Genomic DNA, 144,179 nt, shown 5'->3' with positions numbered 1-144,179 from the left:
ATTCTTCCTACCCATGAGCATGGAATGTTCTTCCTTTTGTTTGTATCCTCTTTTATTTCCTTGAGCAGTGGTTTGTAGTTCTCCTTAAAGAGGTCCTTCATATCCCTTGTAAGTTGGATTCCTAGGTATTTTATTCTCTTTGAAGTAATTGTGAATGGGAGTTCACTCATGATTTGGCTCTCTGTTTGTCTGTTATTGGTGTATAAGAATGCTTGTGATTTTTGCACATTGATTTTGTATGCTGAGACTTTGCTGAAGTTGCTTATCAGCTTAAGGAGATTTTGGGCTGAGAGGATGGGGTTTTCTAGATATACCATCATGTCATCTGCAAACAGGGACAATTTGACTTCCTCTTTTCCTAACTGAATACCCTTTATTTCCTTCTCCTGCCTGATTGCCCTGGCCAGAACTTCCAACACTATGTTGAATAGGAGTGGTGAGAGAGGGCATCCCTGTCTTGTACCAGTTTTCAAAGGGAATGCTTCCAGTTTTTGCCCTTTCAGTATGATATTGACCCTGAACGCGCCTGATCTCGTCTGAAATTAGTTCTTATTGTCCTTCACAGATTCAGAAATCTAGGCTTAGAGGAAATATGCAATATTCTTCAATGATAAACTACTAGTAACTAAATATAATTGTTATTAAAATCTAAGTCTGCTTGTACCCAAAGATCTCATTCGTTAGCTAATATATCATCTTATACATTCACCCAGTACATTTTAAAGCCCTTACTATGTCCTAAGTACAATACTAGACAATTTTTATAATTGGAAACTTATCTTTTTGACAAGGCCTCATTCTTATTACACTTAATTTTTAAGAAAAAGACTCTGATTATCATTAGGAGTTTGCTGAGTTAAGAAAAAAAAACCTCAAAACACTCAGAAAAAAACTTGTTACAATGACTATAAATAAGATTTGAAGTTTTGTCGTATTCACCTATGTGAAAAATAAAACAGATTAATAATAATGTTAGAATTAAGAGAGTACTCATAGCTGTACTACAGTCAGTTGGGTTATGTGAAATATTCTGTATTCAGAGGACAATTTGTGAAGTATGCTTCTTCAAGGGATGTAATACCTGGAGGGAATAATATTTACCTGAGCTATTAAAGGATTCTGCTTTAAAATAACGACTTAGTTTAGCTCTGGATGTGAAACTTGTAATAAGTTCTAAATATAGACATGCAGAATTTATAGATATAAAAAAGCTATAGAACTAATTAGTTTTGTTGGAACATTTGAGCTGAAAAATTTGCTCTGACCAGTCACTGGGAACAATTGAGATATCCATAGATGTCAAGGCAAACAAGTTATTTCATTGCAGGTTCTGGGAGAAAGAAGTCCTTTTTAAAATTTTCATAAATCCTTACATTATCTCAGAGGTTCTGTATTTACTATTAGACCTTGATTTCACCAAGATTATGTTCACCTACAAAATATTTAGAAAATTTAAATTATCAGCTGCTGAAAGATAACACAGAATGGTCATATGCGATTTGCAAATAGGCGCTAGTAAGAATACCATTGAGTTCTCACTGAATAAAGTGTTGTGATTGCTCTTTTGTCTTCCCACTGGAGAAAACTGTTATCACTATGCCTTTGGTTTACTATCTAAGTAGTAGAAATAAAAATCCTCAAAGGAACCATTTATTATTAAGTAAGTGAAGTAAATTAGTCAGTTCAGCACTTGGAAGTGGTAGTTACTTAGGAAACGTCTGTCTCTAACAAAAATTTAGTTTGTGAAAAAAATAAAGAAACCCTTACCAAGCATATTTATTTTCATATTAAAATTTCAGCTGATGCCAGGGAGGTCATCTTTCTCTTAAGACTGACATTTATTTTCCTCACAAAGAGTAATATCTTTTATAACTTTATATGCAAAAGAACAATATTTGTGACAGAGCACAATGACTTGTAGCTTACATTGTATTTGGGTTGATTTTATGGCCTTTTCTTGTCTTTCAGAGTCAGCCATACTGTTTAAACAGAGGAAGACATTACTGCATTTGAATGAATTTTCTTCTTTTTCACAATATTAAAGTATATATACTAATTATCACATTCATAAATTTAAAACGTTCCAAGTATTTACTTTAACCAGTTAAACTCATAAACTGCTACAAGCACTAAGTACCATAATATACAATAAAATGTAATTTTATATTTTCCTTTTTTAATGTGATATATTCTATATTTTAAAAGTAATATTTGCAGTTCCATTTTTGGTAATGAATGCATATACTCCCACAGATAACAATTATGCATTTTATTCAAAATATCTATAAACAACTATTTGAAGCACTGGTGAGTGACTAAAAACAGGCAGAAACTGCAGCATAAAATAGATAAAAACTCCATTTAGTGACATTTGTGCTTATGTAAATTTTTTTCCTGAAGACACTTACCAGTTCACAAGATGAAGATAGCTGAAAGTCAAACAGAAATCCATAATTTTACTGATTTGAGGCATTAGAGGATAAAGTTATAGGATGCCAAACAGCTGAAAAGTGAATGAAGAAATTTTGGAAAGGAGAAAGAGATAGAGAAAGGAGCCCTAATGTTTGTCTTTAAACTCCACCTAAAGTCTGGAGTTTAAGACAAGCATGCTTATTACTACTGTTTGTATTCAAATTTGTTGCAGAGATACTAACTACTGCAATAAGGTAATAAAAAGGAACAAAATGCATACTATTTTACAGACACTAAAAAGATAAAGATGATAATGAAATCTTTTTAAAATGTTATACCAACACATTTGATGACTTATATTATACAAAAAAAGTCCCTGAAAGAGTCCAACTAGTAAAGCTCACTCAAGAAGAAATAGATACTCTGAATGTTACTGTCTATTAATGAACATAAATTTGTAATTAAAAGCCCCTGTGGCTTCACTAGTTAATTCGACCAAACGTTTATAGAAGAAATAGTATCAATTTCACACAAAATCATATAGATAACAGAAGAGGAAGGAATATTTTCCAGCTATCTTTAGGAAGCCAAAAGCAGAGAAAATCATTACAAGAAAATAAACTATGGACTAATATTACTCATAAAGTTATATGTGGAAATCAGTAAATCATATCCTAAAATATGTAAAAATCTATGACTCCCTAATAACACAAATAAATCAATGTATAATTAAAATATGAGGACAAAGGAAAAGCTCTTATTTAGAATAGAATGTCAACCAGTATACATATAGACACAATGAAGGCATAAGAAAATCACAATACTCTAAAGTCAGTAGGTAAAGACTTTTAGAGAATAGGATATTTTCATTGTCTTAAGGTATTCTCCACAAATTGGTTATCAATTGATAAGGAAAGAGTCACATCATAATGGAGAAACCTGGGGGACCCATTTTACTAAGTGATCAAAGTTGAAATCATTAATATTGGGTCGGTACTGAAAGGAATTAACATAATGGCCTGAGACTGCTGTCCTTACAAAGGCTTCTTGCAAGGTTAGTCACCAGCATCTGGGAACTTGGCTCTCCAAATGTTCCCTGGGCAACAGTTAACTGATAATAATGGTGGGGTTCACTGTGCATAGACTGCACGTGCAAACAATATGGTTATGTTAAATGCCTGCTTTTCTCTTCAGAGTCTAGAATTTGTGTACATGTAAGGTAGAGGGTGCCTACAAATAAATAAATAAAATCTTAAATAAAAAGTATGTTTTTTTCTTTTTTACAATATTAAAATATATCTACTAATTATCACATTCACAAATTAAACGTTTATGAATAAAAAATAAAAATCTTAACTACTTAAATTAAAAAACAAAAATCCTAGCTGCTTAGTCTCTAATGAGCTCCCCTAGGCAGAAATACTGCACATATGTTGCTGCAGATGGGGTTCAGGACATGCTACACCAAAATATGGCAGCTTGGCCTTTAAGAAAACAGCAGAAGCAGGATGTCCACTTACCTTCTCCTTTCCCTTCTTCTTTGAAGTAGGCCATAAAACCTAGGTCATTCTTTAACCTTCCACCCTCCCTTCTCTTCTGAAGACCTTCACGTGACAGGTATCCTCCCCTGCCCAGATGGAAGGAATGTTACACAGGGATGCCAAGAAGCATTTGAACAAGCCGGCCTTGCTAAGTTCCTCCCAGTTTATTACCAGAGATCATACCCTTTTGTCCTCCAATAATACTTCTCTACGACTGTCCATAAAAATACACTGATTCTTCTGTTTCTTGGGGGTCTTCATTTCTGGAGACTGCAATATCATGTAAAACTTATATTAAGCAAATTTGTATGCTTTTCTTTTGTTACTTCATCTTATGTTATGGGGCCTCAGCTATGCACTTGCAAAAGGTGAGGAAAAAATATTAATGTAATTTTTTTCTCCCCTACACTATATTTTTTTGCTGAGGAAAAGTGCACTCTGGGTGACCCCACGTGGGAGGCAGAGAGTATAAGTAAGACAGGCTTCATGTGAATTCCTCCCCATTCTGACTTTTTCCCTTCTGATTCAACCATTTGTCTGTACTACATTGCTGTAATAAATTTTAGCTGTAAGTACTACTGTATGCTTTGTCTCTTGAATTTTTTAAGGGAATATCTGAGATTCTCTTGGGTGCTTCTGTCACAGGGGCAAACTGACCTGCTGTGCATCCTAACATGAAGCAATGAGAAGAATAAAACACCATTTTTAATGTTTCTGTCAAAACTGTATAAGCTAAATGTAATCATGAGAAGACATCAGACAGATTAAAATTGAGGGACATTTTACAAAATAACTTGTCAAAAATGTCAATGGGAATACAGATAAAGAAGCGCTAGGGACTTTCTTAGAATGAAAGAGACTGAAAGAAACATAACTCCATACGATGACCTTGGAGTGAATCCTGAACCTCACAAAATTAAAATAGTTTTAAAAGACTGTTGAATAATTTAAATTTTTTGATTTGGGACAATGAAATAAATAATAGTGTAACATTGTGGTTAAATTGTTCACACTTTAATAATTTTACCATGGTATATAAGAAAATATTACTTTTTAAATAAAAAATATGAAGTTATTTAGGAAATACAGGCATGATGACTCCAACTTACTCCCTAATGATTCAGAAAAAGAATAATAGCAGTATGTGTGTGTGTGTTTGTGCATGCGTGTGTGCATGTGTGTGTATGTCCGGAGAGAGGGGAAAAGAGCAAGAAGAGCATGAGAACAAGAGCCAGAAAGAAAAAATAAATGAGGCTAAATATAAATAAATGACAAATCTGGGTAAATAATACATGAGAGTTCTTTGTATCATTCTTGCAAATTTTCTTCTGGTTTGAATTTATTTCAAAATTAAAAGATAAAAATTTAAAAAAATTAAAAATAAAACAATGTATGCATTAAATTTAACAATTCAATGTTGTATAAAGAGAAAGGTCAACAGCCTCCCGCCAATCCCACTTGTGAAGAATAACCATGATAATAAACTCATGGGTGTCATTGTGCAACTTTCTCTTCACTTATACAAAAAACCCCAAAGAATGGTATGTTATATAATGTATTAAAATGTTATATATATATATATATATATAGATAGATAGCATTTAAGTATATATATAAAGCTTTAAGCCTTGTGTGTGTGTTTACTAAATGGAATCATAATATAAATACTACCCAACAACTTATTTTTTTCACTGAATAATATGTCAAGAACAACCCTGTAGGTCAGTACATAAAATTCTAATTAACCGTTTTTTTTAAATTGCACACACAAATATATAATTTTGTATGAAAGAGTATTTTTTTGTTGTTGTTTTTAGAGCAATCTTTTTCTGTTGATTTTTTTTTCTTTTGCCTCTCGCTTACCTTTTCTTCCGCCACTAACTTATTTCTCCACACATCCTCTCTAACCAGGTAACCCATGTTAAAAATCTGGAGTATTTTGTTCTATTCCTTACTTCCTGTCTGTTAAATTCTTTTTAAAGCTTTTAAAATTACTGCTATAAATGAACCATTTTCACAATTCTATTTATATGTTTATTATTAGATTTATAAGGTTAAAAGTGTAACTATTTTTGTCTCTAATTTTGCTAAGTTTGCAAAACAACAGCTTTCACATTGCAAAATGAATTGTGAGACTAACATCATCTATTTACATAAGGAGATGAAAATCCATTTTTCAATATTTTTAACAGCTACTTACAGCCCATAAAAGTCATTGGGTTGTGGCAGGTTAAAGTGATTCCTTAGGGAAAAGCAGTGCTGTCTCCAAGGGAGAGGGTGTATGGCTCCCACAGTTACCTCTGGTCATGGAAAGGGGCTTCAGTGGGATCATTAGGGTAGCTTCCTTTGTCTTCTATTTATGTCTGAGAAATATAAAGGAGGTGAGGGGCACTGGCTTCAAATATGCTCTCAACATAGAGAAAAACAGAAGTGGTGCTTTGGATGGTTTTTGTATCCGAAGTTTGAGCGCAAAGGATTCGTTAAGTATTTTCTGTGGATTAGAGCTGAACCAGATGCAAGAATGTCAGAAAGCATTAGAGCTTAAACAGCTTCCAAACCTGGGGGTGGCTTTGCCACCTGACAATAGCACTAGTCAAGTAAAATCTTTACTGTTTCCTACTCTCCCTCCAACTCCTCTCGTCCAGTAAAAAAAGAAACTGTTAATTCTGTTGTCCTTTATTTGGGCAATGGAAAAAGTAAATGATGGGGAAAGGAGAAGCAGCCATGCACTCACAGTTCTTTCAATACCACTTGACCATCTTGCAGTTGTCCAGAAATGGGAAAGAAGAGAGATGAGGGGGCTGTCTCAAAAAAAAAAAAAAAAAAAAAGAAAAGAAAGAAGAGAGATGAGAACGAAAAAGTTGATGACATTTAAACTTTTTATTACTTCATTGAACTGGACTTAAGGATACTGAATATTAATTACCTACAATGACCTGAAAAGTCATGAGAATGTCTATAAATTTCATCTAGGAGAATGAGAAGACTCAGCATCATAGAATAAACATAAACAGCTTTGAGAAACTATTTCTATTATTCTAAGGTAGACATATTTATTTTTTCAATGTTTTATTGACTAGTTTTCTGATACAAAATAACAGACTTTTGTTGTAGTCTACTAACTTTGTAATCCAGTGCTGAATTTTATTTATCCAATTTACTAATATTTATTCAATCTTTATAATTATTTAAAAATTTTATATTAAGAAATATAATTTGTCTTATGCTTTTCTATTCATGTCTTCTTTTTAGATTTTGTTATGATTGTTATAAAGGCTTTATATGCATTAGAGATAGCGTCATTTCTTTTGGAGTGAAGTAGTTTAAATATTATTGGAAATGTTTTATAATTCATTTATCCAATTTTTCCCTGTGATTATTTGTCATTTCAAATCTTATATGGTTTTATTCTTTTTAATTTATGTAATCAAAATGTCAAGAATATTGTTGGCATTATTAGTCAAAGAAACCATGTTCGAATCCACTTATGCTTTTACAATTTTCCATTTTCTATTTTATTAATCACGTATAATCTTTATTAAATTCTTCTCTTCTTGTTTTTGCATTTTTGAAAGTACTATGAATTTTTTTTAATGAAGGCTATACATTTCCCATGGAGCAAAAATAAATAAATAAATGGATTACTCTTTGTAGTGTCGGTGGACGTCATTCAATCAGTTGAAGGCATTAAGAGCAAAAACTGAGGTTTCTAAAAAAGGAAAACAATAGTTTCAAGTGGTGGTGCACACCCATAATCCCAGCACTTTGGGAGGCTGAGGCTGGAGTATGGCGTGAGCCCAGCAGCTTCAGACCAGCCTGGGCAACAAACTGAGATCCCATCTCTACAAAAAAATGAAAAAAAAGTCATCCAGGAATAGTGGTGTGTGCCTGTGGTCCCAGCTACACCAGACCCTGAAGTAGGAGCGTAAAGAGCCATGTTCCTACCACTGCACTCCTGCCTGGGTGATATATCGACACACTGTCAAAAAAAACAAAACAAAACAAAACAAAAAAACAGACTAATACAGGAAATTGGTACAAGGAGTTTGGGGCACTGCTCTAAAGATATTTGACAATGTGGAAGCAACTTTGGAACTGGGTAATGGGCTGAGGTTAGAACAGTTTGGAGGGCTCAGAAGAAGATGTGGGAAAGTTTAGAACTTCCTAGAGACTTGTTAAATGGTTTTGAGCAAAATGCTGATAGTGATATGGACAATGAAGTACAGGCTAGGGTGATCTCACATGGAGATGAGAAACTCATTGGGAACTGGAGCAAAGGTCATTCTTGCTATGCTTTAGCAAAGAGACTGGTGGCATTTTGCCCCTGCCCTAGAGATCTATGGAACCTTGAACTTGAGAGAGATGATTTAGGGTATGTGGCAGAAGAAATTTCTTAGCAGCCAAGCATTCAAGAGGTGACAGAGCAAAAAAGTGGAGAAAATTTGCAGCCTGACCATGTGGCAGAAAAGAAAAACACATTTTCTGAGGAGAAGTCAAGCCAGCTGCAGAAATTTGCATAAGTAATGAGAAGCTGAATGTTAATCACCAAAACAATGGGAAAATGTCTCCAGGGAATGTCAGAGATCTTGATGGCAGTCCTTCCCATCAGAGGCCCAGAGGCCTAGGATGGAAAAATGGTTTCATGGTCCAGGCCCAAGGCCCTGCTGCTCTGTGTAGCCTTGGGACTTGGTGCCCTGTGTGCCAGCTGCTCCAGCTCCAGCCATGGCTAAAAGGGGCTAAGGTACAGCCTGGGCTGTTGCTCCAAAGGGCTGTTGCTCCAAAGGGTGAAAGCCCCAAGCCTTGGTGGCTTCCATGAGGTGTTGTGCCTGAAGGTGCACAGAAGGCAAGAGTTGAACTTTGGGAGCCTATGCCTAGATTTCAGGGATGTGGGGAAATACCTGGGTGTCCCGGCAGAAGTCTGCTGCAGGAGTAGAGCCCTAATGGAGAACCTCTGCTAGGGCAGTGTGGAAGGAAAATGTAGGCTCAGAGCCCCCACACGGAGTCCCCTCTGGGGCACTGCCTAGTGGAGCTGTGAAAAGATAGCCACTGTCCTTCAGGCCCTAGAATGTTAGATCCACTGACAGCTTGCACCATGCACTGGAAAAGCTGCCAACACTCAATGCCAGCCCGTGAAAGCGGCCACAGAGGCTGTACCCTGCGGAGCCACAGAAGTGGAGCTGCCCAAGGCTGTGGGAGCCCACCCCTTCCATCAGTGTGCCTTGGATGTGAGAAATGGAGTTAAAGGAGATCATTCTGGAGCTTCAAGATTTAATGTATGCTCTGCTGGGTTTCAGACTTGCATAGGGCCTGTGGCCTCTTTTGTTTTGGCCAATTTCTCCCATTTGGAATGGGAATATTTACCTAATGCCTATACCTCCACTGTATCATGGAAGTAACTAACTTGTTTTTGATTTTACAGGCTTCTAGGCAGAAGGGACTTGCCTGATCTCAGATGAGACTTTGGACTGTGAACTTTTGAGTTAATGCAGAAATAAGACTTTGGGAGACTGTTGGGAAGGCATGATTGGTTTTGAAATGTAGAAAAGACATGAGATTTGGGAGGGACCCCAGGCAGAATATTATGGTTTAGCTCTGTGTCCACATTGAAATCTTATCTCAGATTGTAATCCCCATGTGTCAAGGGAGGGACCTGGTGGGAGGTGATTAGATCATGAGGGCAGTTTCCCCCATGCTATTCTCATAATAGTGAGTGAGTTCTCATGAGTTCTGATGCTTTAAAAGTGTGTGGCAGTTTCCCTTGTTCTCTCTCTCTCTCACCTGCCACTATGTAAGATGTGCCTTGCTTCCCCTTCTGTCATGATTTTAAGTTTCTTGAGGCCTCCCTAGCCATGTGAAACTGTGAGTTAATTAAACCTCTTTTGTTTACAAATTACCCAGTCTCAGGTATTCTTTATAGCTGTGTGAAAACAGACTAATACAATACTTTTATAAATTGATATGCTCCTGCTTTATTTTATTTAGATTTGAATCTTAAATTTCTTCATTTTTAATGTTAACCACGTTTTGTTTTTGTTGTCATTTGTCTGGTATAGTATCATGCATACCAATTCTTTTTTTTGAGACAGGGTCTTGCTCTGTCACCCAGGCTGGAGTGCAGTGGCACAAACATGGCTTCCTATAGCATTAACTTCTCATCTCAGCCTAAGTAGCTGGGATTATAGGCACTCACCACCACGCCTGGCTACTTTTTGTATTTTTCTTTTTGTAGAAAAGGGGTCTTGCTATGTTGCCCTGGCTGGTCTTGAACTCCCAGGCTCAAGCAATCTGTCTCAGCCTCCCTAAGTGCTGGGATTACAAGAGTAAGTCACCATGTCAGGCCCCAGTTTTTTAATTCTTAAACTCTCCTTCTGACTTAGCTGTATTACTTATTGAAAGACTATGGCTGATTTATATTCTTAACCTAATCTGATAGTGTCTTGTTATGTAAGACTTCAGTTCATTCTCATTCAGGGATTTGACTAATATACATGATTTACATTTCTTGATTTATATTCTATTTATTATATGATTCTTATATTTTATATTGCTTATACTTATATTTATATTATTGAGCTTCATATTTCCTTTTCATTTTTTATTTGATTGAATTTTTCTCTAATTACCTTTAGAGTTTTTTTTTCTCACACCAAATAGATCTATTATGCCACTGTTGCCACTGACATCCAATGATATGAGAGCTTTAGAACATTTACTCTTTCCTGTTTTTATTCTCAGAACAATTTTGACAATGATTTTACTCACCTATTTTCACCATTACCTCCCACACCTCTCCACAGGGCTGGCAAATGCGAACTGTGGGCTGCCTAAGGCTGATCCTGGGCAGATGTGATGTGCTGGTCTTGGGGATGCAGCATTCACTGTTCTCTGTTCCCAGACTTCATTTGTTGGGCCCAGTGCACATTCCTGCTCCTGCTCTTCTTCCAGGGGTAGTTTTTTTTTCCTCCTGTTTCCTTCCTCCAGCAGCAATTAATTTATACCTGTTCCCCTAAGTTGGCAGTGTTATGCCCTCCACCTCAAAGATTAAGGCATTTATTTCATATGGTAGACAGGGAAGAAAAGTCCAGATAAAGTTTTTGACATTCCCACACCACTGATGTTCCCCTTTTCAAGTATGTACCACCAAAAACCTTTTCTTAGGTATCTTCCCATTCTTTTCTGTGAGTTCCTGTAAGAGTTTACAAACAGAGAGCCTGCCATTGTGTGGGGATTTCCCCAGTTTTAGGGGTCCTCACAGACTCTACACTCTCCATCCCACACTCAGCCTCTAACAATTCATCACGCACTCTAGCAGTGCTTTTTGTACCTGAGTCCATCTGTGTTTCCCTCAAGTAGAAGAGTGAACACTTGTCCTTTCTTCCTTCAGACTCCTGTCTCTCCTTATACTGTGGGCCAGTTGGTGGCTCTGCAAACTTAGGCCTAGTTGGGTTTGAAAAAAAATTACGAATCTGAAGTTTATCTCATTCCTTTTTGCTGTAACAGTTAAAGGGACACCCCTTACAGGCTGTCTACATTCTGGAGCCAGAAAGTGTTCTTAACTCTTTGAAGTTCCTTGGGAAATTCTCAAAAAAGATATGTTTTCTCTTTAAAATTAGTGTACTTAGAGTGGTGTGCTGGAACTAGCTAGTACCAGCTCAATAGAGTTGCTTGTATATTTTCAGGAATTTTATAAGCTACTTGCATCATCCATGGTGAGAATATCCAACCATAAAATAAGCAAATGCTGCAATTAAGGGTGTTTCTTTTTTTTGTCCTTCTAGAGAGTCAGTTTTTAAACACTAACCAGCATACCCTACATGATAAATCATAGGAATATGGGTAAGAATCTCAGATGAAAGCTAGGAAATTATAGGTAAAAACATGAAAACAGGAATTAATATTTTTTGTGTGTACAAATGGCTATCAACACTGAATATAAAACCAGGAAAATATCCAGAAAGTGAATATACGTGGAGTAAAAAACAGACAACGCTGATCTTGCAAAATTTTTATTCTTTGGGAAAATTAGGCACAAGGATGAATAAATGAATGAATGAATGAATGTATATCAACAGTGGGATGAGGCAGGGTGCAGTAAAAAAGCAAGCAATAGTAGATATAGGACATTTTCTATTCCAGTAATGTATTCAATAAAATGATTCTAAAATTTATCCAGGGTAGTTCAAAGCGTCATTTTCACTTTATGGCATGAGGTTAAGCATAAGATTGAGAATATTTTGTTTTAGATTATGTATCAAGTCTAAATTTTTTAAAATCTACTTGATGAACAAACTCTGGCTGTCTTTCATACTTCACTGAGAAATTGGAGGTGAATTTCAAACTCTTTCCACCTTTAATCATACATATGGATGACCTTGTTTTTAACAATAATATTTTCAACATTATTATCAATCAAGACTTTTTATTTTCAAAGACTCTTGCTCTAATCTTGTAAAGTTATAAGAATTTAATCAACACAGTCAGGACTTCTAGATTTATTTTCCCATAATTGAAGCCAGATATAAAGGGCTCTTGAATTTGTTCACTGAAATACTATTTTTCCTCAAAGTGAAAATTGTGCTCTTTATGAGAAAGTTAATATGGAAAGGCACATTTATGTGATCATAAATTGAATTTGAAAGAATGTATAAAATTAAACTCTCACTTTTCTCCTGTACCAATGAAGATTTAATACAGCTCCACCGAATAAAAACCAAGGTTTCCAATTTACATAATTGCCAATTTTGATGTTACCCCATGATTATAAATACCTCTTGGGTAAATTGTGTAGCTCTCCTTTTTATCTGCACTTCTCAATGAATGGTCTGTCTAGAAAATAGCCAATAAATTGCTGTCAATAACATTTTGAAAATGGAATATTTTCAAATATCACATAATTGAAATTCAAAGTGTTTTCATTTAATTATATTGTTATTCATATTGGTATTAATGGCTATAAATTAGCAATGATATGAATACTAGAAAAATAATTAGATATAATGGTTGTTTACAAAGAAAGGTACAACTTCTTTGCTTCTTCATGTCAAAATGTCATTATACTATGGAGTATAAGGTCTCCTTTAGAACATATTCAACTAGAGACCAAAAGTTTAAGAAGGTTTTTATGGAAAAACAATTTTCCAGTGGCTATGTAATCATGTAATCAGGTGATCCTTTTACCACTGCTATGTAAGGCATAGGATACGATTGTAATATATATGTGTATTTATTTTACAATTGTATTATATATATCTATATTACAATCATATCATTGTGTGTGTATATGTATCTATACACATATTTTTACATATAATTTTCTTACCAATAACATAGTCATACATATGCTCCTATCAGATATTGTTTTTCAGCAGCCTTGGCAAGCAATAGTTCATTTTACTTAAAACTATCTGCGTTTTGTTATTGCTGTTCCTCTGCTGAAGCTGTCTTTTTTGAGCTAATATCTACATTTATCTCTTTCTATATGTTTCTCAATACATTTATACAATTATTTTGTTTTCCTGCTGTATTTGCTATAAAACGTTTAGTGGCAGTTGTAATAATAGTAACAATATTTCCTTGAGTTGTCTTCATTTTGTCCAACCTCCAAAAGTTGTCTTTAAAAATGGCAGTTTATTACCTTCCAACTACAAGTTCAGACACATTTATATTAAAAGTTTTAATATTCAGGTCTTATTTTAATAGAACTCTCAATGTATGTGAAGGATAGTTTCCAAAGAGTATATAAGGACGATTATCACTGTTTTTGTCACCTCTACATTATCCTCATTAATTTTCCCCAAGAATTACTTTTTTTTCATTGTTATACAATATTTATCTTACTTATATCCTTTCACAAAAGTAATTAGACTCAGTAACAGTGATCTGTATATAAAGCATATTCAGTCCAACAAAATGCAGAGAAAATAATTTGTTAAAGTGTTTGTATTTGGCTTGAGCTGTTGAAACCTGTGATTGTGCCTCATTCCCTCTATGAAGTAACTTTGAAAACCAAAAACTTAAAGAAACTAGATCCACTCCTCTTCATTTTCCCATATTTAATTTTTCTTTTAATTGAATTGCCTTCTTTGTGTTGCTCTTCTTATTTTCCAGTAATTCTCTTAAAGTCTGAGACAGAGTCTTGTTTGAAGGTTTTTTTCAAGTGTTTAAAACTTTGATAGAAAAGGTTTGTGTGGACGTTCATTAACATTAATGTGTCTCCCCTCCTGGCAACATGCCAAAAATATCTGCCTCCTGCAATCAAATACATAATTTCTAATTTTTTATTCATCATTAAAAAATGTTCATTGGGAAGTATACTCAAATAACCCAAGGTAAATGAGAAGTGGTTGCTGGTCTCTAAGAGCTCTCCCTCAGGAGAGTGGGGACCACCAATGGATATGCTAGGAAGGAATAAGAAAGAGACATGAAACTAGAGAGAACAGTGGCTGCTTTGACCTTCCAAAGTGTGCAATTTTATTTCAAAAAAGTTCATGGCATCATTAAAAGCAATATTTATATAAATAATCTTTGGTTCACACACTATTTAACATGATCTTATTAAGGTTTGGGGAAAGGAAAAAATGCAGAAGTTTCCTGATAATAAAGGATAACATAACTTTCACTGGAGAAAATGCGTAACGCATTTCAGAACCAGAAGCAGATTTTACTTTTCTTTTACTGGAGGTCAATTTTGTCATATTGAATGTATATTTGGGTTTTAAAGCACTTTATGTTCCCAGAATTCACTCATCGTAGGCCTTGTTCCTCTCAAACTGTCATTTTCAAGACTGTTGTATCCTATGAGTTAATGTTTTTTAGGAGATCAAGGTTCGGTTCTTTGTTATTCTTGTAAATAAGTAACAGGGAAGAATGACATAAAGTAACCTGGTTTGAATCTAATTTTTAAAAAATCGAACCAGGACATGCAAAATCACCAAGTTCTCAGAATTAAAATGAAAGATTGCTTTTCCAGATATCTTCTCTATACTAAAAGAGACAGCTACTTTAGCATATTGTCAGTCTGAATGAGTTCACTAGCAGCTGTCACACAATTTTAGCCAATTTCCTACAGTCACATAGAGAACAATGTCATCACAATAACAAGGAATGTCATTAACTGTTACTAGAATGTACATATGTTACTTGTAAAATTTTCATTAAAATATGTGTTGTTCACTCAAGACTGCATTACTTAAAATAGCTTGATAGTTTGGGGCATTGGTAAGAAGGCTCTGTTCAGACAAAGCCATCAAAAGCAATATGTATTTCTTCCTCAGATAAGACATTGTGTCTCATGTTTAACAGTAAACTATGTTTTGAAGTGATGACAGGCAGTGTCAACACTGGTGATATTTATGCTGGATTGCCAATGCCAACGCTTTGGTATTACTTGGGTATTAGAATTTTTGAGAGAATAGACACTAACGTAAATTGACTTAAGCAAAACAAGTAAACAACAAATAAAAACTATTTCATATGAAACATTGGGCTATCTTGTCTCACAGAATCCAATCCAAGAGAAAATTTCCTTGCAAGTTTTCTACAAAGAAAAGCTCTTAGTCTCAATGACAGGGCTTAACTACCCCACCTTAAAAGCTGAACTATTGCTAAGGCTAACCTTCTAATGCTACTCACCATTTCCATATCTCAGACCAACATTCCAACACTAGGAAAAATAGCTAGGATCATAGTGTGTAAACGTAGCCACAGGGGGGTCCATCTGTGAGAGTGAAGTTAAGATCCTAGCAAAGAAATGTCAGATATTACACCACAGTATGTTACATCTCTAGAAATTTCTGAAAAAAAAATCAAGCAAAGGAAAAAAATCTAAAACTAAGAAGTGCAATAAATAAATAGGCCCACACCAAAAATAAATTGTTTTAGAAAAAACGTTCAGTTATTGGGTGAACTATAACACTGTGCAATGTTGATTAGATTTAACACACATGGAAATTAACATTGGATCTTCCTTATTGGGAAAAATCACACTCAATGCAATTACCTCCTTGACTAAGGCTCTCCAAGAAGAGAGCAAAACTGGGGTCAGAAAAAAGCAAAACTCAGTCCAATAGCCAGGACAATGGGAAACATGAAATTTATTCAATATACTTTGAGTAGGTCTACTCTTTCAAGTAGAGGCTAATTCACATTAACACCATACCCAACCACATAAAACCCACTTGGCTTTTTTGTTTATTCCCCAGAGAAAAATCTACTTTGCAGCAGTAGATTATTTCTAAATGAATTCATTAAAAGCATTGCCAATATACTCTGTTCTTTAATTCATCAGTTGGGCATTCATAAATTTGTCAGTTTTGTCAGAATTAATAAGCTTGTTAATTTGAAATATTTTGCAACAACACCCCTGAAGATCATATTTTGTTTTGAACTTTGCATTTAACATATGTTATTTCTGACTTTAGATTTCTATAAATGATAAGACACTAAATAATAAGCTTCCTCTTTGGCTGTTATTTATACACATCGAAACATTCAATCTTGAAGTCAGAAAAAGCTGTGAGAAAGAGTTTATTTGGGACATAAATTCTCCCCGTAGTTTAATTAAAGATTGGTAATTAGGATTATTATGTGTTGTGGATTATCTTGAATTCTGATCACTATGTTTTGTTCCCAGTTGGTCCGTTTGATCTTTTCTTTCATGCTCCAAATAGTTTTACCAATTTATGTCTGAAAAAAAAATCCTTTGTGACTCAATTTAAAAAATATGTGCCACATCAGTTCAGGGAGAATAATAGTGAAGATGTAATTGAAATGTTATGATGAAGTTATTTCTTTTGAAGTGTGTTCTGCCCGAATTTATTTTCCTTATCTATTTTTCTTTTAAGATATAATTAGTATAAACTCATTATAAAATAATTCCCAATTATCATCTGTAGGTTATGTGTATCTGTTTATATATGTATGCATATATAACAATTTCTTCTTTATGATTTTTTAAAACATAGTTATACTTTTAATAATTTCTAAATGGAAAGCATACCATTTTCTTCTTTTTTAACAGGGTAAATAAAATAGCAGAATTTCCTCAAGACTTATCAAGTGTTAGATAGCTTTTTTTTTCACTTTGTCAAAGCTTACTACTTTGATTTATCCAAGAGAGTCTAGAAACTTAGTTGATATAATAAACTATGAATCTCGAATTTAAATGGTTAAGAAATTTGCCAGATTCACAAATCGTGCTTTAGGGTTTCGGGGAGAATAAAAAGATTATGTGCTGGAGAATGTTGGCCAAACCAAATTCAAACATTCTGTGTGACACAATGGGGAAATCTTCCATGCTATCTCAATTTCAACCTCATGGAAAATTCATGACTGCCATGAAAAGACCAAGATTGTGAGTTTTATTTAACCCAGCTCTGACACCAGCAAATTCAGGAGAGAAACAAAATCTAGGTATTTTAGTTTTTAATTTTCCTTTGAAAACAAAAAGTTCCATCAAATCCAAGCTTCGGTTTTAAAGCCCATGTTCTTTTGTGCTACAACTTAAAAAGACAAACATATTTTGTTATGTTTGTATCTGTACAATTGTTAAAATAATGGACTACTGGCTCCAGTCAATTTGCTATTTCATTGTACCACAGATGGTAATGCTTAAAAAATAAAATAAAATCAAAAGTTTATGAGATGTAGGATTTTTTATAAACTGAGGTTGTAATATATTCCTGATAATTAAAACTGAATTATATCAATTTTTATTTCTTATTCTATTAATTTAATTAAAATTTTCTTCTTATGACTATAATTCTTTGACAAACTGAATTCTATAGTGATTTACCACTTAAAATATGTAGATATGGGCATATTAGTAAGAATATATATGGTTTTCTAGTTACTAAAATTCTATTTAAGATAGCAGTCATAAATACGTCTTTTGAGGAATCCTATACCTATCATGTTCATGCTCTGCAGGCAGTTGAAGAAATGGCTTTCTGTTGTTTTTTAACTTATTATTATTATTTTTTTTACCGTGAATCTACTAGCTATTAACACATTATTAAAAAAGTCGTTCTCTTTGTCAGTCATGATAGGCGGGGTAAATATTATGGTAATAAACAGCCCCCAAATCTCAATACCTAATGCATTGAAGATTTATTTACCTTTCACACAATTTCTGCTGGGCTTAGGTAATTCTCCAGGACAACTGACCTACATGATGGAAGTCAGTATCCCAGGTTACACCTCCATATCGTCAGAGCTTCGATAACCACAGCAGCAAGATAAGGCACAGCATGAAAAGCCACACACATTCACTTTAACACTTCAATCAGGAAGTGATTCATGGTACCTCTGCTCACATTTTATTGCCAAAGGAAGACCTATGGGATTGCTTAAAGTTCGAGGAGTCAAAAAAGAGCAATCCTCCTATATGCCTGAAAGGAAAAGAGAATCGGAAATATTTATGGGCAATAGTAATATCCACTATACCCTATGAGGTTTTTTAATTTACTTGTTGGGTTTTATTACTTGATTTGTTTTCACGATCGCAGTGTACTTCAGCAGGGGTTGGCAAACCTTTCCTGTATAGAGTAGCATAGTAAAGATTTTCATCTTTGTGGGCTATATCCTCACAAATACTCAGCTCTTTTGTTATAGCATAAAATCAGCAATAGATAATAGGTAAACAAGTGAGCATGGCTGTGTTCCAGAAAAACCTTTTTTATGGCCTGCAGGCCATAGTTTACTGGACCCTGACTTGGAGTAACACCCATCCCTTCTGATACTGGTAGCAAGAAATCCCTTGGATCTTTCTCTTTTTCGTCATTTCTTGGCCTCCTACCAAGGCTTCCTCATCTAGCCATGCAGATTATTGTGCACTGTGTAAACTCAATGGGAATTTTTCACATTGACTACAATAGGAATGGTGCCTCCTGGATTTCTTCCCTGTGGGAGCCCAATCTACTAAACCTTGCATACAAGTTACAAAAATCTCTTATATTTCTGTGTAGATACCAGTGTGTTCTCTTTGCTCTTACAACGTAAGTTCAATATAGTACTCAAGGGAATGGGCAAGATGTTGAGGAACTGTACATGCCATAAACATTATCAATATTTTTATTTGATAATGGCTCATTTTGATATATGATTTTTAAATAAAAATTAGCAAATGCAGAAAAATAATGAAATAAAGAAACAAACTATAAAAGTAGTGTTTTTTAATTTAATATTTTCCATTATTATAAACTTATGGCATTATAATTTTTAATAAATCTCTAGTTTTTTATTAAATGAATTAGCTATAGTTTTTTGATCGACTCCCACTTTGAAAGTTCAGCAAGTTTTAAATTTTTGCTAGTAAAAATAATACTAAATGAAATAGTTATACATAAGTATTTGAGCATTTTCTCAGGATAAATTTGTTAAGATAAATTATTTTCTTAGGACAAATTTCTATGGTATATTTTGTAGGTCACCCTTACATATTCTCATTTAAAAAAAATAAGAATGTGCCTATTTCATCTTTTCCTCACCAAGATTGGGTATTATCTTCATACAGTAAATTCATGTAAAAATACACATTCTTGATTATTTGACTATTATTTCCTGATTAACGAATGACTCATTTATCTGGCCATTTCAGGAAACAAATTTACACACAGACACACACATATAACTTTTCCAGGTATTAGTACATACCTATTAGAGAGCATATATTTGCTGTACATTTATCTGCCTTATTACAAAGGGCATAATGTAAACTTTTCTCAAAGGTTCTAAGTTATCATTAAGATAACATAGAATGAAATTTTCAAAGATCATTATCAATATTAATGAATGTTCACTCTGTGATATATTTGTAGTATTTGACTTTGTTCACCTTGAAGATTTATTATTCTTATGATAAAAATAGAGATAAATAAATACATACAAATGAGTTGGGACTATGCACTAATAAACTGTTTTCTTAATGTCCCTCGGGAAAATCAATCTTATTAATGTGTAGCTATATCTTTACATTATTTATGAGCTTATGTTTTGTAGTTGAATAGTCTGTGTTTGTTCTTATTCTTTCTTGCTGAGTAGTAGGGACAGGGGAAATAAGCAACTCTTCCAGTTAGTCACAGAAAGGGTAGGTACATAGCAATCCTGGAGAAAGATGGTTTTAGAGGAAGTCTATTTGAGGGCTGTTTAAGAAAAAAGTGAGGGCGAGCATTTGATTCCACAGGGATAGGTGGGTTTAGGAGCCCCTATTTCCTGCTATACTTTTGTTTTTCACATTTTTCAAGTTTTCTTAAGATATCCTGTGTACTCCCAAATGTCCCCTCCAATAATGTTTTACTTGTCTACTTGATTCTGTGAGAACACTTTTACATGTCACTTTTTTCAAAGAAAATATGAAAGGCAGCTGTTGACTATAAAATTATGATAATTATTGTTAATTAGTAAGTTTTCCTTTGCCTTTTTAAAATGTCATCTACAATCTCTACCGCTATTTTATTTACTAGACACGTGTTGAAAAAGTAATAATAGAAATACGTTGGAGCAAGACAGAAGAAATAGGAGTAGTGGTCAAGGAAAGAAATTTGAATTTTAGAGTAATAACAGTGTAAAAGGCCTACATTTAAGAAGACAAGTATACTCTATTTTTGTTAATATACACCAGTGAATGAAAGATGTTAACATTAAAAATCTAAAATATATATATTAGCACTGCTTATGAACAATGTCTTGCAAATAATGAAGGCACTATGTCAGTGATGGTAGTACTCCTGACTTTGTATAACCTCAAACTCTAAGAAGCTGTTAGGAGATAACATCATTAGTCAAAAAGATTATCGTTCTCGTCTAATAGGGAAATGAATCAGATGGTTTACAATTGTCCCTTGGTATCCGGGGTCGGGGAAATTGGTTCCACTGGTTTGCACTAGAAAGCGAAAGTTAATGCACAATTATAAGAAAATCTATAAGAAAATCAAAAGCAGGCTTGGAAGTAAAGGCAAGCAAAAGTAATTGTAATAGATGGTAATATTAGTATGATAGTATGATTAGTATAATAATAGAATAATATTACTATGAACAAATACTAATGGACATTAGTATAATATAATAATATAAGGCTGGGCGTGGTAGCTCACGCCTGTAATCCCAGCACTTTGGGAGGCTGAGGTGGGTTCATCACAAGGTCAGGAGATCGAGACCATCCTGGCCAACATGGCGAAACTCTGTCTTTACTAAAAATACAAAAATTACCTGGGTGTGGTGGTGCATGCCTGTAATCCCAGCTACTCGGGAGACTGAGGCAGGAGGCTTGAACCAGGGAGTTGGAGGTTGCAGTGAGCCGAGATTGCGCCACTGCACTCCAGCCTGGCAGCAGAGCGAGACTCTGTCTCAAAAAAAGATACATATATATATATAAAATAATGGTAGTATAATATAATAATATTAGAACTTTGGGAGTACATATGGGTGATTACATTTATTCTGGATATCAGACTAGGTTTCATAGAAGAATTAACACATGATTTAGACCTTAAAGAATGAGTTGTGTTTTTCCAGCCTTGTCTTTTCAGAGGTTTCCAAGAGCCAAATTTATCACAATGTCAGATGGGCTGCATCAGGAAGCAGTAAATTTTCTATTACTGAAGATGATACCACACAAACTGGACAAAGCTTACCCAGAATGTTGTGGTGGGCCCTTAAGCATCTATGTTGGGGTGTTTGTCAGATAACTTTACTTCTCTAAGTTCCTTCTTCCTTGAGATAATAATCTTATAAACTATCTGAGCTGGGGGAGTTGTTGGGGTGAGGAGAGAGTGGGAGGGAGAGAAAGAGAGAGAGACAGAGAGAAAGAGAGAGACAGAGACAGAGAGAGACAGACAGAGAAAGAGATAGAGAGATGTAAATGCATTCCAGGCAAATGGCAAGCATGTATAAAGTTCTACGAGTGACTTATATATTTGGAAAATTTGGAATAGGCTTATGTGATCAGGATGAATAATGGCAGGAGTACATTGGTGAAGAGGGAAGTAAAAGTGGAAAGAGATAAGAGATGGAAAGTACAAGCTGAGTTCAGATTAACAAGATCCTCAAACATAATATTAATACATTTTAAATTTATTCTATTAGCTACTGAAATACAACAAAGATTTTGGAGTAAGAAAGGTGAACAAGTTTGGAAAAAATCGAGTGAAGATATCATCATTTGAAAAATTGAAAAACATCATAGGCCGGGCACGGTGGCTCACGTCTGTAATCCCAGCACTTTGGGAGGCCGAGGCCGGGGGATCATGAGGTCTGGAGATTGAGACCATCCTGGCTAACACTGTGAAACCCTGTCTCTACTAAAAATACAAAAAATTAGCCTGGCATGGTGGCAGGTGCCTGTAGTCCCAGCTACTGGGGAGCTTGCAGTGAGCCGAGATCGCACCACTGCACTCCAGCCTGGGTGACAGAGCGAGACTCCGTCTCAAAAAAAAAAAAAAAAAAAAAAAAATCATGTAAGATGTTTAGTGGGCCTCTGTTATTTTTGCCCACAAAGCATTTCTCCTTCTCTTGCTAAAAGTACTCTCTTTTTCTTTTAGAATAACCTCTTCCATTATAAGCAGTCTTAGTAAAACTGTCAATTAAGAATTTGTAAAACTATCAATTAAGAAGGAAAAATAATCTAAGCTAGAAAGTGAAGTTCCCCTTCAATTTGGATCTTGTGCAAAGCATCACAATTGGAGCTAATGATTCTCCCACAATGACTGTGCCTTAAAAAGATTGTTTACTAGTTCACAAAATCTAAATCTGAAGGGCTGCTTTGTTCTTGTTTTTCCTGGTGGTTAGTCAGGGTTCATTTCTGTTGTTTACAGAGAATATTAATTCACAGCCACAACAGCCCTGTGTGAAAATAAGTATATGCTTCTCACATTACCAGGTCACATAGTAAGTGACATCTTTGGTATTATTTTAACAATAATGCTGGATATCAGCAAAGTGGTGGATCAGCAAGTTCTGAACACTCCTTTCCTCCACAGACACAGTGATACCGTGATTCAGCAATACACAGACCAATTCCCTTGGCGAGTAACTGGATTCTAACATACATGATGGGTGAGGAATTGGGTTGTTGTTATTTAGATACTATGCAAAAGCTGACTTTTACTTGTCACAAAGGACAAGTAAACATAGAAAAAAATAATCAAGTTTGGGAAAGGCTAATAGAATACAATTCTGGATGCTTTGTTCTACCTATGTCTGGCTCTTGTAGCCTCATTCCTCTTAGAAAAATAGAAACTGGGAAATGGCAATATGACCGTTCTACTGGAAATCTTATTAGAATTTTCTATCCAAACTAAGAAAGACTATGTTTTTATAGGTAATAATTATTTCACTTTCTCTCATTCTCTAGTGCCCCTTATGCTGCCCTGGGGCATGGTAGGCAGACAGCAACACTTTATTGTTTCTTCTTTGCTCTTAACAGCCTTGAATCAAACCCTAAGCATCCCTTGGCCATAACTGTCATATTCACACCACAATAGGGGCTTCCAAGTCCATAGAGTATTATGGAGGCCACAGAGGAGTGCACACTCTCTGGGATCACTTCCAGAGTCAGAGAGGTGATGATTTCATTTGTGGTGACATCTGGAAGCCTTTATTATTTCTGTGCATAGAATTCTTCAGAATTTCTCTAGGAAATACTATCTAAATTGTTAATGTTCATTTTCAACATTTCATTATTTGTTGTTGTAAAGAAATCTACATATCTGGACCAAATAGAATATTGTAATTATACTGCGGATAGAGCCAGACTCTTCTTATTTCATGTATTCATTCACTTATTTAACATATATTTATGGAGTGCCATATTAGTCGGGGTTCTCTAGAGCAACAGCACTAACAGTATATATATGAAAATTAATGATAATTGGCTTGCATGATTATGAAGGCTGAGAAGTCCCTTATTATGCTATTTGGATAGCACTTTCTTACTGGAGACCCACGGCAAATTGGTGGTATAATTCAGTCCAAGGCCAAAGACCTAAGGGGGGCAGTCACTGGTGTAAATCTTAGTCTGAAGACCCAAGAAAAAAGAGCTCCAGTGTCTAAGGGCAGGAGAAGATGGATGTCCCAGCTCAAGAAGAGAAAGAGAGAATGTGCCCTTCATCTGCCTTTTTGGTCTACTGAGTCCCTCTACAGATTAGATAATGCCCACCCATGCTGGTGAGGGCAGATCTTCTCTACTCAGTTTACTGACTCAAATGCTAATTCTTCGAGAAGTGTCTGTTCATGTCCTTTGCCCATTTTTTAATGGTGTTATTTGTTTTTTGCTTATTGATTTGTTTAACTTCTTTATAGATTCTGGACATCAGACCATTGTTGAATGCATAGTTTGCAAATATTTTCTGTAGGTTGTCTGTTTACTCTGTTGATAGCTTCTTTTGCTGTGCAGGAGCTTTCATTTAATTAGATTCCCACTTGTCCATTTTGCTTTTATTGCAATTGCTTTAGCAGACTTAGCCAAAAATAATTTGCCCTAGCTGATGTCAAAAAGGGTATTTCCTAGGTTTTCTTCTAGGATTTTTATAGTTCGAGGTGTTACACTTAAATCATTAATCCACATTGAGTTAATTTTTGTACATGGTGTAAGAAAGGGGCCCAGTTCATTCTTCTGCATGTGGTTAGCCAGTTATCTCAGCACCATATACATAGAAAGTCCTTTCCCCATTGCTTGGTATGTCGGCTTTGTTGATGGTTAGATGGCTGTAGGTATGCGGCTTTATTTCTGGGTTCCCTATTCTGTTCCCTTGGCCAAAGTGTCTGTTTTTGTTCCAGTGCCATGCTGATTTGGTTACTGTATCCTTAAAGTTACTTTGAAGTAGGTAATGTGATGCTTTGTTCTTTTTGCTGAGGATCACTTCAGCTATTTGGGCCCTTTTTTGGTTCCCTGTTAATTTTAGAATAGTTTTTCTAATTCTGTCAAAAATGATGTTGGTAGTTTGATAGGAATAGCACTGAATCTGTAAGTTGCTTTGGGCAGTGTGGCCATTTTAACAATATTAGTTTTTCCAATCCATGAACATGGAATTTCTTTTATTTACTTGTGTCATCTCTATTTCAGCAGTCTTTTGTAGTTCTCTTCATACAGATATTTCCTCTCCTTGGTTAGCTGTATTCCTAGGTATTTCAGTTTTTTATGTGGCTACTGTAAATGGAGTTGTGTCCTTGATTTGGCTCTCAGCTTCAAAGTTACTTGCTTACAGAAGTGCGACTGACTTTTCTACATTGATTTTGTATTGTGAAACTTCACTGAAGTCATTTATTAGTTACAGGAGTCTTTTGGCAAAGTCCTAGGGTTTTCCAGTTATATAATCATATTGTCAGTGAAGATAGTTTGGTAACTTCTTTTCCTATTTGGTTGTCTTTTTTTTTTTTTCTCTTGCCTGATTGCTCTGGCTATGACTTCCAATACTATGTTGAATAGGAGTGATAAGAATGGGCATCCTTGTCTTATTATAGTACTCAAGGGGAATTGTTCCAGCTTTTGCCTATTCAGTATGATGTTGGCTGTGGATTTGTCACAGACGGCTCTTATTATTTTGAGGTATGTTCCTCCAATGCCTCTAATCTGTTAAGGGTTTTTATCATGAAGACGTGTTGGATTTTATCAGAAGCTTTTCTCGTGTCTATTGAGATAATCATATATGTTTTGTTTTTAATTCTGTTTATGTGGTGCATCACATTTATTGATTTCTATACATTGAGAGAAGATGATATGGTTTGGCTCTGTGTTCCCACCCAAATCTCACCTTAAATTGTAGCAATCCCCATGTGATGTGGGAGGGATGCAGTGGAAGGTAATTGAATCATGGAGGCAGGTTTTCTTCCATGCTGTTCTCATGTTAGTGAATAAGTCTCACAAGATCTGATGGTTTTATACAGGAGAGTTCCAGCGTGAATGCTCTCTTGCCTGCCGCCAGGTAAGACATGGCTTTGCTCCTCCTTTACCTTCCTCCATGATTGTGAGGCCTCCTCAGCATTGTGGACATGTGCACCAATTAAACCTCTTTTTTTTTTTTTTTAAATAAATTACCCAGTCTCGGGTATGTCTTCATTAGCAGTGTGAGAATGGACTAATATAGAAGACATACTAGTAGCCAGCAAAGCAATGAAAAATGCTCATCATCATTAATCATCAGAAAAATATAAATCAAAACCACAATGACATACCATCTCACACTAGTCAGAATGGCTATTACAAACTCCAATAATAGCAGATGCTGGTGAAGCTGCAGAGAAAAGGCAACATTTATACACTGTGGGTTGGAATGTAAATTAGTTCAACAACTGTGGAAAGCAGTTTGGAGATTTCTCAAAGAACTTAAAAGAAAACAGAGCTACCATTGAATCCAGCAATTCCATTACTAGGTTATACCCAAAATAAAATAAATAGTTCCACCATAAAGACACATGCACTCATAATGTTCATTGCAGCACTATTCACAAAAGCAAAGACATGACATAACCTAGGTGTCCATCAACATTAGATTGGATTGGATAAAGGATACAACATGGAATATTATGTAGTCATAAAAAAGAATAACACAACATCTTTTGCAGCAACATGGATGCAGCTAGAGGCCACAATCCTAAGTGAATTAATACAGAAACAGAAGAGGAAATACCATATATTCTCACTTATAAGTGGGAGCTAAACATTAGGTACTCATGGGCATAAATATGAGAACTATAGACATTCTGGACTACTGGTGGGGAGGGAAGGAAGGGGTGTTGGTTGAAACGCTACCTATTGGATACCATGCTCACTACCTGGGTGGCAGGATCTGTACCCCAAACCTCAGCATCATGCAATATACCCATGTAACAAACCTGCACATCTACCCTCTGTATTTAAAATAAAAGTGAAAATGTTTTTTAAAGTGCTAATCGTTTCTGGACACACCTTCACAGACACATTCAGAAATAATGTTTTGCCAGCTACCTGGACATTTCTTAGACTGATCAAGTTATGCATAAAATTATCCATCATAGATACTTACTAAGAGCCAATCACTTTGCTAGGCACTGACTATTGAGTAGCATAAAAGATAAACATAATCTGACCTTGTGGAGCTTGAATTATATTAAGGGAGACTTTGCACCAAATTAAGCATATATATTGATGGTAGTCTTGCCCGTGTCCTCAATATATTAAATTCTATACTCTAATGTCCCCTACTCTGAAAAGACATTCCCAGGACAACATGTCTAGATTCTTGAGTAAGAAAGATACTACAATTTGCTTTTCTATTTAGTCATATAATAGCATTAATATATTTGTAGTATATATATACATAAATCATATATGTTACATATAATAAACATACATAAAATATTAAACATGTAACACATTTAAACTAATATAATCTATAACAAAGCAGGGGAACATTTATTTGTTATTTAACACATAAATTTTATTTGAAAAACAGCACTTATAGCAGAATACAGAACAGGAAGATGAAGATCAGTGTAATGGAAAAGACTTTTTTTCATTTCTAATGACACAGAATAATATGAAAAGCACTTTAAAATGTTAAGTGTTTTATTTACTTCTTTTTGTTGTTGAATGTGAAATGACTATGAAAATGTATGAAAAAATAATGGTTTTTCTCTAAAAAGTACACAGTTAAAAATACGCCCATCTCAAAATGAAAAATAGCATTTCATGTTAGTTATCATATACTGGTAACTAGATAAGTATGCATGAAAATATGAGTGTGATACTAATACATCATGCAAGAAAGCCAAGCAATAAACCCTCACTTTCTCAAGAAAAAGTACCCATTATCTTTTACACTCCAAAAACAACTTTTGTATTTTTATAAAGTAGTAGTAGATGTATTTTCAGTTCTTCAGACTCTGTTCAAGCTACTGAGTTTTAAGCTGGTTTAATTTTACAAAAGTGCAAAGAAGGTTAATTTGCATTTTTCTATTACTGCTTATTGTTTTGTTTATTTTCCCCCTCCTGACCTGCCTTTCATTAGTTAGATTTTTGTCATTATTTCTTTTCTGATAACTTGAAAGTTGGAATTGTGAGGCAATTTTTTATTTGAGTGATTATATCTAAATTCTTAAGACCTATTCCCCTATTTGATCTCCTTTATAAATTTCTAAACCTTATCAATGCCTAGATTTTTGCTAAAAACAAGACTATTACTTTAGGCTTTTTACCTTCTGTTGTCCTTGACATTCTACCTTATAAACTTTCTTATATGTTACGAAAAATTTTTGGCTCACAAAACTGGAAGACCAGATAGAAGTCAGGCTTCAAGATTGGCTTGATCTAGTCACCCTATCTCTGTTTTTCAGTAATTCTGTCCAATATAATTTATTCAAATTCACTCTGTGCTTGCTTCATTGCCAGCCTCAATTTTTTTTTTTTTCATGATGGAAAAGTGGCTATAGTATAATGTCAGACATCTGACCCCTACATCAGGAAGAAGGAAACCTATCTCTTTTGGTGGATCTCTTTTAAGAGGGAAGAAACTTCATTTCCAAAATCCTCCAGCAAGTCATTGTCCATGTCTCTTAGCCTCATCTTAGTTCATATATTCAATTTATATCCTTCATTTTGCCTAAGGGTAATGCTGTATGATGATTGGCTGAGGCCTGTATCATTGAACCAGTCATTATTACTCTTGAACAATAAAATTTGAAACTTCAAAGTGGAATTTAGGTCAGTTGCCCTTAACGCAAATGAGATATTTGGAGAATTTTGAATTTGCTCATTTTAAAAATCAAGTCATTGATTAAAAGAGGAAACAGGCAAGGCTCAGTGGCTCACAACTGTAATCTCTCAACACTTTGGGAGGCAGAGGTGAGCGGATTACTTGAGTTCAGGCTCAGGAGTTGGAGACCAACCTGGGCAATGTGGCAAAACCCCGTCTTTCCAAAGAAAAGAAAAAAAAGAAAAGAAAAGAAAAGAAGAAAGAGAGAAAGAAAGAGCAGAAAAGAAAGAAAGAAAGAAAGAAAGAATTAGCCGAGTATGGTGGCGCATGCTTGGGAGGAGCAGTTAAGCACAGAAGGTGGAGGTTGCATTAAGCTATGAGTGCACCACCGCACTCTAGTATGGGCAAAAGAGTGAGACTTTGTCTTAAAAAAAAAAAAAAAAAAAAGAAAGAAATTAAAAGTAAATAAATAAAATAAAAGAGAGAACAGATGAATAGTTACCAACAATAATCTCTCCATTCATTATCACCATATTTATTTAAAATATACGCCAAGTCTTAAACAGTTATGAAGAACAAGAAAAATTAAAAATAAAAGGAGATATAAATATTGGAAATCAGTGACTTGGAAGGGTTACAAATTTGTCATTTTATAATATTATCTTACAAGAAATAAATTAGAGCTCACTGAAAGTATAGATTATTGGATAAGATAACTGGGTACAAGATCAACACTTGAAAATATTCCACATCAGCGTAACTGATTAGAATTTGTAATAATTTATTACATACTCATAATAGTCACAAATCTCTGTTAAATGTTAAAATAAACCTAATACATAATATGCAGTATCTGTATGTTTAAAGTTATAAAACCTTACTAAAAGACTTAAAATGGGTAAAGGACTGAAGAACATGATTAAATATTTAAATTTTTACAAAATAAAATGTAGAAAGAACAAAAAATGAGCCACAACATTCCTCACCAATATTTCTTTAGCATAGTCAAGGGAAAAAAATATTCCATATTCTAACTGCTTTTACTTTAACATACCTTAAATAGAATCAGGAGCCACAACTCTGTAAGTACACGTTCATGTGAGTTCAGTTTGTCGATTTTTAGTAATATAACTTGTTGAAAGGACAAAGTTTACAATACCTAAAGAATGGAAGAAGAGTTTACATTTTATTCTGTGGCTTCTGGAAATGATCTAATTCAGTGTTTTTCATCTCTGTCTGCATGGTAGAATCACCTGGGATCTTTAAAAATTATTGATGTCTAAGTCTGTGCTGACCAATTACATCATATTTCTGGGAGTGATACTAGGCCTCTGGAATTTTTGAAAGTTTCCCAGGTGATTCTAAAGTAAATCCTGTGTGACAATCTCTGACTAAATTCCCTAACACAGGCTCTGTGACAATGGTGAGGAACTGCAGAAAAGAAAGAACGCAATAGCATTTTTCTGGAAATTTAGAAATATTGTTATAAATTGTTGGACTACAAAGAAATTGATGAGCAAAACATCTTAACCATTCCAAGACAATATGCTTTAAAAGACTAAAATGATTAGAGAACAGGACAGAATGTTTTGGAATCAAAACATCTTTCATTCTTATAAAAGTATAAAATTGCCCAGAAAATTACTTGGTGTGTTGCCATGAGAGATTCTGTAGATGTGTCCATTTCCTAATGCTGAAGCAGACATCCAGCCCCAAAGGAGACTCAGACGCGGTCAAGAGGGTGCAGACCAGAGTGGATGATGAGGAGGTGGTAAAGGTCAGGTGCAGATCTGGGGGCCAGAAAGCTTAGCTGAAACAAAAAAAATTCAAAAGCAGGCTGAAAATTATGTAGAACCAAACCTGAGATTTCATGATACATTGTGATTTTCTTTATTCCAGTCCTGACCTTAACAGTGGCTTGGAGACAACAAATGCTGTGTTTCAGGGCATTACTGTTCAGTGCTATTTCCTCGAGATGATTTCTGCTTCACCTATATCAAATATCAATTGTGAAGCATCTGAAAACAAGTTGTTTAGCAAGCAACAAGTTACAAGGTCTTATTCAGGCATATTATTAGTATTATCAGAAGGCTATTTTCATAATTCATAGGGCTTCGTTAAAATATGTTGAAATAACATTTAAAACAGAGTTATTTTAGGCTGGATCTTTCCAAGTTACATTTTGTGGGAAAATATTCCCCACTGGATGATTCTGAACAAGCTTTGCCTCTGGAAAGGGTGATTTTAAAATAATTTTGGCAGTAATTTGATGTATTAACTTTATTTTTCTGTGATTGTTGTTTTAGCAATAATTTTTTTTTTAATTTAAGGTGATCATTTGTAAGAACATGGATAAACCTGAAAGAAGTTATGCTAAAAGTCAGTCAGTCAAAGAAAGACAGATATTTCATGGCTGCTCTTACATGAGGCATCTAGCCAAATATACAGAAGTTAGACAACAGAATGGTGGACACTAGGAGATGAAGTTAGGTGAAAATATGGGGAGTTGTTCAATTGATGTAATGACACACTACACAAGAGAAAATGCCAGAGATCTACTGTATCACATAGTGCGTATAGTTAACAATACGGTATTGTATAAATTGAACTAGCACTGTTTTTTTTATTAAGAGGGTAGATCTCATGCTAAATGTTCTTGCCACAAAACAAAACAACAACCAAAAAACACAAAAAAGGAAGAAAAGGAAACTTTTGGAGGTAATAGGTATGTTTATTACCTCAACTATTGTGACTGGAACATGACTGTATATATATATGTGTCCAAACTCACCAAATTGTATACATTAGTTATATGCAATTTTTCATATACCAGTTATACCTCAATAAAGCTGGAAAGGGCCAACCATAGTGGCTTGCACTTGTAATCCCAGTACTTCAGGAGGCTGAGGCGGGAAGATTGCTTGACCAAAGGAGTTTGAGAACAACCTGGGCAACACAGCAAGACTCTGTCTCTGCAAAACATTTTAAAATTAGCCAGGCATGGTGGCACACTCCTGTAGTCCTAGCTACTTAGGAGGCTGAGGCAGGAGGATCTCAAGTCCAGGAGTTTAGGGTTATGGTGAGCTATGATTACACCACCAGACTTTACCCTGCAAGACAGAGCAATTCTTTCTCAAAAATAAAAAGCTGGGGCTGGGCGTGGTGGCTCACGCCTGTTAACCCAGCACTTTGGGAGGCCGAGGTGGGAGGATCACGAGGTCAGGAGATCGAGACCATCCTGGCTAACATGGTGAAACCCCGTCTCTACTAAAAATACAAAAAATTAGCCGGGCGTGGTGGCGGGCGCCTGTAGTCCCAGCTACTCGGGAGGCTGAGGCAGGAGAATGGCGTGAACCCGGGAGGCAGAGCTTTCAGTGAGCCGAGATCGCGCCACTGCACTCCAGCCAGGGAGACAGAGCGAGACTCCATCTCAAAAATAAATAAATAAATAAATAAAATAAAAAGCTCGAAAAAAATAAATATTTTTGATTCAGTGTCTTTAACTGTTAATACTAAGAATATGTGTTTGTGGGATGATATAACAGAAAGAAAAGATCTACAAAAAGAAGTGACAATCATTATTTTAAGTTAAAAATGCTATATAGCCTTTTAAGTTTGGCAAATAAATATTTTCTTATTAAATTCTATGTTTAATAATATCCACATTATTCACACATTATATGTTAAAACTCTTTCTAGCATGGCAGAGTACCATTTTCTTTACTTCTTAATAATATAGGCAAAAATATTAGAGCTTAAGTGTTGATCATCTATAAAACATTAAATCAAATTTATAAGAAGAGAAATTTCCTACTGATCTATTTGCACCTTTTTATTTACCCTGTGACATTCAACTATTCTACCAGATACTTTTATGCTTCTTAGTCATATTAAAGTCTTCATAACCATAATCAGTGTCTCCAGTGTTGAAATATAAGATGTTATATAGAAAATGTTAAAAATACTTACATCCTTATAAATAATAATTTATTTTTAGCTGATACACCAATTGAAGTTCCACTGAACTGTGTTTACTGGATCACAGTTCTACTGAACACTCTTAATGCCCTTTGGATAGGCCTAGCAAACCCTGGCAAACCAGGAATATTAATGCCAGGAAGACCAGTCCAAGCCAAAGTTTTACAACCACACTGATCCCAAGACAACTTACATAGGTATCAGAAAAATTAGTTTTGGCCACTTTTCTGTCTCCTGGAAACAATACTGACAAAATTAGAAAATTCCAACATCACAGAGAAAAGTACTAGGACAACAGTGGGCTACAAGATCTTACGCCCACAGGCTGTCTAATACTTTGGGGCATACAAAGTTCTTCCCCTCCTGTCTTCCTTCTTGGCCTATGACCTAAACCATTTTACACTCATCTCAGATCTTCCTACAATGTGTCATTTTTCCTTGAACACAGTTTCCCCCCTTCCTCCATCATAATATTATTAGTACGGGAAGGTACTTCTTTATGAGGGTGGTGGGAGTGTTGTCTGCTGTAATCTAAACCATACATGCTCAAACTCTCACTTCACTTTTGGTTCATCTCTATTTTGCAGTAAACAAAATATAAATGTTTTTTAAATTTCCTCTTACTACGTCTTTTACTTTCTAAAGTATTATCAATTGAATTGTGTCCCCAAAGAAGATATGTTGAAATCCTGATCCACAGTGCCTCAGATGTGACTTTATGTGGAAACATACATGGGAAATCTTCTACTGAGAGACCCTCCTAATAAGCCCAAGTGAATTTGTGTCATTACTTCCTAATGTGTCTTATTTTTATATTGCTTTTATTCTAATCATCATGTCAAGAAACATCTAAGAATAGAAATTGAATGCAATTTGCCTAAAAGCTCAGTTATCCAGACTCCCGCTTGGTAAACAAATAGAAGTTTAAAAAGTTCTGACAACAAAAATACTGGACTCAAAATATATTACCTTAAATCCATGCACCCAGCTCAATGGAAATCCTTTGGGCTGTCATTCAAAGCCTATGCCCTCTTAATTTATAGACAGGTTTACAAGCAAAATTCACTATTTTCAGATCAAATACACAGAAATGTAAGAAATTCCTCAAATTTAGTATATTTTATTTTTGAAGCAAAGTAAACACATTAAAGAAAATGCTAAATATATTTTGAAAGGTACCAACAGATTAAATTTCCATGCATTAAAAACTTATATTAGCATTTTAAAATTATCTCTTGGTTTTTACCTGTGTATACATCTTTCATAGTAAATGCTGTACATTTATAAAAATGTATTCTTTCTACGTTACCACTTTAAATCAAAGATTTTTTCCATGCCATTACTTACTGGCCATTACAACCATTTTAATGTCTGCATAATATTCTACTTTTTAATTTCATCCCATTAAAACTATAAATTAAAATAAGTAGATAGCAACAAACATTGGCAGATGGAACTGTAGCTTATAGAGATGAGCCGAATGATTATTTAAAGTTGATATGTGTATCAGTTTGTTCTCACACTGCTATAAAGAACTGACTGGGACTGGGTAATTTATTTTAAAAAGAGGTTTAATTGATTCACAGTTCTTCATGGCTGGAGAGGCCTCAGGAAACTTACAATCATGGCAGAAGGGGAAGCAGGCATGGCCTTCCAGGTGGAAGGCGAGAGAGATAGTCTGAAGGAGGAACTGTCAAACATTTATAAAGCCATCAGATTTTGTGATAACTCACTCACTACCACAAGAACAGCATGGGGGAAACTGTCCCCATGATCCAATCACCTTCCACCAAGTCCCTTCCTCAAAACATGGGTATTATGGGGTTTACAATTCGAGATGAGATTTGGGTAGGGACACAGAGGAAAACCATATCAATATGTAAACTCTAACATAACAATATGATGTTCCTCAATAGCTATTGGATGATTTATTGTAATACTGTATGCCTAGAGTTATTAAAAAGGTTTTAATTTTTATGTATCTGCTGGTTACTAAGTCTGAAAAGCAATATGCAAGACATGTTAAGTCATGTTTGTAGAATATTTAGGACTACTTTAGCTTAATAGAAGATATTTCAGATATAGAGAAATAACTAATTAACCACACTTGCTTGATTGGGACAGACTAAGTGTATAAAACACTTTGCTGCCCAAATTTCCAGCTCTGGTTGCAGCTAAAACAATAATCAACCAGTCCTTATACTGGGAAAGAAACCACGCACTGTTCTGGTGGGAAAATCCCTGCTGGTAAGGAAAGATTAATATAACCCAAGCTACAACATTTCATGGGATCCAACAAGTTGTGAAAATTGCCCCATTCTGCAATGAAACTAGATTTTGAAACTCCTTTGGAAAGACTCTTCCTTACAAAACAAAAATAACCAAAATCAATTGAGGGATGTATTGTCCTAATTATTAAAATACGTATAGGTGACTTTTTAAGAGAAAAGAAACATACATTTTCTTCTCATAACAACAATTACAGATGATTAGACCTACTTAAATTTAAACCTCCCAACTTGCTAACTTCTGGATTTGTTTTAATGGTAAGGCAAGGGGAAATATGATTTGTTTTTAAAGCAGCATGAACTGAATCAGAGAACTGATACACCTCACTCAATTTAGTAATTATGACATTGCTATGGAGTATTAATTACAGATGAGGAAACAGTCAATGAGAAAGATACATGGCTATTATAAATGGGATATTCAAGATTAAAATTCTGATACTCCTTTCTTCCTGTATTCTGTTAACTTGATAGGTCTTTCCCAAGTTCAAAGAACCACAAAGGATCCTTCAAAACTATTAAGACACCTTCTTTCTTTCTGATTTAAACTCTAGCTGGAACTATTTCAGCTGCTCCTGTATGTCTCTCAATCGCATCAAAATTTAGTTCTCAGTATCTGCAATCTATGGTCTAGCAGCAAAAGAAAAGAAGGTAAAAAAAGGGATGAAGAAAAATAGAACAGTACAATTGAAAAAAGATAAAAAGATGTAGAAGAAGAGAAAGTAGATGAAAAAATAGAAACACAGCCCCAATTCCCTACGTTTTAGCTACTGTACCTGAGAAATGTAGTGATAGTGCGTTTCAAGAACCCCCAGATAAAATGGAGTTCCAGCACCGGAGTGGCTAGCAAGAAGAGTGGGACATAGGTGGATACAGTGTGCCTTCCCCAGGATACTTCTGTTACCTGCTGGGCAGACTGATAACCTAATTGTCTGACCCATGACAAGGTGGCTCTCAACAGGAAAATAGTTTATATTGGAAGACGACTGTGTTGTCTTGTGGCTCTTGTCTAACCTATGCCCACTTAATGCCATAGCCATTGCCTTGTCCCTGAACCTTGTGTTCTCTCTGGCATTCTGGGGAAAACTTGGCCTCAGATTCTTCAGGGGGAAGACACAAACTGGTTATATAGCACCACAATAGGAAATAGGTTCAAAGATTTTTACTTACAGATTCTGGGCAGGGTGCAATGAGCTGGGAGGGCAGCCCACTGTCCCTGAGTCACATGAGGCAAGAATGAAGAGTCAGGCAGAGAGAGAGAGAGAGAGAGACAGAGAGAGTACAAGTGTGGCAACTAGTAGTATATGTAAGAGAATAGGCTGTGAGTCACTTTAAGCTCCCAGGCAAATGCCTCAGTGGTCCATGTATTAGTCAGGGTTCTCACACTGCTAATAAGGATATAACTGAGACTGGGTAATTTATAAAGGAAAGAGGTTTAATTGACTCACAGTTCCACGTGGCTGGGGAGGTCTCACAATCGTGGTGGAAGGTGAATGAGGAGCAAAGTCATATGTTACATGGTGGCAGGCAAGAGAGCTTGTGCAGGGGAAAATCCATTTATAAAACCATTAGCTCATTGAGACTTATTCACTATCATGAGGACAGTATGGAGGAAACCACCTCCATGATTCAGTTATCTCCACCTGCCCTTGACACATGGAATTATTACAGTTCAAGGTGAGATTTGAGTGGGGACACAGCCAAACCATATCAGTTCATTTAAAGGAAATGGAGGGACAGGCTGGGAGCCCAGTCTGGTAAATAAGAGAGAAGCCTCTAAGCTGTTATCTCACTACCAGCTTCGGCCTTTTGGATGTGGTGTTCTACTTCTAATGTCTAAGCAGCAACTTTGCTGTGATGTTCCCATGATAGCATGTGTGTGTACTCTTATATTTCAACTCTGTTATTTTTTAAGTGTCCTAGGTTAAGTTTTGAGTTTGTTGAGAGCTCTGAATGCTGACAAAATAAATGGAAAAAGTAATTCTAGAATTTAGAGTAAGACTGATATATCACACGTTGCATATTTCATCAACTGTCATCTCAGTTTCAATTTTTCTTTAGGATAAATCTGCCAGGAAGTCAGCCAGTCTTCATATCTTGACTTCGTTATCTCTGCAGTATTTGGTACCACAAAATAATTTTTAAACAGAAGCAGAAGGAAATGCAACTGCATACTGTATCTTGTGTGATGTCCCTGGGATTTGCATTTATTGCCTCCGCAATCTCATTCATTATCAGTACTTGCAAAGTCCACCTATGACTGACAGTCCACTTAGCCAGCAAATGTGACATATTTTGTATTTTGCACTTTAAAAATTATCTAAAACACATTAGCAATTCTTTGAAAATATGGCAGTGTAACCTGAAAAAAAAATGACAGTACTGTCATTCAGTATACTCCAGTTGCAGTCCATTGTCTGAATCCAGATTCAGGATTCAAGGTCTACCTGTGCTACTTTCTGGCTGGGTAGCATGGGGAAATTCACTTAAGCTGTGTGTGTTTCATTTTCTATTTGTAGAATAGAGAAAACAGTACCTATCTCCTACTGCTATGGTGATTAAAGGAGATAATTCTTGGAAAAGAGTATAATATCATGCTGTCCTCTGCAGATTACACTCAACAAAAATAGTAAACATCACTGTTATGATGATGATTATTATTACTGTTATCACCAATGTAAAATATCTGAAGAAATAATCTCACACACCCACAGGTGTCTAGAAATATCCCTTCCCTACACTGTTGACTATACAATGTTTATTACTCCAATTTGTTAATAGCCAATTTGCTTCAAAATTTTACATGCATGCAGGTCAGGTGAGAAGAAAAGAAAATTATATATTATTTGTGAATCAATTAAATGAAATGCATTTTGTGTGTGGTTTCTAGGCATTTGAAAGGAGATTGTATATCTATGCTGGCAAATATGGCCTAAATGAGCTTTGAGGGGCAGGATGTCTCGATAATCCTATACCACAGAGGCGGAGTATAACCAGCACTCTAAGGATGACTAGGTGGGAGTCCTGTGTGTTTCTCTCACAGAACATTTGTGGTCTCTACGTCTCCTGAAACATCCTGTAAATACATAGAACTACTGCATTTCTGTATTTATTGCAAATCAGTGTTGATGCAACAAAAAAGTGAATATACACAGTTATCTTAAAGAATGAGGACTTTTACTCTAGAATAATATACAATTTACTAATTCAAGCTGTCTCTTGAATAGTTAAATATAAAGCCCAAATAATGAAGATGTCATGAAGGCAAGCCTTCTAGTTCATTTCAGCAATTATCTGTCTCCTATGTAGAAAGTGGATACACTAGTAATTGCAAAAGTGATACCTGCATGACTATTTTACCACTAAAACTTTGTGCTGTTACCCTATGTGTAATGTCAACCAACACAATTTAGTTAAATATATTTTATAAAAATGTATTTTAAGTTTCCTCCCTGTGGCTTGCTAAATGACAGTCATGTTACAACTCTGTAATAACATAGTTTGTCATAGATAATGCTGAGATCCACAAAAGCAGAAGATGCTAACAGGCACCATTGTAAGAACTGAATTGTGATGCCTTCTACAATTACCAGAAATGACTAGGGAAAACGTCATGAGATCATTTGAGAAAGTTTTCAAAAGTGAATTAAAATTTAGTGTGGGTATTATCACTGACTAAGCATTCCTGAAAAATCAGTTGAGGTTTCTCTGAGTAAAGTAAAGCTACACTGGGCATGATAGTACAACAAAGAGAACAATGAAACTCTTCAACCAGTGATAGCCATATATTACATTTGTTGAAGGGAAAGCAAACAAACAAACAAAACCTGGCATTTGTATCAATTAACTCTGGGTACCATAAAGTAAGAAAAATAACTGTAATGAAAAGAGAAGTATGTCTTTCATTCTAAACTTCTACTTAATCTTCCATTTTGTCAGATTTAAGCTTCTACTTTTTCATCTGCCTTAGGTCTTTTGAGTTGCAAACATGTTCTCTTACTTTTAAGATATAATTATCTTTTCCATTAAAAAACCTTCCTGAACGATCTATTTTATTCCGCTGGAAAAAAAGCTGAAGTTCAAGTCAAACACCACTATTTTTTTTTCCAGCAAGGCTTTCATAATGGAGTATTTCAGTTTGCTTAATTTACTATTTTAAAAAAATTCCATATATTACTCTGTAACGCTCTAGTTTATGTAGCCAAAATTGTTGAACAACTCTTTTATAAAAGTATTTCCATTTTTAAACTTTAATTTATGCCTTGAATATCCCTATATTTTAACATCTCAGGGTTAATGCTTGCTCTTATAGTTGAAAAAGTTTGAATATTGCAGCGATTATTATTAACAACATCTATCAAAAAAAGGAAAACAATTTCTATTATTTCTGAATGTCCTCTAGGAATAATAGGAATCATTGTATCATGATTTTGCCTCTGCATCTGTGATTAATTTGTTTCATTTGTTGTAATTTTTTGTTATTAGAATCATATCTTTTTATCAATTTCTATTTGTGACCTCTAACTTTGCTCTTGCATCAGTGACAGGCTGTAGCAAAATCTTAATTCACCATGCCACAACTATGCTCCATTGGTCACAAAAGGAATTCATTATCGGACCAGAGATAGTACAAAGTTAGTGCAAAATCACCATCCAGATTACTAAAACAACTTTGAAAGTCAGGTGTATAACTATATTCATGATGGACAACACATTAATAGCATCATTATATGTAATTTAGATTCATAGCTTTTACAACATATTAAACAAGTACAAAATACTAGTAGGCATCATCAGCTTTTCTCTTTCAGCTTCTAAATATGCATTATAATAAGAGTAATAAAATCTATTACTGCTCAGAAGCTGAATCCTGTGATGTATAAAATAAATTAACATTATGCCATACACAAGCTTTCCCACTGATCCTTTATGGTAACCTTCAGTTTTCCAGTAGGTGACCACTTGCAGTAATTTGTCTCTAACCAGTGGTCACACATGCTCAGGGGATGTTGCCTAGTTGCTGAGGGAAAAATAATTTGATGAAATAGGAATGAAAATGTAATAGACATTTCATTCCACAGCAAATGTTTTTCAGACTGTAGACAGTCTTCCTGGAATAAGAAACAGATTTTGAATGCTGGAGATGAAGCAAAGAGTATAGAAGGAAGAACTCCATTGTGCACCCAAAGCAATGCAGTGGTCATTGAAATCCCTTAGCTCAAAGGCTAACCCAAACCTAGAATTTTATCAACTTAATTTGAATTAGGAACTTGGAATAAATATCCATCTGGTTTGCAAGACCTTCATCAGATGTTGGCTCCCTGACTTTGGACTTCCTAGCCTTTAGCACTGTAAAAAAAATATATTTTTTTCTTTCTCAATTACCCAGTCTGTGATATTCTGTTATAGTAACACAAAATGGACTAAGACAAGCCCTTAATTATACATCAGGGAATTTTGTTCAATATGAAGCTTTTATAAGGCCTTAATCTAATTTGAAAAAAAAAGAACAAACCTTGGATATTTTCCAAAAACTAAAGATGTTCCCTCTGTAGCTCTTTCTCTCTCTATTTATTTATTTTTGAGACAGAGTCTCACGCCCATGCTAGAGTAAAGTGGCACAATCTCAGCTCACTGCAGCCTCTGAATCTCTGGTTCAAGTGATTCTCCCTCAGTCTCCCGAGTAGCTGGGATTACAGACATGCACCACTATGCCTGGCTAATTTTTGTATTTTTAGTAGAGATGCAGTTTCACCATGTTGGTCAGGCTGGTCTCAAACTGCTGATCTCAGGTGATCCATCCACCTCAGCCTCCCAAAGCGCTGGGATTACAGGCATGAGCCACCGTGCCCGGCCCCTGTCTCTTTAATACATACCATATTTTGTATTATTGTCATTGCATTTCATATGTAGTTCACAGTCCACAGTCACACACACACGCACACACATACACGCGTGCGTGCACACACGCACACACACACACACAGGCACAAAAGTCATCATAGGGGCCGGGCGTGGTGGCTCATGCCTGTAATCCCAGCACTTTGGGAGGCTAAGGCGGGCAGATCAACTGAGGTCCGGAGTTCGAAACCAGTCTGACCAACATGGAGAAAACCCATCTCTACTGAAAATACAAAATTAGCCAGGAGTGGTGGTGCATGCCTGTAATCTCAGCTACTCGGGAGGCTGAGGCAGGAGAATCGCTTGAACCCGGGAGGCAGAGGTTTCAGTGTGCTGAGATCTCGCTACTGTACTCTAGCCAGGGCAACAAGAGTGAAGCTCTATCCTCCCCTCCCCCTCCAAACAAAAAGTCATGGCAGGTTGTATAATGGCCCCCCAAGGATATCAAGCTCCTAATCCCTGGACATGTGAATGTTACCTTCTATGGGGGGGGGGGGAAAGCTTTCCAAATTTGATTAAAATAAGGGTATGGAGACAGTGAGATTATCCCGGATAATATAGGAGGGCTCTAAATGCAATCAGAAGTGTCCTTAGAAAAGGGAAGCAAAGCCAGATTAGACTATAGAATGGAGAACAGACCACACGATAACAGAAGCGGAGAGAGACTTGAAGATGCCACGCTCCTGGCTCTGAAGATGGAGAAAGGGACCGTGAACCAAGGAATGAAAGGAGTACATCTCTAGATACTGAAAATTTCGGGGAAACGTGTTCCCAGTGAAGAATACCATTGGGAATAATACAAAATATGTTATACACAATAATATGGTATATATTTGAAATACAATAATACAAAATATGGTATATATTTGAAATGGCTCCCAGTTTCAAATATCATTACATTTAGGGAATAGAATAATTTCTTGGCAAAAGCTGAACCTATATTACTTAAAGTTGTCTCAGCAACTGCCCTGCTTCTAATAAGTTCTGTTCTACCATTACTGATGAAGAAGCAGCAGAAATATTCTCTGTCACAGGCTCTGATATCTCTAACTTCTCCCTAAATCTTTCCAGAGATTATGGGATCAAAAATGGGCAAATGAAACAAATGCAGCCAATTTCTAGGTGGCCAGGGACCCAAGGCCTGGAAAAACTGTGAAGATATAACAATATATCTATCTCAGGAATATGTGCTGAGTTTGCCAGAAAATAAGGAGCAAGAGATGTCACAGCACATTTATAAGGTCTAGGAATTATGAGGCAGTAGGAGAAGCCAATTGAGAAGATACACACAAACCAGAAATCAATTAAAGTGAAACCATGTTGTTCAGAAAAAAAGACAAAGAGAATATATCACTCCCATGGTGTCTGTGGTTCAAGGACATTTTCTGTCCTTAACAAGTCTATGAGGATCTCTGCACCTGGTAACATAAATAGCCCTGGCTACAGTAACATAAATACTTCCAAAAATATTGTTTGAATTTTTAAATGTACTTATTTTAATCAGATGTTCTACATTGTACTTTCCCTTTCTTTTTTGAGACCAAGTCTAGTTGCCCAGGCTGGAGTGCAGTGGCATGATCTTGGCTCACTGCAACCTCCAGCTCCTGGGTTCAAGTGATTCTCCTGCCTCAACCTCCCCAGTAGCTGGGACTATAGGCATGTGCCACCACACCTGGCTAATTTTTTGTATTTTTAGTAGAGACGGGATTTCACTGTGTTAGCCAGGATGGTCTCCATCTCTTGACCTCAATCTCCTGATCTGGCTGCCTCGGCCTCCCAAAGTGCTGTGATTACAGGCATGAGCCACTGCGCCTGGTCTCTCTTTTTTAAAGGACGTTATTAGAATTTGAGTATATTTTGTATGACTTTGAAGTAATGGTTAAATCTCACACTTCCTGAATCATATAGGGTCTGCATGTATCATGTGAAGCCTGGGCTCTGAAATCGGACACATCCAGTTTGCTCTCAACTTTTTCACGTAGCATCTATGGAACCTTGGCATGTAACTAAACCAACTTACTCAGATCTAAGGTTACTCCATAGAGTAACTGTGTTGGTTCATATAAAGCATCTTACCCAGTGCCTGACAAATAGTAACTGTTAAATAACCACTGGTCATTCTCCCTCTTGCCATTATGCTAGAAGAGAGTTTACTTGGCCTAGTAGAGTTTGGACATGTAGGAGAAAATAATGGAGGAGGGATAAAATTAGAATGGTAAGTTTATAGAATTTTATTTTTCTACTGATTATCACTAAAAATTATACTTCTTTAAAAACTAAGTTGTACAATACTAAGTATGGGGGCAAACGCTTGGCCCATTCATTCTCCCTGCTTCTGCTCCATTTTGCATTTCAAGGAGGCTCACCCCTACAGACTCTTAAGCTACTGTGTCTGCTGGCTTTGGCAGGGATCAGCGAGCAGAAAGGTCTCACAGAAGACTGGAGCCTGGAATAAGAGAGAAGCTAGAGTATTTCTTTCTCCTCTCTCTCCCTGCCTCTAGTGACATCACTGGTGTGCACTTGCATCTCTTCTATGGTTCCAGCTGCCACCAGACTTCCACTACAGATCAAGCTTCCCCCAGGTGACTATAATCTTGGACACCAATAACACTGCCCCGTCCCTTGTCCTTTTATCCCTCTTGGTCTTCCTAAGCTCTAGGTGGACTTAGTTTTTCATTTTGCTGCTCAGCTCTTTCTCTACGTCCTGTTTCTATTTACTTCATTGGATACTGACAGCTATAGTGTGGGGTAAATAAAAGCTGCTTCTCACCTTCTCTGAGCATCTGCATTAGTTCACATTGTGACTACTTATTTACTATCTTTCTTCCCTATTCCACTGCTACTTTGTGAGAATGATATCTATGTTATTTTGATCACTGATATATCCTAAGTGCTTAGCACACACAAGAAAGTGCTGAAAACATTGCTTGAACTTATGGATGTTATCAAGGTTTTCCAATGCTAGCCACTATTATACTAGACTAAGTTGATTAAAGGTCTTCCAGAGACCTGGAAGATACTTAAAAATTACAGCAGCTGTCACTGTATTAGCATGCATTGCCAATAATAACATCACTTTGCTAAAATGGAGAACACGGTAGTCAATAGCATAAAAAGTAGTTATCACATTTATCTTATTAATACCTTAAAATGAATTTTAAAATTAAAATGAGTTATTTAAGAATAAAAAGTCAAATCACAGACTACGAGGAAAATATTTGCAAACCACATATCTTTTTATAAAGTCGTGTATCCAAAATACACAAAAGATCTTGAAACTCAACCATAAGAAAACAACAACCTAACTGAAAAATACGCAAAAGATCTGAATGGACACCTCACCAAAGAAGATATACAATAAAAATATAAGCATATGAAAATGTGCTCAACATCATTTGTAATTAGGGAAATACAAATCAAAATGGCAATGTGATACCACTTCACACTTATTAGAGTGACATACATCCACAGAAACCTGACAATATCAATTGCTAGTAAGGATGCATAGCATCAGGAACATTCATTTTTGCTGATGAGAATGCAAAATGGTACAGACACTTTGGAAGAGAGTATGGCACTTTCTTGCAAAGCTAAACAGAGTATTAATATGCAATTCAGCAATGGCACTCCTAGGTATTTACCCAACTTATTTGAAAACATATCCATGCAAAAATCTGCATATGGGTTTTTATAGAAGCTTTATTCATAATCATGAAAAAATGGAGCAGCCAAGATATCCTTTAAATAGTATAATATATAAACAAAATGTTTTACATTTGTACATTGGGATACTATTCAGTGATAAAAGGAATGATACCAGTGTTTACCAGGGATGTGTGTGTGTATGTGTACGTGTTTATACATGTTTGTGGTTTTCCGTTTGAATTAGTGAAATATGAGAGAATTGTTAAAGTGGTGAAACATCTGTATAGTATTGTAATGACAGAAATGCTATGGTATCTATGATACTGAAAGGTAATGCTAAGTGACATTTTGCATTGTCAAAACCCAAAACACTTCCCATAACAAAGAGTGAACTTCAATTCATGCAATGTTTTAAACAAGCATTTAGGATATGGGGATAACCTAAAATGGAATGTAGACAATTACAAGAGAATTTAAATATATTACAAACGTATGAAACAACATCACTGAAGGGGATGGGGTAAAAAGGTGCTGACCTAAGTAATTTTGAAAATGAGTGAAGTCTCAAAGAAGGTAAAAGTAGCAGTATACAAACACTGTACACTAGTTGATAAAGTTGTGTACCGTGGGGTTCACTTAATAATTCTAATTCTAATTCTAATTCTAATAACTCTAATAATTCTATACTATACATATATACTGTAATAAAACAAATAATGGGTGGTTAATGATGAAAGCTAGGTTTCTATCATTGGTGTCATTGGAGTTTACAGATAAGAAAGGAGAAGAAGCTAGAATGATCCATGTGGCATGGATTAGCATTGAAGGGATCAATAGAAACTCAGGTTTACATTCATATAGATACAGGTGACTAAACAGATAAATATTTATAGATAGGTAACACAGGTAAGTATATATACAGGTATTTCCTTGTTCTACAAGTGGAGGGATGAGAAGCAAAGACTTCAGTTGCACTAAGCACATGGAACACATTATCCAATGAAAAGAACCAGGGCTCCTTGAGAAAAAGGCTGGTTCTAGGACTAGGGCAGGTAATATACTTGAGGAGCCTACAGCATTGTGTAGTGTCATAAAGTACGAAAGTAGTTGCCCTTCCTTCCACACACCACACACACACACACACACACACACAAGCACACACACACACACACACAATGATGGGGTATGTCAAAGAAACAAAAGAGCCAATGGAAAAAAGCTTCCAATGGCTAAAATTGAAAAAATTTGAGCAAGAAGATAAAGTAAGTAGTGATGAATTATAATCAAAATGTAAAATAAATATCCATGAGTCCATAATGACATAAATAAATGAATAAATAAATGAATAAAGCAGAACAGAAAAGTCTTCAATGCAGAAAAATGTCAAATAAATTGAGTAGATTTTCTGTCCTTACTACCCTTTCCTTAATTTGGGCTGCACAGAGTGACTTCTTTCCAAAGAATACAGTATGCAAGGTGGGTGGGGAGGAAGAGGAACTTTGCTGTAAAAAAAAAAAAAAAAAAAAAAAAAAAAAATCTGACAAAATACTTCAGTGAGGAGATCAGGTAAAAAATAAGTCAGGTTGATAATATGGAGTATTGGCATGATGTAATAAGAATGGCTTTAGCTTTAGCTTTAGCTCTGTGGTCTTCTGCCCCAAAACTCACTCCTCTAGTCTATGCCTGAGAAAAACATCTGACAAATCTAAAATGAAAGCCATTTTACAAAATACCCATTCTACCAAATACCAGTTCTCCTCAAAGTTCTCAAAACTTCAACAGGGAAAGTCTGAGAAAAAGTTACACCAAGAAGAGGCTAAGGAGACATGACTAATAAATAGAATACTAATTCTGAATGAGATGCTAGAATAAAAAACAAAGGAGATTAGGTAAAAACTAAGGCAATCTGAATAAAATATTAATTACAGTAGATAATGTGTCAATATTGGTTCATTATTTTTGACAAATGTACATTCTAATGTAATCTGTTAATAACAGGGGAAACTGGGTGTTAAATTGTATTCTTCCACTTTCATGCTGCTGATAAAGACATACCCGAGACTGGCAATTTACAAAAGAAAGAGATTTATTGGACTTAACAGTTCCACCTGTCCCGGGAGGCCTCACAATCATGGCAGAAGGCAAAGAGGAGCAAGTCACATCCTCCGTGGATGGCGGCAGGCAAAGAGCGAGCTTGTGCGGGGTAACGCCTCTTTTTAAAACCATCAGATCTCCTGAGATTTACTCACTATCACAAGAACAGCGTAGGAAAGACTCGCCCTCATAATCCAATTCCCTTCCACTGGGTTCCTCCCGCAACACATGGGAATTGTGGGAGTTACAATTCAAGATAAGATTTGGGAGGGGACACAGCCAAACTATATCACAAATAAATGGAATTCTCTGTACTGTCTTTGAAATTTTCTGTAAATCCAAAACTACTCTCAAATAAAACTTTTATTGCACAACGGAATATGATTCAGCTGTTAAAAAAAAAATTGAAATCCTGCCACTGGCAGCAACATGGATGAAACTGGAGGTCATCACGTTAAGTGAAATAAGCCAGGCATGGGTAGGCAAATATCACATGTTCTCACTCATTTGTGAGCTAAGAAAGTGGATCTAATGGAGCTAGAGTGTATAGTGGTGGATACCAGGTTCAGAAGAGTAGAAGGGAAGGAGAATAAAGAGAAGTTGGTTAAGGCATACAAATATACAGTTAGATAGAAAAAATAAATTCTAGCATTCAAGAGTAGAGTAGGGAAATTATGGTTAGTAATAATTTATTGTATATCTCAAAATGGCTAGAAAAAAACAATTGCAATGTTCCCAACACAAAGAAAAGATAAATGGTTGAGGTGATGGATATCCCAATTACACTGATTTTATCATTACACATATTCAGTCATCAAAATATCACCTGTACCCCAAAATATAACTCTTAAATATCAATAAAAATTATTATATATAAGAAATCAATTACATCAAAATGAATCTGTAAATTCAAAGCAATTGAGATCAAATTAATCAAAGGAGTTTTTTACATAGACAAGCTAATTCTTAAAATTATATGAAAGAGCAACCATTCAAAAAATAGCAAAGAATTATCAAAGAACAAGTTCAGAAGACTGCAATTAATGATGCAGCAATTTTTGTAATTATTTTTCATAATATATTTTAGGGATAATGTAATTGGGGAAAATGACCTATCTAATAAATGGTCCTAAGATAAACTTTCATTCAAAGATAAAAAATAAACTGGATTTCCATTTTATACTAACGATAAATGTTATTGGCATTAAAATACTAAATGTGAACAATTAAAATATGTTGGAACAAAACAGAAAAGAATAACTTCATGACTGCAAGATAATCAATAATTTTGTAATAATGTGTTTTAAAAATCAAAATCAAAATGGTGGTACTCTATTCAAATACATTGAAAAATGAATCTCTGTGTATCACAAAATGATTTAAAAGGCAAACCACAGACTACATAAAAAAAGTGTTTGAACAAGGTGGCCATCAAAGGGACACACATCTGAGATGATAAAGATCTCTCACAATACAAAAATAAGACAGACTGCAAATAGTTAAGAAAATAAGAGATAGTGGCAAAGACTATAAATAGGCAGTTCACTGATAAGGGAAATAAAATGACTAATAAGAAAAACAGATAATCTACTTCATTGCCAGTGAGGGCAATGCAAGTTAAAACTGTGAGAAGCAATCAGTGTCTCAGAAGCATTGGTGAAACTATACGCAAACAAGATTTCGCCCTCACTGCTTTTGAGATTTAGTTGGCACCAACATTCTAGACAGGAAAGTGGAAATATCCATTTAAGATGCCTGTACCCTACTATCAAGGAATTCAATTCCTAGTTACATATTTTAAAGCAGTACTTTAAAAAATTGACCACCATTCCCAGTTAAAAAAAAAATTTGTACTACAATCTCATACAAATATACTTTTTTTTAAGGGGAAAAAAAAAGGTCCGTGAAACAATACCCTTACTATATGTGATACATTCAGATATTTTCTTTTCTTTTCTCTCTTATTCCATTCCATTCTGTTTTGATTTTTAAATATTAAGGAGACATGTGCAAGCATGTTTATTGTGTATTTTTTGTAACAATGAGAAAATATAAAATAGCTATCAAGCAAAGAATGAATGTATAGTGAATAAATGCAAGAGAAAATTACATCAACCTAAATAAATCTTAAAAATATATTGAGATAAAAATTAGGCCCAGAATCATACTTTCATATAAAATTTATGAACATACAAAATGAAATTATTTTGAGGTGTAAACATATTTAATAAAAATATATGATAAGCACTAGAATGATAACCATGAAATTCGGGATTTACACCTCCAGGGAGTAAAGGAGAGAGTATGGAACTGAGAAATCCTATAAAGGAGGTTTTAGTTATATTTATAAGGTTGTATTGCTTAAACTAGAGGGTAAGCACTTGGAAATCCATGTAGTATTCCATTTTTAGTGTGCTTAAAATATTTCATTATAATAAAAAGGAACCCAATATACAGAAATAATTATAAGAAGCAAGCTTTATAGCTATTGTGATACTTATCTTTGCATAATAACTTTATTCAAACTAAAATAATTAATTCAAACTTGGTGTCCTCTTGGAGTTAAGATCTGGTATATTTCCAAAAAGCTCACTGAGTGAATTCATCATATTTGCATCTGGTTTTGAATCTTTATTAAACCACCTTGATCTCTTCAGTTTTCCTTGTCACTGAAAGCCCAGAAGTGAATTGGTAGTTTTTTTCATATGTAAGAAAAGTTTGCTGGTCAGGCATGGTGGCTTACGCCTGTAATCCCAGCACTTTGGGAGGCAGAGGTGGGTGGATCACCTGAGGTCCGGAGTTTGAGACCAGCCTGCCCAACATGGCAAAGCCCTGTCTCTGCTAAAAATACAAAAATTAGCTGGGCATGGGGGCGTGTGCCTGAAATCCCAGCTACTTGGGAGGCTGAGGGAGGAGAATTGCTTGAACCCGGGAGACGGATATTGCAGTGAGCCCAGATCACGACACTGCACTCCAGCTGGGCGACAGAGTAAGACTCCGCCTCAAAAAAAAAAAAAAAATAATAATAATAATTGCTAACCACAGTATCTTACCAAAATTCTACATGGAAACCTATGGCTTTTTAAAGAGTAAACCCTCAGTTTCATGTGGATTTTACTCAAGCTGAATCTGTTTAAATATTAAATTTTCCTCAGGCAAAAATATGCTTTCATTTTCAGGTTTTTGAACTAAAAATGAAGTATCTTTAACAACGAATTTGCTGGGCTAAAGAGTATGAGCTGAGTCGTTCAATTTAGAAGAATAGCACATCTAGACAGCATTGTAATGGCTCAGTAGCGCATAATTTAATGTGTGAATCTTTGCTACATTTTTATAAGCTCACAGGCAAATCTGATTTATTTAAATTAATGCTTAGTTTTTAAGATATACTCCATTTATTTGAAATTATAAATTGAGTTGATGACAAACATTATCAATGACCTTACTATATATGTGTGTCTTGGTTAACTGATGTCCACTTGGAAAAGACAGATGACAGGACAGTAGAGGCTATTGGATATCATGAAGACTGATATCTTTGGCCTTTGTAGAGTGAAGCACATTTGCTGTCGATTTAAATGCCAGCTGTTCATTTCAGGCAGAGCCAGACAAAATAAGAAAGAAAGTACAAGGAAAGGATCTGTACCTTCAAAAGATATGAATACAGGTGCAATAACTTAAAATGTCAGTGAGTGGAATTTTCATGTTAAATACATGTAAGTGAGGAGAAAAAAAGGAGAAAACATACAAGTTGTATTTTTCTCTAATTTGAATCATAGATATTGCCACTTCATATAATTTTTAAATTCCTAAAGTATTATATTTTTGGTGTATAACTATGGAAATATGGAAAAATAACAAAATAACCTCCCATCAATCACCATCAAATATAAGAAATAGAACATTATCCATATTGTTGTAATTGTCTGTATATTCCTGTCCCCCCAAATTTCATCCATTGTCTTCTCTCAAACCTGTAATTTATATAATTTTAGTTTGCTGCTTTTTTACTTAAAATAGTATCATGAATTTGTTAGCCTTCTACTTTCTATAATTCTGCCCTCCTTTTTCCACTTATTCTTGATTGTAAATTGTTTCTTTGTTATGTTATTACATATTTTCAAACCACATGTTTTAAAGTTACAAATTCTATTTTTCTATCCTGTTGTTTACACTTTGTAATTTCCTGTGGAATTTTACAAAGTGTAAAGTTAATATTTTATATCTTCTTACAAAGAAAAGTGTTATAGTCTTATAAGATTTTAAGTCATCACCGCTGCCTTAAAATATGAATACTGTTTTTCAGGGTTGGCCTTTCTAACTCCACAAAGTGGATTTTTAAAGTTGTTTTTGATAGATCATTCTTATTTATATTTAACTTAAATGCTTACATATTTCTTTGTTTACCATTGTTTTTTGCATCTCTTGATTCCTGAAGTACATTTCTCAAAATCTTAATGAAGATTTATTAGTGGTAATTTCTCTCAGATTTTCACATTTATAGAAGCCCTTATTTCACCCTCCTTAAAATATTTTATGCAATCATGAGACCATAATTTTAAGTTTACAGAATTTTTTCCCAAAATAGTTTAAAGATATTATTCTGAGGTGTTCTGGTTTCCATTTTTCTCATAAAAAGCTGTAGAGGATGTGGAGAAATAGGAGCGCTTTTACACTGTTGGTGGGAGTGTAAATTAGTTCAACCATTATGGAAGACAGTGTGGTTTTTCCTCAAGGATCTAGAACTAGAAATACGATTTGACTCAGCAATCCCATTACTGGGTATATACCCAAAGGATTGTAACTCATTCTACTATAAAGACACATGCACATGCATGTTTACTGTGGCACTGTTAACAATAGCATAGACTTGGAACCAACCCAAATGCCCATCAGTGATAGACTGGATCAAGAAAATGTGGCACATATACACCATGGAATACTATGCAGCCATAAAAAGAATGAGTTCATGTCCTTTACAGGGACATGGATGAAGCTGGAAACCATCATTCTCAGCAAACTGAACAAGAACAGAAAACCAAACACCACATGTTCTCACTGATAAGTGGGAGTTGAACAATGAGAACACATGGACACAGGGAAGGGAGCATCACACACTGGGGCCTGTTGGGGGATGGGGGACTAGGGGAGGGATAGCATTAGGAGAAATACCTAATGTAGATGATGGATTGGGTGCAGCAAACCACCATGTCACATGTATACCTATGTAACAAACCTGTGCATTCTGCACATGTACCCCAGAACTTAAAGTATAATTTAAAAAAAAGAAAAAAAAAGTATATTGTCAGGCTTACAGTCATTCCTTTGCAAGTTATTTGCTTTTTACTCTATCTGCGTATAAGTGCTTCTCTTTGCCATTGATAATCTGGTTTCACAATGACATATCTAGGTATGGATTTTCTGGTATTTATTATGCTTAGGCTATGCTATGCTTTCAAAGTCTATAGATCAGAATACCCATCCCCTCCTCATGAATATTCTCTACTGCCTTACCTGATATACTTCATAAAATATACTTTATATTTGACTTATGCACATGTCTCCCTTGATTAGAATGTAAGCTTTATGTAGGTGGCAATTTTGTTTGTTTTATTTACTGTTGTATTTCTAGTGTCTAGATAGTGCCTGGGCTTTATGTAAGATTTAAAAGTTATATGTGTGTGTGTTATATATAAACTAAGAGACATAGACTAATCTATATTCTGGAATTAGAAGAAAAATGATTCTAAATCAAATCTCAGAGGAAAAAAAGAAATTAAATACTAAAGAAAAGGATACCTATGTTGGAAAATCTAAAAGAATAGTGGCTGTTTACTGAAAAAAAATGATTTGTATATTTAAAAGAAAATTAGTATATGTGACAACAATGGCATGCAAGTTGGAAGAAGAGAAGATAGACTTGAATGATGTAATGTCTGGACAGATGTCAAAATCACAATTTAGCATTATATTTGATGAATTAAGGAGACATGCAGTAATACTACGGTAAATAATGAATAGGAAAAGAATGCATAACTTTCAAATTGAGATCATGACAACAATTTTTAAAACACTTAAATAAAAATAAGGCAAGAAAATAGAAAGTAAAGAATCATAGGCAGATGAGTCAAATAGCCCTTTGTAATGTGGTAGTTATAAATTAAATATATGTTATTTATTTATTAAATGTAAGTGGGCTAAATGTTACAATAATATGAAAAAAGGTTTTAGGTTATGAACAATAATGAGTGAAATTGTAAATGTTAGAAAACACATCTAACACATTAGTAAATAAACGTATGACATGTAAATCTAACTTTTAAAAAGCTGGCCTATGATATGGTAGCTGTAGGGAAGAAACAATTACAAGAGATAATGATATAAGGTAGACATATAGAGGAAATATGAGAATTCCAAAAATTAACAAAAGTATAAGACAAACCAGGCCAGTCTATAAAGATACTGAATGATTTTAGTATTGCTCTTAATTACTGATAGAGCATGAAGACAAAACTCAATAAAAATAGACAATGATAGAAAAGAGTCTAGACTCAGGTATATTATGAACACTTGAGTTTCAACAAGATAGCATTGCAGAGCAAATTTGTAGAAGCAGTCTTTTTAATACCTGGTGCTAGGGCTGACTGGATATACATGTGGGAAAAAAATACTTGAATACTGTCTTTTACCATGTACGTAAAAGTAACATCTGGATTATTTCAATCAAATTATGATAGACAAAACAAAAGTTACTAGAAGATAATACAGGAGAATTTATTTATGGGCTGAAGTTAAGGTCAGTCTTCTTAAATAGAATGCAAAATACATGAATAAAGGGGAAATTTATAAATTAGATTACAATAAAATTAACAATTTCTGTTTATTAAGACACCATCAAGAGACCAAACAGAAAAGTCTTAGACTAGAACAGTAAGTTTGTAACACATATAAATGACAAAAGGAATTATATTCAGAATTCATTTTTAATTCTATAAAGGAATGAGAAAAAGAAAAACAGTAGAAAAATGAACAAGAGGTGTTAACAAGCAATTTTAAAAAAAGGACGCCCAAACAGCCAATTAAACATAAGAAAATATGCTAAGACTATTAGTGATGAGGGAAATTTACAAGCTAAAACTAAAATAAAACAACACACTTACCAAAGTGGCTAAAATTAAAAGTACTAACTAAGAATTGGAGTGCAGGAGGAACAATGGAAATTTCATAAACTGCAAATGGGGAGGCAAATTTGCACAATTTGGAAAACTCAATAGCAGAATCTAATATAACTTATCATATATACATGTCCAATATCTATACGTGGCTAATAGCTGCTGAATTGGATAATGGAAAACATTTATATCATCTCAGAATGTTCTGTTGGATGGTGCTGATCTACTATTAACATGTTCAAGTCAGACAGTACCTTTGGCTAATTTGGTCCCCAAAAATCTTTCTTTCACTAAGATTTGGATATTTTCTTGAAATGATTTAGATGCTGTATTTTTTAGGGTGTGGTGTGGCTGTTACAAAAAATGAAAAAATAGCAGTGGCTCAGGCAAACGGCAAATATATAACCCTTTCCAAGTGGAAGCAATCTGTTTCATGACATCAAATAATACAGGCCCTGCCAGTTTATGGCTTTGCCAGCTTCCTCATGCAGGTCTTATCTCAGGTCTGAGATGGCTGTTCTAACCCCCACCATTACATCCATACTCCAACAAAATTACAATAGGGAAAGAACAGGAAGAACCTGCCCCTTTTCTCGTAAACCACATAACTCTGAAATAGCGTATATTGCTTCCTTCCAGTCCAAGAAAGTAATCTTCAACTTGATGTCCATGTGCCTAGCTAAAATTCCTATTCCTGTAGAAGATAGAAAGATTTGATTTTGTTAACCCATCTAGCAATCCTTCCTATATATAGCTCCCTTTTATACTCTTTTAAACATGTAATTTAGTTTTCCTGCTTCCCTCTATAGCTATTCAGATAGACATGTAAAATTTTGATTGCAAACATTCAGAACATCAAACAAGATATTTATATTATCATCTGATTTCTATAGTAGAATTCTTATTGTCAATTTTGAGCTCCCTACAACTGTAAGTAGTGAGTTACCCCAAACAGGAAATAGAAATTCACTCCCATTCAGAAAAACGTTTTGCAGAAACAAAATGTCAATACAAAAAGATCTCACAGCTGACAAGATTATCAAGTTTTAATGAGCAGTAAAATCTGCTGTATGCCATCTATTCACCTGTGTGTGAAAGCTGAGTATTTGCATTGGAAATCTGTTCCTACTTATATTGTAAAATGGAGTGCAATAATTACAGTTAATTTTTGCACAGTGCAGCACATAGTAAGCATTAATTAATGATTGTTTTACATAGTATTTAATAAAAGACTTATTTAATGGAGATGCATATTGTGTATGTAAACCATTCTCTTCACTGAATATAAATGCAAGTTAAATCAAATGTATATGGGTAAAATTTATCAGATTAATAATTTCATATAAATTCTTAATAATTGAGAAATCTCTATTATTTCAGGTTTTTTTCTTTTGAGATAGGCCACATGAAAGGAAAAATCAGATGCTCAGATTATATTTTATTTTTTGAAAGTGAACAAATAAAAGGATCTTTATGATAAATAGTATGACTACACAACTCTTCAGCCAGAGAACATAAGCCTTCATTTGATGACCCTGTGCTCGTGATTTACAAAGTGGCTGGCACCATAACACACTTGTGACAACAAGGTCAGGTTTGACATTGCTATCTATTCAGGTGGTAGACACTATATTAACAGAGATTGATGGAATACTGAGTCATTTACTAAAAATTTGCCTTCCAATTTGTCTGTTCATCATTTGTATGATGGAGTACCAGGACTCTATAATATAGTAATAGGACTTTTGTCAAAGGAAGTAAAGGTTATTAAGAAAAAAAAAAACTCTCAAGAGATGCCTCTAGGCCAACTACAGATAAACATGTCATAATCCCCTTGACATTTCATGTGTGAATTTTTTTTATCAAACACTTCCTCATGTCTACCATTTCTTTCTTCACATCTTTATCTTTATACCCTCAAATTATCTCCTTCTGTATAAAACTCTCTCCTCACCTGAAGCTTCTATGTCAAAAATACCAGACCACAAAGCCAATGTACTGGCTCCCAGAGACTCACATATAAAATCGAAGAGACTGATGCTTAACTAGGGGATAGGATTATGTATTTGAGAAATACTAGAAACTGGGGGAGGGGGCAGGAAACGGGAAGATTAGGAACATACAGTGATTGACTTACCTCCAAATTTAAGCTGCAGATAACTATAATGACACTCTGAGAAAAAGAAAAACCACCTGTGTCTTGTTGTATCAAAATCGTACTTAATCCTCTTTAAATTTTTACTTAGTTGAACTATTACGAAGCCCCAATCCTTAGAAATTAGTGGAAAGCATTCCCATTTGTCTACTTCCATTTTATGTAGTTACCCAGCTATTAGCAAAACTATACCAGAACAACGTAGCATACATAACTATATCTTTCTACAGTGCCCCATAGTGCTCTGACCACTAACTAATAAAATGACATATAGGTAGAGAGAATGTTCCTTAGATGTGTGTTCTTTCCGAATTTTTAGTTTCTTGAAGAATGGAAATATTATGTATCACTTGCTCAGTAGTAAACAACTTTGTTCTATTATATTTATTAGGTTTTCACAACAAGAGAGAATCTCACAGAGGAATATTTGTTTGTTACGTTTTGAACCTCTGGTCTATACATCAGGAATCAGTCATCTCTGGAAGTTTAACCAATTTTTGTAGAGGCATTCAGATCACACTATCACCATAGGACAATCATACATTACTACATTTTTATTATAATTGTTGGTTATTTTTTAAAAATTTGAATAATTTTATTTGTGTACTTTCTATGTTCGGATTTCAAGTTAAATTACCATAAATGTGATTGTTTTCACCTTTTCTTTCTAAGCCTACCCCAATACAGGATGTAATCATATTACATCTGTATTACTGCAATACATTCCTAAATGTAGTAGGAGGCACCAGCAATATAACATTGGTGCAATTGATACTACAGCCTTGAGACACTCTTTTAAGCAAATTGCTAGAAACAAACAACTGAAAATGAAAATCTAACCTTTATCAGCTCTACATTGCTACCAAATTCTCAGTTCAATAGTTGAAGCCCTATAACATCATATATCACACCCTGCATGTCCACACTAGCAATTACAGTCTGAAATCTAAACCTATGCTTCAGTCCAAGCATCATCTCCAAAACAAAAGAGAATAAGTAAGGAGATGAGTTAAATGTATTATTTTAAAATATGTATTAGTCCATTTTCACACTGCTGATAAAAACATACCCAAGACTAGGCAATTTACAAAAGAAAGAACTTTAATGGACTTACAGTTCTACATGGCTAGGGAGACCTCAGAATCAAGGTAGAAGGTGAAAGGCACTTCTTACATGGTGGTGGTAACAAAAAGAATGAGAGCCAATGAAAGGGGTTTCACTGGATAAAACCATCAGATCTCGTGAAACTTATTCACTACCACAAGAACAGTATGAAGGAAACTGCCCCCATGATTCAATTATCTCTCACTGTGTCCCTCACATAGCACATGGGAATTATGGGAGTACAATTCAAGATGAGATTTGAGTGGGGACAGAGAGCGAAACCATATGAGTGGTAGCTGGCTCCTCCCAAAATCTCATGTCATCACATTTCAAAACCAATCATGCCATCCCAACAGTCCCCCCAAAGTCAATGCATTTCAGCATTACCTCTGAAATCCACAGTCCAAAGTCTCACCTGAGAAAGGCCAAGTCCCTTCTGCCTGTGAGCCTGTAAAATCAAAAGCAAGTTAGTCACTTCCTAGATATTATGGGGTACAGGCATTGGGTAAATACAGCCATTCCAAATGGGATAAATTGGCCAAAACAAAGGGGCTACAGGCCCCACGCAAGTTCAAAATCCAGTGAGGCAGTCACATCTTAAAGCTCCAAAATGATCTCCTTTGACTCTGTCTCACATCCAGGTCATACTGATGCAAGAGGTTTGTTCCCATGGTCTTGGACAGCTCCACCTCTGTGGCTTTTCAGAGTACAACTTCCTTCCTGGCTGCTTTCATGGGCTGGCATTGAGTTTCTGTGGCTTTTCCAAGGAAATGGTGCAAGCTGTCAATGGATCTACCATTCTGGGATATGGAGGATGGTGGCCCTCTTCTCAAAGCTCCACTAGGTGGTGTCCCAGTAGGGACTCTGTGTGGGGGCTCTGACCCCATATTTTCCTTCTGCATTGCCCTAGCAGAGGTTCTCCATGAGGGCTCTGTCCCTGTAGCAAACTTCTGCCTGGGCATCCAGGTGTTTCCACACATGTTCTGAAATCTAGGCAGAGGTTTCCAAACCTCAGTTCTTGACTTCTGTGCACTCACAGGCTCACCTCGTGGAAACTGCCAAGGCTTGGGGCTTGTACCCTCTGAAGCCACGACCAGAGCTCTGTGTTGGCTCCTTTCAGCCATGCCTCGAGCAGCTGGGACACAGGACACCAAGTCCCTAGGCTGCACACAACCTGGAGATCCTGGTCCTGGCCCATGAAACCACTTTTTCCTCCTAGGCCTCTCAGCCTGTGATGGGAGGGGCTGCCATGAAGACCTCTGACATGCCCTGGAGTCATTTTCCCCCATTGTCTTGGGGATTAACATTCAGCTCCTCGTTACTTATGCAAATTTCTGCAGGCAGCTTGACTTTCTCCTCAGAAAATGGGATTTTCTTTTGTCTTGCACTGTCAGGCTGCAAATTTTCCAAACTTGTATGCTCTCCTTCCCTTATAAAACTGAATGTCTTTAACAGCACCCAAGTCACTTATTCAATGCTTTGCTGCTTAGAAATTTCTTCTACCAGATCCCCTAAATCATCTCTCTCAAGTTGAAAGTTCCACAAATCTCTAGGGCAGGGGCAAAATGCCACCAGTCTCTTTGCTAAAACAGCAAGAGTCACCTTTGCTTCAGTTCCCAACAAGTTCCTCATTTCTATCTGAAACCACCTCAGCCTGGACTTTATTGTCCATATCATGATCAGCATTTTGGGCAAAGCCATTCAACAAGTCTCTAGGAAGTTCCAAAGTGTCCCACATTTTCCTGTCTTCTTCTGAGCCCTCCAAACTCTTCCAACCCCTGCCTGTTACCCAGTTTTAAAGTTGCTTCCACATTTTTGGGTATCTTTTCAGTAGCACCCCACTCTACTGATATCAGTTTACTGCATTAATCCATTTTCACACTGCTGATAAAGACATCCCCAAGACTGGGCATTTTATAAAAGGAAGAGGTTTAATGGACTTACAGTCTCATGTGGCTAGGGAGGCCTCACAATCATGGCAGAAGGTGAAAGGCACTTCTTACGTGGTGGCAGCAAGAGACAGAATGAGAACCAAGTGAAAGGGGTTTCTCACCTTATAAAACCATCAGATCTTGTGAGACTTATTCACTACCATGAGAACAGTATGTGAGATACCACCCCCATGATTCAATTATCTCCCACTGGGTCCCTCACACAACAAATGGGAATTAAGGGAGCACAATTCAAGATGAGATTTGGGTGGGGACACAGAGCCAAACCTTATCAAAATGGTATATAACAGTGAAAATATGCTCAAGTCACTATCCTTGAACCAGAGCCATGAAAGAACAAGGTAGATTTGGGAAACAGTAAATAGTTTTGTGTGGCTTCAATATAAACAAGATGGCCAGGAAAAATGCAAACTGTTAAGAAATGTCTATGTCATATTAAAGAACCAAGATTTTATGCAACATACACAAATTCATTGAAGAATTTTAAGCAGAACAGTAACTTGATTAGATTTGTACTTAAGAAAACTGTCCTTGAAAGCCTGTGGATGATTTATTGTCAGGGAGAGAGATTAGGGAGTTTAGTTTGGAAGTCCAAATGAAAAATGATGATGGCCCCAAATAAGAAAATGATACTGGAAGAGAATGATTTGAGGACAGGAGTTATTTCTTATCCCTTTCTTTTGGCCACAACACTTAGCAGAGTGCTTATCACCTATCTGTCCTTAATTTCAAAATGACTCTATAGGTAAGAAAAAGTAACTAGTGTCAAAATGTGACAAAAATATAAATAACTGTCACATTTTATAGTTTATTCATTTAACACTATGTTATTAAATGTCTCTGATATGGTTTGGATGTGTGTTCCCTCTCTATCTCATGTTGAAATGTGATTCCTAATGTTGGAGGTAGGCCATAGTGGGAGGCATTCCATCGTGGGGGTGGATCCCTCATGAATGGTTTAGCACCATCCCTTTGGTGATGAGTGATTTCTTGCCCAGTTCATGAGAGATCTTGTTGGTTAAAACGGTCTGGGACTTCTTCCTTCTCTCTCTTGCTCCTCCTCTCTCCATGTGATATGTGGGCTGCCCCCTTTACCTCCCACCATGATTGTAAGCTGCCTGAGACCCTCACCAGAAACTGAGCAGATGGTGGTGCCATGCTTGCTGTACAACCTGCAGAACCATGAACCAAGTAAACCTCTTACCTCAGGCATTTTTTATAGCAATGAAAAATGGACCAACACAGTCTCTGAGAGTACTGTTACAACCAGTCTGTTAGCAGACTTATTATGAACCACCTCCCCACTACAGAATGCTTTTCATTCTGGTTCCATCATGTTTATGGTAAAAACACTCAAAGAGGAAAATTCAGCCCTCTTTCACTTATCTAATTTACTCCTTATTTCAGCCAAAAGAAAACAAGCCAAACATCCCCATTAAATCTTTTCCCTATCCAGTAAATACAAAGCTACTCAATTTCCCTGGCTAATAACACACATGTTATCATGAATGTTTTTCTCTTTAATTCACTTTGCTTTCTCAGCCATAGTGTCAGTTTATTGAGGGTAAGGATTTAATTTCTCAACACTTCTAGAATTGTACAAGGTGCAGCATGATAGACACTTTAAAATAATGTTGGTTTATTAGTTCCTAAATTTAGGCATATTTAAGTCACTGATATTATTTTACATTAAAATACAATTACAGTTGAGGAGGGATGATTTTCATATCACTGTGATGTACAGGTGCTCTAGACAGCTTTGAAAGTTTGAAACTTTGTAGGTTTTTCTGAATATTTAAGATGTCGTATTTTATTATTGTTACGTGCAAAAGAAAGGAACTGTGGCTGTGACTTGCATAAAAAAAATTCAGAAGGATGGAAAAGTCAAGTCTAAACAGGCTTTTCTTCGCAAAATCCTAGATGTAAGTGTGTCACCAAGATAAAAGCCATGGAAGCATTGTATGAAAACCTTGTATTGATCCAATTTTACTGATAGAATTAATTGCAATGGATTTTGTTCTCTTATTTACATAATACAATTTATAACTACATTTTAGTAATATTAATCTGAACCTTTTACCTTTTAGGTTCAAAGTGATTTGTTAAATGTGCTTATGACTTTAATAGTGAGAAATAACCATAAAAATTCACTAACCCATGTTTGGACTCAAGGCTGCTTGTGCATGGGCCACACCCAGGCCTTGCAATCATTAATTAAGGCAAGGGTCAGTGTGAAAATGGGGAAAAAAATTACAGGTGCACAAATTGAATACTGCTGAAGGTCTATTTGCCTGGCTTGTCAGTCTTAGCTACCACCTCATCATGGGAAGAAAGGGGGTCATAACAAAGCATATTCAAGAAACATTTATTTAGTGCCAGTTATATGCCGGGCAACCAAACCCTGAAGCTATAAATCTGAGCCATCCCCGGAACCTGACAATCTGCAAGGATCAATGGTGTCCTCTGAAATTCAAAGACCAGACCAGATCATTTATTTCAGCTCAACTACTATGTATCCAGTCCTCAAAATATATGTCTAGTTATCCAACTAAATAATTTAATTGGCTCTTGTCTAACTCTGAGTTGACCAATTTTGTCCCTCAGACTTTGCATAACATTTACCTCTCCGGGAAAGCTGGAAACAAAGCAAATGCAAATAGCTTTTACCTCTCTTCTAGGTAATTCCCTTCTCAAATAGAAAAGATAAAAGGAAAAGCCTGGCTAGGTGTGATGGCTCACGTCTGTAATCCCAGCAGTTTGGAAAACTGAGGCAAAAGGATTGCTTAAGCCAGGAGTTCAAGGTACAGTGGGCCGTCATCACCCACTGCACTCCAGCCAGTCAATGGAGCCAGACCGTCTACAGAGATTTAAAAAAAAAAGTCTAATTAATTTTATCTACTAAATATCTTGAATCTCTTCACTGCATTCCACAGTCCTTGTTATCACCTGCTCTTGCCTGGACAATGGCAAGTGCTAATTATAATTTCTGGATGTTCTCCTTCATATCCACTCTTGCCCCTTCAATCCATTCTTCCTAGAGCAGCAAGGGCAATCCTTTGAAATCTGAATCAGTACCTGTATACCCTACGTAAAATTTTCAATTACTTCTCATAACATGTAGAATAAAGAACACAATACATGGCTCTAAATAACATGAGCTCTAAAATTCCATGTGATTTTAGCTCTGTATCATGCTACTTTACCTGAAACCCGTGCTCTCTGTAAGACAGGCTATTTAAGTTTCTGTACTTCACCTTGATACTTTGCACTTACTGGAATCTTCTCACTGTCTGTATAACTTCTCTTCCCCAGTTTGCCTGGTTAGTTCTTTAAAGCTACACTAGCTGATATGGAAGCCACTAGCCATATGGCTATTGGGCACTTGAAATGTGGCTGGTTAGAATTGAGATGTGTTATATAGATACACTGAACTATACACTGGATTTCAAATACTTAGTAATAAAAATATAAAATAGTAGGTCTTCTGTTAAGTACTCTTACCACCAAAGGAAAAGCCAAAACAGAGCGATAGCAGCAAAAAACCCAAAGGGGATGGGAGAAACCTTTTGGAGGTAATGGATACATTTACAGCATTGACAGTGGTGGTGGTTCATATATGTATAGTTATCTCCAAACCCATCACGTTGTGTACATTAAACATGTACAGCTTTTTGTATGCCAATCACACCACAATAAAGTGGTTATAATACACACAGGCACACATACACAAAGAATGTAAAATAGTTCATCACTAATTTTTATATGATTGTGTGACAGAAGAATAGGAAATTAAGGTAACCAAGGTTTAAAACATAAGCAAAAAAAAAAAAAAAAAAAAAAAAAAAACAAGCAGGTGCATCCAATTCTAGGCAAGAGTAAGCAGCATACAGGCCACATCCTCACTCCTGTGATAACAAGTTTCCACTTAAGCCTCTGCATGGCTGTAGGCCAAGTCTCCACTTCAGCCACTGATTAGTTGTGGGCCAGTCCTTCACAGGGTGTAACCAATTGGAGTCTAAAGGGTCTCTAGTGATGGCAGATAAGGTGTCTTTTTCTTCCAAAAGGGAAATTTTGGCTGAGGGGATCCCTCTTGGCAGTAGGTCCAACTTGTGAGCTTGTTCACAATAGTAGTGGCACTGGTGTCTGATGAGTGGCACTCATTGAGTTGTCACCGAGCTGAAGCCTAAAGCGTGAACACACATGGAGAGATGATAGCTCTGGAATCTCGGACAGTAATGGCATTGGTGTCTGGAGTACTAGCACCCTTCTGCTGCATTGGTAACAGTATGCAAGGGATGGATGCTTGTGAAGTATTCAGGGAGCCTATTATAGGAACATAGTTGTGTGCAAAGTTACAGTGGCCCTGGGCGTGGCCTCTGAGCGTGGCCTAAGCCCAAGCTCTCTATGGCAGCTGAGCTGGTGTCCAGAATGCAGGCATGCTCAGAGAGATTTTGGCTCTGGGGCTTGGAGTGCAAACTAGTTTGCTATGACAGTGCTCCAGCTTCTGAGATGTAAGCAGTTAAAGTGCAACCACAGAGCACAGGGCTGGAGTATGGGCACTTTGGATATAGCCATAGCTTTGGAGTTGGGGCATACAGAAGATTTGGAGAGGTGGCATTTCTTTTCCCAAAGCAGCTCAACAATGGCTGCTTTTTATGGGGTTAGAGTTTTGTACCCAACTCTTCCTCTCTAGAGTTTCCTGGTGGAAATGGATGTTTGTTACCTCAGTTACAAAAGGAACCAGTGTTCTCAACAGAGCTGGCCACTGGAAACCAAGGTGGTTCCAGCCACATGGCTGATACCTACAGCCTCTGCCTTTCTTCTTTGTTCTTAGACATTTACTGGCATTTCAGGGATGTCGATCTCACCAGTATTTCTTTCTGTGTGTATATTCTCCATTTGTTGTTGTTTGTTTGGTTTTAATTTTTTTTTTTTTTTTGCTTTTTTTGAGGGGGTTGGGGGGATGAATACTGCTATTTCCTACTCTGCCACCTTGTCCCTTGTTGATGTCATTTCAAAGTCATGTAAATATGTTTTTCTCACAGTAATGCAGAAAGATAGGAACAGAAAGATGGGTACTGTAATCTTAATTTGTGTCGGTGAGAAAATTGAGGGTCTGAAAGTTTATAAGGCAAGCCTGAATTTGAATTCTGAGTCTCTCATATTTAAAATCACAAAAACACACCTATTCTGATGCTGAATTTTTATGACACAGTTGAGTATAACAGACAAACAGAGAGCCAAATCATGAGTGAACTCCCATTCACAATTGCTTCAAAGAGAATAAAATACCTAGGAATCCACCTTACAAGGGACGTGAAGGACCTCTTCAAGGAGAACTACAAACCACTGCTCAATGAAATTAAAGAGGATACAAACAAATGGAAGAACATTCCATGCTCATGGGTAGGAAGAATCAATATCGTGAAAATGGCCATACTGCCCAAGGTAATTTATAGATTCAATGCCATCCCCATCAAGCTACCAATGACTTTCTTCACAGAATTGGAAAAAACTACTTTAAAGTTCATATGGAACCAAAAAAGAGCCTGCATCACCAAGTCAATCCTAAGCCAAAAGAACAAAGCTGGAGGCATCACGCTATCTTACTTCAAACTATACTACAAGGCTACAGTAACCAAAACAGCATGGTACTGTTACCAAAACAGAGATATAGACCAGTGGAACAGAACAGAGCCCTCAGAAATAACGCCGCATATCTACAACTATCTGATCTTTGACAAACCTGAGAAAAACAAGCAATGGGGAAAGGATTCCCTATTTAATAAATGGTGCTGGGAAAACTGGCTAGCCATATGTAGAAAGCTGAAACTGGATCCCTTCCTTACACTTTATACAAAAATCAATTCAAGATGGATTAAAGACTTAAATGTTAGACCTAAAACCATAAAAACCCTAGAAGAAAACCTTGGCATTACCATTCAGGACATAGGCACGGGCAAGGACTTCATGTCTAAAACACCAAAAGCAATGGCAACACAAGCCAAAATTGACAAATGGGATCTAATTAAACTAAAGAGCTTCTGCACAGCAAAAGAAACTACCATCAGAGTGAACAGGCAACCCACAAAATGGGAGAAAATTTTTGCAACCTACTCATCTGACAAAGGGCTAATATCCAGAATCTACAATGAACTCCAACAAATTTACAAGAAAAAAACAAACAACCCCATCAAAAAGTGGGCGAAGGACATGAACAGACACTTCTCAAAAGAAGACATTTATGCAGCCAAAAAACACATGAAAAAGTGCTCATCATCACTGGCCATCAGAGAAATGCAAATCAAAACCACAATGAGATATCAACTCACACCAGTTAGAATGGCAATCATTAAAAAGTCAGGAAACAACAGCTGCTGGAGAGGATGTGGAGAAATAGGAACACTTTTACACTGTTGGTGGGACTGTAAACTAGTTCAACCATTGTGGAAGTCAGTGTGGCGATTCCTCAGGGACCTAGAACTAGAAATACCATTTGACCCAGCCATCCCATTACTGGGTATATACCCAAAGGACTATAAATCATGCTGCTATAAAGACACATGCACACGTATGTTTATTGCGGCACTATTCACAATAGCAAAGACTTGGAACCAACCCAAATGTCCAACAATGATAGACTGGATTAAAAAAACGTGGCACATATACACCATGGAATACTATGCAGCCATAAAAAATGATGAGTTCATGTTCTTTGTAGGGACATGGATGAAACTGGAAATCATCATTCTCAGTACACTATCGCAAGAACAAAAAACCAAACACCGCATATTCTCACTCATAGGTGGGAATTGAACAATGAGAACACATGGACACAGGAAGGGGAACATCACACTCTGGGGACTGTTGTGGGGTGGGGGGAGGGGGGAGGGATAGCATTGGGAGATATACCTAATGCTAGATGACGAGTTAGTGGGTGCAGCGCACCAGCATGTCACATGTATACATATGTAACTAACCTGCACATTGTGCACATGTACCCTAAAACTTAAAGTATAATAATAAAATTTAAAAAAAGAAAATATTGACATAGGAAGTAAATAAGGTTCTCACCAACTTTCTCTTTCTATATATTCTTTTGTTAACAATTACAGTTGTAGTTTATAATACTGAGCAAAGGGAGAGCTGGCATCTCTGTCTCACCATGGATCAATATAATGACTCCATTAGCACAAAACACCTAGCTATCATTACCTCAATTTGTGTATGCAATACATTGTAAAGTTGTCATAGAACATTCTTTATTCTATGCTTTAATGTCATGATATTTAGGAATGGCCATTATCTGGGAGCAATGTTGCCATATAAGGCCCATTAAACTATGAGCCACACTTAAAAGAATTTCAATTAAAAAGATTTTTAGACGCTGGGGCTCTTTCAAAATCCTTTCTGTTCCTTTGCAAAATATGTGGTTTCTTTTTGGCTAAAGATTGTAACACCTTTTTCATTTGCTAGAATATTCTACCCTCAAAGTAAAAGTCTTATTAACATAATCAAAAACTGAAATGCATTTCTCAAAATTAATATAAATTAACTGCTGAGCAATTTAGTCCATTGCTTTTGACAGACATGTCACTAAATTGTGAAAACGAAATGCTGCTAAGTGGCAGAGATCATGACACTGAGGATGAAATGTAGACTCTAGGGCCCAAAGCAGCTATATGAGAAGCAAGTCATGCAAGGTCTTCAAATAGAAAAAAACTTGGGGGAAAATTTGTAGCAAAAACTTATTTTGTAAGATGACAACTTGTTCTATATTTACCATTGCTATATTTTATAATAACGTAGAGAGAATTCTCACCCACCCGCATCATGGATGACAGCCCAGTGCCTTCATGCATAATCCTCTCACCTTGCTCTCAGAAACTCTAGTTCCCTGAAGGTCTTCTGTTCTTTTAGCTGGAGATACTAGGCATATCACAGAAGCAACACATTTCACACCAGCACATAGGCATTGAGCTAAGCTTCCTATGTAGCCAATTCAACGCAAGCATTACTAAGCAATTCTAACAGAATGATGGTTGACACTTTAGCCTCTCTGTAACAGCCAAGAAACACAGAAATCAGGCAGTGACCACAAATAATAGTTTCTGGAACAATTAACATTATGAGGATATATGAGTGTCCCAGCCCAATAACTTAGAATTTTTCAAACATGAGAAATTTATCTTTTGTGAAAGCAAACAAACCAAGCGTGAAGTCTATAAACGTGAATGTGAATGCAAAGATGGATAAAAAGTATTCATGTTAACTCAATGACTTATCTGGAAGAGAACGTTTATCCTGTGGTGTGGAGGCTAGCATTAAGGAGTCAGCCCAGCTGCTTTCTTCACCTTACAATAAGCACATGTCACATTATCAGCTGTAACATTCCACTTCCATATCTTTGCACATACTATTCCCCTGTCCCCAGAAGTGCAGCCTCTGCGAACCTCCACTGTCTCCTTCTTTTGCAATTACTCTTGACACCATAGAATTAATGATTTACTCCAATTGTCTTATTCTCTGGTAGTCTATACTACATAATTTAATCATTTAGATAACTGAATAATCTGTGGACATCTGGCACATTCTGAAGAAGTCCAAAGGAACGTCAGAGGAAGAGAATAAAATGACTTTGCGTGCACACACACACACATACACACAAATTTTCCATCTGAAATTTGGGAGTGATGGGAAACATATCACTTCCACTGATACCCACGCCAATATTACCAGGCAAAATATAAGGGATGCTACAATTATTTGAAGAACTAAATCACTCATTTCCTGCTTAACTGAATTATTGATCTTTCTCACCTCTCACCTCATCTAGATGTGTGGGTTGCTCTGCCTCATGGCGATTGAGATGGAAAACAAAGTCCCTTCATGTCACCAATATCTACATCTGTAACTAAATAAGCTAGACAGATATTTCTTTGACTATTGGAATTGTTAAAAGTAGAACAGACATTTTAACTGTTTTGAAAACAGATGCTTCTATAAAGTAAAATGAGAAAACCTTTTATCCCTTATCTCCAAAGTCATTCCCCAACAGACTATATGTTTTCAGGGTGACGGAGTGTATGTATGTGTAATATTGAAGGGACTTGCTATTCTAGGAACAATAGGGGAATAACTATCTTTATCTCTCACCTTTTCTCTTCCAACCTGCTCTTCTTTCCCAGCTCTTAAGGAAAATATCTTAAACTCACAGCTTTATGATCATTTTCAGGCATTAAAGGAATATTTATTTTTTAGGTCTAGAAAATTCCAGGTTGATCTAAATCAAATGTTCTGTATCTTAATTCAAAAGTTCTCTGCTGTTCCTCAGCTCAAGACTGACACAGACTGGAGAATCTGAAGTGGGAAAATGGGTGTGGTCTGTTTTCTTCCCTTTGGGCTCTTTTCTTCTTTATTTTCTTCGCTGTTATGGTCATTTTTCTTTCCCCCCTGTCTTTTAACCTGCTTTTGTTTCTATTTCATCCAGGATCAGATGACACAGGAAGGAAGGATGGAAGAACATATACATGACTTATTCAACACCGATTGTCACCTGAGGTCAGTAGCTGTATTCCTGTTGTTGCTATGATAAATTACTACACATTTTTTTTTTTTTTTGCTTAAAATAGAGGAAATTACTTACCTTAGAGTTCTGGAAGTCAGACATTCAGAATTAATTTTATGGGACTGAAATTGGGATGTTAATAGGGCTACACTCGTTCTGGAGTCTCTCGTGGAAAATCCGTTTTCTTTTCCAGCCCCTAGAGGTGGCGTGCACCCCTGGTCTTGTGGCCCTTTCCTCCACCTTCAAAGGACATCACTCCAACCTTTGCTTCCATTGTCATATTTACTTCTCTCATCCTGATACTCCCGTCTCTTTCTTATAAAGTCCCTTGTGATTATTCCAGGACAATCTAACCATTCAAGATTCTTAACTTAATCATATCTTTGATTTCCCTTTTGTCATTTAAGTTCTGGGGATTATGACATAGACATTTTTCAGGGAGGAGGTCATTATTCTGCTTATCACAGCAGCATCCCTCAACAATTTTTATTGATTCTTCAGTCAAGCACAGTAGTAATTGGTACTTCTGCAAGACCAAGGGACACTGTTCACATTCTCAAATTCTCTGGACCATCATACTCCTGTGGCAGCAGAAGATTCCAAGTCACGTCACCCCTACCTGGCTTAATTTATGTGCAGGGAAAGCACTTGGCAATTTCCTAGAGAAGAAGTGGGAGGGTGTCCAACACTCTTTTGGCCCAGTTTTGGGCCAAAAAGTGAATACCTACTTATTGACCTTGCCCTCCTAAATGCTTCCTTGATTTTTTTCAACTCTGCACAGCTTGCAGCTGAGTATGAGCCAAAGTCCACAAGTTCTGTTACATTACCACTGAGTCAGTGTTGTGGTCTATCACCTTGCTCTAGAGTGTTTGGGGCCTCAGCAGTCATGGTCTTAGCATGGGACCTTTGGCAAAGTCTCAAGATAAGGGGAAGATATAAATTAAATTTCCTGCTACATATAAATGTAAATTTAATTTTAATCATCTGAATAAGATATTAAATTTTACTTATAAGATTTGGGGCAAAAGTCTCTCCTCTCCCAAAGACAGTCTATCATTATTTGAAAGTGTATCCTAACTCTTTGTACCTAAAGAAATGTGCCATTTTGTTTTGTGTGGTTTTTACTTTTTACTAATTACTTTACTAATTTTACTAATTACTTTTTATTTTATTTTTTATTTAATTTTATTAATTACTTTTTACTAATTCACTTTTTACTAATTTACTAATTACTTTATTTAAAGTATCATATCACATTCTGTGATCTACCTCATTCTTTTAAACTATAATGCATTGTTTCATTGACTAAGCCACAATCTGTTTAGCCATTTTACCAAAGCCAATTCACTGAAAGGCATTTTGCCAACTAATCAATTTGTCAAATAAACATTTTGCAATGTTTACTTTTTTACATTTTAACTATTTGTGTTGTAACAATGATTTTATTTCCTTCTTTTTAAAGGCTAAATAGTATTTCATTGTGTATAGATAGCACATTTTCTTTCTCCATTCATCTGTTGACAGATACAGGCTGATTCCATAACTCAGGTAATTTGAACAATGCTTTAATGAACATGGCGGTGCAGATATCGCTTTACATAATGATTTACATATCGCTACATATCGATTTACATAATCGCTTTACATATGTCCTTTGAATGTACACCCAACTGTGGAATTGCTGGATCATACAATAATTCTTTATGCAGTTATAATTTGTCAATTTCCAATGCAATAAAATTTAATAATTTAAAAATTACTTATAGTACTTACACAAATTTGAGGACGTAAGATAATTTTGTCAGCTTTTGCAGATTTCTGCAAAATTTAAGTTGAGTTATTTAGAAATAAAAAATATTTCACTTTTCAGAAGGTGGTGATCATGTTCTAAATATATGCCCTTCTGGCTTCCCTTCTTTGTGCCCCTCGCTCACCTGTAACCCCGGTATCACCATCCTGGGATGATTCTTTCCTTCATTTTTGTCCTAGCAGCAAGTTTTCTCTGTGTTCTGATTCTTTCCACTGAAGCTTCAAGTTGCTAAAGCACAAATGGACATTCCTTATAATTCTGTCAAGAAAATAAAAATAAAAAATGTGTCAACTATCCAAAACAAAATGTTTGTTTAAATTTTTCATGCAATTTAAATTATTGTAAACTTTAAAAATATTTGTTTTAATTTAAATTTGCCAAATTGATTTTTCTATGAATTGACTTTTGCAATTTGGCTATTTGGTGAATTAGCTTGTCATAATTGGCTTGAGTGAATTACCTTCAGCAATTGCCCACTTTCCCTGTTAATAGAAGCCTAGTGTCTGTTTTTTATTTTCCAGTGGGCTTTTGGAAACAAAACGTAATAATATTCTGCCTCATTTTTCTCCAAAATGGCTTTTGCACGCCGATAGGAGTATATATAAGGTATCAATTTCACCAAACCTTTACATATGCTAGTTATTATAAAAATTAGTGTTTTATTATTGTTGTTTTTGTTTCCCTGTATTAGGAAGATTAATAATACTTGCATTTCTAGTTTGTAACTCGTGTTGGGTGTGGAGCTTTTGGCAATTTTTTTCTTTTTGTGGGATTTGGGGGCTTAATGTTAATTATTTTAAGGGTTTTTGTGTTGTTAAATTTGCCGATAATGTTATTTACCATATAGTAGTTTACTTTTGTCAATTAAAATATTTTACTTCAGAGATCTTGCTTCATTTTTGGAGCATAAGATGGCCTTCCCTGCCTTAAAATCATAAAAATTTTTTATTGTATTCTGCCAATATTTTTCCTTAATGTTCAGTAAATGTGGAAGTTATAGTTTAGAAAGATATGAGATAGAGACTTCATTCAAACTTGATTTTTTAAATTATCTAAATGTATAAGATATTTTGGCATTTGATAGAGTAAGTCCCCATCTTTTTTCATTTCCAAAGTTGGTCTTGCTAAGCTGACATACTGATTATAGAATCAACTTGGCAAGTCCCATAAAAGATCTTCAGAACAACTTTGATTAAAATTGTAGTACATATATAGGTTGATTTGAAAACTAAATGTGTACCATGTTTATTATTTATGAATATGGGCTAGATCTACTTTTTCTTTATTGTATTTTTCTTTATTTATTTTAATTATACTTTAAGTTTTAGGGTACATGTGCACATTGTGCAGGTTAGTTACATATGTATACATGTGCCATGCTGGTGCGCTGCACCCACTAACTCATTTTTTAAAGTTTTCTCAACATATGTCTTGTCCATTTCTGTTTTAGTACATGCATAGATACTTTATTGATTTTTGTTGCTGTTTTAAAGGGATTTTTCTTTTTTGCATTTTTATAATTAATTATTAATTTTTATAGGAGAATTTGGGGTTTTTATATATTTAATCTTATATCCTTTTATTTTGTGGTACTTTCTTAAATGGCCCTGAATTTATTGGAAATACTTCTACTGCTTCATAAGAATTTATTTTGCTTGCTGAAGGTTTTAGATAGAATCACTAAATCAGGTATTATTTCTTTCTATTCCTTGTATGTCAAATACTTATATCAGGAACAAGATGTAAATTTTAAAAACACCTTTCTGGTATCTATTGAAATGACAGTGGTGCTTTTCTCTTGAATGTGCTACTGTGTCCAGTATAAAATGAACACTCTATCCAAGCTTTGGGTAATGTGTCCAATACTGCCTGATAGAAGGAGAAGGGTCATTGCAACCCAAATCATATAAAATTGATCTTATTTTCACAAAGCTCCTAATGTTCTAAGGTATATTAATAATGTTTTGGTTGCAAATGGTAGATACCCAATTTCTACTCAAGAGAAAGAAAAATTTGGTAATAAAATGGGATTCTGCATAGGTTTCAAGAGGAGGATGCAACCTTAGAATGAAACAAAGGCCTACATTGATATTAGAAAACTCAAATTGTTTTCCATTTTCCTTACTTCTCCTCTTTGTGAGTACCTGTTGTATTATTAATCTTTCATTGCAAACTAACTTCTGTTTCTTAGATCTTGTAGCAGAAAATGGCTACCACATACAGCATCCCAGTGTATATGTGATAGTCCAGGCGCCCACATAATTTCCAAGGGCTAAAATTCCCAGAGAAGAGACCTTATGACTCTATCTGAGTAAGATGTTTGCCATTCGACCAGTCGTCTATGGCCAGAGAAAAGGGCACAAATTAGTATCACCACAGCTACTGCGGCAACATGCAGGTGGAAATACAAAGGGGAACTTACCAGACAATCCTTCTGGGCCCACGATTCAAAACCTGTCCATTACACAGGAAAGACAGACACCTTTTCTTGTGTGCTGTGTTCTGTGATAAGGAAAATGTGGAGTCATTAGAAATATCCAGTGCAGAGAGAAGAAGAGGCCTTATTTTTGTTTAGGGAAAAGTGCACACCTCCCAGTTGAAGTAATATTTCCCCTAAGCCTTTGAGAGTAAGTAGCCATGCAGATGTCCCAGCTGGTGATCAGCCTGGATTTTTACAGTAGAACCTCTGATTTCATTCAAGTGAAATTTGTTTTTCGAGTGAAATTAGAAAACTTTGTTCTGATAAAGCTCTAGAATTAATTTTTCTCTAATGCAGTAATTCTCAAACAAACTTTAATGTGTATATAATATTTTGGGGTAGTCTTGCTAAAATGCAGATTCTGTTTTTAGAGGTCTACAGTGGGAATTTCGCATGTCTGCAAGCTACTAAGTGCTGCTGTTAGTGCAGATGCACAGACTACACTTTGCGTTACAAGTTCTCGTGTATTTTAAGGAAAGATTTACATTTTGGAGATTAACATGAGGCTTCATGCCTTAAATCAGAAGGAATATTCACCATGTAATGAGTATTGGATGAATGAATCAAGTGATAACAGAATGAAGCATAATCAGAATTTCGCTTTTTTAAAGTAAAATGTCAAGTATCTTAAAGAGAGAAAATTGAATAATTGCAGTTGATGCTATGGCATATAAACTAGCTTTTCTTTAACATCTGGGGGACCCACTGTAAATAAAGTAATTTTTTATACCGTGTTGTTTTTATGTCTGATTTATGGCCGTTTGGTGCTTTGCAGTTATCTTCAGTGTCCTTTAGCCATCTTCTGAGGCAAAATATATAATCCTCTGGAGTTCATACAAACACCTACTGCAATTCCCCTGTAATTTCTTAGCTGAATTACTGAGCATGGGAAGCTAATTTACACACACACACACACACACACACACACACACTTTCATTCAAAGGTCAATGTTAAACAAATTAAGTAACAAAATCATAGTATCTTCCCATTACATACTGCGAAGTTCTCTGTGTAAAATAAGACTTGTAATAGAGTAATATTTTTAAAGTGTTTTAAACCAATAAATCAAAACCAATTTATAGTTTAAGCCTGATGCAGTAAGTTTATTTTTTAGAAAATAGACACCAAGCTAAAGATTTGCATGCAAGTTTTTTACTGGAAAATACTCCTGGTGGGGCAGGAGGAGGACACCCACAAAGAAGCGAAAGAAGGAGAGTTGGGCAAAGAGAGAAGATGAACTGTGCTACAGTTACAAAAGCGACTTTAGCAGAGCCTCAGTGGTAGCTCTGAACCTGGCCGGTCAGAGATGTTCTGGATTGAAAAAAAAATAGTAAACTATTGTTTCCTGCTCCTTGTCTGAAAGCAATTGTCTGGGAAGGATATAGCTGTGACATCAACTGCCAGTACTCCCAGAGATTGGGGTAGTGATTGTTCCATCCTGAATTAAGATCTGAGCCAGACACCACAGCATCCATCGCAGAATGCCTCTTGCACCTTACATGTTCATCATCTCTCTTCTGCCCAGTCAAGATACTCTTCTCCCATGCAAGTACTAACTAGGCCCATCCCTGCTTAGCTTCTGAGATCAAATGAGATTTGGTGTGTTCAGGGTGCTATGGCTGTGGGAGATTCTCTTCTCTATTAGCACCTCTGCTGGCCTAGGTTACTTACATGATGGGTAATCCACGCCCTTATTCCTGAGGGCTGTGAGTCCTGGTTCTTTGTCTTTCTCAGGCTGTGACTGCTGCATTGGTTAATTAATATCTAAATTGGCCAGGACAATACCAAATGATGCCACAGTAGCTTGACTGCATACTATGAACTTTTCATCCTACCCCCGTTTTATCACAGCAGCCTTGCTTCCTCCTGATGGTTAGTGTTATTTGCTTTGGCCAGAATAATTAGTCCACTCCCTGCTAGCTTCTTGTTGACCAAATGGCAACTATAGCTTAAAGTTTAGTGAGATTCTTGCTGTGTCCCCTGGTAGAAATATTCTTTCCCTGGTATTCTGTATGCATATAAACATTAGAGCTCAGAATTGTGGTGATGGAAAGCACATTTGTGCCCACATGGGTCATTGCAAGTACAACTAAGAGGGAATATTCCAACTTCTACACTTTGTTTCCTAATATATAAAATAGGATGAGTGTAGCCAAGAGTCAGATGCCCAGGGTTGCTTGTCTTTTGCTGTAAAGTGTCTTCTCTGTGTGATATGATATTAGATAGGATTCTATACTAATGACTCAAGTACTCTATAACCTCTGTGTGATATATTAGATAGGATTCTATACTAATGACTCAAATACTCTATTAGCCCTGGAATAGTAGTTTGACTTGAATCAAAACACATTACCATTATGAACTTGTCTTCCCTGTAGACAGGAAAGATACATTCATAACACTAAAATATTTTCATTCAAGTCAAACTGAACTGCTGCCCCCTCCTGAGTGGAAGTGGTTTAATGAGACCAATTTGCCACAAAATATCTCGAGTCTTCTTGGGAAACAATGCTGAATTATGGCCTCAGCTTTGATCTCTGTTGCTGGCATGTTGGAAATTTGGTAGCAAAAGTAGTTAAATTAGGATTGGTGAGTGAAAACCCATTATGTTGGGCCATTTCCTGCTACTATGACTATTCTGGTCACAAGTCCCTCATGCCAGCAATTGAATGGCTGATATCAGAGGCAGGCTAAGAACTAATAGCCAAATCACTTTCTATGTGATCGTTGAGTTCTTCTTACATAGACAATGCAATGTAGGAGGCCCTAGTATATAATACACAGAGCTTCACATTCCAGTCTTATCAGTTCATTCACAGCTTATTACCCAGAGCTTGTTGTCTCTAATCTTTCAAACTTTCTCTTTCCAGGCCCGTGAACAATCAACCAAGCCCTTACATATTTCCCATGAGATGTTTTAAATTCTAAACTCAGGCCACTTTTCTAATAAAGTGGATGACCACATACAACTTGTAACCTCTATTCATTGGGATAATTTTCCCTCCTCACCGTCTTTCAGCACTAACCCTGCAATAGTAGTAGCAGTCCACTTAGGGCTTCAGTTTGTATACCAAACTGACCTATTCATAAACCTCGTACAGCATTTCTCCTTTTCTGCCAGCAGGTCTAGAAGGAAACACAAAACCACAGTTGTGAGCTGAGAAAGATGCACTAGTGTAACAATGGTAGATGATATGACAGTCTGTTTTCTTGTGCCCAAGTATTCAAGTAAAATATGTCTTCAACTCAGTGCAGATACATTAAAATAGCCCAAGTTCTATAGTAATGAATATTTCAATCTACAAATTACATAGCATTAATATCCAAAAATAACTTAATTTATAATTAATGACTTAAATGCATCACTCTCTTTTAATTAAAAGGAATATATTATTGCACATTAGCTCCAATTTACAGGGAAAATGCATTCAGCGAAGAAGAGTTCTCTCAATTGCTTTTAAAATAATAAAGAGAATTTATAAATAATTATGAGTTAAATGTAGTAGCAGCAAGTTTTGAAAACATAACTTTTACTAATGTGAATTTTCCTGATGTTCTTTTCATTGGAATTTAATTTTAGGACAAATTGAAGCTTTCAAATAGCACCATCTGGTCATCTATTAGACGGTGACATACAATACAGCAGTTGCAAAATGAAAAGGAAGTGAAGCAATGTTAACAAGTAAGGCAAAATTGTTTCAATTTCCCAAGATGTCTGAATTGATAGAAGACTGATTTAGTGACTGTACAAGTAGGAGCATCATATTCTATACCAGAGTCATAATAAACCTTAAATTCATGTTTCAGCGGCAGAAGTGAAAGGTGTACTATACAGTAATTCTGAGTGCCTAAGAATACAGCAGAGTCCGACAGTGTACCAGGAGTTGTTTTACACTATGAACACTGTGTTTTTAATGTATAGATAAGCCATAACCAAACTGATAAGCCATTTGTTAAATTATTTACAGTCTACACGTCTGGGTGGGGAATGGGTAGAGGTGATGGCAACCAGTAATTTTGGTAACTTTTACCTAAAATCTTTTTGTTTACATATCTATGAGTTGACAGTGGGAGCAAAGAGACAATACAACTTGGCTGAAAAAAATGCCATATAAGGTATAATAACAGTTTGTGGAACAAGTCTGCTCACTGAAGCGTAAGTGGGTCAGTAATTGCTCCTGGCTATATAATGAAAAATTTTGCAATGAATTAACTAAACCCTTTCCAAATAGTATCTTTTAAAAATGTTCTTACAGAAAACCTCAAAACACACAAATGTAGCAACAGAAGTAGAGTGAAGTTCTATTTCTCCACTCTCCAGTGTCAGCAGTTATCAACTTTTGAGCCATCTGGTTTTATCTGTACACAACTCACTTCCTCATACCCCTGATTATTTTAAAGCAAATTGAAAGTATTACACCTTTTCATGAATAAATATTTCAGTGTAAATCTCTAAAACATAATGCCTCTTTTTCTACACATAGCACCACCAACATAACACCTGAAAATTAACAGTAAGTCCACATTATCATCAAATATCCAGGGTTTACATTTCGTAACTTTTATAACTTTTGTCTGCCATTTGCAATCCTAGAAAGATCTGTGGATTACACTTAGTTAATATATCTCATACGTTTCTTTTACTAGAGTTTCACCTTCCATTATATTATTTTTCTGGCAATCTTTTATGGAAGAAATACTGTAGTTAGCCCCAGATTTTGCTCATTACATTACCGTGGTGCTACTTAACACATTCTTCTGCCTCCCATATTTTCTGTAGTTACTATGGAGGCAGGATAAGATTTAGTTTTTTGTGTGTTTTGTTTTGCAAGGCTATTTCATAGTTGGTCATGGTCATTCCCATTAGAAGGGATATATTGCCTGCTTTACTCTGTTTTTGTGCTATTATCAGTCATTGATGATAATTTCTTGGGTCCACTAATTAATTAGAGATTGCAAAATGATGATATAATTCTAATATTTCTTAATTTTTTTTGGATACTTCTATAAGAAGAAACTTTCTTTTATCAACTCTTTGGTTAACTGGAGTGCAAATAGCATAGAAAACACAGTGAATGGTGTTTTCTCTCTGTTTATTGGTTTTAAAATAATGAGTCAATTTCTTCTCATCATTCGAAGATGAGGATTTTTTACAATAAAGGTTTTACGATGCATGCATGGATTTAAACATGCGTGATGTTTTTTAATCCATTGCAGTATTCTTTATGTTAACAATCAATGACCCCATTTTTGACCATTGGGAAAAACTTTGGCTTCTGTGCCCTTTTGGCATGACACCGGTAGCCTTTGATAGACACATTTCTTGGTAGCCTAACAGTATACTCCAGGCTCATGTAGTATCTTTCCTGCTTTGACTATTTTTTAAATAATTTAAAAAATTATTTTAAGTTTCTTTGTGTGAAAATGTATTTAGAGACCATAGCCTGAGTGAAAGAATGCTCATTGCTATGGGGTTCATTATTATTCCCTGGCCTCTGAAGCGAAGACACCCAGAGTATGTATACCATGTTATTTATAAAGTACATGAGTTCATGAGTTTATACTGATAGTTATAATTCAAATTCAAGTTAACAGAGTTTTATTTAACTTCATTGATCTTACATCTGTATCTCTTTTTCTCCAGGCCAAATATTCTACAGTTTTGTGACACCAAAATTTATGAACTTGCTTTATCTTCTAAACTGCATACAAAAGAGTCTCAGAATAACACTCGCCCTATCACCATTAATATGCTTATGAAGAATTCAATTCTTAATTTTTTTCCTTTATATATTTCCCACAAGAGATGTGTAGTCCAGAACTACATTTTATTATCCTTAGATTAGTTCCATTCTGCATAGAAATGAAACTAGCTCTATACATTTTTAGGCTAATCTGTTCCATTGTACTTTCAATTTTGGGAGACATTTTTAACAATGTTGTTTTATACTTTTATAATTTTCATAGTTGCAAATTAAGATCTACCAGAGTATATCCAAAGAAGTCTAGATCCATTCAAATGGTGTTCCCTCCAGCTTATTTATACCTTTAAACTATTAGTAACTTTTTGATAAAAAAGGTTTATCTTTTCGAATTTTAAAATATAACTATATATTTTACACAAAGTGCTATTTATATATCCTATACTAATTTTTACACACATACAATGCCTCTATGTACTATCCTTAATCCCTCACTCTTGCTTTTCCTTTGATTTTATTTATTGATACTTTGTGCCATGAGAAATATTTAAATTATGTGCTAACTTTTTTATCTCCTTTGACACCCTGTTATCATTATCTGATTTAAAGTAGTATCTTATTTCTCCAAAATAATATCTGAAAGTCAGTTATTGAGCATCTTATTTTTCACATAATTTCCTCATTCTCCCTCAGTGGTTAATAATTGTACAGTGTACATGGTGAGAATGTATAGCCACTCTCTGCAACACTGATTTTCTTATAATCCATTATTTTATTTTGATATACAGGTAAATATATTCCATATCAACACTGGTTCATTTGTTGATGGCTCTTCAATCATTTAGGTTACCTAAACTCATTATTAGATGACTCATGAATAGTAACAATATGGTAGAAAATACCTATAGAAGATGGCACGTTCTAAAAGGTTGCTTGTGGCCTCCATATTTGAAGTATTTGGGGTTGAATGTATAATCCCCAGTTCACGTTTTTCTTTTCTTGAGTATCTTAAATAATGTCCTACTTTTGTCTAACGTAGCATGTTGCTTTGAAAAGGTCTGATGACAATTTGTACTTTTTTTTTTTTGCAATTTGTCTTTTGTCTGGATGTCCAAAATATTTTCTTTCTTTTTTTAAGTCCAATACATTTAAGAAAATATATCTTGATGAAGAAGACCCGCAAACTCTGAGCAGATCTGCAGAAAGAGAGGACTGAGAATACACAGAGGGAGGATGAAGATGCTGGGCTGAACGGGGAGGAATCTGGGAACCCTGCATGGGGCTGCCAAGCACCAAGGCTTGTTTGCAGCCCCCAGTGGCTCCTGGTGAAGGGATGAGCTGAATAGGTGAGGAGTGGCCCACTCTCATCAGAGACCTCTGGAATCCTGGCTGAAGGGGACCCCATGATCCCACTGACATCTGAGCTGGCAGGGAAAGCTGCTTGGAGAAGTGGCAGGGACAGGACTCCAGCCTGTGAGGAGCCTAGAAGATTTGGTGTGGGAATAGCAGCAGTGGAGCACAGGCAGTGATGCCCATCCCAAGGTGTGTCACACTCCTCTAGGTGTCTTTGGCCTTTGTTGACTGTCTTACCAGGTCAGAGCAGGGCTGTCTTGCTCATGGGACAGGGTCAATCTGATCTCAGCACCACCATATCTGCTGGCCTCTTCTGGGTCCCCTCCCTGGCCATACCTGTTTGCAGTGCAGCATTGGATCCTCAGCCAGGGTGCTTTCCAGAATCTGCCACTATAGCTTCTTAGCTGGTAGACTCCACTTATCAGATAACTTCAGCAGACGGGCCCCCACTGACATGCACTCCCCCAGCAGCCTCCCCCCAACACTTAGCCAGCACACACTCACCTGTGGTGCATGTGTGGACAGACTCCTGCTTCACTGTCACCAGTACATGTGTGTACCTCACCACCACAGCCCTGCCTTCACCAATATACCCACTTGCATAGACTCTCTGGCCACCAGCTGCCATTGCCAGTGCATGTAAGTGCAGACCCTGCTGCCACCACCCAACAAAGTGCTTTTGCCGGTACCTCCCCCCAGCTTGGTGTGTTGTTTCCAGAAGACTGGGAGTACCTTGACTCCTCCAGTGCAGCAGGTGGCTAACCTCAAAGGACCAGAGAACAAAGTGGTGGGCCTGATGTCAACCCTCCAGGTTAGAACATATAGCCCAGGAGTGCTGACCTGAGCCCGGGACCCCTGAAATTGTCCAGAAACGAAGCCAGTTGACTGACTTAAACCACAAACCCTCAAGGACCCCATGAATATAAAAGCAAAAAGTCCCATCAAAAGGACATTAACTTCAAATATTAAAGGAAAATCAGCCTACACACATAATAAAGAACCACTGCAAGAACTCTGGCAACTCAAAAGCCAGGATGTCTTCTTATCTCCAGAAAGCTACACTAGCTCCCCAGGAATGGTTCTTGACGAGGTGAAATGGCTGAAATTACATACTTAAAATTCAGAATCTGGATGGCAACGAAGATCATTAAAATTCAGGAGAAAGTTGAAACCACTCAAAGGAATCTAGAGAATCCAGTAAAATGATACAAGAGATGAAACTCAAAATAGCTATTTTAAGAAAGAAGCAAAGTAACCTAATAGAGATTGAAAGCTCACTATAAGAATTACAAATGGAAGCATTTACAGCAGAATTGACCAATCTGAGGAAAGAATCTCAAAGCTCAAAGACCAGTTTTTCAAATCAACTTAATCAGACAAAAATAAATAAAAAAGAATTGAACAAAACTTCTGAAAATTATGGGATTTTATTAAGAGAGCAAACCTATGACTTATTGGTGTCCCTGAAAGAGGGGGAAAGAGAGCAAGCAACTTGGAAAACTTTTTGAAGATATTGACCAATAAAATTTCCCTAATCTCACTAGAGAGAAGGTTGCTTCTTTTTTTGTTTGTTTGTTTCTATTTCCTCTGGGTGTTGAAGGTTGTTTCAACATTCAAATTTAGGAAATTCAGAAAACTCCACAAGATACTATATAAGATGACTATGTCCAAGACACATAATCATCAGACTCTTTATGGTCAAAGCAAAAGTAAAAAACATTAATGGCAGCTAGAGAGAAAGGGTGGGTCACCTCCAAAGGAACCCCATCAGGCTAACAGTGGACCTTTCAGCAGAAACTGTACCAACTAGAAGAGATTGAAGGCCTATATTTAGCATTATTAAAGAAAATAAACTCTAAACAAGAATTTCATATCCAAACTAAGCTTCGTAAGTGAAAATGAATTCATTACTATCATACCTGCCTTATAAGAGGTCCTTAAGCAAGTTCAAAACATGGAAATGAAAGATTGTTACCAGCCACCACAAAAGCACACTTAAGTACATAGACCATTTACACTACAAAGCAACTACATAATCAAGTCTACATAACAACACAATGACAGGACCAAATATGCGCATATCCATATTAACCTTGAACGTAAATAGGCTAAACACCTCACTTACAAGACATAGAATAGCAAGTTGGATGAAGAAGCAAGAACCAAGTTACACTATCTTCAAGAGACTCATCTCACATGCAATGACACCGATAGGATCAAAGTAAAGAGGTGGAGAAAAATCTACCAAGCAAATGTGAAACAAACAAACAAACAAAAAGGACAAGTTACTATTTTAATTTCAGACAAAACAAACTTTAAACCAACAATGATCATGAAGGGCAAGAAAGGGCACCACATGGTAATAAAATGTTCAGTTCAACAGGAAGACTTAACTATCTTAATTGTATATGACCTTAACACTAGAGCACCCAGATTCATAAAACAAGTTCTTAGAGACCTATGAAGGGACTTAGATAAGCACAGAACAGTAATAGGAAACTTCAACACCCCACTGACAGCATTAGACAGATCACTGAGAGAAAACTAACAAAGATGTTCAGGATCTAATTCGACATTTGACTAAATTGACCTAGCAGACATCTAAAGAACACTCCAATGAACTGTAAAAGAACATACGATTTTCTCAACAGCATGTGGCCCACACATTAAAATTGATCACACACTTGGCCATAAAGCAATTCTCAAAAAATTAAAAAAATCCAAAATCATACCAACCACACTCACAGACCACAGCACAATAAAACTAGTAGTCAATACTAAGAAGATCTCTCAAAAACATACAATTACCTGAAAATTAACCTGCTCCTGAATGACTTTTAGGTAAATAGTAAAATTAAGGTAGAAACTAAGAAATTCTTTGTAATTTATTAGAACAAAAATACAACATAGCAGAGTCTTTGGTGCACAGCTAAAGCAGTAAGAGGAAAGTTTATAATGTTAAATGCTCACATCAGAAAGTTAGAAAGATCTCAAATTTACAACCTAAAATCACACCCAGAGGAAATAGAAAAAAAAAAAAATAGAAGAAGTAAAAAAATAAACCCAGCCCTAGAGCTAGCAGAAGAAAATAACCAAAATCAGCTGAATTTAATCAAATGGAGACACAAAAAACCATCCAAACGATCAACAAAACCAAAAGATTGTCTTTTGAAGGAATAAATAAGATTAATAGACTGCTAGCTAAAGTAACAAAGAAAAAAAAAAAGAGAGGAGATCCAAATAAACGCAGTCAGAAATGATAAAAAGAACATTACTACCAACCCCTCAGAAATACAGAAAATCCCTCAGAGACTATTAGGTACACCTCTACGTACCCAAAGTAGAAAACCTACAAGAAATTGATAAGTTTCTAGAAACATACAACCTCCTAAGAGTTAACCAGGAAGAAAATGAAACCCTAAAGAGACTAATAATGAGTATGGAAATCAAATCAATAATAAAAATCCCACCAATCAGAAAAAGCCCTGGGACCAGATAGATTAACAGCCAAATTCTATCAGATGTATAAAGAAGAACTGGTTCCAATTTTACTGAAAATATTTCAAAAAATTGAGGAGAGACTCCTCTTTAACTCACTATATGAGGCCAAGATCATTCTGATACCAAAACATGAAGGACACAACAAAGAAACAAAGCTTCAGGTCAATATCCCTGATGATCACAGATGCAAACATTCTCAACAAAATACTAGCGAGTGAAACCCAGTAGCACATCAGAAAGCTAATCCACCATGTTGAAGTAGGGTTTATTCCTGGGATGAAAGGTTGGTTCAATATACTCAAATATATAATTGTTATTCATTACATAAAGAGAACTAAAAACAAAAAACACATGATGATCTCAATAGACACAGAAAAAGCTTTTAATAAAATTCAGCATCCCTTCATGTTAAAAATCCTCAACAAACTAGGCATCAAAGGGACATACCTGAAAATAATAAGAGCCATCTATGACAAACTCATAGCCAACATCATTTCCCTTGAGAGCCCAAATAAGACAGGATGCCCACTATTGCAACACCTGTTCAACACAGTATAATACAATAGTTCTAACAAGAGCAATCAGGTAAGAGAAAGAAATAAAAGGCATCCAAAAAGGAAGAGAGGAAGTAAAACTCTCTCTCTTCATAGACCATAGGATTTTATATCTAGAAAATCCCATAGTTTCTCTCTCTCTGAAAGAGTCCTATATCTGATAAACAACTTAAAGCTTCAAAATAGAAAATAAATGGAAAAAAATCAGTACCATTTCTACACACCAATAATGTCCAAGCTGAGAGCCAAATCAAGGAGCACTCCCATTCACAGCAGCCACCTAAAAAGGAAAATACCTAGAAATAAAGCTAACTAAGGAGCTGAAAGATCTGTACAAGGAGAACTACAAAATGCTGCTAAAAGAAATCAGAGACAACACCAACATATGGAAAAACATTCCATGCTCATGAATAGGAAGAATCAAAATTGTTAAAATGGCCATAGTACCCAAAGCAATTTACAGATTCAATGCTACCTCTATCAAACTACCAAAATCATTTTCACATAATTATAAAAAAACTATTCTAAAATTCACATGGAACTAAAAGAAGAGACTGAATAGCCAACACAATCCTAAGCAAGAAGAACAAAGCCAGAGGCATCACACTACCTGACTTCAAACCATACAGAGTACAGTAACCAAAATAGTATGGTATTGGTACAAAAACAAACACATAGACCAATTGAACAATTTAGAGGACCCAGAAATAAAGCTGCACACCTACAATCATTTGATCTTTGACACAGATGACAAAAATAAGCAATGGGGAAAGGACTCTCTGTTCAATAAATGGTGCTAGGATAACTGACTAGTAGTATGCAGAAAAATGAAACTGTACCCCTACCTTTCACCATATACAAAAATAGACTCCAGATGGATTAAAGATTTAAATGTAAAGCCTAAAACTATAAAACCCTAGAAGAAAACCTAGGAAATACCATCTGGACATAGACCTTGGAAAAAATTTCATGATAAAGACGCCAAAGAGAATTGCAACAAAACCAAAAACAGACAAAAAGGGCTTAATGAAACTAAAGAGCTTCTGCACAGCAAAATAAACTATCATCAGAGTAAACAACCTGAAAAATGAGAGAAAACTATTTGCAAACCGCATTCAACAAAGGTCTAACATCCAGAATCTATAAGAAATTTAAACAAATCAACAAGCAAAAAAACAAAACAAAACAAAACAAAAAAACATTAAAAAATGGGCGGCCAGGCACAGTGGCTCACACCTGTAATCCCAGCACTTTGAGAGGCCGAGGCGGGTGGATCACCTGAAGTCAGGAGTTCAAGATCAGCCTGGCCAACATGGTGAAACTCGGTCTCTACCAAAAATACAAAAATTTGCTGGGCGTGGCAGCACGCGCCTGTAGTCTCAGCTACTCCGGAGGCTGAGGCAACAGAATCGCTTGAACCCAGGAGGCAGAGGTTGCAGTGAGCCGAGATTGTACCACTGCAGTCCAGCCTGGGTGACAGAACGAGACTCTGTCTCGAAAAAAAAAAAAAAAAAGGCAAAGGACATGAACAAACCCTTCTCAAAAGAAAACAAACACATAGCCAAGAAGCATATGAAGAATTGTTCAACATCACTAATCATTAGAGAGATGCAAACCAAAACCACAATGAATTACTATTCCTCACCAGTCAGGATGGCTATTATTAAAAAGTCAAAACATAACAGAACTTTGTCACTTCTCTTTTTTATTTTCTGTTTTTCTTTTTTATTTATTTATTTATTTATTTATTTATTTATTTATTTTTGAGATGGAGTCTCGCTCTTGTCACCCAGGCTGGAGTGCAGTGAGGTGATCAAGGCTCACGGCAACCTCCACCTCCCGGGTTCAAGGGATTCTCCTGTGTCAGCCTCCCAAGTAGCTGGGAATACAGGTGCCCACCACTATGCCAGGCTAATTTTTGTATTTGTAGTAGACACGGGGTTTCACCATGTTGGCCAGGCTGGTCTCCAACACCTGACCTCAGGTGATCCGCCCGCCTCGGCCTCCCAAAGTGCTGGGATTACAGGTGTGAGCCACTGCACCCGGCCCATTTTCTGTTTTTCTAATAATCAAATTTTTAACTTTAAAATTTCTAATCCATAATGTTTTTTCGTAACTCTTACTCTTTTAATTTCTTCATTTTATTCTGAAACATTGGTTTACAGTTTTTCTGCAAGATGTCATTCAATCTCACTTTCCCTTTTCTTTTAAAATAGTTTGTGTGGAATTTAACCAAGGTACTTTTCTGCCATTATTTTTTAAGTAAAATTAGTTTTCTTATGCTTTTAGGAGGGAGAGACATTCTCAAATAATTTTCTAGTTTTGTAGCTCTGTAACTCTATTAACCTTACTGAAGTAATAAAAAATGTCTGTGTACTTTGTGAGTTCTTTCTCCTCACTTTCCCTCTCCCAACTTTATCTTGATATTCTCTTTCTTTGCTTCTATTATCTCTGTTCTACTGAATTTTTCTTCTCCCAACATTTTCTCTACACATGTGCTTTTTGCTAGAAAAGAGCTTTTGTGTGTTCAAGAGTTCTCAGGGTGCAAACTACTTCCAGGTGTTTTAGACTTTCTGATGATTCCGTGAAGTCTGAAGTCATCTGAAAATTGAAGTCTGTATCCCCCTACCAGTTATACTGTTCATCTCACAATGGCCTGACACCCATTTCACTATGTTCCTGATGATCACTTTGGGGTTTTCCTTTTCTCATAGCCTCCACTTCCTTCATACAGATTTCAAATGAATCTAGTAGATGTTGGTATTTTTTGCTTAGATTTTGGTAGCACTTCTTTTTGTTGTAGTCATTTTTTCTGAGGTTTGGTCTTTACCATCCTAATTGCTCAGTGTGTTTTATGTGGAAATTTAGGGAGATGAAAACACTACTCGTGGCACCAACATCTCCCCAAAATGCAGCAGAAATATAGTAATTATTACTAACTTTTCAAAATCACATAGTAAATTCCCAGGATATATAGATAGAGCAAGAATTGGCAAAGGAAATAATAAAATTGACATTAGCAGTGATAGACTACATGTTTTATAATGACAGCTTTGGCCCCAGGAAACGATGACTCTATAACAGTGCATTATTTTATATGCACACACACATATACAATGTTGCTAGATAAATGAGCAATAGCAGAAAAACAATGTTTTAAAAAACAAAATAAATAAATTAAATTAAGGAAATATATAAATAGGCCAATACTAGGCTATAGTATCTAAATAGAAAAAATAAATGGCTACTGCAAATGAAAGAATAAATATTAGCTAGTCTTGTAATACATACAGTATCTCAGAAAAAAATATGTCTAGGAATTATTAGGAATCTAAGAGCTCTAATCTAAAGCTCCACCTTACGTCTAAGCAATTTTCTTAAGTCTCCCAGTGTGTGCATTATGTTCATTCCTCAGTTTAGCATTATTGTGCATTGAAATCATGTAAAATTAAAATCTTTCATTAATTATGTAGAATATCTAAAAGTGTCTTTACCTAACTGCATTGCAAAGAAATATTAGCTAAATATTATAGTTAACTTCAAAATTTCATACAATGCAACACAGTATATTTCTGTGACTTTCAAAATTAGTCCCTCACTGTCACTTCTTAATTTCCTTTTCTTTCTCTTTTACTTTCAATTGCTAAATATTGGAGACATAATGTAAGTTAAAATGAGTTGATACAGTGATTGACAAATGGTAGAAGCAGGGCCAGGAAAAAGCATACTGTATGTATGAAGGAACAATTGCAAAAAGGCAGTTTTTTCTGACCCTCAAAATCCTTTACTGTTCAAAACTACTTTGCAAAATAGTTATATAAATTTTATGTTCCTAATATATTCCTTTTCTGAAAGCCAAAAGCACTTTTCCAAAGTTAATATGCACTTTAGATTCAGTCCTCCCATTTGGAATAATGGAAAATAAAACTTAGTGTTAGAAATGACCTTAGAAATCGAGTTGTTTTTCAAATGTTACTAGCAACGTAAGCCTTTCTTAACAAATGAAAATGTTCTGAGAGCACCAGTAAATCAGATGAGAGCAGAACAGCATTAAATGAATTTAACAAGAATGGTTGGAAATCCCCATATTTGATATCACTCAGCACCTTTGGAAGGTATTTGAATAATTCTGGAGAGCCTATTAGGGCTTCTTCATAGTTTAGATACCACACATTTAATTCAACTACTTCATGGCGTAGATGAGAAAGTTGAAGTTAAATGATTTTCCTAAGTAGAACAGTTAATTAGTAGCAGAACTGGTGTTTTAAGTAACTTGAGTCCAATTATGTGCCATTTGCATTATTCATGGTACCCTGAACTTTCCCAGAAAATCTATTAAACACTTTTACTTTTATTTTTCCATTTTGATTATATAACTATGCCTTGGTTTGATTGATGGTTCAGTGTTAATTAAAGTGTTATATAAGTTGAATTATGTAAACAAACTAGTGGAGCTCACAGTTTCCAAAATATCTTAATCTTTGTGAATCAAAGAACTTTATTGACCATATAAAAATCACACAATAAATTCCCTATGTTATAAACTCTGACTCGTTTTATATAAGCAAAGACCAATTATGTAAATTTGCAAGTGTACCTGTAGATAAACAGAAGGTACATATTAAGGAAGTGGGGGAAAATAAGGAAAAAGAAACCAAGTGGAACAGATTTTGTCAGTAACAACCAAAAGCCTACTGAGACAGTACAATTGTTTAAAATGATGAGTGTCATCTCTTCCTAGTTTCTGTTTTGCATGTGAACTGGTTATTACTTCCTGTGGCTAAATGTCATACATTCTTATGGCAAACATTGGGCCTATAGTAATCTCTAATTATAATCCATATTTAATGTGAAAACAAGAAAAATATATTAACTTACAATATACTTCATGAAAATATAAACTTCTCGGGAAACAAAACATGAAGCACAAATGCTCTAATATTTTTTCTCTGTTTAGGCAAATTTTTATTTTCAAACAAATGACAGTGAGTTGCTCCTCAAAAGGATGGTGCAAAAGTTAAACAGAGATAGCTTTGAAACCTAAGTAGCTGATCATTTCAAAATAAAACATTAGAAAATTGTCATAATTATAATAATAGTAAAGATAACTAATATCTATTTAACACTTTCTATGGGAAGACACTGCGCTAGTAATTTATATGCATTTGTCTTATTTCATTAGTATAAATATTTTAGGAAGTAGATACTGTCAACATTTTATAGATGACAAACTAAGGCTCATAGTCAATGAATGTACTACAGTCTTTATAAACATGATTATCAGCATAGAGAGAGATCTGGGTCAAACTGGGTCACAGTTCACATCTGAACTGTGAAACAAAAGACAAGCTATTACATGTATTTGTTATTAGAATTCCTACTCCAATAATTGGGGTAATTATCTTAAAAGATTATTATTAAGAGATTATGTATGGATGAACCTGGCCAACAGAGGCATTAAACATGTTGGAAACAATATGGTACTGCTTTACTATTTTTGTAACTATTGTTTACTACCATAAATATTGTTATACTATTTTATACTCTTCATATTTCTACCATCAAAAATACTTTAATTTTTTAAGATTTTAATTTTCTTTCTTAACATATGACTAAAAGGGCAAAAAGTGCAGTAATCATAATTGTTAAGTATTCACTATAAGCTATTTGTTCAGAAATGACATTTCAAAAATGACCTTATTTCCAAACTGAGTCCAGTCTCTTGAGGAATAAGTAGAGTATGTAAGAAGTTCTACTTTACTGATATTCACAGCCCTAGGCCATTTACATACCTAAAAATGTAGGAGACATTGAAACAAATTACTATTTATTTTCCTAAAACTGGCATTTCCTGAAACTAGCTAGTAATCAGTGGCTAATTTAAAAGATAATCACTCTCTACGGTTGACTCGTTTTTAATAGTTTTGGTGGAACCTTCAGAAAAATGTCACTTACTATGATCCCAAGGAAAAGGTTCTAGGAGCCTAACAATTTCTCCCTCGTGTGAGATTATTCTCCCCATTAACCTTTTAAATGCAATTTCATGTGTTTATTAACAAGAAACAAATCTGTTAAAACTCAAGAGGATTTTTATGACATATGACTTGTCATTTTAAAACATATTAATCTCACTCACCCTACATTACAACCAACCCAAAATCATCTTAGGCAGTTTATTGTATGTGCCATTAGCAAACATAAAATAGAGCTTTATTACCACCACATAATTTAAATGATTTTTTAAAATGTCAGTAAACTCTCATCTAATCAGTTCGTTTTCTCTAACACCATTTATTATTAGCACTTGGGATAATATAACACTTGGAATATTGGCCTCTCAATATTTCACTCAAGATCAATCATTATTTAATATTTCCCTGCAGTAGTATAAATCTGATAAACACTTCTTACAAATCACATAGAAATTTATATAAAGTAAATTTTTAATGAGTGAATTAAATCAGTAAATTTGTCTCGGTGATGCTATGTTCAAGTGGTAAGTGTTTTGAACATGGAATAACATAGGAATGCTATTTTTAAAAGGAAAACTTCAGTGTCAATTCATTCTGACAAATACTTATTAAATGCCCAATTGTATTCACCCTTAGTTATTCAGCTTCACTTTCTATTGAGTAGTCTGTTTCTAGTTTTCTAAGTCACAGTTTATACTTGTCAAAATAATTTCCCCCATTTCTAAACTCCTTGCTACTGTCATATTAATGAACCAATTATTTTTCATCCCCAAAACATTTTCCATATTTAAACTGCATGTCATGTCTCTGGTCTGGGAGGGCAGCACCACCTCATCACTAACTGATGGAATCTTAGATATTCCTCAAAGACACTTTAAATAGAGTCCAAAAGTAGTATCTCCCTACATTAAATTGCTAGAATTAAAATGAGGAATACTGAAACACATAAACAAATAAATGTCATTCCCTTTGTTGTCAGAACCTCCCTCACAAGAGTTACAAATTGTATGGAAGAAAAAGGAATACCAGTCGGTGCCTTCCCTGGGGAAATGACTTATATTTTCCCGGCAACTTCAGAGGTGATCACACATTTTAAAGACTTAGGCATATATTTAATAAATACTGATTCAGTGCCTACAATATGCTAACGCACTTCTGGAGAGTTAATGATAAGATAGGCAAACTTACACTCTAATTGGGAAGAGAGATCATACAAAAACAAACAAATAAATGACCATGACAATTTTAGATGACACTAAACCCTACAGAAATAAAAATATATATGATAAAGTGCTGAAATATCATGGTTACCAGAGTTGGAGCAGTCAGGGAAGTCAGCTCAAAGAAGCTGACATTTGAATAAATAAATGTAAAACTAAATAAGAAAAAAAAAACTGAATGACAGGAACAAACTGTATAGCCAAGTCTGAACTGTTCTTAAAATCTCCACCTTCTTAAAATGGGTGTGCTTTCCAGCTTGCAGGGCTCTGAACTAGATAAGGATTGAAGGTCAGAACCAAGCCCTCAAGGACTTAAACATTTCAGGAAGTTCAACCCTGAAAATGGTGACTATGGGATAGATTATTAATTTTTTTAAAATTCCTTAAATCATAACACAAATATTTAGTAGTGCCTATTATGTGCAAAATACTGTTCTAGGACTGGCTTAAGATATCACAAACTAAATTGTTCATAGGCTGATATATTCAGCAGAGATTTATTGAACTTCATGTACTCAGCTAGCATTAACAGGATTTTTAAATTAACCTACTCTTCCTGATGAGGTAAAAAGCTGTTTTTGACATCCTATCCTTGACATTTTAAAGCAAAAGGTTACATTTCAGAATGATAACGCTCTTGCCTTGTTTTCACCTAAATTTGTCACCACTCATTTCCCTTAGCGCATATGATGTTGGTGTTATTAACCATTTTGACAATGCTCACAGCTATGACTTGTTCCCAAATGTTTGCCTGAGTCCAGAGAACAGGTTTCAACTACCGGCTACTTAAACAAAATCCTTTTTGAAGGACCATTATGATAATTTTTTAAGTGGTAAGTTTTCCAGCATGCTAAATACTTTCAAAATGAAAACACGATATTTATAAAACAGATCAAAAGTGCTTCAGAAAAATTATTATAGGGCAGTGAGTCAATAAATAATGAAAGCCTATTTCAGAAATACAGCACCTTTCAGCCAAAGTGCTTTATGTATGGAGATAGCTTCAATCATTCTCTCCAAAGTAGAATACACTTTATATCATGGCCATTTATGATGGAAAAAAATAAAATGATTGTACCTCACTTAAAACACAAAGAGTGTGTTAGATGACAAATTGTGATCAGTAAAATGCATCTAGTTTAGGATGGCAATACTCAAGCCAAAAGTTTCATAAAAGTTAATTTCATCCTCAAATCAATTATGAGAATGCAAGTCCAAATTGTACAGTCAGTGTAACTGAAAGTCATGAGGACAGACAAAAAGCTGGCACAAGTTAAAGGCCAATATTCAGCACATTGACTTAGACATATTCTTGTCATAAGTCTCTGTGCATCCAAAGCAGGAAAAAGCAAAGAAAAAGAAAGTCAACAACAATACAAAATACCGTGGTGACTATGCCTTATGTCTTACATTACTCCTAAGCCCCAAATAAACAGATGAATACACACTGAACTATTGAAATCTTTTGTCTTTCAATATAAAAATCAAGCCAAAACATGAGTTTGGCTACATGTGAGTTAGACTTCAGCAAGTAAAGGATAATTATTTTAAAAAAGGAAGATCTGTTTGAAAGTAACTTTACTTTTTACATGGTTTCTTTTTATGTATGCTCAGGAGATATGGTTGTTTTGTATGTTTGTTTGAAATTCATGAATAGATGTATTCTATATAAACAAGAGGTACATTTCAAAACTAGACATGATGTTATAGAAATCAATCCCATTTTCTTACCTGGTGCTCTAGCAACATGAGAAAACCAATTCAGCATCATACTGTTAAATGTCTCTATGTAGTCATGCTGTGTATTTCATAGATTATATTTTCACCATTATAAATTAACCCCTTTATAATGCCAATATCAATAGTTTACTACTGAGTCCAGATGCTTGTGGAACTATGATTTAAATATTCCATCAATCCTTCTAATTATTGATCTACTCTTTCACATTTGGATGGAGGATAAATTTAACCTTTCTTTAAAAATAATTTTCTTATATGGAACTGAAAATCTCCATAACTTCAGGACAGCTCAGATTACTATTTGAGATATTTCTATGAATTCTATCAATTAATTTTATCTTTTCTTGGCTTTCTTGCTTTGCTCCATTTTTTGTCTTCCTTTAAACTCTCTGACTTTCATTGCGTCATAAATATTGGTCCTCCCCATTGCTTGGGGCATTTTTTTCCTGAAATACTCTTTTTTCTTGTACCAAATATTTATACTTTCTCTTTTCATTTCGTAACTGTCTATATACTTCTAAAATCCACTTGCATTCTATATTGCCATCCCTAAAATTTTTCTTCACCTCCAGTTGCACATTTTCTTATTTTATATTTTCAGCTGTTTGCTGACAATTAACTTCTGCTTATTCTACAAGTTCCTCAAACATAGTATTTTAACATTTTAAATGAACTCTGCATCTCTTTCTAGTAATGTGGTTGGTTAGATATTTGGACTAAGAAAGAGTAAAATCAATCAAACAAAAACTTCTAATAAGCATTGTTAAGCCATCAAAAACATAATATACCTTCAGGCAGAGACCAGGTGAAGGCAGGCATGAGAAAGAAGCAGAGTACTGGAGCAGCCTGTTATCCTGGGTGCATTTGTCAAAGGCAAAAGGTTTGGTACACAAACCTGCTGGGGGAAGGTAAAAATGGTTTAAACCCAGTGTATGGCCAAAGTGGAGAGCCTTGCAACACAGCAGCCATCCAATAAACCCAGGGCCCTGCCTGCAGTATCCAGACTGCAACGTTTGAGCACAGAGTCCTCCAGAGATGGCTAGCCCTTTCTAATATCAACTGCAATGTCAGGGGATTACAAAACCACCCTTAGTCTTGATAATTTGCTAGAATTCATAGAACACACCAGAAGCTATTATACTCACAGTTAGAGTTTATTACAGAGAAAAGATACAGATTAAAATTAGGCAAATGAAGAATTTCATAGGGTAAAATCCAGGAGGGTTCCAAACATGGAGTATTTCCTCTCCTGTCTCTGTGGAGTGAGAACACAAAACAATGCATTGCAGCTTCCATATTCAAACCTTTTATTGGGGCCCCATTGCATAGGTATGATGGACTAATTAATTGCCCATGTGGTTGATCTTAGCTTTCAGGTCAACTGATACCACATGACCGGGATACCACATGATAACACATGGCCCAGCTTTAAGTCACATTATTGGTCTTTCTGTCATAGCCAGCCCACATCCTAGGCCTATGGGGTATGGTTCACCCCATCCTTAACATCTGGTGTGACCCGCCCCCACCTTAAAAAATCTAATGCAAAATCAGACCTCTCTTTGTTGAAGTACAATTTCTTTACTCAAAAGACTTTATAATTAGTATAAGAGTGAATTATATATAAACTCATGTTCTCCAAACTGGAGAATGAAGTTATGCCAGCCATTTTATATATTGGTGCTCAACAGAAAAAAGAAAATAATAATCAATAAAAATTTGGAATCACAGCTGACCTCCACACAATATTGCAACCTAATTACCAAGAAATGAGAAGTTCAAGAAAATCTCAATCCAAAAATATGCAGAAGCAAATGTAGATTCTCTTTAGTGTGTCACGTTCTGTCTCAGGCCTCAAACAGTTTCATTAGATATAATTCCAAGGAAAATGAATATTGCATAGTAAAAATGAACATACAGTGTATCAAGACACCATAAACAAGAATATGTAGAATTAATAGAGGCAAATCAGACTCACAAAATCTTCAAATAATGAAATTATTATGGATAGACAATAAAGTAAATATGTGTAGGACAAAAGTAAAGCTTAAATATGTTCATGTAATAAAAAACTAAAAAGTTCAATTATATGTTAATAAAGTGAAAAAATCAAATGTATCTCTATGAATAATACATGTGAATTGAAAAAATCAATAAAGAATACTGTATAATTTCATTTATCTGGTTGACAGTGGGTGGGGTTGGGTAATAGCATCTACAAAAAGTCATGAGAGGTTTTTTCTCATGATAGAGCTGTTTAAATTTTGATTAATGTGGTGGTTGTGTTTATATGCATTTTTAAAAATCTCATGAAACTACACAAAAAGGGTAAATTTTACTGTATGTTAATTATACCTTAATATTTTAAAAATATTGAATGGTTTAAATAGCAAATTAGAAAGATGAGATTTAGCAACTGGGTAATGATGAGAAGAAATATGTTCCAAAAAAAGAGATAATTGTATATACAATAAATTAAGATATATGTAAGATAACAAGGTAAATTGAAATTAATGAGATGGAAAATACACAATAAAACAAAACTTCAAGAAATTCACTACAAGGCCAAACATATATATCTAATCAGAGAGTCAGAAACAAAGGAGAGAAATAGTAAGCGAGAGGTGGAATTAGGGTCAAGGGCCAAATTTTTCAGTCTATAAAACTCCCAATCCAGACTAAAATGTCTTTTTATTAGTCAAGATTCTTCAGGCTAACTGAACCAATGTTCTAGAGAAAAGAAAGGAAGAAACAAAGGAAGGAAGGAAGGAAGAAAGGAAAGAAGGAAAGACAGAGAAAAGATGTTTATTATGGAAATTGGCTTATGTGATTATTGAGGCTGAAGTCCCACAATATGCCATCTGCAAGCCTGAGAACCAGAAAAGCTGGTGGTGTAATTCAGTGCATGTCCAATGCAGTGGGGGATTGCAGGGTAGGGAGCAGGATACTGCCATAAGTCCCAGAGTCTGAAATCCCAAAAATCAGGAGCTCTGATGTCTAAGGACAGGAGAAGATGGACGTTCAGCTCAAGAAGAAAGCAGTAATTTGCCCTTCCTCTCTCTTTCTGTTCTATTCAGAAACTCAAAGGATTGGTTGATGCCTGCCTCTTAGGTAAGGGCTGATCTTCTTTACTCACTTTACTGACTCATGTCCTGATTTCTTCCAGAAAGACCCAGAAATAATGTTTAGCAACTATCTGGGCATCCCTTAAACCAGTCAAGTTGACATATAAATATAACAAGGATAGTCCTGAGTGTTTCAATAAACATACACAGAAATCACATTGTGATATATCAAAATCAAATGGAAAAAATATGAAAGACAAACGGAGTTTTAAAAATATTCCAAGGCTGGGCGCAGCAGCTCATACCTGTAATCCCAGCACTTTGGGAATCCAAGACAGGAGGATCACTTGAGGTCAGGAATTCGAGACCAGCCTGGCCAACATAGCAAAACTCCATCTCTACTAAAAATACAAAAATTAGCCAGGCATGGTGGCACATGCCCGTAATCACAGCTACTCAGGAGGCTGAGGCAAGAGAATCACTTAAACCTAGGAGGCGGAGGTTGCAGTGAGCCAGGATTGTGCCACTGCACTCCAGCCTGAACAACAGAGTGAGACTCCATCCAAAAAAAAAAAAAAATCCCAAATAAAAGACAGACTACTTTAAAAGAGTAAATGTGTATGCGGTAGACAACAGCAATACAAAAGCAAAAGAGAGTGGAATGATGTATTTCAAAATTCTAAAAAAAAAACCTGTCAATTTGGAATACTATATCCAATGAAATATATCTTCAGAGCAAAACAAGTAAAGCAAAAATTCAAAAGACTTACTACTGCAGACTTTTATTAAGGACAAATATAAAAGGATGTTTTTCAAATAGAAGAGAAATGACTAAAAGAAAGGTCTGAGATGAAGGAAAGAAAAGAAAAATAAAGTGAAAAGCCAGTGGTTAAATTGAAAAAATACATAGTTTGAAAATATTTTAAAAACCAAAAATAGCAATTCCATGGGAATATTTAATAAAGAAGAATATATATATATTATATATATATATATATAAAATAAGATGGAAGTGGGTGAATGCAACTAAGGTAATGTTAGTGTATTGCTCTAGAGGGGGGTATAGACATTGATTAACTCTAGACCTTGGCAATAATTGAATTTGTTATTATCCAAGGAACTGCTGAAAAATTATAATACTATATGAATCTTCCAAACTTGTCAAAGGAAAACATTGAATATTGGGGGAAAAATAAAAGGATATAAAATAGGAAAGAGAGAAGCCGACAGATATAAAGAAAAAGAGAAAATAAACGCAGGAAAATGAAAAAGCACAAAATAAAAAATTTCAGATAAAAATTCATATATAAGTCATTACAAGAAATGCAAATGGACTAAACACTTCAGTTAATTCAAACTTGTTAGACTGAATTAAAAATAGTTTTAAAACTTCCATGCTAATTGCAAGGGACACAGTTAAAACATAAAACTAAATAAATATTGAAAGTAAATAATGAAAAAGTATATCAGACATATTTTTACTAAACAAAAGCTAGTATAACTTCTGATATAAATTTTTGTCAATTCTGATATCAAAGAGAATTATCCTTAAGGAAAAAAGCATTACTTCAAATAAACAGGGTAACTTAATAATAATATAGTTAAAGAAATAAAAAATATATCACAATTTTTAATCTGCAAATAAATGTGTATACTTCTAGGAAGAGGGCCTCATGCATAGTGAGAAAACGCTGACAAACCTACAAGAACAATTTGAAAATCCTCAGTTATAATGTGGACTTTAATATACCTCTCAATAGTTAATAGAACCAAAAACCAAAATAAGTTTGTAAATATAAGAAAATTCTCAACACCAAAATTGACATTCTTGATCCCATAAATACATACAACTTATTGCATTGATGAGATGCAGAGCACATTACTCTCAAACATAGGTGAGGTGCATATAAAAACTGACCATATACTGGACCATATAACAAGTCTCAACAAATTTAAAAAGCTGAATTCATATGGGATATGTTCTCTGGCTAGAAGTGCAGGTAAATTATAAATCAAAAATATAAACATAGCAATAGAGAATTCTTACATCTGTGGAAATTAAGAAATAGGTTTCTAAGTAATCCAAAGACTACAGATAACAGGTATAATTTTGAATCTTAAATTAGAAAAAAAAAACTGAAAGAAGTTAGGGGGAAAAACAAAAAACAATACCAGAAGAATTCAAAAAAGTAGGATGAATAAAAAAAAAAGAGTAACAACTAATAAAATAGAGGGCAAAACTTCAATAAAGAGAATCAAAAAAGCAAAAGTTGGTTGGTTCTTTAAACACACTAATACAACTGACAAATTTCTAGTGAAATCGAACAAGAAATAACAAAGGCACAAATAATATTGGTAATGCAAAGAAAGCTAGAACTGCAGTCAAATATTGTAAGGATAATTACAGAATAATACAAATTATTATATGCCCATAAATTTGAACATTTTGGGGGAAACAGGCAAATTCCTAAGAAAATAAAACTTATCAAACCAAATTTAAGAAATAGAAAACTTCAGCCAGTTTCAGTGAATTACACCTATAATCCTAGCAGTTTGGGAGGCTGAAACAGGAGGATTTTGTGAAGCTGGGAATTCAAGATCAGCCTGGGCAACATAGCAAGACACTTGTTTCTAGGAAAAAAACTAAAAAAAAATTTTTTTAAAGGCTGAGCCCAGGAGTTTGAGACCAGGCTGGGCAACACAAGTAAGACCTTATCTGAATAGTCCTATAACCATTAAAGTAACCAAATTAGTGGTCAAAAATTTTCCTACAGTGAAAACTCAGGCTCAAATGGGATTCATTTGGTTGTTCTACCAAACAATCATAGCACAGATAATTTAAACTATTATAAAAAGGAGAAAAGAAAGAATATTCAGTAATGTCGTTTATGATACTATCATACTGTTCGTACTCAAATTCAGTGAGAACAAAATGAAAGAATGGAAATTACATACTAATATGGGTGCAAAACCCTTAAACAAATAACACAATCTTAATCTAGCAATTAGGAATACTAAAACAAAACAAACAAAACAAAAACTTTATAAAAATAGCCAAGGTGCACATACCTCTGTAAGATAGACTAACTTTTATAAATTACTCAGTGATTTCTTGCAAAATTGAAAAGTTGCCCATCACTAGCCAAGCCATATGCTGATGGACTTTTATCTGCTTTCTTAGCCATTCATATAAAATAAAATATGAGATTGTAGCCACTCTGTATGAAATAGATAATACATCATAACTCTTCAGGCCTTTCCTAGGGATGCAAAAACATCAACAAAGTAATAAACCACAAAATTATTAAAGGAGAAAATATAAAATCATTTCAACAGATGCATACCAGATTTATCAAAGTGGAAAGCTAAACAATGTCTAAGAATACTTTGAATAAGTATGGTATGATTCCATGTAAGTCGGGATCTATTTGTATAAAAGTTATTTTCTTCTAGGCAATTACTTCTTTTTTTTTTAAGGGTTAAGTCTTTCTGAGAGCTTACCGATTACTATATTAGGAAAGTCAAAATAGTCAGTATATTCAAAGGACTGTCACATCTAGAATCCCTTCATAGTATCTTCCTTTATGATATTCCAGGATAAAATATTAGATAGGTATAGATAAGAGAGAAAGAGATGGGTCATATCAAGGTCTATTTATTTATAAATATATATATATCATTGAATATTATACCATTGAATATATTATACCATTGAATTTATAGTGATATATAGATTTTTTGGTAGTATTTTCCATTCACTTTTACTAAAGATTCTTATTGAATTTCATCACATGTACTTGCTGTTATAAATGCATTTCATTTTTTAAAAAGTTTTCACTTTGAAGTTATCAAGTGAAAATAACTAGTAATTTATTGGACATCATAAGTCACAAATCTATATAAAATGCATTGCTTTATTTTATTCCCAAAATGCTTTGAAAAAGAGGCCTTACCTTTATTCCTATTTTTCAGTCTGGTAGGAAGGTGTGATCAAATGTGAAATACTGCAGATAAACCAAGTAAGATGAGGCCTGTTTTATTAAGGACACTAATCCCATTTATGAGGACTCTGCCCTCATGACCTAATCACCTCACAAAGGCCCTACCTCCCAATACCATTGTCTTCATGGTGCAGACTTCAAGAGATGAATTTTGGGGGGACACATTCAGACCGTAGCAGAGAGCTAAGTTATAAGAAAGTCTTTCATTTTTCACCTGTGTAACTTTAATTTAATAGTGTTTTTATCTCCCCATAGTTGTGTATGTGTGTTGCATGAAGGCTGTTACTTTCTATCAGTAGATTTCTCATGTAATTTTTAGAGCTGTAAAACAATTACATAAGAGGAGCCATGTATTTCATAAAACTTATAGCATTATACTTTAATTTATTAGGATAAATGGGAAAATAAGCACTTTTAGAAATCTGTCAATGAAGAAATAAATTAGTTATTGAAAATGTTATAGTTTTCTAGAATCTATGTTTCTTAAACAAGATCCCAAAACAGAGTTTTTATTCTCTTGATTATGGTAAAGAGGAATTATGTAGAGAAACACATTAAACGAGTGAACTCAATGCTTGAATTTTAAGTATTTGAAAACTGTTAAACTAGTATTAAATATTTTTGGTCATTTACAGCTTAATTACAGAACACTTCAAAGTAATTCTAAACTTTATCTTCTCCCCATATTCTGCATCCCTTGCTGAATATTTTTGCCCTTAAAATGTGTTAAGCACAGCACATGCTTATAAAATTCTTTCTAAATTTACGAACATCCTGTCCTTTTTTTATGTAGGAAATTTCCTGAGGGTTTCAGAATCCCATCCATATGGTCAGTATGTGCCTCCTGATGAAAGTACACAGCATCACCTATGAAGTATTTTTGTCCCTCAAACAAACCTGACTCTGATAAGCCTCTAGATAAAGCTATAAGTTACAGAAAATGCAAGGGACATATTGTATTTTAATTAAAGCAGCGTATTAAATTACATGAGTACCTATGTACTCAGTAAAATTCATGCTTGTCAACACTGCAGAAAAAATGACCCTGTTTCTTCAATAAAATATTGAAAGAAAAAAGAGATGGAGAAGTAAAATATATATTTTTAAAACTATCATTCAATTGCAATATATGGATGTTATTTGGGCCCTGATTAAAACAAAGAAATTAAAGGGCCAGGTATGATGGCTCACACCCATAATTCTGCACTTTGAGGGGCCAAGGTGGGAGGACCCCTTAAGGAGTTCGAGACCAACCATGGCAACATAGCAGTACCCCAACTCTACAATTTTTTTTCTTCAATTAGTTGGGGAAGGTAGCACACTCCTGTCAATGCAGCTACTTGGGAGGCTGAGCCAGGAAGATCAGTTAAGTTCTGGAGTTTGAGGCTGCTGTGAGCTATGATTGTACCACTGCACTCCAGGCTGGGTAACAGAGTGAGACCTTGTCATTGGCAAAATATAATTGTTACCAATTATCAGATTAATTACCAATTAAAGATATTTGATCATCTTAGAGAATTATCTTTTAACTATAAAAAATTACAATGATGATTAGTTTTCTTAAAAGTGTCCTTATCATTTACAGATGTATTCTGAAATATTTCCAGATAAATATCTAATGTCTGAAAATTGAGTTCCTTTTCATGAGTAGATGAACATATGTATGGTATGTATACTTTATGCATGACATTGTCGACAATGTTATTTTAAAAATCAGTATGATTAGTTCAAAACATCTGACTATACTATACCCTTCCTGACTATATTTCCCTATTATTGGATATGTTATATTGGAAGCTTTATATAGACATATATAATTTTATATATATAGAATTACATGTATAGAGAGATTTGGATATAGATATATTATATATAATATAAAGACATATCACATATAATATATAGAAAGACATATATATAATATATAGAAAGACATATCATATATAATATATAGAAAGATATATATAATATACAGAAAGATGTATCATATATAATGTACAGAAAGATATATCATATATAATGTACAGAAAGATATATCATATATAATGTACAGAAAGATATATATAATATATGAAAGATATATCATATATAATATATAGAAAGATATATCGTATATAATAAATAGAAAGATATATCATATATAATATATAGAAAGATATATATAATATATAAAAAGACACATTATATATAATATATAGAAAGACACAAGCACTTTATTTCCTTCCCATTATGACTAATTACCAACTTGTATTACAACTCTGATGCAAAAAAGCAAATATGACTCAGAGTACCTGTCAAATTTATTTACAACATGAAAGTATGCTCACTCATGTTAATTTATAGTTCATTGATTACACAGTGCAAGATGTGTAATCTTAATTAATATATAGAAAGATATATAATATATAGAAAGATATATTACATATAATATATAGAAAGATATATATAATATATAGAAAGATATATATAATATATAGAAAGATATATAACATAATATATAGAAAGATATATAATATATAATATAGAAAGACATATATATAATATATAGATATATAACATAGAAAGCTATGTATAATATAAAGATATATAATATATAGAAAGATATATAATATATAGAAAGATATATTATATAATATATGGAAATATTTATATAATATATAGAAAGATTTATATAATATATAGAGAGATATATTATATAAAATATAGAGAGATATATTATATAATATATAGAAAGATATATTATATAATATATAGAAAGATATATAATATATAGAAAGATATAATATAGAAAGATACTATAATATATAGAAAGATATATAATATAATATATAGAAAGATATATAATATAATATATAGAAAGATATATAATATAATATATAGAAAGATATATATAATATATAGAAAGATATATAATATAATATATAGAAAGATATATTATATAATATATAGAAAGATATGTAATATATAGAAAGATATATATAATTTATATATAAATATGAATAGAGAGATTTAGATATATATTTTATATCTTGAGGGAGATATATAATATATAATATATCTCTATATAGAATATATATATTATATATCTATATATCCATTTAATATATAATATATAACATAATATGTGATATATAATTATAACACATATTTTATATAATATATAATTAAACTATATATTATATAATCCATAAATTTTATATATTGTATTACATATTATATATTATGTATCATATATTATATAAGCCATACATTTTATTTACAACATAAAATATATAATAAAATTATATATATTTATTATAACATAATTATATATTTACTACATAAAATATATATAATTAATTAGATATATTTTATGTTGTAAATAAAAATTGACAGTTGCTCTGAATATTTACTTTTATATGACTCATAATTTATAAAATATACATTTTATGTAATTATATATGATAAAAATAATCATATATATAATGAGTCATATATAAGTAAATATGACTCAGAGTACCTGTCAATTTTTATTTACAATATAAAACTATGCCCACTTATGCTAATTACTCACTGATTACACAGCACAAGAAGACAGAAGAAAGAGCAGTGTGGGGTGAGAAGGTGACAGAATGTCAGAAAACTGAGACCAGAATTCTGAATGAATTGAGCCTAACTTGCTGGATAAATTTTGACAAATTTCTAAGAACACCCAAGGCTGAGTATCACCTTAGGTACAGCAAAGTTTGGTATGACTTTAAAAATCATATATATATATATATAATATTATATATATAGTCATTATATAACATAATATAACATCTCCAATAATTAGAAAATATAGTAAAAAATAATATATTTTTATATGGGAAGCACTACATATATAGCTATAGTGTTTCATACATATATAGTGCTTTCTATATATATAGTTTCATATATATATGAAACAATGTATTTCCCAATTAAAAATAAATGTATTGACCAAAGATAATAATTCTACAAAAATAAAATGTTACAAACTTATTATTAAAGCTTATTATTTATAATAGTAAGCAAAACATGTATGAAAAACATCATTATATACCTCACATTTACAAATTGACATTTATAGTGTGTATCATATTTAATATAATCTCATAATATGTAAGCATCAATACATGTCAAGATTAACAATATCATTTACTAAATAATCGTAATTACTAAATAATTATTGACTATAAGATGTGTGATTCTTATGAAGGATGGCCAGACAGTAATTCAGAGAAAATAAAAAGTCATTCAGAAGAGGAGAGAGAATAAAGTTCTTCTGTGATATCAGGAAAAATTATCAAAATAATATGTTTATATATAATGGGGTACAAAAAGAGAAATAGCCACCAACATGTGATTTTGCTATATAAAACCTTTATAAATATGACCAATTAATAAGGGTAGCTCAGCATTGTGGAAATAGTGTCTACATCCGGGTTTGCCATTTAATTTAACTTCGTCACCTAAACTGTGAGCCTCGGTTTTGCAATAGTTAAATGAAAGTAATAATACTGATGATAAAATGAAACAATGTATATGGGACTCAATAACTAGTATTTAGTGTCTTTGTGAACCATCTAGAATTTGTTTATTTGTGACCTGCAAATAGAATCCATATTTTTTCTTGGGGCCAGTGTCAGCATATTGTCACACAAAAATAAATAAAACAAGAACTGCTATGCAAACCTCACAAAAGTACTGATGAGAGGGATCTCTTCTGAAGGATTGCTGTCAATACTAAAGAGAGGTTTAAAAGAACATAGCATGCAGTCTACTGAAACACATTTTAAATGCTTCTATCCTAAGTTCTATTACTCATGCCAGCAGTTCAACTCTCCCCCTCTGTAAATCTAGTGGTCCTGTGCCCTTTCCCGCAAGGATCACCCGCACCACTTCCTATTTGGAGACGCTTGGATTCTCTCTGTTCTCTCATTTGTTCATATTTCCCAAAGGCCATTTTCCACCTTACCAAGGGTACCAGCAGCCAATATACATAAAGTTTTTAGAAGGCAATGAACAAAAGAAAACTTGCCAGACACAAGCACTTTATTTCCTTCCCATTATGACTAATTACCAACTTGTATTACAACTCTGATGCAAAAAAGTAAATATGACTCAGAGTACCTGTCAATTTTTATTTACAACATGAAACTATGCTCACTCATGTTAATTTATAGTTCATTGATTACACAGTGCAAGAAGACTGAAGCAAGAGCAGTGTGGGGTGAGAAGGCAAGAGAGTGTCAGCAAACTGAGACCATAATTCTGAGTGAATTGAGCCTAATTTGCTGGATAAATGTCAACAAATTTCTGAGAAACTCCCAAGGCTGCGTATTACCTTAGGTACAGCAAAGTTTGGTTTGGTTTAAAAAAATCTTTTCAGCCATACCTCCCTACCTGTGTGTCTTATTCAAACTCAAGATAGCCTTGGCTATGCTCTGGAACTTCTTCATGACTTAATTATCAGCAACTGTCATTCTGTGCCTTCCATTGTTAAGTCTTTCCTTCTTATTCAGAATAGTGACACAGGAGAAAGTAGCATAAAAACTCTTTCCTCTACTAAATGCATCAGACTTGTCCAACTCTATATTGATTTCCACATTTTTCCTTTTTTGGTTATAATTCTAATATTGAGACCCTTGGTTTCTCTTTATTCTGTTGGTTCTACCTCTCCACTGACGACACTTGCTCAGCTCATCCACAGGCCCAGTAGACAAACAGCACGAACTACACTCCTCAGAAGAAAAGGGGCCAGACATGGTGGTTTCATGTCTGTAATGCCAGCACATTGGGAGGCTGAGATGGGAGGATCACTTGAAATCTAGGGTTTCAGGACAGCCTGAAAGGCTGAAGAAAAAGCTGTAGAAAAGCTGAAGAAAAATATATATATATATTTTATACATATAAAATGTTGTGTATGTGTATATATATAACATGTTGTATAGAGTATGTGTATGTATATATAGTGTATGTGTGTGCGTGATTTTATATATATATATATATATATATATATATATATATATAAAATTAGCTGAATATGGTAGCGTGTATCTGTAGTCCCAGCTACTCAGGAGGCTGAGGCAGGAGTATCTCTTGAGCCCAGGAGTTTGAGGCGCCAGTGAACCATGATCCTGCCACTGCATTCCAGCCTGGGTGACAAAGGGAGATCTTGTCTCAAAAAAAAAAAAAAAAAAAAAAGAGAGAGAGAAAGAGAAAAGGGAAAGGATTAGAGATTGCGCTAGCCACGAGTTTCCTCATTGAGGAATTCCCATTTGTGGCTGTGCACCAAAATCACCAAGGAAACTTGAAAAGTTTTGGTTCTGTAACTCCAGAGTTACTGCCTTGAAAAACTATTACAAAAAAGGAACATTTGGTTTTACAGGGTTGAGATCTACTGCTTTAAGAATGGTTGGGTGACTAACAGGTTTTAGAATACTTTAGGATAGGGAAATTCTATTAAGAGAACCAAAAATGAACTCATCAAAATTAATAGAATAGAAATTGATACGTTTTTCTAATACTCCCAAAGAAGTGTGTTCAATGCAATACTAATTAATCAAGTGTTTAATACACTGCTCTTTTCTTATTTATATCACTGAAATTGTCTTGTGACAGTTGTTACTTATTTTCTTATGTCTTATTTTGTAGTTCCTGGAGAAAGGATGAGAATAAAGTTATCTCTTGGGTAACTTTAAAAAATATTTTCTTATTTGAACTTGTTCTAATAGATCTAATTTTCTAATTGATTGCTTCTCCATAAACCCTGAAAGTCCAAAATTCAAGCCAGTAGAAGCCAGAATGTTTGAAATTCAGATTAGTACTTTATTCCATTTCTTTTTTTCTGTAGAAAGTGTCCTTCCATCCCCGCTAGTATCATAATTCAAGTTAACTTTGATATACATTTCAACATCCACTATTTATTCCTGTCTATAAAAAGTTTCAGCAATATGCTATGCTCTGTAGCCAAAGTTGAAAACAGTTATGCCAACTGGCTTAATTTATTAAATAATACTCAAAAAAGGAAAAACTTAATAAATTCCATTTACCCTACGTGTAATTGAAAGTTTTGTGAAGTGTTGAGAGTGTCATTCACTTTCATGGCTTGATGGTAGTCAAACGCTTTGTATAAGATAACAACATTGAAAAAAAAATGTTTTACTGCTTCACTGCTTAACCCAAGTTGATATACATATAATTAATTTCCTCTAAGAGAAACAGTTGTTTTTGTTTTTGTTTTCACAACAACTCACAAATAGATTTCATACCTATGGCTTTTGGACCAATTGAACACCAGGCCTATTTTAATTTTATTGTGTACCTTGTCTTTTCTTCAGCAGATCTTCACAATACCTGAGGTTTGAGTGAGTACCTTGAAGCTGATAACTCCAAATATATACTATGTGCTCACATTTCTGTCTTAAACTACAAACTAGTGTGTTTATTAGGTGTATATTTCTGTTCTCACACTGCTATAAAGAACTACCTGAGACTGGGTATTTTATGGAGAAAAGCTTTAACTGACTCACAGTTCCACAGGTTATACAGGAAGCATAGCTGGGAGGCCTCAGGAAACTCACAATCATGGGAAAAGGCAAGGGAGAAGTAAGCACGTGTTACCATGGCAAAGCAGGAAAAAAAAGGGCAAAGAGGGAAGTGCTACACACTTTTAAACAATCAGATCTCATGAGAACTCATTCACTCTCACCAGAACAGCAACGGGGAATTCTGCCCCCAAGATCCAATCACATCCCACCAGGTCCTTCCCCCAACATTGGGAATTACAATTCAACAGGAGATTTGGGTGGGGAAAAAGAGCTAAACCATATCACTAGCTAATCTACCTGTATATTAAAAATTCAAAATAAAAAAATAAATAAAAATTAGCCTACATTATTCCCTCAACCTTAGCCCCCATCTCCATTTCATTGCAAAGCCGTCACTTTTTCCTAAAGTAAAAACCCAAAAAGAAAAGGAACTTCCATCCCGCTCTCTTTACCTCTATCTTTGCTGTTAATCTTTTACTAAGTACCTCAAATCTTCCTTGAACTACTGAAATAATTTTTTACTAGGCCCTGTGTTGTCTCATTTATCTTTTTCTAACACCCATATCTGATTATATCACTGTCATTGATATTTCTTCAATGACCACCACTGTTAAACAAAGGATAAAACTAATAATCCAAACAATTTAGCTTTATTGTGAGTGTGGCTCCTTAGATTTTTGCCTACTGATGCAATATCACCATGTATCAAGCTCCCCACATTGGAAATTCCAGCAATGCTAACTTACTCAATGTTAACCTCAAGACTCTGGGCTCTCTCCTACCTTCATGCCTTATATCTTAGTTCCCTTGATGCTTTATTAAAACCACTCTTCATTCTTCATGAAAAGCAGCACAAACTGACTCTGTCTAGGTGATTCAAGCAGAAAGAGAATGTTTTGAAAACATATCTAAGGCCACAGAATATCACTGAGAAGTCCTAATAAACAAATTCTTCTCTCTCCCAAAAAATAGTAGAAACAAAAGGAGGTAAGGTCAGAGATTGCAACCCAGCTGTTACCTTCACTGGGCCAAGGATGGCAACATTGGTACTGCTATTCCTAGAGACTGGATGTTGGAGGCACTGCTACTGCTACTGCCACTGCCAGGCCCAGGTGGGAGGGTCTAATAGCCACCCCTAGGGGTCTGGCTCACGCTCTATTTCCCAGAGAGATTAGGAAAGTGAGTCTCCCTGGCATTATTTACTCCTATCTCAAACAGTAGACAATTACCAAAATATACAAAACATTCTGATGCTAAATAGCAAAACAAAGAAAAAAGCACATTGTGTTTGTTTTCTACTGCTGCTGTAACAAAGCACCACAGACTTTGTGGCTTAAAACAACACAAATGTGTAAATCCCAGCACTTTGGGAGGCTGAGGTGGGTGGATCACGAGGTCAGGAGTTTGAGACCAGCCTGGCCAAGATAGTGAAACCCCATCTCTACCAAAAAAAAAAAAAAAAAAAAATTTCCCAGGCGTGGTGGTGGGTGTCTGTAACCCCAGCTACTCGGGAGGCTAAGGCAGGAGAATCATGAACCCAGGAAGCAGAGGTTGCAGTGAGCTGAGATCTCGCTACTGCACTCTAGCCTGGGCAACAAGGGTGAAGCTCTGTCCCCGCCTCACCACCCCCCACCCCCAAAAAAAGTGCCACTGCACTCTAGTCTGACAACAGGGCAAGAGTCCATCTCAAAAACAAACAAATAAACAAAACGAACACAAACGTATTACCCTATAATTCCTGGAAATCAGAAGTTCAAAATGAGTCTTACTGGGCAAAATCAAAATATCTTACTTTGGGGCCTTCTGTGTTCCTTCTGGAGACTCTAGGAAAGAGTATGTTTCCTTGCTTTCCCCAGCTTCTAGAAATTTCCTGTATTCCTTGGTTGCTGGCCCCGCATGAATCAGACTTCTGATTTTGTCATGATATCTCCTTCTCTGACGCTGGTTCCCTCTTCCACTTCTAAGGACAAATAATCTAGGGCAGTCTTTTCAAGACTTTTAACTTGATCACATCTTCAGAGTTCTTTTTATTATGTAGGGTAACATATTCACAGGTGTTAGATATTAGGATGTGGACTTTTTGGAGTGGTCATTAATCTGCCTACAACAAGCAAAAACTAAAAGAAACAGGATTTCTCTTCCATGAAGCCTTTCTGAATTCCCACAGACAAACAAGGGCATCTTCCTTGTAGGCTCATAGAGGTATTTTGTTACATTTCTATTGGTGCAGGTACTGATTTCCCAGTTTAGTCTACTAGACACAGAGATAAAGATATGTGTGCCATCTTTATCTCTATTTTTCAGTGATAATTACATATTTGATACCTGGTAGCTATTAAGAAATAATGGCTGATTGAAAAAGTACTAACCACAATTAAGATTAAAATTATAGTATTCTTAAATTGAGACCTTTTTATTGTATCCTGATTGAAATGTGTTTATCTATATTTGGTTTGAAGAGATTGTTGTATCATGGCAAAAAGAGAAAAGTGAATTAATCAGCTCCAAAGTCCTGAAATTCCATTTTCAAGACCGACAAATGTTAATATTAAATAACACATTCCCCTTCCTTCAGCGTTAGCTGAGGATTTTTTCTTATCTATTTTTCCCTATAGCTTCCCAAAATTTTACTGTATATTATAATAAAACATCATGTAAAACAATCTAACTTTACATATTTGGAAAATAAAGAATAGTTTGCAAACTAATAGGCATGATAAGAAACCATAAATCTGTCATTGTGGAAAACAATATGAGTTTTCTTATAACTTCATTTATTTATAAATACCACATGCCAAAAAAATTCATCATGATATTAAGCTATAGTGTTAACAAATGACAACTAGTTTTCAAAAGGTACTTTTGGGATTCCCCCCCAATTGCAGAAAAATTTCTCAGTTGTATATTACTGAAAGCAAGGAAAAATAAACACAATACCTCTGTCAATTTTTCTAGGTAAGACTAATTTTGTTCAGGTAGGTAAAGAATATTGATATTAATATTAGTATATTTACTAACAAATATCTGAATATTTGACATATAGTTTTCTGTGAGAAAATGACAATTTTTCAATGAAATATTTACTGGGTTGCTAGCATGTTTCACAGACTGCAGAATGATTGAGGGGAATGGCAAACACTTTATCAGTGCTATGAAAAGCACTAGGAGCTTGGATAATTTACCACTAACTGAAAATGATTTTCTGTGTATGTAACTCATCAGCAGCATCATTTGGAAATAGGAGGCAATAACAGCTGTAAAGCTAGGGGCCTACTGTCATATGCGAAGATGGGATTAGATTTTCTAGCTTAGGTTTGCTTACCATTTTATTGCTTTGACAGCCATAAAATGAAGTATCACCATTCTCATTAGGTGTATTTAGGAAAAAACAACAGAGTCACAACATGAAACAAATGCAGGCTTTTGTAAAAAACTCGGCTCCTCGTCCGTTAGTGCAAACAATCCATAAACTACAATCTACGGACCTACAATGGCATGGTAGGTCAGCAAATAAGGATTGTGCCTGTACAAATGTAAATTTACAACAAAGTTGTAACCACCCAACAGGTTCACCTTGCCTGCTGCCTAGATGGAGACAATTTATTAAGACAGCAGAATTTCAATGGATAAAGAGTAATGCATGCGGAACCAACTGTTCAGGAAACCAGCATTTTATTACCGGTCAAATTGTGTCCCGAGTTGGTTTCTTTCAAGGGTTCTTGGTTTCACTGACTTCAAGAATGAAGCCGCAGACCTTCACGGTGAGTGTTACAACTCTTAAAGATGGTGTGTCTGGAGTTTTTTCCTTCATATGTGTCCAGAGTTTCTTCCTTCCGGTGGGTTTGTGGTCTCGCTGACTTCAGGAGTGAAGCCGCAGACCTTCGCAGTGAGTGTTACAGCTCTTAAAGGTAGTGCAGACCCAAAGTGTGAACACCAGCAAGATTTGCAAAGAGCAAAACAACAAAGCTTCTGCACCCGGAATGGGGACTCCAGCAGGTTGCCTCTGCTGGCTCGGGTTGCCAGTTTTTATTCCCTTATTTAGCCCTGCCCACATCCTGCTGATTGGTCCATTTTACAGAGTGCTGATTGGACCATTTTACAAAGTGCTGATTGGTGCATTTTTACAGAGAGCTGATTGGTGTGTTTACAATCCTTTAGCTAGATACAGAGCGCTGATTGGTGCATTTACAATCCTTTAACTAGACACAAAAGTTCTCCAAGTCTCCACCTGACCCAGAAGCTCAGCTGGCTTCACCTCTCAAAATCAGTCTCCTGGAGCATTCAGGCATCAGAGTTTTTAAAGATAATTTGGCGGGTAAGGGCTTGTGATGTGGGGAGTGCTGATTGATCAGGTTGGCGATGGAATCATGGAGTTAGAAGTGAGTTTTTCTTGCTGTCATCTGTTCCTGAATGGGATGGCAGAACTGGTTGAGCCAGATGACCAGTCTGAGTGGTGTCAGCTGATCCATGGAGTGCAGGGTGTGCAAAATATCTCAAGCACTGATTTCAGGTTTTACAATAGTGATGTTATCACCAGAAGCAACTTCGGGAGGTTCACAGCCTTGGAGCCAGAGGTTGCATGACCTCTAAACTGTGATTTCTAATCTAAGTATGTTTTTACTTTCTCTTATTACGTTTCATTTCATTTCATTTTAGATGTATATGCTTTTTAATCTCAACTTTCCTGAGACAAGATACATATGTTCTCACAGGAGTGAAATAAAAGACAAGAATGAAGAAAATTTTGCAGAATTGGTGATGCCGTCATCTTTTGACGGGCATTAGATAGCACAACAGAGTCATTGTTATATTTTAAGTTGTGCGTTTTCTGTAACATGACTCACCACCTAAGAGTTGTTTTTCTATAATTCTTGTTCCTTTTTCTAATGATAGCTCATATAAATCACAAAGGGTACCTTATTAGCATGCTTCAGCAAGGACATTTGACAGAGAAAGGAGCAGCCCTCACAGAGCACACCACTGTACTCACATTGAGTTAACCTGAGAAGGGTGGAATTTTTTCAGATGAATTTTCCCCAGTTAATGGTCCTAAAAGGGAAAAACCACAAAATTTTAGCGAAATCCAGGAAAGTGGGCTTTTTAAAATACGGTGGAAAAAATTTTACATGAACACGGATCTCTAAAGATCCTGGCGTTATAAATGTAAGTCCATTGTGTGTGTAGTTCTTTGGCAAAAATTAAATTCTCTTTAGTTTGGGGTAAATATGTAACTAGTATTTGTGATACATACTGTTTCAGCCTTCACAAAACACTTCCACAGACATTATTTTAATTAAAATAATTAATTAAAAGTCAAATTGTCTCTATTTTAAATGAAAATTGTACAATCTTCATTTAAAATAGAGACAATTTAACTTTCTGGCATAAAGAATCTGATGCTCAAAAGTCTTATGTTATTTGGCCAAAAGAGATGACTTCCTCCTCCATTTCCCTTGTTCTTCCCATTAAACCCAGCAAGTCTTACTTATACTGAGCATGTGGGCAAGGTGCTCTACAAATGAAAGGCTTGAAATTCATTTTATTAATAAATTTGTGCTAAGTAAAAAAACATTAATGTGAATGTTACCAAATCGTGGTATTAGAAACATTTAAATTACTAGGGTTAGATATTCTTAACTGCAATAGAAAGAAGAGTTTTTATTTTAAAAATTTCCAATTGCAAATGTAAACAATTTGGCATAATTGAAGGCAAAATGTAGGTCTAAGTTCCTAACCTAATCAATAAATTAAAAAAAAAAACCAGGTTGATACTATGGTTTAACCACAAAGAAGCCATACAGCACCATATTTTTACCTCTTTCTACCTCTAATATATCAGTGGAAAGTGTAAAATATTCATTTGCCCTGGCTGCCTGAAAAGTAGAAGTAACTGGAGAATAAGTTTTGCCCAAAATATGTGAGTAAAAGTCACTGGGTAGGGGTTCCAGAAAAGATTTTTAGAAAAATAGATGAAGTCAGCTGCTTACCTTTATTTGCCCCTCTTCCATGTGGAATGTACACGCAGTGTCTGAGAGTATAGGATCGTTTTGTGACTAGAATGACAAAACTCACATGTACAGAATAGGCAATCAGGAAAATGAAAAAATCTGTCTTTGAACAGTCACTCCAGGCTCCATATTCAGTGGGATATATAAATCTTAACGTCTTCAAAGCTGCCTTTATATAGGATTCTTGTTATTTGAAACCAAAACAAAATTTTAACAAATACCAAAATGTGAAATTTGAAATTAGTATGAATATTTTTTAAAAAAAGAAATAAAGAAAATAACAACTTTGGTAAGTGTAAAAGACATAGTAAACTGAGAGGCAAAGTCCTGCCAATTGCTGCATAGAGGAGGATATTGATTCTTCTTATATGAAGACAAAGCATTCGGTCTAACTGTGGTCTGTTATAGACCACATGCTGAATCAGATTGTAACTTTTATGGAAATAAGAAAAATTCAGAATGATAGCCTATGTCAATTTCAGCAAATTCCTCCAAGAAATGGTGGGCCTTCCAGATTTGTTCTATCAAATTTGCAAATGGTAATAGAGATGTTCCTTGTAGCTGCAATCGATGTTGACTGATTGCTGTAATTTGGAGCCCTGTTAAAAAGGCAAACTTAGATTCAGGACAGGGGAATCAAGAAAACAGGAGTCTGTGTATTTGAACAGATAGTATCAGTCTTACAGGGAGCAAGACAGCCTCAGGCATTTCTTTAGCTTGCTAAAGTGCTCTGCCATTCAAAGGTGTGGAAGTGGGTGGCAAAAATGGAATTAAAATTTTACCTCAGTAAAACTGCATCAAAGAAGTTGCATCAAACTAAAAGATGGGTGGATCAGAAAGGCAAATACCCAAGAGTCAAAGCCTCTGACCTTTAAAGAGAAAATTCAGATGAAATCTATGAGTAGTTTCTCATAGATATGACCCAAAACAATTTTACTGAGCACTTACTAATTTTAGGGGAAGCTGAATTGCTAAATAATTCACAAATGTAGACCTCAAGAGGAAGGGAATGTTCAAAATTAAGACAAATTCGAATCCAAACTCAGTCTAAGAGGGAAAAACATGAGAGACTTCCATAGCCACTAGGGAATACATCATCCCCAGTGTCACCTTGGATATCACCCAGAGATATCTTATAACTGATAAGGAAGTTGTTTCCATGAGCAGAATCAAGGGTTCACTGATTATTTTTTTTCATCACTAGAGCAGAATTCTCCCTATTCTTAAACAGCAGGATTGGATTGTAGTTATAGTTAGGATGTTTTTAATGTCCAATCTTTCCTTTCTGAGTGGTATTTTTTTATTGCTCATATTTCATGGCTCTCTATCACTGTATATTGCATCCATTAAAGCAGATAACTTGTCCTTTCAGCTCATAAGCTATTAGGTCATATTCACATCTACAGATAGGGGCAGACCAACTGCGTATCATCCAGATATTGTAAACTTGAAGCTGGATTCAATAATTGAATCATACTTTTGGGTGTGTCTCTTGGGAGTGGAGGTGAGTGCATAAACTATTAAATAAGAATGCAGTATATTTGGATATTGGGTGGTAAAAGGACTGGCAGACGTGACAAGCTACTTCCTCAAAAGGTATTCATAATCCACATTTTCCTTGCCTTACTATAGCGGCTACAAACTTTTTCAATCTATCATGTGACTATAGGTGGTCACGAGATCCTGTTCTAGACAATGGGATGTTTGTTGAAGCTATTTTCTGACCATAAGAATGAAAAAGCCGGCTGAGCGTGGTGGCTCACTCCTGTAATCCCAGCCTTTGGGAGGCCGAGGCGGGTGGATCACGAGGTCAAAATATCGAGTCCATCCTGGCCAACATGGTGAAACCCCCTCTGTACTAAAAATACAAAAATTAGCTGGGCATGATAGTGCGTTTCTGTAGTCCCAGCTACTCAGGTGGCTGAGGCAGCAGAATCGCTTGAACCTGGGAGGTGGAGGTTGCAATGAGCTGAGATCGCACCACTGCACTCTAACCTGGGTGACAGAGTGAGACTCAGTCTCAAAAAAAAAAAAAAAGAAAAAAGAAAAACCCATAACATAACTTTTGATGAAACAAGAATATTGAAGGCTCTGGATCTATGATAATGTGCTTGAAATATCTCACTAGTCCAGGATTTTCTTCTTCTAGAATTCTTGTTGTATAAGTAGACACCATAGATATGTTGGTTAACTATTTCTTACTAAAATTCAGTGGCTTACCCCTCTTGCATCTGTGGATCAGTTAATGTAGGATATGCTCATCTGTGGCAGCTTGGCCGGGTGGCTGTGTGCCAAGAGTCTTTCATTGTTTTTCTGAGACCAGCAGAATAGTCAAAGCAAATTATTCTTATGATAATGGTAGAATAACAATAAAGCAGATGGAAACCCCAAAGGCTTTCTTAGGTCTAGAACTGGCATCCTTCTTTCTTTTGACTAAACCAAATCACATAGATGACCCGTCGTCAAAATGTGGGAAATAGGCTCTACCATATTTAGTGGAGAGAACTACAGAGTCACACAACAAAGGGCAAATGAATCCAGGAAGTGGTGAGTATTTGAGGCAAATAATGTAATTTACCAAAGCTGATGATATTCTAATTTTCTATTGTACACAAATGAAAATCTAACAGTCACCTATATAACTGTTGGAAGGGTTACATTAGCAAAGTAAAGCAACCAGTACAATGCCAGCAACATAATAGATAATATTTATTATTATTGTCATTATCATTGCAATTATATCTCCAACACAATCCAATTGAATCACCAAAGAAAAAAATCGTAAATTTATAAAATAAACAATTATAACCTTATATAACTAATTTTCAACTTTTACAAATTTCATTTTATAATGACATGAATTAATGTATTTTAATTTCAACAGAACACTAATATAAAACTACAATAAGTCTGGAGAATAAAAATATTCCTGATGATTTTGAGCTCTTTTGTTATATGCCTGTTTAAACAATAGTTATAACAAACAATAGCATGCGTTTCATTCATAGAAAATAAAGATTGTATTAATAATCAAACTCACTGATAATGCATTCCTATTGGAAGTTCAATGTCTTATTGACTACTTTTTAAATCTTCATTAAAAACAGTTTTAAAAACCATAAGGTAATATAAATAAATGGCATGGAGTTTTAATAGAAGTATGCATTAAAATCATCAAAAATTTGTGAAAATCCAACTTAGCCTTTTTCAGTACTTGCTAGGTGCAATTCCTAAAATCGCAAGTAGAGATTGTATACATGTAATACCAAGCTCACATTCACTGCATTAAGGAACAGATGATAAGAACAGCAGCCAGCCAGAAAATAGAATTGTTGCACATGGACTGTCTGACTCTCACACAATCATTACCCTGTTGAGTGAATCCAGACTTCCTAAAAGCATGATAAGCATAGTCCACAGCACAAAGAGTCAGCCAGGTCCTATCTCATCAGAACAAATCTGGTCAGGTGACTGTTTAACAGTCCAGCTGTCCAGACTCTTTTACTAAATTAAACCTAGTTGGATTAGTCTAGAGACAAGAGGCTGTGCCTCTGTCAAAGTAATTGACACAAGGCCTCTGCGTGCTCTGGGATCTTAGACTGAACTCAGCATTTTCATTATCACACATTCCCAAGACTGTAGGATAATAACCACATAAGACCTGAGCAACAGGGGCCATTAACCTGGCAACAAGGACCATTGACCTGGGTCCCATGTTGTAAAGGGGGTTCTCCCTCTCTGTTTCTCTCTCTCTTTCTTCCTCCTCTCCCTCTCTGTCTTTCAGTCTCTTTCCTTTCCTTTTCTCCTAACACACACACACACACACACACACTTAAAATTAAAAAACACACATGGACTGGTCTGACACTTAGAATCCAATATGCAGTACACAACCAGCACACAATGACTGAGTCATTATAGTCACAACTAGACCCAATGGCAGGGCACAACCAGTAACTATGTATCTACTCTTGTGATGAATGATAGTACAAAGAAAAGGAAACATTTCTCCACATTTCCTGCACTGTGTCTCCTAGGAACAAAAGCTAATTGTGTCCAAATATCATGGAAGTTTGTGGTTTGGATTGTTGCTGACATTGGAGAGGGAAACTGTTTCAGAGTTCCAGAAGGATTTCATTGGTGGGATGCTTAGGTAAGAGAAAAGACAAGTGAATCAACATGTAATCCTTCCTCTCAAATAGCATGAATAAAATAGATTTTGTTATAATGGGATATCATTTCACAGTAGCTCCAAACACCTATTTTATTTTTCTCTTTGTGTCCAAAGCATAGTTCTGGAAGTACTCAAGAATTATCATATTTGCAAAATTATCAATAGGAAAGGAGAAATACTGTATAATATTAAACAATTTATATATTGCCAAACGTGTATATTTGTAAATTTAGATTAACATGAATGAAACATAATCATTGTTCACATTACTAAGCATAGCTAAATATTACTGTAAGAGAGGGCAAACATATTTTATAAGTGATAAAAGTCAGCTTTTCGGGAGTAATGTGATAATTATAATTTATCACATGTGTGGTCATTTTACAGTATTTGAGGATGATAAGTAAAATTCATGTTAATTTCTGGATATAAATATTGCTGTAAGGAATTTATTAGTAATTCCAACTTAGTGATAATTTGAGCAGAACAAGCTATCTTTAACTTAATATGAATAAAACACTACCCAAAGAACCATAATGACTAAAGAAAATTGTTTAATTTGGCGTTACTATTATAAGAACACAATTTATGCAAAAGACATTATATTAATAACATCATGATTTTATTTAAAGTAAAAGAAAAACAGGTTTTATGAGCTAAATACTAAGTAATTTATAAATTACAAGTATTTATCACTCAAACATCATCATTGACCAGTTGAACAATACTTACATTCAACTTTTTTTATATTTCACCTCAATCATATGGAGAGATACACACATATATATATACATACGCAAACACACACACGTTCTATTTTTAATTGTTTCTATTTAAAAGGTCCGTTTGCCCTGTTTACCTCCCCTTGCCTGTGAACAGGGCTGACGTCTTGCGAGGTAGTTCTAGAATCTCTAACCCTAAAAGAAATTAAAAAGTAAAAATATATAAATAAAATAAAATCGAAGGTCTTTTTGCCAACATAGGAGATAGAATATATTTTAGAATTTATAATCTGATATATAGCTTTGAAATATATAAGCATTTAATATGTTGACCATCATTTGTGTTCTTGCTTTAGATCTCAAAGAAATTAGAAATATATTTGCCACTAGAGATTTAAATTTGAAAAAGTGGGTAGCAAGGCTTCTGAGGAAAATGAAATAAACCAACTCAGGTTGCACAATCCATGAGCATTACATGCTTGAGTCTGTAACAGGCAGTCATAATTTTGGTTTATAAAAGAAGTAGCAATATGTGTTTTGTGATGACCCTGAGATTCCCAGAAGAATAAGAAGAAATATTCTCTGCCCTTAGACAGTAGCAACAGAGACCCTTTTATGGAATATTGAAAGTCATATACACACATATGCACACATGCATGCATGCATTCATGAGTACATGTGTGTATATGTACACAGTACACGCACACAAACAGATGCAATTGAGAAAAGCTTGCTCCTGGGAAAATATAACTATCCTAGTAGTCAGAGAATACTTGCATAGAACAGGTAAACTTTTAAGGTTCCGGATAACTTACAAAAGGTATAATGGATGCAGGAGAAAAAGGTGGCCATTAAGGCCACTGATACTTCTTCCCTTCCCTTAAATTGAGCTTTTTTCCCCCATGATGCATTTAAGATATTCATGCAAAGGCAGACCCTCCTCTTCCCCTCCTAGACATATCTGGAAATAGTGAAACTTTAGAATTTGATATTGTGATACGCTTTCCGGAATAAATATTCAAAGCAGTATAGTATTTGAATTGGACACTTTGGTTAAATCTAGGCCTCAATAATTACTATGCTACTTAGTGTACTGGTTATCTGTTGCTGCATAAGAAATTGCTCCAAAATATTGGCTTAAAATAACAATGATATTTTGTTATCTCTTCCAGTTTCTGTAAGTCAGGAATTTGGGAGGGGTCAGTTGGATAGTAACTGCTTGAAGTTTCTCCTATGATTGCAATCAGATGTTTCCTGGAGCTGCAGTCATCTGAAAGCTTGACTGGAGTTTGCATTTACAAGAGTGTGCACTCAAAAGGCTGACAATTTAATGTTAATTAATGATCAGGGTTTCCAGTGCTCTGCCCATTGAACTCTTCATGGGGCTTCTTGATTGTGTAAATAACATAATAGCTGAATTCCCAGAGCCAGTGATCTGAGAGTCCAAGGTACCAACTGCAATGCTTTATGATCTAATCCCCTCTGCCATATTCTATTGGTCACACAAGGCCAATAGGCCTTGGTGCAGTGTGGGAGGGCACTATAAAAGGGTAGGAATATGAGGAGGCAAAGATTATTGGGAGCCATAATGAAGACTGGCTACTACACTTGGAAAATATAGCCAACCATATTAATCTTCAAATTCTGTTAAAATTAAGCTATCAACTCCTATCTCATGGTGATGTCATATTAGAGAAGATAAGTTTTTTTAATGGCCTGGCACATAGCAATGGTTCAACACATTTTATCTCTTTCCTACTTCATTTTCCTCTATACTGTTGTGCATTTCAGCAATCTGCATACCTATTTTACTTGCCACATTAAAATCTAAGAAACAAAAGGTACACATGAATCCAGATTAGATTTGTGGTTCTAATTTCTGAGACAAGCAATTCAGGGAAATCATATAAAATTTGGCAGCTGGCATATTTTCATCTGATAAATCAGAGTAAGTAAAATAACGCCTATAGACTTGCTTTCTCAATTAAGAAGTTGTATTCTAGTAATAAAAAATAAATTAATAAGCTCCTTGTGTCTTCTCTTTTGCTAGTACTCTCCCTATGGCCATCTGTTTTTATTGACACTTTGTAATTGTACTTATTTATAGGCTACAATTTGATATTTTCATACATATACATGTCATATAATGATCAAATCAGGGTATACAGCATATGCATCACCTCACACATGTATCATTTCTTTGTGGTGAGAACATTCAAAAGCCTCTTCTAGCTATTTTTTAATATACAATATGTTAACCATTATTACCCTACTCTGGAATAGAATACCAGAACTTATTACTCCCATCTAATGGAAACTTTGTAACCATTGACCAACCTCTCCCCATCCGCTGCTTTCCCCTCCTTACCCCAGTCTCTGATAATTGCTGTTCTACTCTCTGCTTCTATGATATCAACTGTTGTTTTTTGTTTGTTTGTTTTTAAGATTCCACATGAGATCATGCAATATTTGTGTTTCTGTGTCTGGCTTATTTCATTTCATGTGATGTCCTCCAGGTCAATCCGTGTTGTTGAAAATAACAGGATTTCCTTCTTTTTTGTGGCTGAATAGTATTCAGTTGCGTATATGTACAACATTTTCTTTATCCATTCATCCATTGTTAGATACTTGGGTTGATTCCATATCTTGTTTATTGTAAATAATGCTGCAATAAACATGGAAGTGAAGGTATCTCTTCAACATACTGATTTCATTGTCTTTGGTTATATACCCAAAGGTGGGATTTCTGAGTCATATAGTAGTTCTATTTTTAATTTTTTGAGGAACCTTTATACTGTTTCCATAGTGGCTGTACTGATTGACAATCACAGTAACAGTGTGTAAGTGTTCCATTTTCTCCACACTTGTTTTCTTTCGCTTTTTTGATAAAGCCATTGTAACTGGAGAAAGATGTGGTTTTGATTTGCATTTCCCTGTTGATTAATGATGCTGAGAATTTTTTCATGTCCTTTTTAAGAAATGTCTATTAATGTCTTTTGCATATTTTAAAATCTGGTCATTTGTTTTTTCCTGTGACATTTCTTGTGTATTCTATATATTAAACCCCTTGTCAAATACACGGTTTACAAATATTTTCCCATTCTGTAGATTGTCTCTGTAGTCTATTGATTGTGTTCCTTTGCTGTGCAGAAGCTTTTCAGTTTGATGTAATCCCATTTGCCTATTTTTGTTTTTGTTACCTATGTTTTTGAGGTTTTATTTTAAAAAATTCTTGCCCAGCCCAATGTCATAAAGCATTTCCTGTATGTTTCCTTCTAGTAGTTTCATTATTAAGGGTTTTACATTTAAGTCTTTAACCCATTTTGAGGTGGTTTTTGTGTTTGCTGAAAATTGTAGGTTCAGTCTCTTTCTTCTGAAGGTGGATATGCACTTTTTCCAGCATCACTTATTGAAGATTTTCTTTTTCTCAATGTGTGTTTTTGGCATCTTTGTTGAAAGTCAGTTCACTGTAGGTGCATGAATTTATTTCTGGCTTTCTATTCTGTTCCATTGGTCTATGTGTCTGTATTTTATGCCAGTACAGTGCTGATTTGTTTACTATAACTTTGTAGTATAGTTTTGAAGTCAGGTAGTGTGATGCTTCCATCTTTGTTCTTTTCACTGAAGATTGTTTTGGCTATTTGCTTTTTTTGTGATTCCATTTGAAGTTAGGGTTGTTTTTCTATTTCTGTGAAAAATGTCATTGGTATTTTTGTAGGTGTTGCATTAAATTTGTATATTGACTTAAGTACTACGGTCTTTTTAACAATATTAACTCTTCCAATCAATGAACATGAGATATCTCTCTATTTGTGTCTTCAATTTTTTATCAATGTTTTATAGTTTTCAGTGTAGGGATATTTTATATCCTTAAGTTTATTCCTAGGTGTCTTTTTTTCGTAGATGTTGTAAATGAGGTTATTTTCTTTAATTCTTTTTCAGATTGTTCTTTTTGACAGATTGTTATTAGCATATAGAAACAATACTGATTTGTGTATGTCGATCTTGTATTCTACAAGTTTACTGAATTCATTTATTAGTTCTAAGAGTGTTTTGGTGGAGTCTTTAGGATTTTCTATATAGAAGATCATGTCATCTTCAAACAAGGACAATTTGACTTCCTCCTTTCCAACTTTTATTGCCTTTTATTTCCTTCTCTTGCCTAATCGCTCTGGCTACGACTACCAGTAAAATATTGAATATGAGTGTTGAAAATAGGCAAGCTTGCCGGGAGTGGTGGCTCACACCTGTAATCCCAGCACTTTGGGAGGCCAAGATGGGTGGATCACCTGAGGCTGGGAGTTCGAGACCAACCTGACCAACATGGAGAAACCCTATCTCAACTAAAAATACAAAATTAGCCGGGCATGGTGGCACATGCCTGTAATCCCAGCTACTTGGGAGCTTGAGGCAGGAGAATCGCTTGAACCCAGGAGGCGGAGGTTGCGGTAAGCTGAGATCATGCTATTGCACATTGCACTCCAGCCTGGGCAACAAAACTGAAACTCCATCTCAAAAAAAAAAAAAAAAAAAAGTAGGCATCCTTGTCTTGTTCCTAATCTTGTTCCTAATCTTAGAGAAAAAGCATTCAGCTTTTCCCTGTTTAGTGTGGTGTTAGCTGTGAGTTAGTCATACATGGCCTTTATTGTGTTGATTTTCTATTTTTTTCCAAAATTTAATCTTGGCCCATTTTAAGTGTCCAGGAAGTTAACTATTTCTCTGATCTCAAACTTGTTGGCATATAGTTGTTCAAATAGTCTCTTATGATCCTTTGTATTCACATGATATCAGTTGTAATGTCTCCTTTTTCATCTCTGATTTTAATTATTTGGATCTTTTCTCTCTCTTTTTTTTTGTCTAGCTAAATGTTTCTTGATTTTGTTTATCTTTAAGGAAAACTCTTCGTTTTGTTGATGTTTTGGGTATTTTAAGTCTCTATTTCATTTATTTCTGCTCTGAGCTTTATTTCCTTTCTTCTAATAAACCAAAAGCGTTTTTGTTTTTCTAGTTTACACATTCTTATTCTTGTTTCCCTAGTTCTTTGAGGTGCATAGTCAGGTTGTTTATTAGAAATCTTTCATCTTTTCTTTTTAGATGTAGGCATTTATTGCTATGAACTCCTCTGTTAGAACTACTTTTGTTGTGTCCCACAGGGTTTGGTATGATATGCTTCTATTCTCATTTGTCTCAAGAAATTTTTTTTGAATGTATTTTGGTATTTATTTCTATTCTTATAAGCAGTATGTTTATTCCTTGTCTCAAGAAATTTTTAAATTTTCCTTTAAATTTCATCATTGATTCTTCGGTTATTTAAAAGTGTGTTGTTTAATTTCCATGTATATGTAAGATTTCCAAAGTTTTTCTTCTATCATCTTCGTTTGCACACTTTGATGAAGCAAGCCTCCATGTAGGAGATGACAATAGAGCTTCAAAATGTGAGGGTGGCCCCCAGGCAGAGGCCAACAAGGCTCATTCTGTAAGCTCCTGTGCAGAGCTTAACAATACTACCAACAACCACTGACTGAGCTTGAGGATGGAACACTTCCAAATTAATTTAACGGGGCTCATATTACCTTGATACTGAAACTAGACAGGAATAGAACGAAAAAAGAAAGCTTCTACCAATATTCTTTACAAATAGACACCAAACAATCTTAACATAATATTAACAAATACAATTCAGCAACATATTTAAAACAAATTATACACCATAATCAAGTCGGTTTTATTCCATGGATGCAAGTCTTGTTCAATATTAAAAAGTCAATCAGCTAAATAAAAAAACACATGATAATTAATTGTTGTAGAAAAAGCATTTGACAAAATTAAACACCCATATATGATTTAAAAAAAAAGTATCAGAAAAAATAGGATCAGAATGGTACTTCCTCAACTTGATAAAGAACATCTACGAACACCATACAGCTAACATTATACTTGATGGAAAATGGAATGATTGGTCTCTAAGATTGAGGAGAAAGCAATAATCTCCATCCTTATCATTTTTATTTAATGTAATAGTAGATGTTCTAGTCAGTGCAAAAGGGCAAAAAAAAAAAGAAATAGCAATCATAAAAATATAATTCTTCATATTTGCATATGACACAATAGTCTACATATATATTGCCTCTATCATGACTGTATCAGGCTCAACATCTTAAGTGTCATATTGTATTATAGTTTTGCAGATTTATCACTGGGGAACCAGGTAAATGGCACCTGGGATATCTCTGTACTGTTTCTTATACATGCACATGAATCTACAATTTTCTAAAACTAAAAAGTTAAATTTAAAAAAGGATTATGTTTAAAAACATTTTTAACTTCAGATATTCTTGCATTGTGCTTGAATATGTATAAGAATTGCATAATAAAAAATCCTAAATGTTCATCAATATGGGGATAGCTAAATAAATGATATGACATCCATTTGTAATGCTATGCAGCTGTAAACAGAAATTAGAAATCTCTTCCTTTACTAGGGAGAGTTCTCAAAAAGAACATTATAATATACTAGCATTTGTGTATTTTAAGGAGATAGATATCTGTATTGACTTAAATATCTAGAAACGTAAGTAATATCTAACTGGGAGTTGCTGTTTGTGAAAGGAGATGGAAATTGGGCAGATGGGGAATAGAAGATGGATGAAGATATTTTACTACATATTTTTGACATTTGATCTATAACATTATGTTACTTAATAACAAAACAAAATAAGTTATTAAAAATGTTCTGCCCATACTAAAATTCTAAGGATTAAAAACAGTGTGATACTAGCACAAAGATAAAAAGATGGAACAATAAATCAATGGAATAGAATATTCTTATTACTATAATGAAGGTGGTCTTCTGACCAATAGAGAAAGAATTATTCATTTGTGGTGAGAAAATAATTGATAGGATATTTGACAGATGGTAGAATTGAGAATTTCCATATACCATGCATGAAGCTGAACTCTGGAGGAAATAAAGAATTACATGCAAGCCAGGCGCGGTGGCTCACGCCTGTAATGCCAGCACTTTGGGAGGCTGAGGCGGGCGGATCACCTGAGGTCGGGAGTTCGAGACCAGCCTGACCAATATGGTGAAACCCCGTCTCTACTAAAATTACAAAAATTAGCCTTGTGTGGTGGCCGGCACCTGTAGTCCCAGCTACATGGGAGGCTGAGGCAGGAGAATTGCTTGAACCTGGGAAGCGGAGGTTGCAGTGAGCCGAGATCACGCCACTGCACTCCAGCCTGGGAGACAGAGCGAGACTCCGTCTCAAAAAAAAAAAAAAAGAAAACAGAATTACATGCAGAAGTTAAAGCCATGGAAAATCTGAACGTATATGTAAATGTGTGTTTCCCTCATTTCAAGATAATGGGACTTCATAGATTTGAGAAAAAAGGAAAAATTCATAGAGAAAGAAAAGAATGGTTTACATTAAAATAGATCACAGACAATAGCGTTCCAAGTTTCTATTAGATTAAAAATATTAGTCATTCTTAAGACAATATTTGATTTTACACATAAATGTGCACGTCATTATTTATGTGTGTCCATATAAATAGTAAACAGTGATTTGAGCCAAAATAAGAATTGGATTAATTTAATAGTATTTTTTCCCCTATGTTTGAATGCAACTAAACCACTGCAAATCAGTATAAATCAAACTAATAATATAAGTTTATGGGTATGCAAAAATATGATATAATTTATATGACAGAAACATGACAGAAACAGCATTTGGAATTGTGGAATTCTATGTAATATTTTTTTCTTTTTACTTCCTATATTTTCCAAATGCTCTGCTGTGAACATGTGTTGGTAATTTAATTTGGAGATATGTGATATTTATGTAGTTTTTATACTACAAAGAAACTGAAAATTTTCTATAGTGGATATTTGATTTTGCTCCAACATCTAAACAGCTTGGAAGCTGTTTTGTGATTTTTTTTTCTAGTGAAAAAAATCTAAACAAGCTAAAAATCAATGACTTTTGTTAGATCCACCAGAGAATTGAGGTCACAGGGCAAATCATCACTCTGAAATATGTAAGGCAAGAGGCAAACACAGAGAATCACAGTTGAGATCAGGTTACCAGGAACAGAAGTCATTAGAGCTGGTAACTGATAACAACACTTAAATAGTAATTTTGACAAATCTTTTCAAAATTCTATTGGGACATTTATTTATTTTATTTATTATTTGATTTCCATAGGTTATTGGGGAACAGGTGGTGTTTGATTACTTGAGTAAGTTCTTTAGTGGTGATTTATGAGATTTTGATGCATCCACCAATCATGAGGAATCTTTACAAGCAGGGCATGGACAAGCTTGACAATTAAAAATGCCTGGAAACCCTGTATTAGATGGGATCCTAGGTCCCTACTTTTGTGGTTACAAAGAAAGGCAGGAGTGAGGGCCTTCCTGGAGCCCCCACCAGACTGTCGCTATGAAGATCTAACAAAAATTCCCTCATATTTTAGACATGCTCGGGGGGAATGAACCATTTTTAAAAATATGTCCAGATCATTGTCCTAACAAAGGTCTCCCCTCGAAGGGAAGTTACTTTGCCAAAGCATTATCTGATGTTGGGAAAGGGCAAGGAGACCACTTCAGCATTTTCTACCCTTTCTATCTCACTACCACGACCAAAAAAAAAAGGCTAAGAAATACTTCTGAAGGTCACAGCCTAGAGACTCAAGTTAAGTAAAAACTGAAGATTTAATGACAAGATTATATAATCCTTCCTCTCCTCCCAGTTTTACCATCATATCATCATGTTTCCAGTAATAACCATGGACTGCAACAGAGAGCTGCAATACACAAACTCAAATTAGAAGAAATTCTTTGAGAAATAAAAATATGGGAGAAAAAAAGAGGAAACGAGAGGAAACTGGTCTCTGGTATCCATAGCTACAACAAACTTTAAAACAGAGTCTGTTAGGATGTATATTTATCCTAATGCATCCTATTACTTGACACATCATGTCAGCTTTCAACAAAAAGTTAAAAGGACATGTTAAGAGAGAAGGAAGAGAAATACAAACTGAAGAGATAAAATAAGCATCAGAACCACATTTAGATTTGAGACAGATTTTGGAATTATATAGGGATTAAAAATAACAATTATTAATACATGAAGGTCTCTAGTGGAAAATGTAAACAACATTACAAGGACAGATTGATATAAACAAAAAATGGAGATTCTAAGAAATAATCAAAAGGTAATGTTACAAATAAAAAGGCAGTGCAAGAGAAATGAATAATGTTCGATGGGCTCAGTGGTGGACTGGGTACAGCCAGGAAAAAGTCATTGAGCTTGAAGGCATGTCAATATAAACTTTCCAAATTGAAACGCAAAGAGAAAAAAGAATGACAAATAACAGAACATTGCAGAAAAGGCATTTGTAAAAATCTAAGACTCACTCATGATAAAAACTCTCAGTAAACTGGGAATGGAGGGAAACTTCCTCAACTTGATAAAGAATATCTACAAAAAGCCTAGAGTTGGTATCATACTTAATGGTGAGAAACTAGAAATTTTTCTGCTAAGATCAAGAAAAAGCACTGATATTCCCATTTAACACTCTTTTAAACATTATACATTAGTCCAGGCTAATGCAATCAGATTTTTAAAAGGAAGTAAAAGGTATATATATTGGGATGGAAGAAATAAAACTATCTTTGTTTACAGGTTACATGATTACTTATATAGAAAACCCCCCAAAATTGACCAAAAAAATTCTGAAATTAACAACAGCCTATAGCAAGTTTGCAGAATCAAGGTTGATATACAAAAGTTAATTACTTTTCTATATACCAACAACGAACATTTGGAATTTGAAATTAAAATACCATTTACATTAGCAACCCAAAAATAAGAAATAAAGAAAGTATGTGTGTATGAATGTAACAAAATATGTACAGGATCTGTATGAGAAAAACTACAAAACTATCATGAAATATGTCAAATAATATTTAAACAATGAAGAGATATTTCATATCAATGGATAGGAAGACACAATATTGTTAAGATATCAATTCTTCCAAACTGATCTATACATCAAAGTAATCACAATCAAAATTCTAGCAATTTATTTTGCAGATATATACAAAATGATTCTAAAGTTTACATTGATGGGCAAGAAGAGAGCAAAATTTACATAGAAGAGTTAACAGAATATTGAAAAAGAAGACCATGGTCATAGGACTGATACTACCTGGCTGCAAGACTTACTATAAAGCTACAGTAATCATGACAGAGTGGTATTCATGAAAGAACAGACAGAAATCAATGAAACAAAATATAAAACCTCAAAATATACTGTCCCTCCCCCTGACACACATACAGGTCAAGTAATCTTTGGACAAATGAACAATGCCATTTCAATGGAGAAAGGATAATATTTTCAACAATTGATACTGGATCATTGGATATTAAAATGCAAAACAAACAAAAAAACCCAAAACAAAAAACTAAACATAGACCTAAACTTTTGACAAAAATTAGCTAAAAGTGAATCATAGATATAAATGCAAGTTGAAAAACTATAAAACTTCTAGAAAACAATATAGCAGAAAATCTTTGTGACTCTGGATTTGTCTGTGTATATATAGAAGTAAAGACGAAAGAATGAACCATGAAATTAAAAAAATTACGTCAGACTTTATTAAAATTAAAAACTTCTTGTCTGCTGAAGAGAATGAAATGCAAGCCAAAGACTAGGATAAAGTATTTGCAAAACACATTACTGATAAAAGATTTTCATTCAAAATACACAAAGAACTCTTAAAACTCAACACAGTAATAGTAAAACAACTCCATTAAAAAATGGCCGAAGATCTAAGAAGACACTTCATCAAAGAAGATAAATAGATGGAAAATAAGTATATAAAAAGACCCACAACACCATATATCACTGGGAATTTAATTTAAAATAATAATCAGGTATCATTATACTTCTATTAGAATGGCTAAAGTCCAAAACACGGACAAGTACCAAACGCTGGGAAGGATGTGGGGCAATTCTCATTTACTGCTGGGGGAAATGTAAAACGGTAACAGCTACTGTGGAAGACAGGTTGGCAGTTGCTTACAAAACTGAAAATAGTTTTACCAAATAATCTAGCCATCTCACTCTTGGATATTTGCCAGATTTAGTTGAACATCTGTCCACTTAAGAACCTATACATAAATATTTATAGTAGCTTCATTCATAATCACTAAAACCCAGAAGCAACTAAGATTTTCTTTAGTAGGAGAAAAGATAAACTGTTTTACATCTATATAATGGGATATCATTAGGCTTTAATAAGAAGTGAGCTATCAAGTCATGAAAAAAGTGGAAGAAACTTGAATTTCTTGTATATTGTTAATTGAAAGAAGTTAGTGTGACTTCAAATATGTAACATTTTGGGAAAAGCAAAACTATAGAGACAGTATAAGATTAGTGGTTTCCAAAGTTTCAGAAGCAGAGGAGGAGGGTACAAAGGCCTACTTGAAGTGTAGGGGATATTCTGGTTGATACTTTATGGTGGAAATATGACATTAAGTGTTTGTCGGAACCCATAGAACAGCACAACACAAAGAGTGAAACAGACTATCGACTTCAATTAACAACAACTTATCAATATTGGTTAATTTATTGTAAGAAATGTACTAACCAATGCTAGATGTTAATAACAGGAAAACTGGGGGGGAAGGAGACATGGTCACTGACAGTCTGCTCAATTTTTCTGTAAATCTAAAGGTTTTTAAAAATAGTCTATTAATTTTTTAAAAATGATTACAAAGTAAGTTCAATCTTTCATTGCAAATTTTGTTTGTTAGGATGAAGCCCTATTCATGCAATCTTCCTCCCAACTCTGGGCACCCTGCTGTCATTAGGCATTATTTGGAGAACAGATGGAGTATCACAATTAAATTTGTTTCCTAGTTTTATGCCTTGCTCACTTTATTCCACTCACTTTATTCTGACTTCATACATGTCATTTTATCTTTCTGCCATTTCCATAGGCCTAACATAGTTTAACCTTTCAAAATACAATATAGAATACATCCTTCTGATACGCTGTCAAAAATGATATGGAAAATGACCAACAACGTATTCATCAAAGATCCAATCTGTTGTTATTACAATAAATTTTGTCTTGTAAAGCCAGAAAATGTTGATGAATTACATCACTTAACGAAATGTAATGGTGCATCGGAATTTTCAGAAATCCAGTATACATTTAAAAAATCTGAAACTGAATAATTCCAAAATCATTTCAAGGCTTTGTATTACTATTCCTTTGTGTGCTCTAAAAATGTGTTTACATCTTCATGTAAAAGGAGTCTATCATTGACTTAACACTTGGTAGCTTTCTTACTTCTTCCTTGATGCACTACTTTTCTTATTACAGTGCTTTTTAAACTGAAGCTGTCTTTTTTTCCTAGTATCTGAGATTGAAGAAGTCCACATATCTCTAAAAATTTTTACCAATCATACTTGTTTACAATATTTTGGGAGAAATGAATTTGATCATATTCTTAAATGTTTTGTGACCCACAAAATTACTATCTTAGAACATGGCAGAAACCCTTATAGAAGGCATAGTTTTATCTCAATTGCTACAATAGATCCAAATTTTTCTACCTGAAGATAAAGGCATTATTTCAGTGTATATTTGCTTTACTCCATCTGTGTCAGTGTCAGATGTTTGCAATTTGTAAAAATAATGCATTGACAAAAGACAAGCCAGTGTTTGGAAAAAACAGAACTACCTGCAATTCATAGTCAGTGGTGCCTGAGAAATTTCCAGCTGTTTTGTTTTTCTAAAGTAACATTTTTTTCAATACAAAATGTTCTAATTTTTATTTCATATTTTTCAAAATAATATTTTGCCTCCCATTTTGTTTGTTTTGAAAATGACTGACTCTCAAATTAGGGATGCTTCATCTTGGTGAAATTCACATCCTAGCAAGTCATGGACTTCCCTTTTCCAGTTACCAACCAATAGGATGAATAGGCTTTTCCATCAAAAGCTTAATTCTTATTCATAAGCTGGGTTTTTAATCTAAATTTCTGTTGGCTTTTGTAGCCCACTGACTCTAGCCCAGAGGGGCTATTTTTATAATTTTTTTTCATTTCATATAAAACCTAGAGATAGCACTAATTAGTCAAATATGCACTTCCTTTAGCTCTCTCAAAGCAAAAGGCATTTCCAGGTTCAGGTCTAATCACTACAAAAGGCAAGTGAAAACAGAGTAGAAGAGAAAGAATCCAAAATGACCAAGGAACAATGTTAAAAAATCATGTAACAAAAAGATTCGTTCAAAATGCAAGATAGGTCAAGGATTTTAGTATAATAGTTTGTTAATATTCTGTCAAATTGTATATTACAAGCAACTTTTTTGCTTTGTTTTGTTTTGTTTTTGAGACAGAGTCTTGCTCTGTTGCCCAGGCTGGAGTGCAGTGGCATGATCTTGGCTTACTGCAGCCTCCAACTCCCAGGCTCAAGCAATTCTCCTGCCTCAGCCTCCCGACTAGCTGGGACTACAGGCACCCGCCACCACACCTGGCTAATTTTTGTACTTTTTAAAATCTAGTATTTGAGTTTTGTTTGGTAGTGAAACTATCAAAGAACAATATCAGTTACCTGAAAAAAAAAAACTGATAAAATATTCGTACGTTTTCCAACTACATATCTGTAAGAGTATCTTACAATACTTCAACCAATACAACATATGGTAATAGAATGAACACAGAAGTAGATGAGAAATATCAGCTGTATTAGTAGGTATAAAATCTAGTTTTCTAGGCAGACATTAAATGGATTTTCAAAAATGTAAATACTGCCATTATTCTAATTCTTCTCATTTTGAAAAATAATTTTCTCAAATATGTTTTTATGTTAAAATATAGTAGGTTTACTGCTATTTTAAAATGGATTAATAAAATACTTCTCAATTTTAATTTCTAATTTGCTGTACTTTAATAAATATAACTTTTTGGAGTACTGAATAATTTTTAAGAATGTAAACAGTCCTGAAGCCTTCAAGTAGCTTAAGAAGCACTGGCCTACACTAAGTGTCCCAGAATTTGGTTGTGAAACTATGAGCTTTTTCAGACAATATTCAACTCTCCATCAATTTACCTTAAACAAAACTTGCCAGGAGATATGTCCCATGCCAAAGACAATATTACATTTCCTACTTAAGTGACAGAGCTATAATAAAATACACCTATTTACATAACAGCAAAGGCACCCATGCCTGCCATTTAAAATACTATTTAGTCATTCTAAAATATGAAAAGACTATCAAACGTCACCAACATTTGAGGAAAACTAGTAGCATGAAGAAAAGTGACAACTGGATATAAAACCAGAGAAAATAAAACACATATAATTTAAAAACCAGAAAAAATATATACACACACATACATATTAAAACTTTTTTAAAAGATTAAAAAATATATGGTTTCTATAAACAACAATGGGATGATAAATGAAAAGAAAAAGAAGAGGACAAGGAAGAATTTTTACAAAAACTTATTATATATGTCATATATATCACATATATGGATTCTCTATAATCACCAACATTTTAAAAAGGAATAAGATTCAATAATTTCCACAGAGTATGTATTAGTCCATTCTCACGCTGCTAATAAAGACATACCCGAGACTGGGTAATTTATAAAGGAAAGAGGTTTAATTGACTCACAGGTCAGCATGGCTGGGCAAGCCTCAGGAAACTTAACAATCATTGTGGAAAGGGAAGCAAACACATCCTGCTTGACACAGTGGCAGCAAGGAGAAGTGCCGAGCAAAAGGGGGAAAAGCCCCTGATAAAACCATCAGATCTTGTAAAAACTCACTCACTATCATGAGAACATCATGGAAGTAACTGCCCCCGTGATTCAATTAGCTCCCACCCGGCCCCTCCCATGACACTTGGGGTTTATGGGAACTACAATTCAAGATAACATTTGGGTGAGGACACAGCCAAACCACATCAGAGTACGACCTAATAAAAACAAAAAAAGCAAAAATGAAAGCATAAAGGATGACAGCCAAATGTTAAACCCAAGAAATTAAAGAGTTCCAAATAGGAGAAGAGAACTATGAGGAACAAGATTATAGCAAAGAAATAATAAATTTCCCAAAATAGAAGAGAAACATTAGGCTTCCAATCAAGATGGTCTTGAGTTTACAAATGTATATATTCATCCCAAATGATACTAACACTACATTTATTTTTTTGGAAAATTAAAGAGGTATAGCTATGTTGAAAACCCAGAAGAAAAATAAATCATTGTAGGTCAGAAATTATAAACCAGGCACTAAAGCCTCAGATTTGTTTAGCGTTAAATTCAGTAACAGGCAGAAGATGCTGGATGTTTGGCCCTTCCAGAGTAACTGGGCCCCAAGAGCTCTCCAGAGATGATTTGGAGAGGAAAGAACCAGGTTCATAATATGAAATCTGTGGCTGAAATGGACTTTCTCCATCCATAAAAAACTCTAAGCATAACTATAATTATTCTCTGTAGCTGTGACCTATGAACTCAATCTGGCAGAAGGCATGCAGATAGATGATCAATCAGCATGTTTGCCAACTGAATTGCTGGATCCAGGAATGGATAGGAGATATCCCTAGTGTATCCATGGGACAGGAGCCAAGAATCTTATAAATTCCTGGCTGAACTGGAGATTGGGCAGGTGGAAGAAAATACAATGAGAGGACAAGAGAAAGAAAACAGAAACACAACAAAATAGAATTAAGCCTCAAGATGAGTCACCAAGAGAATATTATAAAGCACTTGAAAAACAAAATAAAACAACACTAAACACTGGAGGCAGTAAAATTAATAATCTCACCAATGTGAAAATAATAACTTTGAAACAATAGCTTTAAGGTAAATATTTTTAAAGTCATTACAGAGATAAAAATGACATCTATAAAAGAAATGAGTCATTTTCAGAAAACTGAGGAAGAAATCAGTCAAAGCCAGATATATATGGAAAATAACCCATTAGAAACATAAAATATAAACATTTTTGTAATCAAATTTAAATAATCAAATAGAAAGTACCCTCTAGCCTTGTCCAACAGAACTTTCTGCAATGATGGAACGATTCTGTATCTGCACTGTCTAATATGGTAGTCATTAGCCACTTCTGGCTAGTGTGCAATTGAAATGTAGCCATTGGGACTGAGCAACTGAAGTTTTAATTTCACTTCATTATAATTAATTTAAATATGTTTAAATAAGAACACATGCTTCGTATCTACTAGACAGCAGAGTGACATAGAACATAGTCAAAGAAGGAAATTGTCATATGAGAAATAGCACATAAGAATTTGTCCAGAAAGTGATATAAAGAGATGGATACAAAAAACATAAAAGTATAAATATGGGAGAATGATAATAGATTGAGACTTGAACATATGTCTAAATAAATTCCCAGAAACAGAATATAGGGAGAATCCAGGAGAACAAATATGTGAAGAAATAATGGTTGAAAATTGCACAGAAAGTAAAAGAGGGTATTTCAGATTGAAAACATGGCCTCTAATTAAGAAAATAAAGACACATCTAAATTTACCCCAGTGAAACTGCAGAATAACAAAGGTGAAAGGAAAAAACCCTAAAAATTACAAAAGAAAAAGTACTCACAATTCAATGACAGCTGGAGTAACAGAAAACTTTTCATCAGAAACAATGTTGGCCAGAAGAAAGCAGTTATGTTCAGAATGAAGAAAAATAACCAGTCTTCAGTCAAACTCTTGTTTAAGTGTGAGGGTGAAATAATGATTTTTTTTCAGAAAAAAAATACAAATAAGAGTATTTATGTCCTGTATGCCCTTCGTAAAAGAGGTCTTGAAGGATCCATTTCAACATGAAGAAATGGTTACTCCAAAGAAGAATACAAGAAACAGACGGAACTAAGAAATATGTAAGAAACATTGGTAAATTTAACTGTTGCATCTGTTATGTTGTAAGTAACAGACTTCTGAGTCAAACTATTTCAGAAATAATAAGAGAATTCTCTGTGTCAAATAACTGGAAAGTTCTGAGAAATAGAATCTTCTGAGCAGGTTGATCCAGTGGCTTTACAACAGATCCAAGCAAATATCTATTTCCCCTTTATTTCTTATTTTTACTATCCACAAAGTCGGCTTCATTCTAAAGATGGGTTCTTTGTAAGGGTGACACCTTTTATAGTCATAGGATGGATGCCAGAAGTGTTACATGGATTCACTCTCACACATCGCAGAAGAGTGATAAACTTCAGTTTTATTATGATTGAATAACCTTAGTGTCAGTCACTGTGAGTAGTGTCATGTGCCGATTGTAGTACATTTGGGATAACTGAACATCTAACTGTGTCTTGAGGGGCTAAATTACCTTTTTCTTATAAAGACCCAGACCTAACTGTTTAGGCTTTCAAATACACTCTTAAGTGTATTGGTATGGATATTAGAGAGGAAATAAATATACTCACTTTATTTTTGTGATTGTAACAATATACCATTCAATTTCTATTCCTGAAAACAGTTGGAATTAAAATTGTAGATTATAAAAAGAAAAATAGCTGGGGTATTTCAGTAGTTTTTTTTTCTTAAACACAGTTTCTTATTTTGGTTTGGTGTGTTTTCTTTGAGGATATAAATGCTGAATCAATTTAGAATTATCCCAGACTTATAAAGTTTGATCTCTGTGTTAAAAATGCAAGAATACACATTGAAGACTAAAAATAAAGCTTGTGGTTTTTAATAAAGAGACAAGTAGATAACAAAGAATGTTTGAAATCTACCCAAATGTAAAAAATAAAATAATGGAGTAAAAAAAGACGTGATAAATGGAAACCTCAAAAATATTTGACTGAAATATGCCCAACTATATTAGTAACCAAAGTAAATATAAACATATTTAATTCACCTATGAAAAGACAAAGAACATATAATTTTTAAAATTCTAGTTATAGACTCTACATGAAAAATGCATTAGACAAAAAACAACTACACAGAATGGTTAGAAAAACTATATCTCACAAGTATTACCCAACAGAAAATGGATGTTACAATATTAATATCAGAAAAAAAGAATTTAAGGCAAAATATTTATAAGAGGAAAGGCACACAGATAGTAAAAATCAACAATGAGGAGATATCTCAACCACAAACACCTATGATCTTTATAATATTGTTTAAAATTATGCAAGGCACAATTGACAGAATTAGTAGGAAAGATTGTGCAATCCACATTCATGCTTAGGAATTTTAACCTACTTATCTCAGAAAATTTTGGATCAGAAAAACCCCAAAATTTAGTTAAGTCACAGAATATATAAACAATATAGTTAATAAATGTGATTTAATAGTTTATATGTAACCCTGTGCTACATGGAAAGCCACATTCTCTAGGCAAAATATACTTTACCTTAGAAGGCCACTGGGATCAAGTGTCAGTAAGCTGGAACTCAGGAAAAGAGAAGAGGCTAGGAAAATATTGTTAGAACCTGGATTCTAGCAGCCTGGTTTCAAGACTAGACTATGGACAGATGGCTAGGAATGGACTCCTTATGGAGCAGATGGTTGAACATGAATACAGGGTCTGATCACCAATTTAAATTTTTTCATGTTTTGTTCTATAACTCTCTGTTCTCCTCAAACTTCAGTAAAGTTATTTTATATATAACAAATATTTTTAGTAATAGTGCTTTGCAAAATAAAAGGGGGATGAGTATGTTCACCTTAGGAGTAATGTGGATAAAACCAAGCAGATTCTAGCAATAGGTAGAAGGAAAGAACAAATGAGCCAGGGTGAGCCCAGATAGAGAAACCATGATGACTACAAGGACCCCGTGTTCTCAGGAATATGGGGGAGGGATGACAAAGACTTCTAGCAGCTGTGGGGATTAGTGTTCAGATTGTTCTCTTAGAATAACAAATCAAACGGTAACTCCTTGGTAGGGACATTCAGGTTATACATCCATAAAGTATCTCATTTACTTGAAGAACATGGCTTAGTAAACTCAAGGGAAGCCTGTTTGTTGTAGAAACAGATTTTCAGTCTGACATGCCTGAAATAAATTTGCCACAAGCTGTGTCTTCACTACACATAAAAGTGTACTTCTATGTCTTTAGAGAACTAAGCCAAGGACACTATGTTTCCTATTTAAGAAAGAAATGTAGATTTCTCATTAAAAGGCAAAGCCATCATTTCAAAAAGATGAATTAGAAAGTACTTTAAAAAGAATTCCAGGTGGTTAAGGCACTTAAAACAAGTCTAAGAAAATGTCTTGGCTCTAGGCCCAAATAATTTTAATTCAATTGTGAAAAGCATACACTTTTGCTTCTTAATTCTTGATTCTTAAGATTTTATTCTTACATGTACACAAAGGTAAGTAACAGTGGCTCAGTAAACCTTTATAACTTATTATTGAGAATTCTCAATTTTCATCAATTCAAGATGAACTTGGAAGGGCAATATATTGTACATTAAAGAAGAAAAACTCATCAATTAATTTGGACTTCATTCTTCAAGTATTTGAAGTTGATTGGCAAAGCAGAACTCTATCAACCTAATTCATACCTGCCTTAAAACTTGATTTGTGCATCTTTAGCAATGAACCTCATCTATGCAACACTTGTTCTGGAGTTGTAGAATTGATAGAATGTGAATCTGCTCCCTGGATCTCAGTAGCAGGTTTGTTGCTGCTGCTCCCCTTCCCGATCTGAAAACACTAAGCAAGACCCTTAAGCAGTTCCAAATTTTCGTGGGTTGTAACACCTGAGAAATAACTAATTGATCCTTCTCTCCAAGATGACAGTCCTTGAGAAATCTTTGATATTTGAACAAGTTCCAGCCAGTTTAACACAATGTGTTTGCATTTTTTTTTACACCTTCATAAATGAGCTCACTAACTTCATTCTGCAGCAAGCCAATCACTGGGACAACCCTCTCATAAGCTACTGATGAGAGAACATGGGAAAATCAGTGTACTTAATCATCATTACAGAAAAATTATTTAGACAATATTTTCTACTAAGTACATTATCTTTGGTCAAAGTATCATAACATCTGAAATGGTTATATATTTTAAATAACTCAAACAAGATCTTAGTTTGCATAGCAAAAATATCAATTTTTCTGGTATGTTGATCTTAAATGAGTCATAGCTGACAATTAATGTGATGCTACAGCCCACTGCCTTTCATTAACTACAATCAAACAGGGACTGATCTCTGTGCAAACAGCATCTAAACCAGGGCACAAAGACCAGAAAACCAATCAATATCTACAAGTGAATCAAGGAATGAATGACACTACAATAGCCTTTCAAGAAATTAGAAAAGATGTGTAGTAAATTCAAAGTGCTGTCACATTATTCATTTATTCATTCATTGAAATTGACCCTGTTGTGCCTGATATGAGAGAGGAGAATCCAAGTTCATGCTCTAAAGATTATTTTGGAATCACCTTGGATAAGTTACTTAGCCTCATGATTCTTTCTCTTCTATAAAATAAGGCTAATGATAATATATGTCTCACTACCTAACCATTTTTTACAAGAACCAAAATAAATAAACAAATAGAGTATAAGAACCCTTTTAATTACTTTGTATTATGCAGACTTAATTTAAAGGTACTTTCTGCAAGATTATTTCTAACCAAGTAGGATACTTGAATATTTGTCATAGCTCTCCCAATAGCTATGTGTAACTCTCTAATTAACTATAGTTGTTACTTTATAGGAAATATGTCCCATTGGATTTACTTTCCCAACAGCTAATATTTTCTGTTTAGAGTCATATACCTCAAGAGTGAGACAGAAAAACAAACAAACCAACCAACCAACCCACGTATTTGATACATTAAATACCATTCAGACTCTTGAAGTATGGCTGATCCTTAAAGAATGCGGAGTTTAGGAGTACTGACCCTCATGCTGCAGTCAAAAATTCACATATAACTTTTGACTCCACAAAAACTTAACTACTACTAGCCTACTAGAAGCTTTACAGTAAGATGAACAGTTAACACATATTCTTTATACATATTACATACTATATTCTTGCAATAGGGTAAGCTAGAGAAAATACAATCTTATTAAGGAAATTATAAAGAAGAGAAAATATGTTTACTATTCATTACATGGAAGTGGATCATCAGAAAGGTCTTCATTCTTATTGTCTTTATGTTGAGTAGGCTGAAAAGGAGGAGGCAGAGGAGGAGTTGGCTTTTACCATCTCAGGGGTGGCAGAGGTGGGAGAAAATCTGGATATAGGTGGACCCCCATAATTGAAATCCATATTGTTCAAGGGTCAACTGTATAGGTTTTCATTATCAGGATCCTAGAAAACACTCATGTTTTACCATGAAAAGAAATGTGGGGATATAAAAGAAATTAAGGCTGCCTAAACTTATTGAGGTACTAAACAGAGTTAAAAAGCTTGGAGAATACAGAGCTAGGTTTTGAAGCTTCTTTATTCCCTGAAATTTGATATATTAGGTTGTATATAAATGCATAAATTGTCTTCTTGTCAGAAGATCCTCTGTTGTTTATCAAATGCTCTAAGTGTTTTCCAACCCCCGAAAGATTAAGAATCACTTCTTAATGATAACTGGATAGTAGATACAGAAAATTAACCATAAAAAAAGATTATCACTTCAGTTACTGAACTGTTAAACATGGTCATGGGCCTCGATATTTATAGAAAATCTTTGTATAAAATGGAGAAATACTCTATTATTTATTTATTTCACTCTTTTTACTTTATCTCCTGGTAGAGAATATTGAGGCGATATAGTCTTTGACAATACAGTGTTCAACTGAATTAATATAAAACTATGGAAGAATTTTAGCCAAGATTTCTTATAGTGTCTATAACTAAATATTACATTTTAATGACTAGCCCAGTAGCCCTTCTCACAATGATATAAGACTTAAATATTGCCTAAAAAGTACTTAGAGTACTGAAGAAATACTAAAAAATACAATAAATTACTATATTAATATTTTGTGCTGTGTACCTTTTGGTTTTCTGTGTTCTCTTTTATAGCTTCTGCTATGGGAGTTTAGAGAAACCAATAAAATTTGCACACACAAGAAAAAGCTTTTTCATTTTAGAAATTGCCACATTATGGAATTCAGAGAAGTTACCTCATAAAGCCAATTGATTTTCAAATTGTCTTTCTTAAGTCATTGCATTCTTAGGTCATATCTTCTCAAGTTTGCCTTTATAGTTTTATGACAGAAAGTCGTAAGAAACTATAAAACTTTTTTTAGTTGGTTTCTGTATTTGCTTCTCACTATTGTTGGAAAAGCACCCAGTGAAAAGCTCACACTATGCTCTTGCTTTGTAAGGCAGAGAACTAAATAAAATGAAGATTTTTATGATTTTTTTTAAATAATTGACTTCCTAAAAACTGTAAAAATTGGTTAAAAAGCCATGTAATTTTACAACAAAAAAATTGTAAAAGTAAAGTGTTCCTCCTTCACATTACCATGAATGACACAGAGAATTGTTATGGGGAAGTTGGCAGTAGAAGCATCTTCTTTCAAGAAGCTTATTAAACAAAATACCCTATAATAACTGAAAAAGTTCGAAGAGTCACTGTGCAAACACATCAAAAATAAGATTGAAGACGATGTAGAAGACCATGTGATCAACTTATGCTGTGTTTTGTACTGTCTTATACTTAGGTTAATTTAAAAAATATTTAAGATAATTTAGAATTAACATATATTCTATTTAAAATTAGTTAAAATTAAATAACTTTCTTGTTCAGAAATTTGGTTTCAAGGAAAAGAAATCCTTTAAAATTCATGTCAATTAGTATAGGCTCCAGGAGTAATCTTGGCATGTCTATTTGTGAACTATATGCAGGTATTACATGGATGAGAAATTCATCAGATGTATTTGTTCTTTCTTCTCTATTCTTATGTTTCTTTTCTCTTAATAGTCCACTGAATTTTTGCTCCCAGTACTTTAAGTTCTAGGGTACATGTGCACAACGTGCAGGTTTGTTACATAGGTATACATGTGTCATGTTGGTTTGCTGTACCCATCAACTCATCATTTACATTAGGTATTTCTCCTAATGCTATCCCTCCCCCAGGTCCCCACCCCACAACAGGCCCTGTGTCCAAGTGTTCTCATTGTTCAGCTTCTACCTATGAGTGAGAACATGCGGTGTTTGGTTTTCTGTCCTTGCGATAGTTTGCTGAGAATGATGGTTTCCAGCTGCATCCATGTCCCGGCAAAGGACATGAACTCATCCTTTTCTATGGCTGCATAGTATTCCATGGTGTATATGTGCCACATTTTCTTAATCCAGTCTATCATTGTTGGACATTTGGGTTGGTTCCAAGTCTTTGCTATTGAGATTAGTGCCACAATAAACATATGTGTGTCTGTGTCTTTATAGTAGCATGATTTATAATCCTTTGAGTATACACCCAGTAATGGGATCACTGGGTCAAATGGTATTTCTAATTCTAGAACCTTGAGGAATCGCCACACTGTCTTCCACAATGGTTGAACTGATTTGCACTCCCACCAACAGTGTAAAAGTGTCCTATTTCTCCACATCCTCTCCAAAATCTGTTGTTTCCTGACTTTTTAATGATCGCCATTCTAACTAGTGTGAGATGGTATCTCATTGTGGTTTTGATTTGCATTTCTCTGATGACCAGTAATGATGAGCATTTTTTCATGTGTCTGTTGGCTGCATAAATGTGTTCTTTTGAGAAGTGTCTGTTCATATTCTTTGCCCACTTTTTAATGGGGTTATTTGTTTTTTCTTGTAAATTTGTTTAAGTTCTTTGTAGATTATGGATATTAGCCCTTTGTCAGATGGGTAGATTGCAAAAATTTTCTCCCATTCTGTAGGTTGCCTTTTCACTCTGATGGTAGTTTCTTTTGCCATGCAGAAGCTCTTTAGCCACTTTTATTAGTGTGAGCTGAGTAAATGTTTTCAGCCCAATAATGTCAGGGTTGGCCATATGCAAACTCCTGAAATAAAAAAGTCAAACCAAAAATACTATATCTGGAAAAAGTGTTGTTCAAAGCAGAAGGAGAAATAATTTCCCAGATAAACAAATGCTAAAGAAGTTCATCACCATTAGATATGCCTTATAAGAATTGTTAAGAGCTTCCTTCAAGTTAAAATGTAAGGACACTAGACAGCAAGAAAAAAAGTAAACAAAAATGGAAAGTTTTCTTGTAGAGGTAAATATATACATGATACAGAATCCTGTAATACTGTAAGAGTGGCAGGTAAATCAGTTTTAATTCAGGTGCAGAATTTAAAAATGAAGGCATGAAAAATATAATTATAAAATTATGCTAATGAATACAAAACATAAAAAGATATAACTGTGACTTTGATAACATAAAGTGTGGGAGGGAGACATAAAGGAGTAGAGTTTTGTTATGCAGTTAAAGTTAAGTTGTTATCAGTTTAAAATAGATTGTTATAACTGTAAGGTGTTTTATGTAGTCCCCATAGTACCACAAATAAAATACCCATAAAAGATGCACTCCCCCCCCACAAAAAGCCTGACAAAATAATCAAAGCCTGTCTCTACAGAAAAATCAATAAGACACAAAAAACGGCAGTAAGAGTAAAAGAAATTGAGAAAATAACTATAAGACACACAGAAAACAACTTAAAGGTGGCAATAAGTTCATCCCTATCAGTAATTATTTTAAATGTAAATACCACACTCAAAAGATTAAGAATGATTGAAGGGTTAAAAGCAATATCCAGCTATGTGCTGTCTATAAGAGATCACTTTAATTTTTTTTTTCTTTTAGAGACAAGGTCTCCCTATGTTGCCCAGGCTGGTCTCCAACCACTGGGCTCAAGCAATGCTCCTGCCTTGGCCTCCCAAATTGAGAATCATTTTAGATACAAGAACATATGTAGGCAGTCTAGGTGCAGTGGCTCATGCCTGTAATTCCAGCACTTTGGGAGGCTGAGGCAGGTGAATCACTTGAGGTCAGGAGTTTGAGACCAGCCTGGCCAACATGGTGAAATCCTGTCTCTACTAAAAATACAAAAAATTAATTGGGTGTGGTGGCATGTGCCTGTGATCCTAGCTACTCAGGAGGCTGAGGCAGGAGAATTGCTGGAAACCGGGAGGTGGAGGTTGCAGTGAGCTGAGATCATGCCATTGCACTCCAGCCTGGGTGACAACAGCAAGACTCTGTCTTAAAAAAAAGAAAGAAAAGAAAGAAAAATAAAGTAGGCAGAAAGTGAAAGTATGATAAAAAGTATTCCATGCAAATGGTAACCATCTGTTCAGCATGGTACTGGAAATCCTAGCCTAAGTAATCAGGGAAGAAAAAGAAATAAAAGTCATCCAAGCAGAGAAGAAAGAAATAAAATTATCTCTGTTCATGGATGACATGTCTAGTATATAGAAAACCATAAGAATTCCACAAAAATACTGTTAGAACTAAAAAACGACTTCAACAAATTTGCAGGATACAGTATTAACACCCCCAAATCAGTAATGTTTTACATTAACAGTGAAAAATCTTAAAAGGAAATAAAAGAAAATACTATCACTGACAGTAGCCTCAAAAAATAAAATACTTAGGAATAAAATTAATTAAGGAGGCAGAAGATTTGTGCACTGAAAACTACAAAACATAGCTGAAATAAAGACACAAATAAACAGAAAGATATTTGTGTTCATGGATTAGAAAACTTAATATTCTCAAAATGCCCATAATTAGAACTCCAGTGCAATCCCTATCAAAATCCTAATGGCACTTTTTTTTGCAGAAATAGAAAAAATACTAATTTCATGTACAACAGTAATGAAAACATTATGGGAGTGGCAAAAGACAGA

At 34.8% G+C, this 144,179-nt stretch overlaps 1 long non-coding RNA gene across 8 annotated transcripts; it reads right to left on the bottom strand.

Moving 5' to 3' along the window:
• Positions 1-27,323: 27,323 nt before the first annotated feature.
• On the bottom strand, positions 27,324-136,892 carry LOC106634982 (uncharacterized). 8 transcript variants are annotated; one of them, XR_008625881.2, is made up of 9 exons: positions 136,751-136,892; positions 75,792-75,891; positions 72,708-72,787; positions 70,410-70,543; positions 57,371-57,403; positions 31,458-31,590; positions 30,264-30,428; positions 29,673-29,777; positions 27,324-29,042 (listed from the first exon to the last, which is right to left on the bottom strand). It is a non-coding gene; the product is annotated as an uncharacterized LOC106634982 (long non-coding RNA). The 8 variants fall into 8 exon arrangements; XR_010112766.1 differs by lacking the exon at positions 27,324-29,042 and adding an exon at positions 93,596-93,702 and having other exon boundaries at positions 29,134-29,777; XR_008625879.1 differs by lacking the exon at positions 27,324-29,042 and adding an exon at positions 30,525-30,609 and having other exon boundaries at positions 29,134-29,777.
• Between the last annotated feature and the right edge of the window lie 7,287 nt (positions 136,893-144,179).

The sequence above is a fragment of the Pan paniscus genome, chromosome 6, assembly GCF_029289425.2.
Source record: "Pan paniscus chromosome 6, NHGRI_mPanPan1-v2.0_pri, whole genome shotgun sequence".
In the NCBI taxonomy this organism is placed as follows: Eukaryota; Metazoa; Chordata; class Mammalia; order Primates; family Hominidae; genus Pan; species Pan paniscus.
The sequence above is the reverse complement of the archived record's forward strand: the minus strand, read 5'-3'. Positions and strand labels throughout refer to the sequence as shown.